General features: G+C 42.2%; 1 protein-coding gene across 1 annotated transcript; it reads right to left on the bottom strand.

Moving 5' to 3' along the window:
- Window positions 1-23564: 23564 nt before the first annotated feature.
- LOC126235463 (dehydrogenase/reductase SDR family member 11-like) lies at window positions 23565-113106 on the bottom strand. Its single transcript, XM_049944185.1, has 7 exons — window positions 112960-113106; window positions 102926-103054; window positions 48814-48838; window positions 47540-47669; window positions 28860-28989; window positions 24388-24534; window positions 23565-23582 (listed from the first exon to the last, which is right to left on the bottom strand). Exons 1-7 carry the CDS (start codon window positions 113104-113106, stop codon window positions 23565-23567), a joined length of 726 nt encoding a protein of 241 aa, XP_049800142.1.
- Window positions 113107-144179: the final 31073 nt, after the last annotated feature.

Genomic DNA, 144179 nt, shown 5'->3' with positions numbered 1-144179 from the left:
GCAGGTGTCTCGAGCATCCTGTTAAGCTTAATGTTAATATGCCTTAAGCAGTGGTTACCCATGGCCGATCATGGTGCTGAAAGACCTCCGAACTCCACATTTGTGTGATTTCTGCTCCTATTTTTCCAGGTCAGGCCTAATACTGTATGTTGGATTCAGAGTCAGGCTGTTTCTTGTTCCAAGCATAATTACCAGACGTTCCTTCTCCAAGTTCCTGCATAGCTGACAAGCTTTCTGTCAACTGGCTGAGGCTAGCACTTTGTTTCAAAAAACTTGTGATCTGGTACCTGGCATCTAATTTCTCCTGAAGCTGGTGGCCTACAACCCTCCTGACTGCTACCTAGAAGCAGAATAATTCTTTTCTATTCTGATTTGATACCAACCTGTGTTTTCTTCAAGCTAATATTCTGCTTCAAACTACATTCAGGTACATCTGAGGCCCTTCATTAGTTCAGATAGCAAGCCAAACTGATTTAATAACAATTTAAAAAAGTTTGAAAGTTCGCTTTTAACCTTTTGCTTGCTGCCTTTTCCCAGCACTTAGTCTACATAATTACAAATTTACGTTTTCTAGTCCAGCCTTAAGGGCACATATTTTGTTCAGCGATTTTCTGTCCTATCTACATAACCTACATTGCTATGTAAGAGCTCATTATCTACCTCCGTTTCCTCACTGCTACATTCGCCCCAATGAAACCATAACCTACAGTCTTCGCAAAACACCCCTCCTTCACATTTCTACAGCAATCACCACATTTTTCACATACGGCTTAATTAAAATATTTATACAATAACGTGGCTCAAGAGCACTGAAGTTGTGTAACGTGTACTACTACGTAACTAAACGTTTTTAAACCTACTTTAGAAAGGTTTAATTAACTACATGAACACTGTATGGAAGACACAAATTTAATTTTGAACCGCTAAGTCTGGCCAAAAAGATCTACTCACGAAATTAACGCCTATACATAAACACTACTAACGACTACCACCCTCTACAAAATATTTTCTTTTCAACATAAATATTCTCAGAAAAGCGAAACGTTCAATAGATAGCCTAGAAAAGTAAATGCACTAGTGTAAAAGTTAACTAAATTAGCTCCTATTTCAGTATCAATCACTTAGCAAGAGCTTCGTGGACGTGCATCTCAAAGACCTTAGTGCGGTTTCCTGCACCTCAATGAAGTAACTGCAGATGGTTGCTGTGTGGCTGAGTGATATGAATTCATTTTCCTCTTCAAGGCACAATTCATGCAGTTTTTATTTAATTTTTTGCAGTCAAGTTCGTGTTTTATTAGCTTAAACTCCTTTGTGCATTCTAATCAGACACGTAAGGACGCAGGATAGGCTTGGATGTTAGTACTGGATTTTCGAAAATCATTTCTCATGCAAATTTCTGGCAGATTTTTGTCCAGTGTAGTAGTCACTGTTTGGGCCACACTGTTCAAATTGTTTTCAGTGTTTCTTCAGCATGTACCACTTACAAATAGAGGTTGATTTGGAGCTGAAGTGAAATTTGTCCAAATTTCTGTCCCTGATTTCTCTCTGGATGGAACACTATGTACATTATTACTTTTCTGTTTAGGGGTATGCTCTCTTCATTTTGTGAGGAAAGTTCGATTGAAAATGCTGCAGGTCATGGAATTCGATTGTTAACTTGAGTTTTTTAGTGGTTGCACATGTAATTGTGTGATGCACACCGGGATATTTCATCCAGGCCGAAGGGCCTGCATTTCCACACCATAGTTCAAATAAAATGTTTTCGTAGGTATGTTATGAGCCTTCAACTTTCTTGTTACTATCAGACATTGATACCAGTCGCCAACTAGGATATAGGCTATATTTTTGTAACAGCATGTAGGGGGCTAGCAATGTTTGGAGTTATGAGGTACTGATATGAAGTGCATTAGTTTGTGTTTGTATCTTATTGAAAAATACAGCTATACCTTTGATTATGACGTCCCCATAGATTGTGCCCATTATTTCACACATGTTTAACACAGTTTAACACCAGGTAACATTTCACAGTAAAGCACTGTCGCTATGGACAAGGAGACACTGGACACAGCAAGATTATTTCTCTTATTTAAGCGTCTTCTGTTGTGCAGGTATTGTTGCAAACAAGAAGATTTAAGTCATAGGTGCCTGTACTCTTACTTGTGATTGTCTTTCAATCAGTTATGACAACCTATAAAATTCTAAGTATGTTATGTCTTTATAAGGGCAATACCAGTAGACTGTCACAATTCATCTCTTGTCACCCATGGTTGAAATGAAGGTCTCAATGCTTGTTGACTAGTAACAATAGTTTATTAAGAGACATTAAGACAATTACAATAGTTAGCACTTCCTGACTTCACTTGCATTTGACATTGGTGCATACTACTTAAATTACATGTTGCGCTCAGGACCAATTTACTATAGTAATTTATATAGCACAGTAGGAACGACTAGGATATCGTTTTAACTATCAGGTACCATGTACAGTCTGAGAATGATTTTTCCATAGTACACCATAACTTGTTTCACTGATGACTCCAGACAGGGATGGAGCAATAAAAAGCTTAAGCTGTTGGTCTAACATAGGCAAAATAAGCACAGGAGACTGCTAATTTCGTTGACTGAAGTTCCTTTACTAATGCTTCTTTTGTAACCAAGGAAATTTCCAGAAAGACATGCTGCCTCATCTATGGCATACCTGTAGCATTAATGATAATATCGTGTACCTGGAACAAAAAGTTTACTTAAGACAAGTGTAGTTGTCAGCAAATGCAGCAAATAAATTCCATATCTGATCACAAAATTTCTGAACAATTTACTTCAACGAAATTTCTCTATAGGGAAGAAAAATTTGTACATTTCACCCATCATAGACTAAACACCTAAGAGTAATACATTGAGTTTAGTAGTAAAGCAACCAGCAAAATTTTAGGACAGTGCCTTTTTGCTACATTTGTTAAAGTGACTACAATTAACTCTTGTAATTAATATGAATTGTGGGGAATTTCAAATGACAGATGCTATTACATGCTACAGATGCTGCAATGCTAGAACATTTTCACTATTTCCCCTTTAGTATAGGAGCAACATTTGCATTATGGTGGTTCTCATACAGCACACTTTAAAAAAATCCTAGTTTTTATTTGACAGCCAAAAAGTTTTATGGACTATGCTAAGAGCAGTCTAACATCTTTCTTAATGTTCACTTGCAGCCTAATCATTCTCCAGGTAAAACACCAGTGGCCAACATGGTTTTGTCATCATTGGGGGTAAACACTCACTAGCTCTCAACACACATGTCTGCAGTAATTAGACTGCAGAGGAGACATCAAAGTTATACTTTAAAGTTTAAGCCAAATGAGGGAGCCAGCTGCTTAAAGATTCAAGCATCAGGCTGCAAGAAAGACCATCTGACATGAAATAGGAAATGAGTATTTCAAAGTGAGAACAGACATCAGAATTTTGGTATCAGATTGAAAGTCTGATAACTGAGTACAAAATTGACCAACATGCCAAAAATCAGAATTTATGCAAAAAGAGTGTGTCACTTGGCATGACATGACAATCTCCTAAAATGATCTCGTGGACAACTTAATTCACGTGAGAATGATCTCTCATAGGTCTCAGAATGCTCATCCAATCATCTCCAAATGTGACTCCCAAAAAGTGAACTCTATAATCTGCTGAAACTTTTAAACAAAATCCTGTGGGGATCAATTCCTTGCCCCACAGTGGCTGATCCCAGAATCCTCATACTTTTTGAGGCTCCCTCTGTTTAGTTTGTTCCATTTTTCCCCTTGCCCACTTTTTCCATCGAGTGGAATTTACCATTGTACCATTTTCGTTATTTGTGAACTATTTTTTGCAAAATCACCCAATCAGTGGTAAATGCTGGGTCACCTTCCATGCTAGTCGTTGTATAAGGTGCCAAGCTACCTGATTTTGCTTTGGAAAGTCCCTCACAGTGGCTATCATGGAACATGGTAACTGGCAGCTGAATTTTTTTTCGTTTTTTAGGGCGCAAAACTACTATGGTCATTAGCGCCCGGTCTGTGACTTAGGAAACGGTAAAAAACAAATGGAAAGCAGCAGAAATGGGAACGAAACTCAAAAAAATTGGAGAAACTAAAAGCAGAAGGAAGCTTAAAAGTCCACTACAGAATGGGGTTGGTTGTCCCCAAAAAGAGCTTCAAATGACTGACGTCATCTCACTGAAACTAATAAACTCGAGAACGCGATCGGCCGAGCGCGTGTCATCTGCTAAAATGGATGATATATCAGGCGACAGCTGTAGACGGGCGCGTAACGGAGTAAAATAGGGGCACTCAAAAGTTGTCTTACCGTCCACAGCTGAGAGCAGTGGGGACAGAGTGGGGGAGGATCGCCGCTTAAAGATGTCGATGGCTAACAAGACAGTGCCCTATCCGGAGTCCAGTTAAAATTACCTCCTCCCAATGACGCGTTCGGGAGGAAGAGGTCCAAGCACAGGGAAGAGCTTTCACGTCCCGCAATTTATTATGGGGAAGTGTCGACCAATGTGCGTGCCATAAAAGAACAACACGACGACATAAAATGCTCCATAGATCGGCGAAGGGAATCTATCGAATAGTTGACCGAAGAAGAGACACTGCACCCTTGGCCGCTATATCGGCCGCCTCATTGCCACAGATACCAACGTGTCCCCGGAGCCAGATGAACGCCACAGAGACGCCCCCCAAATGGAACAAGCGCAGGCAGTCCTGAATCAGGTGGACCAGAGGGTGGACAGGGTAGATAGCTTGGAGACTGAGGGGAGAGCTGAGAGAAGCTGAGCAGGTAACATACTGTATCCCCTGATGGCGGCGGATGTATTGAACAGCCTGGAGAACAGCGTAAAGCTCCGCAGTATAAACCGAACACTGGTCGGGAAGCCAAAATCGATTTGGGGTGTCGCCAACAATATAGGCACTCCCTACACCTAACGATGTTTTTGAGCCGCCGGTGTAAATAAATGTGGCGTCCGTCATTTGTGCACATAGAGCAGCAAATGCCCGACAATAAACCGGTGAAAGGGTACCATCTTTGGGAAATTGACAAAGGTCACGGAGCAGGCAGGTCCGGGGGCGGAGCCAAGGCGGTGCTGTACTCCAAGTTGTCAAGGTGGTTTTAGGAAAGCGGAAGGAAAGAGAATGGAGCAGTTGACGGAAGCGGACTCCCGGTGGTATTAGGGAGGAAGGGCGGCCTGCATACCCTACATCTGAAACGTCCCCTTTGAACAATTTCACAAGACTGTCCTTAACCTGACACACAATATTTTTAGCGCAACGCAATCTGACTTTCAATAATCTCTACAAGAGAATGGCCCTGACTAACATTAACCTGTACTTTTCACAAATCACTTACCTCACAAAAATCTTGGTTACTCCCACTATTGCAATACAGCAAGCGCCACTACTGCCAGCTAAATAAAAGATTCAAACTATGGAAGGCGCTAACTACTGATAGGGATAGTTAGCAAATGAAAGATATTAATAGAGAACAATGTATTTACCTTGATATCATCATATATATATATATATATATATATATATATATATATATATATATATATAGCAGTTCAAGACAAATTTCAAAACTCTGCCATCTCTCTCCCCACATCCACCACTGCTGGCGGCTCACCTCCAACTGCGCAACGCTACACGCTGTTCGCAGCCAGCTGCCTAACACTACAATGGCGAGTATTACAACAATGCAAAGCAGCCACAGACTGCACACAGCACAGCCAGTGATTTTCATACAGAGGTGGCGTTACCAATAAAAAAACCTAAACAGCCTACTTACATAGCCCCCATGCTCCCACAAAAAATTTTACAAATTGTGTTGGACAGTGGCCAATACAGATTTGAAGAAATTTTTCATAATTACAATAACAAAGATATCAAATGCACACACTTATTGATACAATGTTGGTCAAAAGCAAAAATTTTCTCGCAGTCCATAAAGACAGTCCTGATCGTTGAATTGCAGTGTTTTTCTCAAAGACTGAGCAGTAAAAGGAAATGTACACAGAAGTAGTGGATTTCCATACAGTCTTGAAGAAGTAGTGTTGTCCTTCCAACGGAAAGACAGTGTTGACTCTTGACATGCAGACAGGTCATGGGCCACAACAGAGCAAACCCACAGCGGAGTCAGTCGAAGTTTTGAAGAATATCGTTTGGTAGGTCATCACAGAGCAGACCCACTGCAGTCCTGGTAGAGATTACGGTATTGGTGGGCCACCAGAGGTGCAGACCCACTGCAGTCTTGTAGAAATAATGGTATTGATGGATCATCAAAGATGTAGACCCACTGTAGTCCTTGTAGAGATAATGGTACTGGTGGGCCATCAAAGATGCAGCCCCAATGTAGTCCATGTAGAGACGCCCAGCAGCCATCTGTTGCGACTGTGCAGGTGCACAATCACCATCGAAGAGTCTTGCGGAGAATATAGCGAGTCCATAAACCACCACTTGTCCACTCACGAAATTATTGAATTGTCCTGAGAACCAGCAATGCTGTTAACCAGTCCCTTGCTGAATTATTAAACACGTGCAAACACTAACAGTCCCTACTTCTCACATATTGTCCATATACTATGACCAATAGAAACGTGTGCAGTGAAATGTAACTTACAAGTTACTTAATTTGATGAACTGCTGTCAATTACAATTTTATAACATAAGAATACAATAACAAGGTACAAAATACATCATTCAAGAACATAACAATACAGATAACATTTGTAGTACAGGCTTTACAACAGAATAGAAATAAACATATACATCAATGTTACAGGAATTATGAGATAAGTAGATACATAAAAGATCAGAATAAATTTTGAAACATCAACTTCACACATGAGCATTAAAACAAAACAGAATAAATAATGTCTAAGCATATTTACAAGGTAAATAACATATTATTAATGCCAATTATATTTGAGGACAACAGTATCCCTCATCATAGTGAATAGTATTAGAAAAAAAATTCTATGAAACTACACAGAGACAGGAAGAAAACAAATACAAAGGGTACACAAACACATAGGGGGATAACACAATGGAAAGGACAGGGTTCGTTTTCAGTGTAACTTTTGGTACTGCAGTATTTTGTGAACAAAACCTTTTTTGTTCTTGGAGATCTGCCTTCGTTCATCATTATTCCCAAAAAGTCCTATCTGTACCTCTTTTCTGTATTCTAACCATATTTCTTTCAAAATAATTATGGATCATTGTACAATACTCATTTTGGCCCAAAACGTTTTCATATACCTTCAATGCATTTCTTTCCATTCATCACAACTAGTTTCTTATATAGTCTACCCCCTCTTAAGCTAACTTAAATCTACTGAGCTCAGATGCTAAACTAAGGGACGAGGCAATGCAGCAGCACATAAAACAATTAACGCAAACAGCAATGACAAAAAAGTGCAGATTTGCAAAGGAAGCAGCATTTTAGAAATTAGCGAAGCAATTGCAATATTACGACTAATATAAGGCAATGTGCAGCAAACAAGAAAAATAAATCTGGCTTAGCAGAGTAACACAAATTAAAATTCAGTAGCACTATGCCTGGCAAACAGCATAACTTATACCTAAACATGACAAAGTTCAAGCAGAAAAAGTATTACACTAAAAATGGCCATGTCTAATACCTATGTCACATCTTAACACTAGAGTGATGCATCACAATTTATTCTACAAAAGAAATTAACAAGTACTTGAAAAGAAAACTATGATTGCAGTTCCTGTGAAGGTAAATGTCTTTTTGTGCTCCCTCATTTTTTTTGAAAAAATTATTATTTACTCGATCTGTAGACAGAAAATATTTATATTAGTACATCTATAAAATTTTATTTTAACCAATGCAGCAGTGCAGCTAGAAACTAGATACCAAATGAAATAAGCAATTACGCAAACCAAAGCATAAAAATATCATTCAATAGTCATGTGACATTTCATAAGTTAGTAGACATTCTCTCAGCTCTCGTAGAAAGACGCTTGTCATAATCAGGTGTGCAGATGTAAAAATATTTCTCGTCATTTCATTAGGCATTCCTGTAAATATCATAAATTAAGAGCTCCACAGTGTCAACATATGTTTTCAAGTTCGACCGTGTCGTTTTTGCGATGCTCTCTACAAAGGAACGTCAATAGCGAGGATAATGGCCTCCCCTTTTTTTTTCTACCTGCGCCGCTGAAAAGGGCTCGCAATAATGGCTTTTTCTCCAGGCGTCTGACACACCTGGCCGCTCACAACGAATTACTTCACGGTCACTTACCTTTCTTAACGAAATATTTACGACAGCAGTTTTCGCTACAGCGACAGTCTCATATAAAAATTTCAGAGGTCGAGAATTTTCGTTGCAAATGTGTAGATACAAAATCCTATGAATATAACAGTGTTCAAAACGTTTTCGTCGGCATTGTGATACATTCATGCATTTACACACATTTCATAACTCTTAAAGTACGATTGTTGGTTACCAACAACCTTTTTCACAAATCAGCGTCCCTAACCACTACTCATTATTTCTTACCTTATTCGTCACAGATACATAGCATAATCAAATAACTCATACAGCATCAGCTTATTGATCATAAACATACCGCAACAGCATAATACATGTAGTCATCGTAATAATAACATCATAACACCTCAGTCAACTCTCAAAATCGTCGTAGTTTCCTCCAATAATTTCAAAACCTAAAAAAAAATTCTCTGCTCATTTCAATAGTGTCATCTACCTCAAATGTACTTTAAAAATCGTGATCCCATACCAAATATATCATTCAAAGCTCTCATAGTATCACAATGGTTCCAAAAAAATATGAACAGTTCACAAAGTACAAACATACAATTTCGTAAGTGTGAAGTTATCCAACTGTGTAATTACGTCAACATCTGTCACAGACGTAGTAAAAAAAATGTTTCTCTGTTAAATGATCAGGTAGCTGTGTAATTTATGTGTTAGAGAAATATGGTACCGATGTGTAAAGTTGTATAAGCAAAGACCGTATTAGCTAGGGCTCCTTGTGCTTGCGAAACACATGGTACACAAAGTAAGCGTGTACCCCCTGAGGATAAATGAATAATACCCTCATGTGTTACAGATTACAGCAATGGAATGAAATGTATCACGGAATACCTTTGTATCATTGTACTTCAAATATCTTTAAAAATAAATGTTTTAAGTACAAAATTAATCACTCAAATGCGTGTACTGTAGCACTAAACTGTGCGTCTTGTTGTAAGATAATCTCTGTGGAAGTGTCGTAGTTATTGTCCTCCGAAAGCTAAGTTCTGCAGAAGTCAATGTACTTACCTCACGATACACAAAAATGAAATGCTTTGCGAATAGATATCTTAGTTATTACGCTTATTGTTGTGATGAAGAAAGTACTGTACTGTAACGTATTGTTGTGCCACGAAAAAGGCTGTCTCATTGTTGCTATACCACAAAAGTTACTACTAAAACATGTTTTTCTTTCCAGAAGAATTCAGAAAACTGTGCAGATATAAACAGATACAGCGCAAAAGCAACATTGTAAATTGTCACTCATTAGTAGCGTCGTGATAAAATCGTGTAGCTGTCACATAAACTAACCTCTGTGTCATCTGGTATCTCACAGAAAGTACTTTAAACGCAGAATGTATTTTCAAGTAAACCAAAATGTTGCATTAAAATCTCATTTACCAGTATGTGTCCTATGTAAGCCTGATAGTCGTTACGTAATCGTGCAGCTAACAAGCAAGAATGTACAAATACAACACTGTGTCGTCTGTTCACTATAACAATGCGTTCTTAATTTCTGTTTAAATAAGTTCTCTTGATTCTTGACTGGATATTTAACTTCAAAACATTGTTGCATGTTAACAGTTTCTTAAGTCTGACAAAGCTTACTAGAAATATGAAGTGAAAAGTTTTATGGCAAAGACAAAGTTAAAAAGCAGATTATCTTTCAATAAACGGTTTTACATGTGAAATGTGGTGTAAACCTTTACTCTTCCTAGTACGCAGAGTTTCAACTTCAACGCAATTATCATGTGGTATACGTCGGATTCTGTAAGGTCCATTGTAAACTAGAAAGAATTTGTGACTCAAGTGTTTCTTCTTATGTGACAATGAATGAGCTTTAATGAGAACTTTCTGACCAATATACAATTTCTTTGCATTTGCTTTACCGTGTAGTTTTCTCCTTTTGTCTGCTGCAGATTTTATATTTTTAAGAGCCAAATCAATTATGTCTTTGTGTCGAAGTGTACGTGTATTCGGGAAAGGTACAAGCTCTCTGATTCTGTTCGGTGGTTTATCATTCTTCAGTACAAGAGTAGGTGGTAAAGCAGTGGAATCATGAGGCATTTCATTCAGCACATTTTGAAATAAGTGTAAATATCTGTCCCAATGCTGATGCTCTCTGTGACAATAAAGTCTGCAAAGCTTATTGATTTCTTTCATAATCCGTTCGGAGGGGTTACAATGTGGTGAGTACAATGAAATAAAAACAGGTTTGATTTTATGGTTGCGAAGCATGCGTGACCAAACAGCAGATCTGAATTGCGGTCCGTTATCTGAAATGACTTTACTAACGTGTCCAACTGCACGTAAGAAATTTTTAACGAAGGCGTTGGATACAGACCGTCCAGTGGCTTTACGTAACGGTGTGAAAGAAACAAATTTTGAAGTAAGTTCAACAGCGACTAGAACGTACGAAAATCCATTAGATGTTCTGACAAGCGGTCCCAAGAGATCAACAGCAGCAAATTCTTTTAATTTAGAAGGAATGATAGGAAACAACGGAGCACGATGGGAGATAGTAGATGGTTTCGCCTTTTGACAAAGTTTACAAATAGACAAGACTCTTCGAATTCTCTTTTCCATATTGTTAAAATAACAAGTCGTTCGAAGAATATGATAACATTTTCGTGGGCCAAAATGTGCGTAGCTGAAATGAATGTACCAAATGAGCTTATTAACAAAATCGTCAGGAATGCAAAGTACCCATAGCTTGTCATCAACAGTGCAGCGTTTGAACAGTATGTTGTTTCTAACCAGATAATAATGCCGAATCTGTGTGTGTGTGTCTTTTCATGCCATTTGCTTTTGATGCCTTTCCAAATCGGATCTTTATCTTGTTCATGAGCAATGTCCTTTAAAGATGTGGTGATGAAGTTTTCAAAGGCGACTTTCTGAATGTAAAGAATACTGAAATTTTTCTCAATGTTGCCTTCTGTGTTACTTTTCTCAAGCCCAGCCGGTGCGCGTGACAGCGCGTCCGCAACAATGTTCTCCTTGCCGGGAATGTAGACTATTGTGAAGCGGAATTCTTGCAGAAACAATGCCCAACGTTTTAACCTGTCATGATTTAATTTTGAAGACATAAGAAATTGTAATGCACGATGATCACTGTATACTTTTACGTGCTTACCAGAAAGAAAGAAACGGAATTTGTTAAATGCCCAAACGATAGCTAAAGCTTCTAATTCAGTAACGGAATAATTTTTTTCAGATTTCGTTAGCACTCGGCTAGCAAAAGCAATGGTTTTCTGAACAGTAGTGTCATTTTCTATGGCTTCTTGAAATAAATGGGCACCAAGTCCGACTTTAGAAGAATCCGTGCTAAGGCAGAAATCTTGTGACAGATCTGGATGAGCTAGTATTGGCGCGTTAAGTAGCGATTCTTTCAAAGAATTGAATTCCAATTGTGCTTGTTCGTCCCAGTTCCAAATAGTGTTTTTTCCAGTGAGAGAACAAAGTTTTGGTGTAACAAGAATTTGCATATTCAGAAAACGACGGTAAAAATGTACGAGACCCAGAAAACTGCGGACTTGTCTTTTTGTGGATGGAACTGGAATGGCTCTGATTGCTTCTAACTTTTCAGGATCCGGCTGAATGCCTTCAGAAGAAATAATATGTCCCAAAAACCTCACCTTTGACCTACCGAATTCAGACTTTTCCAAGTTAACTGTAATTCCAGATTCTGCAAAAATACGTAACAAACTGTTGAGGATGCGATTATGTTGTTCCCATGAAGCTTCTGCTATTAGAATATCGTCCACATATAAGGTGATGTGACGTTTTAAGAACTCAGGTAATATGGAATTTAGCCCGCGAATGAATGCTGCTGAGGAAATGTTCAAACCAAAGGGAAGTTTCCGGAGCTGGTAACAAACGCCGAAACAAAGGAAAGCTGTGTATTTTCTACATTCTGGATGAAGTTCGATCTGATAAAAGCTGGATCTGAGATCAATGGAAGACAACACTTTTACACCATTAAAATTTTGAAGAAGCTCTTCTAACGTTTGCGGCCTGTCTGTTTCAGGAATGATGATAGTATTGATTTGTCTCGAATCTAAGACAAGCCTGATCGATCCATTTTTCTTCTCAACAACATGTAATGGATTGTTGTATGAGCTTACTGCAGGCTCAATAATGCCCTCGTCAAGCATAGATTGTACTTCTGTTCTAACACGGTCCCTATAATGCGCCGGAATTACGTATCGTCTAACACAAAATTTAGTATGCTCACGAACACGAAATTGGTATTGAAATCCCTTGTTTGTTCCTTTTTTTGTGAGTAAATACTGTGGAATGTGCTTGTAAAATCTCAAAAAGGTCTTGCCTATCAGTGTCATTACAATTCTCAATTGTTTGAATTTTATTCTGAATTAACTCATTAGTATCAAATGCGCCGTCGATATCACCCCTGTCAGTACTTGCAGAGTGATTGTTAGTGTCAAGTTCCGTCGAAAATTCCGAACTGTTGTCTAACAGGAGGTAAAGCCGATTAATTTCATCGTCATGGTTTGAGAGCCAATCTTCAAATTTCAAAGCTACTGACTTACCTTCTTTTTCTAAACTTATTTCAGCATCGTGAAAGCTTAAGATTGCTTTGTATTCATTCAAAAAGTCTACTCCCAGTATAATTTCCGTCGACAATAACACTGTTCTACAAAAAAAACTTTTTTTCCATTTCTGATAAAAAATATTGTGATCCTAGTTGTATTTTGAGTGCTGAATTGAAAACTGTTTTTGGTTTTTTTCTGTCAGGGATAGTTTATGAGTAATCGCAATTTTATTTCTCTTTTCAGTTCCTGATATAGTGCAGCAAACGTGAGGTGAAATTCGACAAACAAATGCACATCTTTATGATGTTATAAGTTCATCACATTAATGGAGGGTGAGATCTAACATATAACACAGTAACCTTTGTGTATACACATTAAAGCATTTATTTGACATGAGAAATTACAGAAAATTGACAAACAATGAGCCACTGCATTGTAATGCACATCACTTTTTTCTCTTGTATTGTGAATCTTTCTTCTCTCGAATGATATTCCAGCAATAATCTGCTAACATAGAAGGTACCCACTTCCCTTCATAGCGCCTTTCTACGGTAGAAATGTCTTTATGGAATCTTTCCCCATGTTCATCCGATACGTCACTACAACTCTCTGTGAAGTAGTCCAGATGAGAGTCCATCATATGTACCTTCAAAGACATATTGCACCCAAAATCCTGATATGCTTTTATCATATTCATCACCATTTCTTTGTAGTTAGTAGCTCTTCTTCTTCCAAGGAAGTTTTCCGACACCATCTTGAAACAGTCCCATACGGTTTTTTCTTTATCAGTTAAACATTCTTCAAAATTTGCATCTTTCTGCAGCTCCCTGATTTGTGGGCCCACACAAACATCTTCCTTCATTTTTGCAGCTGAAAGATGGGGGAATTTGGTAGCTAGATATGCAAACCCACAGCCTGTTGGATCCATGGCCTTCACGAATTGTTTCATCAGGCGAAGTTTGATGTGAAGTGGTGGAAGTAGTATATATTCAGGAGCTACCAGACTTTCACGTTGTACATTCTTTTCGCCAACTTTCCATCTTCGCCTAGGCCATTTCGTTTTCACGTAGTCAGAATTTCGGTCTCGACTATCCCACTCGCAAAGAAAACAGGCATACTTTGTGTAGCCTTGTTGCATTCCCAGTACCATAGCAATTACCTTGAAATCTGCACATATTTTCCATTTGTGTTCATTGTATTTTAATGAATTTAGCTCCTTTGTACGAATTCGTAATTCTCTTTTGTCAAACTAGCGTAAGCTACTGGAACAGATGGTATTTTATTTCCGTTGTGGAGCAAAACACCCTTCAGACTTGTTTTCGGTGCATCTATGAAAAGTCTCCACTCCTGTGAAATATAAGTAAAGTTCAGCACTTTCATCAGGCCAGCAACGTCTTTGCAAAATGTCAGTGCTTCGTCAGTTGAAAAATAAGAAATAAAGGCATGTTCTCTGTGCCTGAACACACTGATTTTAGTACTTTGGTGCAGTAGATTATACTCTTGTAATCTTGAACCAAGCAGCTGCGTCTTTTGTTTACTTAGTTCTAGATCACGTACTAAATCATTTAAATCTGCCTGTGTTAACAAATGTGGCGATGACTCACTTGTGCAGTGATATAAAGAATCATCATCTGTGATTTCTTCAGTACTACTTATTTCACTGTCACTCGGAATTTGACCTCGGGCTCTTGAAGGTACTGGAAGGTTGTCGGAACACTGCACTGGCATTCTCGCTGAAGGCAGATCTGGGTAAACAATGTGCCTCTTCGACTTTTTGTTTGTAAAACCCTGAATTTTTGTTAGACAGATATAACAATCAGTAACATGGTCCTTAGGCTCCCTCCACAACTTGGGAACAGCAAACAACGCCACATTCTCTTTACCTTTCCACCACTGAATTAGTTTGCAGTAACATGTAGCACAACAGAAATGTGGTGCCCATTCTTTATCTTGGTCTCCTACCTCTACTCCAAAGTAATGTTTGTATGCTTTCTTTCTGACTGAAGAAATTTTCTTCCTATTTCTGGCAAAAGTGAACTTCCCACAGATGTAGCAGAAGTTGTCCGGCTTATATAAACATCCACGACGACGTGGCATTTGTGCAAATTTAAAAATACCACTCTGGTAATACACCTGTATTAAATTAATAGTAGGGAACTAGAGGAACGCTGATGTGTAAAAACAAGCAGTCGTTTTACCTTCAGCACCAGACTCTATCAGTTTACACACAGGAACTAAAAGATTCAACAGTGCTCGGAAATATGACACACAGTTACTTGTCAGCCAAAACACCCACTTGTTAAGACTGACACAAATTGCAGCTAACACCACTGTTGTAAACTCGATGCACCTGCCCCTAGGAGGCGTGAAGCTTTACTGGCGAGGCAGCGACCGGCTGTCGCCGTTCGAGTTAATGAGATGTTTCAGGTGGTCTTAATTACATAGGTGTGGCGGGGGATAACCTAATGATGTCTGATTCTTCCCACCTGCTGTTGCACGAGAAATTATCACGTTCTATCACTATTAGATACGGCAACATACCCGTATTTCTCTACAACGTCTCTGTGTATGCCTTAAATTGTGAATATACATATATATACATATTACATAAAAAGTATCCCTGACAACGATATTTTGTTTACATATTTGAATTTTCCATGGTAAAATGGTCTAGAAGCACAAACTTTAATATCAGAAATAGAACCCATGTCGAACAGTGTAATGGAACAATAAGAAAGTTCATAGAGAAACTGTGGCTTTGACAAAAGAATTCTAAGTTGGTTTGTTGGCGTACATCTACACTTTTTCCAAAGATTGCACCTTGTAATTTAATCTTACGTAACGGAAGTGTGGGGGCAATCGTTCGATTTGTTGCATTTGCTAAAGGCTGTTTCACTAATTACTGAAATGGGACTGCCAGAGTCAAGTACTGCCGTAAATTTTACGTCATTTACTGTAAGGTGAATCACAGGATATGCAATGTTGTTATGTTTTACGTCGTGTTCTTTGAGTAAGATGTCCCTAATGTCTTCCATTTTTACGTAATTACTAGCTACGGCAGCTGCGTCGTTAGTTTCATACGTGTTTTTTGTGGCTGCCTGCAGTATGAGTCATTGCCTATTGTCTCTTTGTTGGCGCGCGTCGTTATTGGGATTTGGAGACCTAACTTCTACAAATTCACCGTGACGAGAGGGCCCTGCCCTGTTAGAATCCCGCCAGTTCTGATGCAATTCAGGTCTGTCGTTACGAATATATCGTCTGTCGTCATGTCGGTAGATTCCGTAGTTTCTTCCTTGTCCGTCACGTGGTGGAGAATTTCTCCCTGAATCGTAACTGTGCGCCGAACTGTTGCGTCTGAAGTTATTCTGCCTCCCTTGATAATAATTGTTTTGGTTTCCATATCGTCTGTGTCTCTGGCTGTCTCTGTGATAGTCATTACTATGGAAATGCAATCTTTCTCTGTAATTATTTTTACTCTGCCAACGGTTGTCGTACGGGTGGTGTCTGTTTCGGTCACGATTTACGTTTAAAGAATAGCCTTGTCGTATATTATTTCTGTCATCGCGGAATTGTGAAGGATGTGATCTGTAATTGTTGTGCTCCTGTTTCCGCGTTCTCCGATTGTCAGTGTAAATTTCCAGTTCTTGTAACAGTCCCTGAAAAGCCCCAATGTCTTCTTTGCAACGTCCTGCTAAAATAACATGTAAATGTTCAGGTAATTTGATTAAGCAAATGCGGATGAGTTCTGAGGGGCTGCATGGGTTTGACAGGTACTGATTTTTGTGCAACATGTCTTCAAAATATTTCACAAGACTGGAGAATTCAGATTGTTCGAAATGTTTCGTCATTATGATGCCATGTTTTACTCGGTCTTGTGTGGCTTGAGACCAATATGCTGAGAGGAAGGCATGGTAAAATTCTCCTTCACTGTGGCAATCGTGAATGACCGATCGCATTCTTACAGCTGGTTCATTCTCTAAGTAGCCACACATAAATTCTAATCTGTGTTCTAACGACCAGTTGGGAGGAAAACAGTGAGAGAATTGATGGAGCCACGCTTGTGGATGAATGTCGTTGCCAGAATTCTTAAACGTTTTGAATTTACGTGTAGTAATGAACAGCTTATAGTCAAAATCATCGTGTCGGCGAGTCGCATATCGGTCATTGTTAGGTCGTGTCGGCCGTTCCATCTCAAAATTCGGTGTAGATTGCCAGTTTCTTTCATAACTTCCGAAATGCCCTGTGTTATTATTTTGCGGCTTTTCCGTATTTCTAAGTCCCTCATCCCGTATTGGGGCGCGAGTGTCCTCTGAAATTTGTAATTTTTGTATTACTTGTGCCAACTGATCTTGTACTTCCCGGATTTCTCTTTTTTACTGTATATTGATTTGATTTTGATTGAATTTCCTAATTTGTTCGCACTCTTCTGTGTCATTAAAGACTACCGGTTTTGTGTCATTCAGATTATCATCTACCTTTGTAGATAAGTTAGTGACCTGATCCGAAAGTTCGGCTACTTTCTCCGATAGTGAACACATTTCCTCAGTGTGTTTTTCTGAACCAAGTTTCAGAGTGTCCATTTGTGTTGAAATCGAATCTACTGTGTCCTTCAAGTTTTCCTGAGTTTTTGCAAGTTGCGTAACCGAATCGGTAGATGCAACTGAGTCAAATTTAGCTTGCAAGGTCTCATGATTTTCATGAACAGTAGTTTGCAGTTCTTTTATGGCTGCTTCGTGATTCTGTAGTGCATTTTCATGACGCGAAAAAATAGGTTGGAAATGCTCACAAATTTGTGTTTTTACGTCACTACAGACTTTTTGACATTTCGATTCAATGTGATGTAACTCAGTAGTTAAATCCTCACGTGTTTGTTCAAGAGTTTGCTCCAATGAGTAACTTTTGTAGCTGTTGCTGTGTTTGTCTCTGATTTTGTTCCATTTGCTGCATTAATTGCAATAATAATGTGTTAGTGTCTGGAATCGGTTCCTCTATGCTTTTCGGCACTGAATTTGCACCGGCAACATTTACATTTTGACAAGCAGAAAATGTGTCTTGACTTATTTGAGAAAACGGTGAGGATCCAAAACATGAATCTACAGTATTTGAGAGATCGTGTCGTGTCATTTCGGATTCCTGAGCCGAGCTATTGCCGACCGATCGATCATGCTTCCCTGCTCACTAATTGTTTCACTGCCTACGCCATTTTTTGCAGCCCGCTCCATTTCCCTATGCACAGTTACCAAATTACTACTTTGAACGTCTGTTAATTCATTACACAGTGGTGCTGGCAAGCTACGCTCGTCGTCACTATTATTTCTCAGTTTGCTTTGGAGCCTAGTGTTACGTTTTTCACACGCCATTATTGTCACAGTATTTCACACGACAACACAGAAAATACAATTTGAAGAGCAAAAATAAGAGAACACATTAACATAACACTGAAAATAATATCTAGTTAATTGCAGCTGCGAAATACTTGGTGCAAATCTACATGCATGCCACAACTGTTTTACTGTACAACAATGAGAGACTGCAACTACAAAGGAGATTTTCTCTACAATTACGCGCTAGCAATAAACAAAAGCTACACTAATTACACAAACTACAAGAAAAAATCAGAAGATTCCAGTGAGGTATCCTAGGCTAAAGGTCGACATATGAAACGTCCCCTTTGAACAATTTCACAAGACTGTCCTTAACCTGACACACAATATTTTTAGCGCAACGCAATCTGACTTTCAATAATCTCTACAAGAGAATGGCCCTGACTAACATTAACCTGTACTTTTCACAAATCACTTACCTCACAAAAATCTTGGTTACTCCCACTACTGCAATACAGCAAGCGCCACTACTGCCAGCTACATAAAAGATTCAAACTATGGAAGGCGCTAACTACTGATAGGGATAGTTAGCAAATGAAAGATATTAATAGAGAACAAAAAATGTATTTACCTTCATATATATATATATCAGTTCAAGACAAATTTCAAAACTCCGCCATCTCTCTCCCCACATCCACCACTGCTGGCGGCTCACCTCCAACTGCGCAACGCTACGCGCTGTTCGCAGCCAGCTGCCTAACACTACAATGGCGAGTATTACAACAATGCAAACCAGCCACAGACTGCACACAGCACAGCCAGTGATTATCATACAGAGGTGGCGTTACCAATAAAAAAAACCTAAACAGCCTACTTACACATCCAAGGAGGCGTCGAAAAAAATGTCATGGGGCGGATTAGCAGGCATGGAAGACAGATGGCTAGCATAACGACTCAGGACAGCTCGCCGATTGGACAGCAGAGGTTCAGCAGTCTCAGCATAAAGGCTTTCCACAGGGCTGGTGTAACACAGTGGTGGATAGAATCGAGACACCGAAGAATAGACGGCCGAGCAGAGGAGTAAACTATGTTTCCATAGTCCAATTTCGAGCGCACAAAGGCGCGATAGAGGCGGAGAAGGACCACTCGGTCCGCTCCCCAGGAGGTACCATTCAGGACATGGGGGTGTTGAGGGATCGCAGACAGCGAGCTGAAAGATAGGAAACGTGGGAGGACCAGCACAGTTTTCTGTCAAACATAAGATCCAAGAATTTAGCGACGTTCGAAAACGGAAGGTTGACAGGTCCTAGATCTAAGGAGGGTGGAAGAAACTCCTTACGTCGTCAAAAATTAACACAAACGGTCTTACTGGGAGAAAAACGGAAGCAGGTTTCGATGCGCCAAGAGTGGAGGCGATCGAGACATCCTTGAAGACGTCGTTCAAGAGGGCTGGTCCGTTGAGAGCTGTAGTAGATCGCAAAATCTTCCACAAAGAGGGAGACCGAGACATCAGGAAGGAGACAATCCATAATCGGATTTATGGAAATGGCAAACAGTACAACACTCAGCACAGAGTCCTGGGTTACTCTGTTTTCTTGGGAGAAAGTACGGGAGAGAGTGGTGTTCACCCGCACTCTCAATGTGCGCTCTGCCATAAATTCGTGACGAAAAAGGAGCAGCCGACTTCGAAAGCCCCAAGAGAACAGTGTGCGGAGGATGCCTGTCCTCGAACAGGTACCGTACGCTGTCTCCAGATAAAAAATATTGCTACCGTTTTGCGTTTCCGGAGAAAATTGTTCATGGAGAGAGCAACAAGATGGTCAACTGCAGAACGATGCTTTCGGAAACCGCATTGGGCAGGTGTGCCAGGACGGACGGAAGCAAGCCAGGACGGACGGACGAATTACGGAAGGAAGGAAGGAAGGAAGGAAGGAAGGAAGGAAGGACGAAGACTTGCAAGCGGAGAAAGCAAAGAATTTGTTACAGTTTCGAGCGTCCGCAGTAACAAAACATACTCCCAAAGGGGGGAGAAAGGGAAGGAAAGATTCGGAAGTAAGGGGGGGGGGTGAAGATGGGGGATGGGGAAGAATGCGTAGAGGGAAGGTATGCAGCCCAGAAAGGAAGTAAGGCCACATAGCTCGGGGTCCCGTGGTCGCTACACACGTATCCACAAAAGAGTTGTGGACCCCCTGGGAAGGGCAGCTGATCTGTCTCCCATAGCAGCACCTGCCACTATTTCTGGGCTATCAAACTGGCAGCCTAAGGTCAAGCTTGCTTGCTCCTAAAACATAGGCCTTTGTCAGGTGCTCTGAGCTTAGAAGCATATTAGCTGTCAATATGTCTTCAATGGGACATTAAGAGGAAAGCACAATACTTCACTCAAATTGTATTTGGCCATCTTGTGTGTCAAGCTGTTCAGGTGTGGCTTAAGTTGAATCCTTATGTCCGTAATGTCCATAGTGTCAGGCTGTGCAGTATTTGAGTGTGTGTTATTGGGAATGTTTTACAAAATGATCCCTTGTCTTTACATTGCAGGTGTAAAAAATTAAAATCATACTTAGTAGTAGTTGAGAAATTTAGACTGCAGAAACATTCATCTGAATACAATCTTAAAAACCCTACACTAAGCTTGCATAGAATTGAAATAAATTCCAGGTAAATGCAGCCCAGAAGGGTTAATATGCCTAATTCTACACATTGTTGGAGATACTTAAGCAGACAGTGCCCTAGGGAGGATATTAAAACTTGAGCTTTAACTGGGTGTCTCATTTCAGCACAATCTGAATGAGAATCATTCAGTGCTCTAGGGGGCTATCCATGTTAAGTGGGTGGTGAAAGGTGTTTGTTGGTTGAAAATGTTTGTGTTAAGTATGAACTATGACCACAAGAAGGAATGTAGAGTACCATGTGCCTCCACTGTAGTATTTGGATTTCATATTTATAAATTTTATAAATATTGTGTTTCCACTCAATGTCTGAGGTTTTGCAAAATTTAGAACTAAAAATAATTTGTAGTACATAAATCATGTTCTGTCATCTTGCCTGTCTTCAGTCCTAAGTAGTCTCCATATCAGAAATTACATTGGTCTAAGTGTTCAGCCTTGAGGTAGAAACAGATTAAAACATTAAAGGAATGAAACAGGAATTTGTCAACTTCCAGAAAATAACATTTTGTAATAGGCCTAAAATAATAGTTTTGACCCAATTGGAATGACAAGTTCTGTAAGAGCATCTGGAGTGTGATGCAAATTATTGTCAGTTGTTAAAAACCATTTAACAGCTAAGATAGCAAAATATTTTATGCTATCTTGGCTGTTCAACGGTTTTTAACCTATCGCCCTTCACATCTCAGAAAATGAGAAAATTCAATTTCATCATCAATGTTTTACATTGAATTATTAAACTGAAAATGTATGTTCTTAATACTGTATCTGTTTACTGTTTGTAGGAAATAAAAGAACCACAAAGAATAATTTTTAAAAGGAAGTAGGATTTTCTTGTATCTGACTTTTCTTAAATAGCAGCTTTATACATCCTACTAACAAAGTTAGTACAACAGTACTAATTACGTTAATTTACATTTACGTTATTGTTCAATTAGCTATTCAGGAAAATATTTGATTTTTCGATTTTTTCAATACCTCAAATGGATCAAGGGCTTCCCCTTGTCCTTACTGTGCTGAGCTGAAATTACAAACAACTCTTTCCCATGTGAAGTGGAACCAAACTGCAGGAGGGGGGGGGGGGGTAAGCAAGAAAATAATACAAACTTAAAAAATTAGACCACACTGTCCATGGACTCAAGAATGCTAGTTTTGTGATTAAACTTCAGTCCTTTATTGTGTGTTACACTTCATATAAAACTAGTAACATCTATAGCTCAAATTTCATTGCAGCAAGGCCATCATTAGGGTGGGTGATTAAGTAGGTCTGAAGTATAGTGGTCCCAATTCATTGTACAAGGATGGCTGGATGAAGTTGAGAGGGTAATTTTGGTCTGAAGGCCTCCATGAGATCCTTGACATTTGGTGAGGCACTGCCTTCACTGCAATGGCAACAGCCCTGGGTGGCTAGGCTGTATGTAACTGTTGTGGTATGGGTGGCAGCTGTGGTGTAAATGGAGGTATTTTTAATTGATGGTAGACTATGTGGGTAAAAGTACTAATGTTGCCATCCTTTAGGTGCTCAGCACTGAGGGGAGTTGGCTTGTTGGGTTGAGAAGAACTAGGTGAAGCAAATGGGGAGAAGCTTTGTTGACAGTCATTCTTACACACCATTTGTGAGTAACAGTAAAGTGAGAAACATGCAGTGTACCAGATGTTTCCTCCGACACTGTCGCTTGCTGAGCATAGCTACAGAAGTAAATCGACATTTCTTTTTCAAATGTTTCACTGATGGTAACTACTACCACTAGTTACAGACTTCAGTAATGAATGCAACTAGCTGTATGAAATAATGTTAACCTACTCTACACCACTTCTTTTGATGTGTTCCACAAGAGAACCAAATCTGTACTTAGTTTGATGCCTTCCACATTTCGACAGCCTTTCACAGGTGTGTGCATGTTTGCTGCCTGTCTCCAGTGAATATTTTACACGACGACTGTACAGTTTGACAAACATTGCTACTGTGCATTAAGTATAGCTTATCTTATCAGGTAATAATGCAAGAGTACACTCAACAGCTGCCAGCTGCCCTCCATATCTCCCACTGCAGGAGATGCTAAATTTTATTATCTTCACATACAGAATTCTCCTGCCCCAATTCACAGACTAAATCCAGTGTCACTGGAAGAAGGCCAGAACATGTCACAAATATTGACTTGTAGAAAGTGTACCAGAGCTGTTGGTTGTGAAAAGTCAGAGGATGTTTTGCTATTTGCCACTTTTCTTGCAACTGAAAATGCTAGATGGTTGCGGATTCTACATGCTTTCAATATGGTTGTATCTTCAATTTATGATGTTTCTTATAATGTTATCAGCCAATGTCAAAGTACTGGATGTGTATATCAGTTACATGCCTGGCAGCAAAATAATATGTATAAACCTGAAAAACATGTACTGGAGTACACTGTATGAGGTAGGAACCTAATCTGAACTGGTAACAGTATGCCTGGTGCTTAACAAAACAGTGTATCCACAGTTCTGATTTTTATTTTATAAGAAATCATGTTTTCTTCCTTCCACCCCTCTTCCGTAACAGTAATACGAGTCCCCCTCCCCTCGGGTTAGATCGTGCATAAGCTCTTGCATTACATCTGCAAAAATTAACTGCTGTAATTGAAGTTCATTGACTTTACTACAGTAATTGAACATGCAGTTTACCAGTATTGGACAGTTATTAAAATGTATGATTTTGGATTCGGGGCAGTGTTCATGGATTATCAATAGTCTGCAATAAAATAAATGGAAACACTATACTGCTTTCAGTAATGGTTAGCAGAATATTTCTGTGTAATTTGTCTTACATATTTACTTTTGTTTCTCTTTTCTGGAACTTGCCATCAGTATTTATGCTCTTGGACCATCACAAGCTTCCAACAGAGGCAGCTTGCCATTGCTTTTGGCGTGTACATGTGCTAACAGCGTCTGAACGTTGGTATATGTAGAGGCTCACCCTCTCCATGCTATATGTTCTCAGTCCACGAAACACCATTTCTTTCCAACTGTAGTTGGAATTTGCAGCATTCTCATCAAAATCAGCATGGCAGTGTGCATATTTCCAGTACAGATTTTGTGACATGTCACATGTCACTTAAAGATGCAATGCTTTTTCCATGACAGGGTGGCCATTATGCTCATTCAGACCCGTGTTTCACATCACATCAGATACACGTGATTTATGTTTTATTTAAGAAATGAAGACAGTATCAATGTCAGTCAAGTGTCTGATGTGATCATATTGCAGTACACTGTGACAGGAAAGAATGACAAATGTCTCAAAACTTAATAGCACTGCACTGCTATTGGAGATTAACATTTCAAATGTGCATGGGATGCAAATATTTTGTCACTATATACCATTTACAATTCACAGTTATGTTACTCATAATTAAAGTTTCTTGTGCTCATATTTAACGCCTGATATGCTAAGGCACCAAGGACGATGAGCTTCTTAAAATTTAAAGACAGTTTGTGGAAGATATGGACATTAGCACAGTAATAGAATCTATAAATACTCTATTTCTAGCATTTACCTGTACACGCGGATGTTGAAACAACATGTAAACTACGGCATTTGCGACATCCTCTGCTTCAAGACAAGGCGCTACGTTGAAGATGTCTGAAGTTATTTTCTTTGAATGAGAGAAAATCTCAGTCTTCACCAGCCCAGGAGAAATCGCCTGCAAATAAAATAAGTGAGAATTTTACCTCTCACAAAGATAAAAAATCAAAATGAAACCGATAGCATTGTTGGCAAAACTGATGGTTTCTAAATTTGCGAGATTTCAGCCCAGTTTAGGTGCTTTTCCAAATTATTTCGACAACTGCCCTCTTAGTCCTCAGCTGAAGAACGTTCATTTTTTGTACTTATCGAAAACAGAACTATTAAACAGCTATAAAAACTTTCTCTGGAAATTACCTAGGAGCAGCACATGGTTTGGCAGTACGTATTTTTTACATCATGGATAGAAATGTGGGCAATGGACAGATCTGAACTTCCACAATATTCAGGTAGAGAGCAGCCAGATCAGATACTGAACCAGTTTAAGCAAAAATGGGCGCCAAGCTATGCAGAGCTTGAAAAAAAAAAAAAAAAGAAAAAGTAAAAAGGAAAGTTAACTACTAATCAGTTTTACCAACAGAGGTTCTCATTTCTCCGACAGTGTTAGAACCATTTGATTCCTGTCGTTAACATGTAGAGTAACTACATATTTAAACGATAGCTGACCAAGCTCTAGAAAACCACTTAAGCCAAGGGCCTCGGTCCAGATTTTATAGCAGTCAGGATCATCTCAGAGTATGCTGATACAATAGCTCCATATTTAGCTATTATATACAATCACTCGCTCACAGAAAGATCCGTACCTAAAGACTGGAAAACTGCTCAAGTCACACCAATACCCACAAAGGCAAATAGGTGTAATCCGCTGAATTATACGCCCATATCACGTCGACTTGCAGTAGGGTTTTGGAACATATACTTAATTCGAACATTATGAATTACCTCTAAGAAAACAATTTATTCACTCAATTAGCGCGGATTCATAAAATATCTTTTTTCTGAAACAACAAGCTCCTTATACTCATGAAGTAATGAGTGCTATCGACAGGGGATGTCAAATTGAGTCCCTATTTTTAGATTTCCAGAAGGCTTTCGACACCGTTCCTCGCAACAGTCTTCTAACCGACCTGTTCGCCTATGGAATATCGCCTCGATTGGGCGACTGGATTCGTGATTTCCTATCAGAAAGCTCACATTTCGTAGTAATAGAAAGTAATCAAGTAAAACGGAAGTAATATCCGGCGTTCACAAAGGAAGTGTTATAGGCCCTCTGTTGTTCCTGATCTATATGACGTATGAGACAATTTGATTAGCCATCTTAGATTATTTGGAGATGATGCTGTTATTTACCGTCATGTAAAGTCGGCTGACCAAAACGAATTGCAAAATTATTTAGATAAGATATCTGTATGGAGCGAAAAGTGGCTGTAAATTGAACTCAATACTTAGGGATCACTTAGATCATATTGTGGGTAGAGCAAACCAGACTGCTATTTACTGGCAGAAAACTTAGAAAGTGCAACAGATCTACTAAAGAGACTGCTTACACCATGCTTGTCCGCCCTATTCTGGAGTATTGCTGTGCGGCGTGGGATCCGCATCTGGTGGGACTGATTGATGACATCGAGAAAGTACAGAGAAAGACAGCTCGTTTCGTATTATCGAGAAGTAGGGGAGATAGTGCCACAGACGTGATATGTCAATTGGAGTGGCCATCTTTAAAACAAAGGAGTTTTTAGTTGCGATGGGATGATCTCATGAAATTTCAACCACCAGTTTTCTCCTACGTTGCGAAAACTTTGTTGGCACCCACCTACACAGGGAGAAATAATCACGATACAGTAAGAGAAATCAGGGCTCGCACAGAAAAATTTAAGTACTCGTTTTTCGCGCGCGCCGTTCGAAAGTGGATGGTAGAGAGACGGCTTGAAGGTGGTTTACTGAACCCTCTGCCAGGCATTTTATTGGGAATGGAGTTATCACGTAGATGTAGATAATATTGAGAAAGTTACTGCTAGTGCTACATGATTAAGCCTTCCTGAACAATGATGGCTAAGAAGTATATAACATTGTAATTTATTCTGTACTGTCAATTTGTATTAAGTATTTCTGTGTATTCTGACGGAACTATAGTCAACAGTTAATAAATTGCATCAAATGTATCATGCAGAAAGGCGTCAGTCTAACATCTATTTAGTCACACTAGACGTCTGGACATCAAATAAAGGTTACAAAATAATATTTAGCATACGTATGACTAACAACGGACAGTTTTTTTAATAAATTGGCAAGGCATTCTAAAGGATTTAAACTTTTTATTTTGCTGTGAGTGCACTCAAATGGACTGAGGCCCGTGAACTATGGACCGATTCACTTAGGGTATAGAGGCACTACCCACTCACAGGGCTAATTCAGCTGAAATAATTGTCGTAAGAGTGCGCTAGTTCCTCACAGATGCGAGGTCGTTTTGCCTTCAGCGTGTGCCAGTATCTGTCATGTGGTTGTAGTGAAAGTGTTTTCCGTTAAATTGACGGGACAGAACAACGAACTCCAGAGGTAAGCGACCTGTGATGGATTAGTGCCATAATTAAAGCATTATGCCTAACAAAATAAGGCGCACCATGCACAAAACGTTAAATTTTAAACTCTTGTTACTTGTGTAATAATGTAGGTCATGCAGGGTGTGTGTGTGTGTGTCTCAACTATCGCTGGCGTTTTCCACAGAACTCTGATTTGCCACATCTTTCGAAATGTGTGCCAATGGGGCTATTTCCACTCTGTCAAATTATTAGTTTAACTGATGTTTCACTGCGAAATTCTAGAGAAAGTTTTCTTGGCTTCTTTTCAGATGCACTGAGCATACAAAAAGCCAAGTGGTTCATGGTCCGAGGAAGATATAAAACAAGCAATAGATAGTTTTTACAGGCAGCTCCTCTAGATGAAGTGCCAGCAATGTGCTACATGGTTTCAAGAAGTGTGTTGGGGTGCGAAAGGACGAAAAAGGTTTATTTGGGATAAATGCTTGTGACTGACAAATACAATGGGCGGAACAGTCTTTCTATTAGCACCACCATTTTTATATAGTGTCATAATTGCCTTCAAGTGTTTAATACTTTGTCCGTGTGAAGGAATTTCGACCTGTTATATACTGGAATGTGTTCAGATGTGTACCTAACTTATCGTACTGACAGATCCTTAAAATGTTATATTATACAGGGTGTATCAAATGTACGACAGAAATTGCAAGACACCTTCCGAACAGAGGAATAAATTTACATGAACAGGTGTGTGGGGTTATAACTAGTTTTCTCCAACTCAATGATATGAAACACTGAACAGGACGTTAGAATCATGGGGAACATGCACTATTGCTGACGTCTGGTTACGTTGGGCACTGCCACTTGTGTTTCATGTCCCTGTTACCATGCGACTTAAGTCATTTCTTATTTACATGTAACGTTCGTACTGATCGCTAGAGCAATTAATTTTTACAAGCACACTGGTTACTACGTAGAGTTAATCACATACTTGACTCGTAATTACAGTGTACAGAAATTCAGAGAAGGCAGATGCCCATTTGATGTATGTTTCAGCTGACAGCAATGGCACTCGCGCTCAACGTTGGTGCCAGGAAGAAGGTGCCAACAAGATATCTTTTGAATCCATTGATCGTTGACTAAGGGAACATGGAGCATTTAAACCTGATACTCGCGACCGGAAGAGGTCTAGAAGGGCGAGGGCACCGCAACGGGAGGAGACAGCTAACGGCGACCCTAGTGTCATTTGCAACAATCTTGACCACATGACTATCTGGAGTGTTACATGAGGACTAGCTGTATCCATACAATTTACCGTGTGTACAGGCACTATTAGCAGCTGATTTCCCTGCTCAGGTACTCTTCTATGACTGGTACATGCAACTAAGTTTAAACGAGTTGTATAGCCTCGCTTTACCCTACTACTGTTTTGGAATTGCAGTTGAAGGGTTTTGCTCACGTCTTTCAAATGGCTCTGAGCACTATAGGAGTTAACTTCTGAGGTCATCAGTTCCCTAGAACTTAGAACTACTTAAACCTAAACAACCTAAGGAGATCACACACATCCATGCCCGAGGCAGGATTCGAACCTGCGACCGTAGCGGTCACGCGGTTCCAGACTGTAGCGCCTAGAACCACTCAGTCATCCGGAAAGACGTTGCCGGCCGGAGTGGCCAAGAACAAAGTAAACTTTCTAGTGCTCTCTAGCTGATCTCGTCTAAGCCCATAACTCATTTTCAGATATAGTTTCAGACACCCGTTTGAAATGACACTGGCACCTGTATCCAGGTCCGTGGGAGTGCTACACTATCACCCGAACGTGTAAACAGCAAAAATAAGCACTTTGTACAAAACTTCAAAAATTGTAAACTGCAAGGAGCAGTGGTAGCCGATGCACCGAACTTACCCCAACGCGTATCTTGCTGCCCCTGGCGACCAAATCTTTACGTAAGCCTTCCAACAGCGTATTGACTGCGTGTTTGCTTGCGTAATACATCGCCAGGTCACTGTTGTACGGCGGAGTGTGAGCAGCCAAGCTGAAAAAGCCGGAAGATATGTAAGTAGATCGACAAAAATTAAGCTACACGTATTCTCGCATTGTTATATGTAGAGAATTCTATTTTCTGTCAACAGACGTAGCATTTTTCTCAGGCATCCCCTAAAAGACAGAGCTTCGGTATCCACTAAAATTGAAGATGCGATGGAAGTGTAGAAACACAGCAGAAACAGACGGCCTTGTCTTACGACTTTCGTTACTTCAATTGGCTTGATAATGTGCTATTTCATTTTCTTTTGACGTCTATCTACCTACCATAGTGCTTGCACACTTGCCCTTCCTGGAATCTAAGTACAGACTTGGGTTACAGAATTCTCTAATCTTTAGGAGTTCTCAGCTACATTAAACTGCACACTTAACATCGCCAAAACGAAAAATATTGCAGTTTCATCAATAACCTGATACTGTTCACGCAAAAGTATGCCAAAAATTATACCAATGCCAGCTGTGGTTACAGAACCACGCCGAAATAATGTCTTCACTTCTTTTCTGTAGCTTCCTCTCAGCCCTTGCGCGCTGCAGAAAGGAACCAGTTTCACAGCATGGACCACGAATTCCATTGTCGATTCCCAATAAACATGGCGGAAGTATGTATGCCACTGAACCGTCCAATTCCCATTAGGACATCCTGTCCCCTTGATGCACAATGGAATCACAGCAGTTTACCACTGGTCTGTCGAGAAAAGTCTCATGACACTGATTCTGCATTAGTTTTATGTAACAGACCTCTTAATTATCTCTGAAGAACAGTTATGCTATATTGTTTTTCCCTCTGTACTTAGTATGACAGTCTAAGAAAAAAATCAAAAGGAAATACCATTTTCCGCGCTAGAAGAGACGAATTTCCAGGTCGAAAAGAATGTATTTTCATGGAATGGCACCTTGTCTGTGAGTGCAACACTGGGCCACATGGAGTCTCAGTGTTACGATTTCTGCGTTCCTGTCTGCATGTTGCACAATGTGGAACTGGAGATATGAAGATTACCTTTGTCGTACATCTGACCTTTGTATCTGCACACTGAGTGTAGTAATGTGTGCAAACTGTTTACCACTTAGCACGCAAATGGACAAAACTTCTGAGCTGTCTTAAAGTCGAGGGTGTCAAACGAGCATTCTAAATAAACATAACCTTGGCCCTGTAAGTCAGCTAATACCAGGTGCAGATCATAAAATTGTTAGATATGCTGCTGTCACATACCTAGAATTAGAATGCATGAGTTGATAAAAGTGAAAGTTTGGGATCTATTCTAGAAAGACAGAACAGCTATTCCTTTTTTATTCTACATATAATTTATCAACTGTTTTCAAGGGTCAGGTGATAATCATGTTCAATTACTTTTGACACTCCATAATATTTGATTCTTGGACATATTGAAATAATTATTAAAATCGTCATCTCTACACATGGAAATTTTTTATCACAAGAAAGTGATTATTAAAAATCCTCATCAGCTCATTTAAATCTACATTGTCGTAGCTGGTCAGTGCATTGAGTTGGTGGAGAATAAATTTACTTTTTTGAACTAATGAAAAAACTCATGTACTCTGTGAGGGTATGTTGGTATCCTCGCTTTTGATATTCAGTGATCAAGGCATGCACAAGTTGGAGTCAGCAAAATCCAGACTCAACATTTACTGTGGTCTATTGAGCAATGGTACTTTACCAAGTGGCATCTGCAACTGTGTTGTTGACATGATGGATCTGAAACGCTAATTCCCTACTCTGCCCTTGACTGAATTCAGTCGCAACTTTCCTGCATTCCGTAGAAAGTTAATCTTTCCCTAGTCGAAATAATGGCTATTGCACACTCACTGTGGGTTGGAGCGATGTGCACAAATTCTTTGCCCACAGAAATTCCCGCCGGAATAATTCACTACCGCTTTGCTATCTTTCACCATGATATGTGAAGAATATCGTCGTCACTTTGCAGAAAGCAAAGCTCTTTAACACCCTCACTTTCACACACTTGTGTAGTCTGCCACGAGGGAGAGAGAGAGAGAGAGAGAGAGAGAGCCAGCCTTAATTTTAGGTCTCTAAATGTTTTTATGTAATGGGGATCTCCCCTCCGTGTCGAGCCTGCCTCACCAAGTACGGCTTCACCCAATCACCATCTCGCTGAAGGTGAATACATTTAATTTTTCTTGCTGGGTCGCAGCCTAGCGAGGCTAATGACGTGCAGCCATTTACCCTCAGTCCCAGCCTTTGCGTTGAAAAAGAATATTATTGTGGCTCACCGTTCTCTTGCTAACTGGGAGTTTTATGGTGATAGCCACCTGCTTGGTTTACCTCCAAAATGAGTTTCACTTTAACTTGTTTGTTCATGCCAGTTCATATATTGATATTGTTTTGTTAGTTTTCAGTACACGAGATTAACTGAAATTGTCTTTTGTTGATATAATTTATTTTCGTGTAAGGTCTGTAAAATCCGGACACCTTACATGTTGATGCTGCCATACACTGCTGAAAATTTATTCTGACAAATTTGAGGATGGCTTTAGGAGGTCTGTCACATTCATCTGGGCCTGTACTGGCCCAGGGCTACAGTTTACCTAACCTACACCAAAAAGAACATTTTGTTCATATATTTCACCAGACACAAACGTCTTAATGTGAACAGGTGATTTTTATACGCAAACCAAGTATTACAAATGAAAGTTGAATAAGTCTCTTAAAAGTTATTCCTCGTTTCTCCTCTTCAAGGGGTATTAATGTCACACTATAGGCAGCAGGGTTTTCTCAGTTATTCTGACTTTCTTACTTCAGGTTTTTAATTTCCAGTTTCAAACTAACATTCACAAGTTCGAAAAATGTGTTATGAACATTTCCTAGCTTCATTTCATAACTCATTGGATATCAGATTTAATCATAAGAGGATGTAGTTTCAGATCTTTGAATCAAGAAGTGGCAGCCATATTCGTATTAATACAACATGAACATACTTTGCATGTTATCTTGAATTGTAATTACTATTTAGGTACTGAAGTAACGCACCATACAAGTAATAAACAGGTAACTATCAATCTTTGGGGATTGATTCTGTGTGCACCTTGTCAAATTACTTCTTGGGCCAGGATATGTTTTTCAGTCTCTCAAATTCAATTACGTTAAAGACAAGTTTTGTCTCTTTTCCCCTTTTGGAAAAATTTCTGCGGATGTCTATGCTACCTTCCTAAACCCACTGCCAACAAGATCTATAAAGATCTAAATAGCCCCTACAATACCTCTTTACATTTCCAGTATTCTTAATTCCACCTACTACTGGACTAACTATGCCAGAATATCTCAGCCGTTTTACAACCAACATTTCCTTCTGTGAAATATGCTACTCCTATTCAGGTTGAAAAACTTTTCCATTTTTTATGAAGGCAAAGAATTTCACAGATGAAAACCGACCTGTATTATTGTATCTTCTACACACCCAACCGCAAGAGGACATGTGGAAAATCCAGGAGCATAGAATACAGTGAAAAATAACTTCCCAAATGATACTTTAATGAAGTATGTGGAAAACACACACACACACACACACACACACACACACACACACACACACACACACACACACACACACACACACACAGTTTGCAACTGTGTGGCTTGGAAACAGCCAACTACCAGCTCCCTTTCCGTCAAGACCGGGCCTGAAGCATCTACGAGGGTGAGTCAAATTAAAACCTTAAATTTGAAATAACAAATCGAAATTTCGCGTCGTTATCCTGTAAGTTGGTAAGCGTGCCACAAACAATGTGCAGAATGGCCTGTAGGTGGCAGCATAGTGCAGATGCACACATACTGTCTCAGTATCAGTGTAAAGATGGCCACCCCACTTGCGACTTGCACCAGGGAAGAACAGCGTTCTGTTATTCGGTTTTTGCGTAGTGAAGGTGTGACACCTATTGAAATTCATCAATTCATTGACGAATGAAGGTTCAGTACAGTGATGCATGTTTGTCACAGCAGCCAGTCTACAAATGGACTAGGAAGTTCGCAAATGGTGTGACTTCAGTGGAAGATGCTCCTCGTCCAGGTCAGGCACAAAGAGTTGTGACTCCACAGAACATTGCAGCATTTGAAGCCACAGTGAAGGAAAACCGCCGAGTGACACTGAATGACATTGCAGCATGTTTACAGATTAGTCATGGGTCAGCACACCACATTGTGCATGATGTGTTCCAGTTTCACAAAGTGTCTGCAAGATGGGTACCACAGCAGCTGACTCCTGAAATTAGAGAACGACGTGTTGATACTTGTGAAGAACTTCTCCGGCTCTTTGAACGAGGCGGTGATGGCTTCCTTGCAAGAATCGTTACTGGGGACGAAACCTGGGCTCACTTCCACCAACCGGAAACGAAGAGAGCGAGCAAGGAATGGCGCCATTCCTCATCACCAAAACCAAAGAAGTTTCGAACAGAACCATCAGCAGGGAAGGCCATCCTGACTCTTTTGGGACGAAAAAGGCGTCATTATGGAGCATTACATGCCTAGAGGGACCACTGTCACCAGCGCATCATACACAGATTTCCTAAAAAATCATCTGTGGCCTGCAATCAAATCAAAGCGATGTGGATTGCTGTCAGCAGGTGTCCTTTTGCAACATGACAATGCAAGGCCCCACACTGCCCGTACAACAGTTGCAACAATCACAGACCTGCATTTTGACTGTCTTCCTCATCCACCTACTCACCAGACCCTGTCCCAAGTGATTTCCGCATGTTTGGACCACTCAAAGACACAATGGGAGGAAAGAAGTTCCGTTCTGATGAAGAGGTACGCCACGCGGTGCATGAGTGGTTGCGCGGACTACCAAAAGAATTTTTTGTAAAGGAATTTATGCACTTTGTAAGCGCTGGAGGACTTGCATTGAGCGTGGGGGGAGATTATGTTGAAAAGTGATACAGCTTTGTACAACTTCTGCACAATAAACAATATTTAAAAAATATTTAAGGTTTCCATTTGATTCATCCTCGCAATTCATTTCCTACAACATGAGAGTAACTTTTCCACGCAATAATGGGAGACGAACTGATTTGATAAATCAAGGATGGAAACAGGTAACAACATTATAATCTACTGCAGAGAAACATGTATCATTTGAAAAGAAAACCACAATTGATATAATGGAATTCATACACTGAAAAAGGCACTGAGGACTGTAGCAAAAGAGCCTGGGGGCAAGATAGTGCTTGTAGGTCTGGGAGATAATGCTCCGTCAGTCAAGAAAAACCGCACACAAGTTTTTGAAGGACAAAAAGTGAAACACCTAGGTGAGGGCAACCAATAGAGATGTGATCAAATTATAGCATATAGCGGTAGAACGAGGCAGAATACCATAGCGGCTGCATGGACGTGTCTGGACTGATTGCAATTGCAGTTGCCAGTGGCCTTTGGCGATAGTAATGTCGGGTGGTCACATTGTGGCAGCTAGCGGGCAACAAGATCATTGGTTCCCAGAATGAAATTTTCACCCTGCAGCGGAGTATTTTTAATGTGTTTCACGTTGTGAAAGACCGAATGGCTCCGCTAATAGTATCTCTGATAGCCACAGCAGCAGAAGAGACTGGTGACTTCAAACGTATAGGTAAACATTAACTTGAGTTACGTATTTGCTTACAGTTAGTAGAGCAGGGACACTTTTCCTGAAACTGACAGTTTACATATACAATTAAAGACATGTCAGAGTTGAATTTTTATGTTTTACACTTACACTAGGGTGAAAGATTTGTTTTTAGGATACTAATTTGGGAACATGGCTACATATTTGTTGGGATACCGGTACCTCACATGATGCGAGCTATTATGGTAACTTTACAGCTACCATGCATTCTGCATACAACAAAACGTTTTATAGTTTTCTGTTACTTTAAGGTAACACGGTAAGTATTTACAGCGCTCTTCAGTTTGAAATAGACGACAAAAATAGTAAACATTTCGTTACATGCAGACTGGATGACGATTTTCAGCATCACAACTAATAGTCATGTGATGTACCCGTATGTGAACAAATTTAACGGTATTCCCAAATTATTCTAGACCTAAACCTTTCACCATCGCTTAGTTTTACAGCTCGTAATGTCTAAACTCTGACAGTCTAACGTAAAACATTTAACATCTAGTACTACTCCTTTTGGCTAAAAGTTAACATATACCAGAGTAACGTACAATAATTTTTCGGAATGGAGAAAGCCCACTGAAGCAGGTACGTAAAGTGCAGAAAATATCTTGCATAAGACGTAACGGAAGATTTTTCTATGAAAAATTTTCCATGTTTAAAAAATCTGTATCAAATCAGCAGCTATAAAAGTTCAGAGTTAGTTTTTACACCAGAAAATTCTTCAGTGTCTACTATAACTTAGCGAAAGCAAACTTTATTTGCCCGTTCTGACTGTATTTGGAGTGGGCTACCTTAGGTGGCCCACAATAAGGAGGGCGAACATTAATCAAACCGACAAACTGCAGGGAGGGATTCATGACTGCAGATGGAGGAGGAAAGGTCCCATGAACATGTGTGCGGAAATTTGTCTTTGCCACGGTGGATGTTGCTGACTAATGACGTTCCTTCTGAACCACGTACCGTGTGTTCCTTGGGTGTTTGATTGACGCAGTGTACTGTAAGCAGCAGAATGCCGGGAACGAACCGAAACTGTTTATGTGAGGCCAAGCAGATGGAAACGGCCGAGACGCAGCACGGCTATACCAAAACAAGTACCCTCACAGACACCAATCTCATCACACAACATTTCAAGCCGTGTTTTACGTTTGTGTGCTCGTTTCCATTTGCTTGGCCGTACGCAAGCACTATCTCTGCTTGTTCCCGACATGAATACCGGACCATTCTGCTGCTTATAGTACGCTGCGTCAATCACTTGCCGGCAACACGCAAGGAACACACGGTACGTGATCAGAGAAACTTTGATTTATCAACACCATTACCATGGTAACTATGGATTTCCCGACATGGTCATAGGACATTTTTCTCTTCATTTCTAATCAGGAATGTGTGTCTGCAGTGTTGGTTTTAATAATCATCACCCTGTAGACAACTTGTATGTATTCTATTCAGGGACAGAGATTGATTTTGTTTAAATCGCATTCAAGGATGAAAGGATATTCAAGGCTGAAATGGAGACTGACTACACAGCTCATACCCCTGACAAGGGAAACTTCACATCCCTCCTTCCCCCACAGGGAAAACTGTGCGGCCGGCCGGTGTGGCCGTGCGGTTCTAGGCGCTTCAGTCGAACCGCGCGACCGCTACGGTCGCAGGTTCGAATCCTGCTTCGGGCGTGGATGTGTGTGATGTCCTTCGGTTAGTTAGGTTTAAGTAGTTCTAAGTTCTAGGGGACTGATGACCTTAGCAGTTAAGTCCCATAGTGCTCAGAGCCATTTGAACCATTTCTGCCTCAGTAACCTGCGAGTTGGCGAATTTTGTGTGTGTTGTCTGCTACAGTCCAGGCTCTGCCATGGCCTGGAAGAGTTATGCCCAATTGTTCAGGGATGCCCAGGGCCACATTAAAACAAAGCGTGGGGAGCCAGGTTGAAGAGGCGCCACAGACAACACTTGTATTACGGGGTTTTATAATAACTGACATGTGCCAACACACGCTAATAGAAGTGAAAATGATCCAGATGGGTGCGTAAATGAGAGTGTAGTTACAAGCCGTCACTGACTTCAGTATCAAATAATGACTTCAGTATTATAAATTTATTTGAATCTCATGTTTTTCGATTTACACCCCATAGAATTTAGCTCACTTTCACACTAGATCTACTTGAACAAGAAATACAACACTGCTACAACACATTACAAATCACAATTGACATTCGTACCTGTTAAAGGAGGCGTTTCATGTGGCGTCTCGACATTTGTAAACATTAATGCACTTTTCTCTCCAGTGAGTCACGAATTCTTCCAGCACACCGTGATAATCTCATTAAACTAGATAAAACTGTACAGTTTACTGCTCCACTTCTACCATTTCAACTGGAATGCTAAGCACTTCACTTTAGACATGACCTAAGGCAGAAAAATTAAGAGGGTCGAGGTCAAGTGAGCGTGAAGGTCACGATACAGGCCCCGCTGGACTATCTCTGACGATGTTGGCTAAACGTTCCGGTGAAATGAGTGCAGTTAGATGGAGACTTAATCGAAAACTTTCGATTTGTACCTCAATCATGCCTGAGTGGATGTCAGATAAATCGCACCGTTTTCGAATTTACGACAGTGACTGCACTGTTTTCGCGTCCAGTTAGCCCTCCTCCCCTCACTTGATACGCTATATTTACCCTCCACTGCTAGTGCTACCACATGCCGTCTGTGAGTGGTTATTTCGCTTTGACTTCTAACGGACTGTATTCACAATGTGTGCTGTATAAATGTACTTAGTCTGCTGACCTCTATTTACCTGTGATTCTTGAGTTTCTCCCGGCGTATTTGATAATCAAAATATCTATGGGTGTACTGCCGGTCTACAGTATCCAACGGGCACAATATTTCGGCGATCATACATGTCGCCATCATCAGGTGAACTGACTGACAGCTCTTGTGAACGTACCGGCGCGGAGATCCGTACGCTACGGCTGCTCAGGGGAACTGGGTTCGGTCGCGGCGGCGTCCGATTTAAATACCCTCCGCCCGCGGCGCGCTCCCTCCGCTGTCCGCGTCCCGCGCCACGGTCGCGCGGTGGAACAGATTGCGACGGCGTCTGAGATGACGTCGGTGTGATGGCTGTCCGCCGTGGTCGTCACAACTATATGTTTGCTCGATTTACTCTTTATTAACCCACTCGCTGGTCCCCAAGCCTTGCTAAGATTATAGCCAGTCACGGTTTATGAGGTGGTCATTGGTGCGAATTTCGATGGCCTCGAACAACGCTGTCCCAGTATCTCGACGTCTGTACCAGAATCCTCGTGCGTTCATACTCCATAGCGTGATTTTTCGACAAACAATGTTCAGCGACCGCCGACTTGCTCGGATACATCAGTCGAGTGTGCCTCTGGTGTTCACGGCATCGATCCTCGACGGTACGAATCGTCTGACCAATATACGACTTGCCACTGACACGGAATCTGGTACACGCCGGCCTTCCTCAAACCGAGGTCATCTTTGATTTTGTATTTACCTGTTAATATTTCTGAGGTGTTTTTAGTAGTATAGGGCAATAACGTTATTTAAGTATCTGTTTACTGTACCCCATGGTACGAAAATTTAACTTAAAATTCTCCAATTACTATATGTTAAGAAAATGTGTCTACTGTCCCTGGACTTTTAAAGTAACAGGACTATTTTCGAAGGATAAGAGTAGATATGATCCTATTATACAATAACAAGATTATGTTTGTCATATTCTACAGTTACACCAGTTGACTTGCAACATGGTGTTAGTTAAACTGGAATGTAACAAGTTGTGGTTAGGTATGGAAACGTAAAGGTGTCAAGTTAAATAGGGCGCTAATACTGTGAGAACCAATAAAAATTAACCCCTCAAAATTCACTTAACCCACATTCATAGGGACTTCTGGAAGAAAGTTACACATGTCACCCCACGCTAAGACGCAATAATTGTGTCGCACTGTCAGAAGAGACTACATGTTCCGTGTTTCCTGCAGAAAGGTCTGCTGCGTCAGAGGTAACAGTTGCCTCACAGTGCGCGACTGAAATGGAGCGCCAACTGGAAGCATATTCCGAAGCTGAACGGAAACTTACGATTCTTGTGGGTAAAGCGTGTATAATTTGCATACAGATTCATCGTAGAAGACTGGCGGTATATTGAACCTATCCAATATCGCGTCCAACTGTAGTCAAATGGTGCAGAAAATCAAGCTCGTGCAGACATAGGAGATGCTAATCTTAAAATTTAGCTCTTTGACGACGCCACTCAATTTTTTAGGCAATCTGAAAAACATCTTGAATGATGCAAGTTTTTCAACAATTATGACGTTCATACAGTGGGTCTTTAATGGCTGCCTGACCAAGGAGCTGATTTCTATCTTCGAGGAACTGAACGATTGGTTGGTTGGTTTGGGGGATTAAAGGGACCAGACTGCGACGATCATCGGTCCCTTTTTCCAAAAAATTAAAACCACCCAAAGAGAAGAAAAACGAACAGCAGGAAAAACGTCAGACGACACAGGACAAGAAATACTCCTACAGAGATCAGACAAGACAAATTAAAATCACACAGAGTGTGACGGTGGTTGGCCGACCATAGAGATAAAAAGAAAAAGCCAACCACCGAGAACACATTAAAAACTCAGCTTAAAATCGTAGGCCAATGGCCAGAATCAACACAAAAGAACAGAACAAACACTCAGAGTAAACGATAAAAACCCCCTGCCCGAATAAAACGTAAAACTAAGCCAGCCATAACAGGGTCATCGGATAAAAGGGCAGGGAGCGTATCAGGCAGCGCAAATGTCTGCCTGACCACAGCTAAAAGGGGGCAGGCCAACAAAATGTGGGCCACTGTCAAAGCCGCCCCGCAGCGACATACAGGAGGGTCCTCCCGGCGCAGTAAATAACTGTGTGTCAGCCGGGAGTGGCCAATGTGGAGCCGACAAAGGATGACTGAGTCCCTGCAGTTGGCTTGCATGGATGACTGTCACACAGTCGTCGTCTCCTTAATGGCACGGAGTTTATTGTGCGTGATCCGATCGTGCCATTCAGCGTGCCAAATCGCAAAAACTTTTCGGCGGAGGACTGCCCACAAATCAGTCTCTGGGAGGCCAACATCCAGAGACGGTTGTCTCGTGGCCTCCTTCGCCAGGCGGTCAGCATGTTCATTGCCCGGGATACCGACATGACCGGGGGTCCACACAAAGACCACAGAGCGGCCGCAACGCGCAAGAGTATGCAGGGACTCATGGATAGCCATCACCAGACGAGAACGAGGAAAACACTGGTCGAGAGCTCGTAAACCGCTCAGGGAATCGCTACAGATAACGAAGGACTCACCTGAGCAGGAGCGGATATACTCTAGGGCTCGAAAGACGGCGACTAGCTCAGCAGTGTAAACGCTGCAGCCAGCCGCCAAGGACCGTTGTTCGGAATGGTCCCCTAGAGTTAGCGCATACCCGACACAACCAGCAACCAGCAACCATCGAACCGTCGGTGTAAACAATTTCAGAGCCCTGATACGTGGCCAAGATGGAATAAAAGCGGCGGCGGAAGGCCTCTTGAGGGACCGAGTCCTTCGAGCCCTGTGCCAAGTCGAGCCGAAGGCAAGGACGAGGAACACACCAACGGGGGTGTACGCAGAGGCGCCCGGAAAGGAGGTGGAACAGGGAAAAACCCAAGCCCGCAGAGAAGCTCCTTGACGCGTACGGCGATCGGACAACCCGACCGGGGCCGACGGCCTGGCAGATGGACGACTGACTGCGGGAACAGGACACCGTAATTTGGATGCCCGGGCAAGCTAAAAACATGGGCAGCATAAGCAGCCAGTAATTGTTGGCGTCGTAACCGCAGTGGAGGGACACCTGCCTCAACAAGGATGCTGTCCACAGGGCTGGTGCGGAAGGCACCAGTGGCAAGTCGGATCCCGCTGTGTAGTATTGGGTCCAGCACCCGTAACGCAGAGGGGAATGCTGAGCCATAAGCCAGGCTCCCATAATCCAGACGGGACTGGATTAATGCCTGGTAGAGCCGCAACAGGGTAGATCGGTCGGCGCCCCAGCGGGTGTGGCTCAAGCATCTCAGAGCGTTTAGATGCCGCCAACACGCCTGTTTAAGCTGCCGGATATGAGGCAGCCAAGTCAACCGGGCATCGAAAACCACCCCCAAAAACCTGTGTGATTCCACCACTGAAAGAAGTACGCCGGCAAGATAAAGCCGCGGCTCTGGGTGGACAGTGCGTCGCCGGCAGAAATGCATTACGCAGGTCTTGGTTGCCGAAAACTGGAATCCATGAGCTACAGCCCAAGACTGCGCCTTGCGGATAGCACCCTGTAGCTGACGTTCAACAGCTGCAATGCCAGTAGAGCTGTAATAAAGGCAGAAGTCGTCAGCATACAGGGAAGCAGAGACAGAATTTCCCACGGCCGCAGCAAGCCCGTTAATGGCTATTAAAAACAGGCAGACACTTAAAACAGAACCCTGTGGCACACCGTTCTCCTGGACGTGGGTGGAACTATATGAGGCTGCGACTTGCACGCGGAAGGTACGATACAACAGAAAATTTCTGATAAAGATCGGCAGAGGGCCCCGAAGACCCCATCCATGAAGCGTAGAAAGGATGTGATGACGCCATGTCGTATCGTACGCCTTCCGCATGTCGAAAAAGACAGCGACCAGGTGCTGACGGCGGGCAAAGGCAGTACGGATGGCCGACTCCAGGCTCACCAGATTGTCGGCGGCGGAGCGGCCTTTACGGAACCCACCCTGAGATGGAGCCAGAAGGCCCCGAGACTCCAGTACCCAAGTCAAGCGCCGGCTCACCATCCGTTCGAGAAGCTTGCAAAGAACGTTGGTGAGGCTAATGGAGCGGTAGCTGTCCACCTCCAAAGGGTTCTTGCCTGGTTTCAGAATGGGGATAACGGTACTTGCCCGCCACTGCGACGGAAACTCACCCTCGACCCAAATACGGTTGTAAAGGTCGAGGAGCCGTCGCTGGCAGTCCACTGAGAGGTGTTTCAGCATCTGGCAGTGGATGCTATCTGGTCCAGGAGCGGTATCAGGACAAGCGGCAAGGGCACTGCGGAATTCCCACTTACTGAATGGAACATTGTACGATTCTGGATGGTGGGTGCGAAACGAAAGGCTCCGACGTTCCATCCGCTCTTTAATGGAGCGGAAGGCCTGAGGATAATTCGCAGAAGCGGAACTCATAGCAAAATGCTCTGCTAAGTGGTTTGCAATGACGTCGGAGTCAGTACAAACTGCTCCATGCAGTGAGAGCGCAGGGACGCTGACAGGTGTCCGATAGCCGTAGACGCGTCGAATCTTGGCCCAGACCTGCGATGGAGTGACATGGAGGCCAATGGTGGACACATACCGCTCCCAGCACTCCTGCTTGCTTTGGCGGATAAGGCGGCGGGCCCGCGCACGCAGCCGTTTGAAGGTGATCAGGTGTTCAATGCAGGGATGTCGCTTGTGACGCTGTAGCGCCCGCCGGCGATCTGTAATCGCTGCAGCGATCTCAGGCGACCACCAAGGCACAGTCCGCCGCCGAGGGGACCCAGAGGAGCGGGGAATGGCAGATTCGGCGGCAGTAACGATGCCGGTGGTGACCGATTGAACCACCGCATCTATGTCATCATTAGAGAGAGGCTCAAGAGCGGCAGTGGAGGAGAACAAGTCCCAGTCAGCCTTATTCATAGCCCACCTGCTAGGGCGCCCAGAAGAGTGACGCTGTGGTAGTGACAGAAAGATCGGAAAGTGGTCACTACCACACAGGTCGTCATGCACACTCCATTGGACAGACGGTAAGAGGCTAGGGCTACAGATTGAAAGGTCAATGGCGGAGTAGGTGCCATGCGCCACACTGAAGTGTGTGTAGGCACCATCATTTAACAGCGAGAGATCGAGCTGTGACAATAAATGCTCAACGATGGCGCCTCGACCTGTTGCCACTGACCCACCCCACAGAGGGTTATGGGCGTTGAAGTCGCCCAATAGCAAGAAAGGAAGCGGCAATTGGGCTACCAGTGCAGCCAGGACATGCTGCGAGACATCACCATCCGGTGGAAGGTAAAGACTGCAGACGGTAACAGCCTGTGGCGTCCACACCCGTACAGCGACAGCCTCTAAAGGTGTTTGGAGAGGTACAGACTCGCTGTGCAGAGTGTGAAGGACATATATGCAGACGCCACCAGACACCCTTTCATAAGCTGCTCGGTTCTTATAACAACCCCGATAGCCACGGAGGGCGGGGGTTCGCATTGCTGGAAACCAAGTTTCCTGGAGAGCAATGCAGAAGAAAGGGTGAAGGCTGATAAGTTGGCGGAGCTCAGCTAGATGGTGGAAGAAACCGCTGCAGTTCCACTGGAGGATGGTATTGTCCATTGCGGAGAAAGGCGTGACGGGACTGGGAAGGCAGATTACGCCGCTGGGTCACCTGCCACATCCGATGGAGCACCCGTGCAAGTGCTATCCATTGCATCTGAGGGATCGGCGAGATCGAGGTCCTCAGCGGACGCAAGGATCTCCACCTCATCCTCTGATGCAGAGCTTTTAGGGAGCGGTGGAGTAGGTGCCACCGCAGGTGTCTTGGACTTACGGGTCTTCAAAGTCGTTTTCTCTCGCTGTTCCTTTGGTTGCCGCTGGTGAGAGGGCTTATTGGAGTCAGTCTCCGGTACCGAAGAGGATCGCGAAGCCCATCGACCAGCGACCTGTGGCTTCTTCAGCCACTGGCTGGTGTCTGCTGTGCTGCTGGTAGGAACCTGGGAAGGGAGTGACCCAAGGGATCCCTTCCGAGCGAGAGAAGCCGAAGAAGACTTACACTTCTCCGGCTTAGAAGTGGGGACTGGTGTCCCCGATGGTTTAGTGGGTGCTGCTCCCGAGGTAGATGGTGTGGGAGCAACAGCGAGAGAAGGGGCCCCCATTGTCAAGGGGGCAGGTGAGGTCCTCTGACTCTGAGAGCTGACTGTATTCTTGCAGCTGAAGGAGCTGGAGCAGGAGTGACAGTGGAGGCATAAGATGACATCATGCGCACGGGATGTAGCCGTTCAAATTTCCGCTTAGCCTCAGTGTAAGTCAGTCGGTCCAGGGTCTTATATTCCATGATTTTGCGTTCTTTCTGTAAGACACTTCAGTCCGGCGAGCAAGGGGAATGAGGCTCTCCACAGTTGACACAGACGGGAGGCGGAGCACATGGAGTATCGGGATGAGATGGGCGTCCACAATCTCGACATGTGAGGCTAGACGTACAGCGAGAGAACATGTGACCGAACTTCCAGCACTTAAAGCACCGCATCGGGGGAGGGATATAGGGTTTGACGTCACACCGGTAGACCATCACCTTGACCTTCTCTGGTAAGATATCACCTTCGAAGGCCAAGATGAAGGCACCGGTAGCTACCTGATTGTCCCTCGGACCCCGATGAACACGCCGGACGAAATGTACACCTCGTCGCTCTAAGTTGGCGCGCAGCTCGTCATCGGACTGGAAAAGGAGATCGCGGTGAAAAATAATTCCCTGGACCATATTTAAGCTTTTGTGGGGGGTGATAGTAACAGAAACATCCCCCAACTTCGTACAAGCGAGCAAGGCTCGTGACTGGGCAGAGGATGCCGTTTTTATTAAGACTGACCCTGGCAGCATCTTGGACAAGCCCTCCACCTCCCCGAACTTGTCCTCTAAATGTTCGACAAAGAACTGAGGCTTCACAGACACAAACGATTCCCCGCCAGCTCTGGTACAGACGAGATACCGGGGCGAATACCTGTCGCTCTCATTCATAGCCTTTCGTTCCTCCCATGGTGTGGCGAGGGAGGGGAACGATTTGGGGTCATAAACGTTACCTTTAAAATGAGCCCTCGAACGCTTAGAGACTGCTGGTGGCTGGCCACCAGCAAGAGAAGATGTGCCACGCTTCATTGCGTGTCATCCACCCTGATGCCACCTACTCCGACCAAGGGCCCTCCCCACGGGCGCCACCCAGCCACAGCAAAGGCCACCTGGCAGGATGGCCATTGCCGGGAGTCCTGATGCCCCAGGGAGATGGGCATCTACTCCTTGGCATACGCGGGGAGTTAACGGCGCAGGCATCAGTAGAGCGATCCCTGTGTTGTCAGGGGGCTACAACCAAGAGGGTACATGGCGGCCCCACCACAACGGATTGGCTACCGTGCTGGATGTTACGTGACATGTGGTCCATGGTTGCCGTCAGTGCAGAAAGTGGCCCTGCACATCGCTTGGCAGAAAGTGCACGCAGGAGCGTATCCATGCCCATGAGATGTAGAGCGGGCAGGACTGCAACGCAACGACGAAAAAGCTGGCGAAAGTTCTCAACGCAAGATGGACACAATGCACCAAGTAAGGCGCCCTTCCCCAATCGGCTCGCTCTTCGGAAAAATTTTGAGATATGGAGGTCAAACCCGACAGGGGACCATCACATAAGGCCGAAACGTTGGAGACTCCTTTTAGTCGCGTCTTACGACAGGCAGGAATACCGCGGGCCGATTCTTACCCCCGAACCCGCAGGGGGAAACTGAACGATTGGTAGAATGTTCCGAGCGTTTTAAGTTTGTGGCAATGTTGAAAAAACAGTCATGTTTCTGTGTCACTAAAGTGTAGCGCAGCATTCAGTGTAATTAAGCTGTCCCCCATAATAATATGAAATTTATTAAGTCCCTCGTACATCAAGCATTACAGTTTATTCGTAGTGTACATTTACTTTAATCAGTGGATGAAGTGCACCGTTTAAATTCAGTATCGGTGCTGCCTTTTGAAGCTATACAAGGATTCAGAGCCTCAGAGAGAAGCCCTACATATTAGATTGCTGCTTAAGTTCTTAGCGTTTTTCGGATGTCTATTCGGGTTGCTATGGGTTTATTTATCGATCGTGATTTTTTATTTTTAGTTTACTATTGCTGTTTGAGTGTACATATTGTCATTTGGAGATACTGACTGGAGCTATGGACTCTAGAAAATTTAGTGCCAAGTGGAGAAATCTTAACATTTCCAACATATTCTTCTGTTTGAGCTCAGTAGGAGGGTGACAGCAGAGGCGGCCGCCAGAAACATTTGCGCCGTGTAAGGGGATAATGCCATTGGGCAGAGCATTGCAAGAAAATCGTTTTCTCGTTTTAGTGAGTATCGTTTTGACATTGGTGACTCCACGTTCAGTAATATTTCGGGGTTTGATGATCGTTGGAATGCATTAATCCTCAATGCCCACGTCAGTGAGCTCGGTAACTGACGAATGTGATCACTGTTCGTTCTACCGTAGTACGACATTTGTATGCAGTGGGCAAGGTTCAAAAATTGGATGTATGGGTACCTTACACTCCAAGCCAAAATCACATAAATCAGCAGGTGGCAGTATGTGCATCTCGTCTTGCTCGTCATCAATAGGCTCGTGAACAATACCTACCATTTCTATCCTGCATTGTTACTGATGACAAACTGCGTCTTTTGTGCTATCAGAAGAAAGAGAAAGGAATGGGAGCGCAAAAGAGCAGCAACTCACCGTAAAAAGCTCTGTGCGCATCCACAAAAGAACGTTATGCATCTGGTGGAACAGCGACGGTACTTTGTACTACGAATTGCTTCCTCGAGATGTAACCATCACTGCTGACATTTACTTTCAACCATTAAGACGTCTTTCAGACTCAGTCCAAGAACAACGACCAGGAAGCTTGCGTGAAGTGATGGTAAGCCATGAGAATGCCGCCCCCATGCTGCTTGCCAAAAAACACTACATAGGAGTTTGGAAGTCATTTCACACCCGCTCCACATTCACAAGATCTTGCCGCCGCCGCCGCCGCCCCCCCCCCCCCTCTCTTAAATTCTTTTCGTTGTCTAACAACCAATGCACTGTCTTTCCGGATGATGCATGGGGGCTTAATTAAAATAGAATGCAAATAATTTTAATTTTTTGATTTAGTAGCTGTCTGTCCGATTACGAAGTCTCGTAAACGGTTGGCCCTGACTAGTATTATTACGCAATCTGACTGCATGAAACAACAACAAGGAATGAAATGAAAATCTCCGTTAACACAATTAATTAATTAATTAAGTCCCCAGCAACTATAAAACCTACGAAACCAAAGCACAAGTATAACTGTTCTGTGTGTGGAAGTATGATTCAACGTATGCATCTGGCACGGTTCTTCTTCAATAACACAAGAAATTTTAAATATCATTTATACTGAATTAATTAAAGAAAATAAAAATACCATAATTACTCAAGAGAACCAGAATTACACTCTAATCCAAGAACACAAGCCAGATGCTTTGTTGACTGAACCTGTAATGACGCATTATTTAAGACACTGAAATAATGAAAAAAAAACACAGAATATTTTACCTTCATATATATTGACGAAAAGCACTCTGATCATTACAGTATTTCCATTTGAACCATCTGCTGTCTATCCCATCAACAACTGCATAAAACATGGAACAACATCTGGACAAACATTGCCCACTAGCACATCTCAACACACACTGACTACTACCATTCCTCAACAGGCACTCCCACTACGACATCTCAATAATCACTGCCAGTGGAGGCGGCGGAACAATACTCTCTAGCGCGATCTCTGGCGCTGTGGCTCAGTGTAGCCACCTTTCAATGAAAATGCTCTCCGAACATGGATCGACTAGTTGTTCCCCTCAGAACGTGTTTTCTATAGTTGCTGAATCTGAAAGTTACCACAGCACTGACAGACTTAGTCGAATATATTATTGATTATTGTACCTTATGTTTATTAAAGTTATATAAACTGTTACGAACTTTCGCACCAACACTGTTCTTAATAGTTTTTCATTAGTGACTAACAAAGCGAGTGTTCCAACTGACTTATTTATTGACTTAAGAGGTGTCATCGGCTGCATGATCTAACAACAGTGCATGATGAAGCGCCTACCTGCTGATGTGGATGATGAAGCCGTCGTCGACACCTCTGGCCAACATGTCCTGCACTGCTTCTCTGGTGCAGATACTCAGACCCAGCACATTCACGTCCAGGATGCGTCTCCAGAAATCCGTAGGTGCAGCTGCAAAAAAAAAAAAAAAAAAAAAAAAAAAAAAAAAAAAAAAAAAAAAAAATAGAAGGGTTCTACTCTTAAAGAAACCGTGACAATATAACACCATGCATCAATGAATGGCAGTTTCCAGTATAATGGAAACCGTATTAAAGAAACGATGGCATGCACTGACAACGCTTTCATTATCATCCTCATCCCATAGAATAACTTCAGTACAGTTAAGTCTACAGTTACTTCCAGCTTCCAAGGGAGCAGGCCTGATAACTTAAGCGCTTTGAAAATATGGGCGGTTCAACACACTGGTCACTGACGAGATTAACACAGACGTTTGGTCGCAGAGAGACCTAAGAAGAGAGACATCAAGTGAAGTTACGACAAATCGGAGTGCTTGCAAGAAAATGGAAAATCTGCAGTTAGTGCCAAGCTAGTTGTGTTCCACAGTAGTTGGCCTAAGAGAAGCGAAAACTCCTAAACAAAAATATCCTTCAGCCAAAAATCTTTCATAAGTGACAGTGGAGCCTCCAAGATATGACCAGTTGAGAGGTAACGGAAATTTTGGCCCGAAAAACGAGTAACTTAAGTTCCTTAACGTACAAAGCGAAAGGTGTCTGGAGCAAGCAAACTATGTTGCAGCTAGAGAAGGCCTGCAATTTTTGTATAACGAATTATCCAACTGTAGTAGCTACACACATTGCAGGCGCATTCCTTGGAAGGAAAGCTACCGTACTTAAGGCATGCTCCATAAATCTAATGCCTTACGAAACGTCCTCCCTGAAGATGGTTTTTAAATATAAGGTAATACAAGGGAAACAAAAATACAGCTGCAAGGAAACAGACTCGATGGAATAAAACAGTAACAGCTTGAAGTCCTGTGGTTATTGGTGCGCAACCGAGTCACCGAAAAAATTAACTTCATCTATAGAAGTTTGTATACACGACTTATTAATGAAATGATAATGATCCGTTCGGACGGAAGAACAACGCACTATAACGAAATCCCTGTTTTCAAAAATTTCTCGCGAATCGAAATTCATACGAAAATGATAGTCTATAAGGGCTCTTTTCAGCAGTTGCGAGATAGGGCAACTCATTTCAGAAGAGGGCGCGCATCTCGTCAACAAACCCACGCCAAGGCGGATCCGAAATTTTAGACAGATCAAAAGACTGAAGAGCTGAATGTGACCTTGGACGACCGGAGCTTATAAATCAATGTAATTAATAACCTGTGAGCGCAACGAGGCACAATATGGTTCATTTCGCACTGTGACAATAGGCGTTGTGTAAAATATGTCTCACTTATGAATTCTGATTAAAACATGCGAAAATTCGTTTCTGTGCCATGTGTGTAACTTTTTAAATAGTCTCAACTGACAGTGTACACCGCTTTGTTAACTTGTCTCAGACAGGTTCACAATGTCATGCCATAATATACCCGAAGCACTGGCTTCTAAAAACTTCTTGCTGCGATATTTATGACGAGGAAAGGAATTTTTATAGCCACCTATCTTAGTTCCTGATCGACGGAACGTGTGCCAACACAGATGTAGACGCGTGGAAGGCAGATGTCATACTCATTTGTTGGAACAATGCTAAGGAAATGCAATTCACACGTGAAAGAGGTCGCTTACGAGACACTCTTTAGATAATTTTTTTTATTCTGTCGGCCCTTCGGATTCTTAGTTGCATTAAAGAAAGAGGAAGGGAGACTAAGGGTTTTAGCAGGTTGCCTTGAGGCGCAGAAGTGTATTGAGTATACATGTACATGCTGACGGAAAAAATTGCATCAGCAAGGAGAAGATTTGAGACAGAAAACGAAAGGTGGTAGAAATGTTTCTACCTCTAAAGAAGTCTATTCAGATTTTGCGTCACTCCCAAATCAGGTTTGCTTTAAATACACTTTGTAACGGTCGTGAGCGTTAGTTACATTTGAGACGACGTGGTGAGTTCATGTTTATGAAGATCGCCTTTAAGGCGACACAGATGCCATTATAAACTCGTTAGAGTTTGACCGAGGTCGTTTAACAGGGCTACGAGGAGCTGGATGTTCCTTCTGCAACACTGCAGAAAGACTGGCAGGAGTGTAGCCACTGTACATGATTGTTGGAAGCAATGGTTAGGTGTACAGCTCTGTATTATGTTGCATAGGCAAAAGTAATTTGAGTAGCACTTTGTCCACAGCAACAAACTGTTACGAGTCTACTTCAAGGACAGCTCCGAGCCAGACGCCCTGTAGGGAGCATTCCACTGACCCCAAACCACTATTTGCGACTTCAATGGTGTCGAGCGAGAGTTCATTGGAGGGCAGTGTAGTGGTTGGATGACTAAACAGGCCAAAATATTAGGTCATCAGTCCCTTTTATCTCGACCACACAGGTCTGACTATATGCACAAAACCCAGGGAAAAACCCCAACGTCTGTCAGTTCAATGAAGACTAAAGGACAAAAAGGAAGAAATGGGGATATAGGAAGAAAGGCAAGCGAGAGGTCCTGTTATGAAACGTCCCCTTTGAACATTTATACACGACTGTGCTTAACCTGACACACAATATTTTTTAGCGCAACGCAATCTGACTTTCAAAATTCCCTACAAAGGAATGGCCCTGACTAACATTAAACTATACCTTTCACAAATCACTTACCTCACAAAAATCTTCGCTGCTCAAGCTACTGCAATACAGCGAGCGCCACTACTGCCAGCTAAATAAAAGATTCAAACTATGGAAGGCACTAACTACTGATAGGGATAGTTAGCAAATGAAAGATATTAATAGAGAACAAACAATGTATTTACCTTGATATCATCATATATATAGCAGTTCATGACAAATTACAAAACTCTGCCATCTCTCTCCCCACATCCACCACTGCTGGCGGCTCACCTCCAACTGCGCAACGCTACGCGCTGTTCGCAGCCAGCTGCCTAACACTACAATGGCGAGTATTACAACAATGCAAAGCAGCCACAGACTGCACACAGCACAGCCAGTGATTTTCATACAGAGGTGGCGTTACCAATAAAAAAACCTAAACAACCTACTTACATAGCCCCCATGCTCCCAACAAAAAATTTTACAAATTGGTTTGGGCAGTGCCCAATACAGATTTGAAAAAAATTTTCATAATTACAATAACAAAGAAATCAAATGCACACACTTATTGATACAATGTTGGTCAAAAGCTCAAATTTTCTCACAGTCCATAAAGACAGTCCTGATCGTTCATGACGTTAAAATAGCAGTGCTTTTCTCAAAGTCTGAGCAGTAAAAGAAAATGCACACGGAAGTAGTGGATTTCCATGCAGTCTTGAGGAAGTAGTGTTGTCCTTCCAACGGAAAGACAGTGCTGACTCTTGACATGCTGACAGGTAATTGGGCACAACAGAGCAAACCCACAGCTGAGTCAGTCAAAGTTTTGAAGAATATTGGTAGGTAGGTCATCACAGAGCAGACCCACTGCAGTCCTGGTAGAGATTACGGTATTGGTGGGCCACCAGAGGTGCAGACCCACTGCAGTCCTTGTAGAAATAATGGTATTGATGGATCATCAAAGATGCAGACCCACTGTAGTCCTTGTAGAGATAATGGTACTGGTGGGACACCAGAGGTGCAGACCCACTGCAGTCCTTGTAGAGATGGCCAGCAGCCATCTGTTGCGACTGTGCAGGTGCACAATCACCATCGAAGAGTCTTGTGGATAATGTAGCAAGTCCATAACCACCACTTGTGCACTCACAAAGTTTTTGGAATTGTCCTTAGAACCAGCAATGCTGTCATCCAGTCCCTTGCTGAATTATTAACACACGTGCAAACACTAACAGTCCCTACTTCTCACCTATTGTCCATATACTATGACCAACAGAAACGTGTGCAGTGAAATGATACTTAATTTGAAGAACTGGTGTCAATTACAATATTATAACATGAGAATACAATTACAAAGGTACAAAATACATCATTAAAAACATAATAATACACATAACATTTGTAGGAATAGGGGCTTTACAAAAGAATAGAAATAAACATATACATCAGTGTTACAGGAATTATGATATGAGTACATACATAAAAGATCAGGATAGCTTTTGAAACATCAACTTTACACATGAGCATTAAAATAAAACAAAATAAATAATGTCTAACCATATTTACAAGGTAAATAACATATTATTAATGCCAATTATATTTGAGGATAACAGTATTCCTCATCATAGTGAATGTAGCTTAGTATTAGAAGAAGAAAAATTCTATGAAACTACACAGACAGAGGAAGAAAACAAATACACAAGTGTACACAAACACATAGTGGGATAACACAATGGAAAGGACAGGGTTCGTTTTCAGTGTAACTTTTGGTACTGCAGTCCAACCCAAGACTTCATTCCATAGATCTTTCGTCTTATTTCCACATTTGTTTCCACCAAAAAAATCCTATTCAAGCATGCTTTCTGTATATATATGTTCACATATTTCTTACATCATTATTTATTTTCCATTATCTTACTTCATCATTTATTTCCAAGAAAATCCTACCTAAACCTGTTGTCCCTAAACCCTACTTTTTTTGGTTCATATCCTCTTTCAAAATACTGTTTTGGCCAAACCATTTTCTTATAGATTTTCAATGTATTTCTTCCAATTCATCACAACTTGTTCTCTTATATAGTCTACCCCCTCTTAAGCTAACTTAAATCTACTGTGCTCAGATGCTAAACTAAGGGACGAGGCAATGCAGCAGAACAAATCAAGTAACACAAACATCAATGACAAAAATTTCAAGCTGGCAAAGCAAGCTACAGTAAATCTAAATTACCAAGCAATTCAACATTACAACTAATATGAGGCAATGCGCAGCAAACAAGAAAAATAAATCAGTAGTAAAACTAGCTTAACAGAATAATACAAAGTGAAATTTAGTAGCACTATGCATGGCAAACAGCAGCAGCAAATGCTATAATTAATACCTAAGCATGGCAAAGATCAAGCAGAAAAAAATAGTACACTAAAGACAACAATGCATATAAGGGAAATGTCTATTCACATCTTAATGACTACGTAATTAAAGTGGTGCACCACAACAACTTATTGTAAAAAAATATTACCATATACTTGAAAAGAAAATTATGTGTGCAGTTACTGTTACTAGTCCCTTCTTATTGTTCTTTCCTTTCCAAGTGCTCCTTTTTTTTTAAGAATGTGGATTACAAAATTATTATTTAATAGATCTGTTGACAGAAAGTGTTCACATTAGCAAATGCATTTTATTTTATAAAAGCAATGCTGCAACACAGCTCGAAACTAGATATCAAATGAAATAGCAACTATGAAAAGCGAAACATAAAAATATCATTCAATAGTCATGTGACATTTCATAAGTTAGTAGAAATTCTCTCAATTCTCGTAGAAAGATGCTTGTCATAATCAGGTGTGCAGATGTAAGAATGTTTCCAAGTTATTATTAGCGTGTCGTATTTATGATGCTTTCTACAAAGGAATGTCAATAGCGAGGATAATGGCCTCCCTTTTTTTTTCTACCACCTAATGGCTTTTTTTCAAGGCGGCTGGCACACCTGGCCGCTCACAACGAATTACGTCACGGTCACTTACCTTTCATACCGAAATATTTACGACAGCAGTTTTCGCTACAGTGACAGTCTCATATAAAAAATTCACAGGTCGAAAATTTGCGTTACAAACGTGTAGAAACAAAATCCTATAAATATAACAGTGTCCAAAAATTTTTCGCCGGCATTTTGATACATTCACGCATTTACACACATTTCCTACCTCTTAAAGTACGATTCTTGGTTTCCAACATCCTTTTTCACAAGTCAGTGTCCCTAACCGCTACTCATTACTCCTTACCTTATTACACATATATATATATATATATATATATATATATATTCGTCGACGCTTCTTTAATATTTCATTATATGAAATATGTAGCATAATCAAATTCCTCATATAGCATCAGCTTCTTGACCATAAACATACCTCAGCAGCATAATACACATCGTCGTCGTAAAAATAACATCATAACACCTCAGTCAACTCTCAAAATCGTCGTAGCTTCCTCCAATAATTTCAAAACCTAAAAAAAATTCTCTGCTCATGTCAAAAGTGTCATCTGCCTCAAACGTACTTTAAAATCATGATCCCATACCAAATACATCATTCAAAGCTCTCATAGTACCACAATGGCTCCGAAAAAATATGAACAGTTCACGAAGTACTGACAAAATGCAATTTCATAACTGTGAAGTTATTCAACTGTGTAATTACATAAACATCTGTCACTGCCGTAGTAAAAAAAAATGTTTATCTCTCAGTTACATGATCAGATAGCTGTGTAATTTGTGTGTTAGAGAAATATGGTAGCGATGTGTAAAGTTGTATAAGCAAATACCATATTAGCTAGGGTTCCTTGTGGTTGCCACACACATGGTACACAAAGTAAGCGTGTACCCCCCTGAGGATTAATGTAATTATACCCTCAGGTGTTACAGATTACAGCAATGGAATGAAATATATCACGGAAAACTTTGTATCATTGTACTTCAAAAATCTTGAAAAATAAATGGTTTAAGTACAAAATTAATCACTCAAATGCGTGTCCTGTAGCGCTAAATGTGCGTCTTGCTGTAAGATAATTCTATGGAAGTCTCGTAGTTATCGTCCTCCGAAAGCTAAGTTCAGCAGAAGTCAATGTACTTATCTCATGATAAACAAAAGTGAAATGCTTTGCTTATAGATATCTTAGTTATTACGCTTATTGCCGTGATGAGGAAAGTACTGTGCTGTAACGTATTGTTGTGCTATGGAAAAGGCTGTCTCATTGTAGCTATACCACAAAAGTTACTACTAAAACATGTTTTACTTTCCAGAATAAAACAGAAAACTGTGCAGATATAAAACAGAAACACTGCAAAAGCAACATTGTAAACTGTCACTCATTAGTAGCGTCGTGATATAGTCGTGTAGCTGTCACACAAACTCCAGAATGTATTTTCAAGCAAACCAAAATGTTGCATTAAAATCTCATTAGCAGTACTGATAAATGTCCTAAGTGTGGTGTCACCGCTAGACACCACACTTGCTAGGTGGTAACTTAAATCGGCCGCGGTCCTGTAGTACATGTCGGACCCGCGTGTCGCCACTGTGTAATCGCAATCCTAGCGCCACCACATGGCAGGTCACAAGACACGGACTAGACCTCGCCCCCAGTTGTACGGACGACATAGCTTGCGACCAGACGTACGAAGCTTTCCTCTCATTTGCCGAGAGACAGATAGAATAGCCTTCAGCTTAGTCCATAGCTACTACCTAGCAAGGCGCCATTTGTATCAGTGCTTATAGCTTACTAATATTCAAGAGATATGTATTCCAACAAGAGAATTAAATATAAGTATTAAAACGCTACGTACTTTTCTTCTTATTCATTAATAAGTCTCATGTTCCAGAACTTCAAGCCCGTCTGCGTTAGTTTAGCGTGCACCTAGCTACCTCATTGTGTCTATGCTGTATGAACTAGACACAACATTATTTGGCGACGAGGATGGGATGCCGCGCCCACGTTGCCTTAATTGATTGTACTTTGCTCTGATTTGCTTGTGTCATGGCTTCGCCACAATCTCCAGATGTACTGTCCGAATTTTTTCGCTTGCAGAATCGGCAGACGCAGGCGTTATTGGAAGCCCTTGGACAGCTCGTCCAGGGTCAACGTGCGCTGCAAACCGATGCGGCAGCCGCCGCTTCTTCGCTACCGCTGCCTCCAAACGCTGTTGCACCTCCGTTTCGTAGTTTTGACGCAGCTCAAGAGTCGTGGACTGAATGGTCCCGACAATTTGCCTTCCATCTAGCAGCCTACAGAATTCAAGGTAATGAGCGGCAGCCGTTTTTGCTTTCTTGTGTCGGTGTGTCTACCTACCGTGTGATTGTGAAATTGTTTCCCCGACGCGACGTAGCAACTCTGTCCTACGAAGAAATTTTGTCTGCTTTGGATGCCTATTTCAAAGAAACAGTAAATGTAGTTGCAAAACGGTATACGTTCTTTCGTACAAAACGTACGGCCGGTCAGACTAATAGGGAGTGGGTTGCAACTTTGCAAGGACTTACTAGGGAGTGTGCATTTGAATGTGACTGTGGACTTCCTTATTCAGATACAATGGTGCGTGATGCAATAGCACAGAACGTTTCTGATGTTCGCATACGGGAACAGATTTTGAAACTAGTAAATCCCTCCCTTCAACAAGTGATAGACATATTGGATAGGCAAGACACACTTGACTTTGCTCAGGACTCATTTGAAACTTCGCCAGCAGTGTGTCACATTAACCGGCCCGCCGGGCCCGCTGCACGGGACGCTAGGCGGCCCTCGCGCCCGTCGCAGCAGCGGCAGCCTACCTTGCAAACACGTGCGCCGCGTAAGCAAGCAACTGCAGTGAAATCATGCCCGCGGTGTGCAACTAGACATTCGCGTGAAAATTGCCCGTCACGCCAAGCTCTTTGCTTTTACTGTCAAAAGAAAGGACATGTTCAAAGTGTTTGCCAGAAAAAGCTTCGATCAGACAATCACAATAATTCCAGGCCTTTTGCTTCGCGCCGGAATCGAACCCAGGACAATCAGGCTCGTGGACCTTCACCCATGGACATTCATGTAGTTCATTCCCACCCGTCCAGTGACACTTCAGCTATCAGTGACTGTGTTCGTCCCACCAAAAGTGTGCGTCGACGTCGCCGGAAATCCCGTGAAGTCGCAAGTGCTTCTGTACCTGTATCAGTTCAAATTGCACGTGACAGTCGCTCTTGTCGTCAGCAGGACAATAAACTTTTTGTAGATTTAGACTTTGAAGGCAAAGTGATCCCATTCCAGCTCGATACCGGAGCTGCAGTTTCATTGCTCAATCACGACACGTACAAACAACTGGGCAAACCGCCATTGCGTGCCGCAAATGTTAAGTTAACTAGTTACTCAGGACAACAGATCCCTGTGTTAGGCCAGTGCAGCCTTCTTGCCACATACAAGGGACAAACAAAACTTGTATCATTTTACGTTCTTCGTTCTTCTCGTGCAGTGAACTTGTTTGGTTTAGATTTGTTTCAATTATTTAATATGTCTATAGTAAATCAGGTCCTATCAGTGAATCAGACTGTGCCTTCCGCCAGTGTTTCTAGTCTTTGTGAAGAATTTGCAGACATTTTTGCACCGGGCCTTGGTTGCGCTCAGAACTATGAAGCACATTTGGAACTGAAAGACAACGCGCAACCGAAATTTTTCAGAGCGCGCAATGTTCCCCACGCATTGCGTGCTGAGGTCGCAAGAACATTGCACGATTTAGAATCTCAAGGTGTAATTGAACGTGTGCAGGCTTCTCTCTGGGCCTCACCCTTAGTAATTTTGCCAAAACCTTCCGGTAAACTGAGACTTTGTGTGGACTTCAAGGTAACAGTGAATCCACAACTTGTGACTGCCACTTTTCCTTTGCCCCGCCCGGAAGATCTTTTTGACAAACTGTGCCCGGGAAAATATTTTTCAACATTGGACCTAGCAGATGCGTACTTGCAAATACCTGTGGACGCAGAATCCCAGCGCGTCTTGGTGGTAAACACGCATCTTGGCTTGTATCGCTTCAAAAGACTGCCATTCGGGTGTGCATCCGCCCCTGCTTTGTTTCAGCAATATTTACAAACTGTTTGTGCGTCGGTCCCTACTGCTGCGAACTATCTGGACGATATTGTGATCTCAGGAAAGACAGAAGCCGAACATTTGCAAAATCTCCGAACATTATTTCAGGTCTTGCGTCAGAATGGTCTTCGCTTGAGGAAGGACCAATGTGTGTTTTTTTGCTCGGGACTTTCCCTACCTGGGGCATGTCATAAATGCCCAAGGTATACATCCGAGTCCAGAGCACCTCCGTGCCATACAGGAGTTGCCTTCGCCACAGGATGTTAAACAACTACAGAGTGTGCTGGGTAAAATTAATTATTATGCAAAGTTTGTGCGCAATGCTTCTTCCATTTCAGCTCCGCTTCATCGCTTACGCCGTAAAGGTGTTCCGTTCGTCTGGACGACGGAATGCGACCGCGCCTTTCGCCAGTTGAAATCGGCGTTACTTTCACATCCTTGCCTTACGCCATTCGATCCCCAGAAACCCCTTTTGTTGATGGTAGATGCATCGGATTTCGGGATCGGTGCAGTGCTTGCGCACAAAGATGGCTCGCATGATCGCCCTATTGCCTTTGCGTCCAAATTGCTCTCATCTGCGCAAAGAAATTATTCACAAATAGAGAAAGAAGCTTTAGCTCTCGTGTTTGGTGTTACCAAGTTCCATGACTTCTTGTATGGTCGTCACTTTACAATCATCACGGACCACAAACCGTTGACGTCGCTTTTTCATCCGAACAAGCCTGTACCTCCACGTACAGCGCAGAAATTCATTCGCTGGTCACTTTTTCTCTCGCAGTACCGCTACGATATCTTGTATCGGTCCACTGCTAAGCACGGGAACGCTGATGCGTTGTCCCGTTTGCCTGTTGCCGAGGATAAAGCATTCGATTCTTCCGAACTTGCTTGCATGTTCATTGATTCGGAAACCGATGACGTGGTCGAATCGTTTCCGATTGATTTTCGTCGTGTAGCTACAGCCACAGCTGCTGACCCTGTCCTTGCTACTGTTTTGCGTTTTGTTGCTACGCAATGGCCCTTGTCAAAGTCGCGGATCGACGATCCTTTGGTTCACCGTTTTTTTGCTCACAGGGAGAGACTTTTTGTACGACGTGGTGTTTTGTTGTTGCGTTCCGATAATGATCAATCCAGAGTCGTGGTCCCACGTTCGTTACAGTCCTCTGTCTTAAAGCTTCTTCACCAAGGACATTGGGGTATAGTGCGTACGAAACAACTTGCTCGTCAGCACTGTACTTGGTTCGGAATCGATGCTGCGATTACGAATATGTGCTCCCCTTGCGTGGCGTGTGCCGAACAGCAATCCGCACCGCCGCGGCAATTCTTTGCATGGCCGAAAGCCACTTCCCCTTGGCAACGCTTGCACATCGATTTTGCTGGTCCATTCTGGAATGCTCGATGGTTGGTTGTGGTCGATGCTTTCAGTAATTTTCCTTTTGTTGTCCGGATGTCTTCCACGACGTCTTCTGCCACAATCCAAGCCTTGTCTGCTATCTTTTGCATTGAAGGTCTTCCGCAGACTATTGTTTCCGACAATGGCCCACAATTCATGTCCGCAGAATTTCAGTCCTTCTGCGAGGCCAATGGTATTCAACATCTGACATCCGCGCCGTTTTCGCCTCAGTCAAACGGTGCCGCTGAACGATTGGTCCGGACTTTCAAGTCACAGATGTTGAAATTGAAAGAGTCGCATTCTCAGGGGACGCTTTGTTGCTCTTTTTGTCTTCGTATCGCTCTCAGCCCCGCGATGGTCGCTCGCCGGCTGAATTGCTCCATGGTCGTCCTCATCGCACCCTGATGTCTTTGCTGCATCCGCCGCTTCAGGTTCCTGTGCAGCGGCAGACTCCTGCTTTTGCTCCTGGCGACGTTGTCTATTATCGCAACTATCGCGGTTCACAGCGTTGGCTCGCAGGGCGCATTCTTCGCTGCCTCGGCCGCGCGATGTATTTGGTATTGGGGGCCTCTGGTGAGGTGCGTCGGCATCTCAATCAGCTGCGCCTCTGTCGTCGCCTGGGTTCTGCCGCTCCCCATCTGCTTTCAGCGACGGTGCCGTCAGGTCAGCGCCTTGGGGACCCATCTACTGGCTCGCCTCATCCCCAGGTGTTACCGACGCTGCCTTCCATTTTGCCCCATGGCGTCGCGCCGCCGCCGCAGCAGCCGCCGCCGGCGCCGCCCGCAGTGGACGTGTCGCTGCAACCGCCTGGCGCCTCCCTGGGTCACGCGCCGCCGCTCGCTTCCCGTGACCAGCCGTCCTCCGCCATGGACCTCTTGCCCGCTCCGGACCAGATGTCGTCTTCGCCCGTCGGGTGCTCCGACCACATGGAGGTCGACCCTTCGGCCCCTCTTGTCTCATTACGTGCGCATACACCTCATGTTGACGTGCACCCTGGACTAGGTTTGCAGGCGTTTCCTAGCTCCCCTCGGACCGAATGGCCGGGTGCAGGTGGCACAGCCTCGCCTGTTGTTAGGCTCCCCACCTCATCGCATACGTCAACATGGGGTCCTCCCCACGGCGGGCGGAAGCCTTCTCACGACCGTTCGCCGATTTGCGGGGGAGGAATGTGGTGTCACCGCTAGACACCACACTTGCTAGGTGGTAACTTAAATCGGCCGCGGTCCTGTAGTACATGTCGGACCCGCGTGTCGCCACTGTGTAATCGCAATCCTAGCGCCACCACATGGCAGGTCACAAGACACGGACTAGACCTCGCCCCCAGTTGTACGGACGACATAGCTTGCGACCAGACGTACGAAGCTTTCCTCTCATTTGCCGAGAGACAGATAGAATAGCCTTCAGCTTAGTCCATAGCTACTACCTAGCAAGGCGCCATTTGTATCAGTGCTTATAGCTTACTAATATTCAAGAGATATGTATTCCAACAAGAGAATTAAAGATAAGTATTAAAACGCTACGTACTTTTCTTCTTATTCATTAATAAGTCTCATGTTCCAGAACTTCAAGCCCGTCTGCGTTAGTTTAGCGTGCACCTAGCTACCTCATTGTGTCTATGCTGTATGAACTAGACACAACACTAAGTATGTGAGCCTTATAATCGTTACGTAATCGTGCAACTAACAAGCAAGAATGTACAAATACAACACTGTGTCGTCTGTTCACTATAACAATGCATTCGTAATTTCTGTTTAAAAATGTTCCCTAGGTTCTAGACTGGATATTTGACTTCAAACATTGTTGTATGTTAACAGTTTCTTAAGTCTGACAAAGCATACTAGTAATGTAAAGTGAAAAATTTTATGGCAAAGACTAAGTTAAAAAGCAGATTATCTTTCAATAAATGGTTTTACGTGTGAAATGTGGTGTAAACCTTTGCTCTTCCTAGTACGCAGTTTCAACTTCAACGCAATTATCAAGTTATCAACATGACCCACTTCTTTAAGAAAATGTTTGATGAAAGCGTTAGATACTGAACGAGCTGTTGCTTTGCGTAAAGGTGTAAAACACACGTATTTTGATGTCAATTCCACTGCTACGAAAATGTACGCAAAACCATTAGTAGAACGTGTAAGTAGGCTGTTTAGGTTTTTTTATTAGTAACGCCACCTCTGTATGAAAATCACTGGCTGTGCTGTGTGCAGTCTGTGGCTGCTTGCATTGTTGTAATACTCGCCATTGTAGTGTTAGGCAGCTGGCTGTGAACAGCGCGTAGCGTTGCGCAGTTGGAGGTGAGCCGCCAGCAGTGGTGGATGTGGGGAGAGAGATGGCGGAGTTTTGTAATTTGTCATGAACTGCTTTATATATGATGATATCAAGGTAAATACATTGTTTGTTCTCTATTAATATCTTTCATTTGCTAACTATCCCTATCAGTAGTTAGTGCCTTCCGTAGTTTGAATCTTTTATTTAGCTGGCAGTAGTGGCGCTCGCTGTATTGCAGTAGCTTGAGCAGCGAAGATTTTTGTGAGGTAAGTGATTTGTGAAAGGTATAGTTTAATGTTAGTCAGGGCCATTCTTTTGTAGGGAATTTTGAAAGTCAGATTGCGTTACGCTAAAAATACTGTGTGTCAGTTTAAGCACAGTCTCGTAAAATTGTTTGAAAGGGGACGTTTCATATGTCGACCCTTAGCCGAGGATACCTCACTGGAATCTTCTGATTTTTTTCTTGTAGTTTGTGTAATTAGTGTAGCTTTTGTTTATTGCTAGCGCGTAATTGTAGAGAATTTCCTTTGTAGTTGCAGTCTTTCATTGTTGTACAGTAAAACAGGTGTGGCACGCATGTAGATTTGCACCAAGTATTTCGCAGCTGCAATTAACTAGATATTACTTTCAGCGCTATGTTAATGTGTTCCCCTATTTTTGCTCTTCAAATTGTGTTTTTCTGTGTTGTCGTGTGAAATATTGTGACAATAATGGCGTGTGAAAAACGTAACACTAGGCTCCAAAGTAAATTGAGAAATGACAGCGAAGACGAAAGCAGTGTGTTAGCGCCACCGTGTAATGAATTAACTAATATTCAAAGTAGTAATTTGGTAACTGTGCATAGGGAAATGGAGCGGGTGGCAAACAATGGCGTGGACAGTGAAACAATTAGTGTAGAGGGAAGCATTATCGATCGATCGGTCGGCAACAGCTCGCCTCAGGAATCCGAAATGACACGACACGATCTCGCAAATACTGTAGATTCAGGTTTTGGATCCTCACCGTTTTCTCAAATAAGTCAAGACACATTTTCCGCTTGTCAAAATGTGAATGTTGCCGGTGCAAATTCACTGCCGAAAAGCACTGAGGAACATGTTTCAGACACCAGTGCATTGTTATTACAATTAATGCACCAAATGGGACAAAAGCTTGAAAAGTTAGACACAATGGAACGAAATCTTCAAAAGTTAGACACCACACTTGAACAAACACGTGAAGATTTAACTACTGAGTTACATAAAATCGAATCGAAATGTCAAAAAGTCTGCAATGATGTAAAAACACAAATTTGTGAGCATTTTCAACCTATTTTTTCGCGGCATGAAAATGCATTACAGAATCACGAAGCAGCCATAAAAGAACTGCAAACTATTGTTCATGAAAATCATGAGACCTTGCAGGCTAAAATTGACTCAATTGCATCTACCAATTCGGTTATGCAACTTGCAAAAACCCAGGAAAACTTAAAGGACATAGCAGAAAGACACATGAAGGAAATTAGTACATTATCAGAGAAAGTAGTTGAACTTTCGGATCAGCTAAATAATTTATCTACGAAGGTAAATGATAATCTGAATGACACAAAACCGGTAGTCTTTAATGACACAGAAGAGAGCGAACAAATTAGGAAACTGAAACAAAATCTGAATCAAATTAATACGCAACACCAAGTAGAAATCCGGGAAGTACAAGATCAGCTGACACAGGTAATACAAGAATTACGTATTTCAGAGGACACTCGCGCTCCAATACGGGAAGAGGGACTTAGAAATATGGAACAACCACAAAATAATAACACAGCGCATTTCGGAAATTATGAAAGAAATTGGCAAGGCACACCGAATTTTGAGATGGAATCACAGAAACAACGTAACAATGACCGATATGTGACTCGCCGACACGATGATTTTGACTATAAGCTGTTCATTACTACACGTAAATTCAAAACATTTAAGAATTCTGGCAATGACATTCATCCACAAGCATGGCTCCATCAATTCTCTCATTGTTTTCCTCCCAACTGGTCGTTAGAGCACAGATTAGAATTTATGTGTGGCTACTTAGAAAATGAACCAGCTGTAAGAATGCGATCGGTCATTCATGATTGTCACAGTGAAGGAGATTTTTATCATGCCTTCCTCTCAGCATATTGGTCTCAAGCCACACAAGACCGAGTAAAACATAGCATCATAATGATGAAACGTTTCGAACAATCTGAATTTTCCAGTATTATGAAATATTTTGAAGACATGTTGCGTAAGAATCAGTATCTTTCAGACCCATACAGCCCCTCAGAACTCATCCGAATTTGCTTAATCAAATTACCTGAACATTTACGGCATATTATTTTGGCAGGTCGTTGCAAAGACGACATTGAAGCTTTTCAGGGACTCCTACAAGAATTAGAAATTGACACAGACAGTCGCCAGATGCGAAAACAGGAAAACAAACACTACAGGTCACATACGTCACAATTCCGTGACGACAGAAACAATAACTGGACACGACAAGGCTATTCTTACAACGCAAATCGTGACCAAAACAGACATCACCCATATGACAACCGTTGGCAGAATAATAGTTACAGAGAAAGATCGCATTTCCGTAGTAATGAATATGACAGAGATAACCACATAAACAGACAATATGGGAACCAAAACAATTATTATCAAGGGAGACAGAATAACTTCAGACGCAACAGTTCGGCGCACAGTTACGATTCAGGGAGAAATCCTCCACAACGTGACGGACAAGAAAGAAATTATGAAATCTACTGACATGAAGACAGACGAGATAATCATAACGACAGACCTGAATTTCATCAGAACTGGCGGGATTCAAACAGAGCAGGGCACTTTCGACAACGTGAATTTGTAGAAGCTAGGTCTCTTAATCCCAATAACGGCGCGCGCCAACAAAGAGACAGACAATGACTCGCACAGCAGGCAACCGCGTGCGCCCGCTGGCTCCGAGAAAAATAACATAAGACGCTAGCCTTGAGAAAAATTCCAGCATTCTTTACAGACGTATACCACATGATAATTGCGCTCAAGTTGAAACTCTGATTACTATGAAGAGTAAAGGTTTCCACCACATTTCACATGTAAAACCGTTTATAGAAAGATAATCTGCTTTTTAACTTAGTCTTTGCCATAAAATTTTTCACTTTACATTACTAGTATGCTTGTCAGATTTAGAATCTGTTAACATGCAACAAAGTTTGAAGTTAAATATCCAGTCAAGAACCAAGAGAACTTATTGAAACAGAAATTACGAATACATTGTTATAGTGAACAGAGCGGCGTCACAGTGTTATTGTGTGTGTACATTCTTGCTTGTTAGTTCCACTATCACGTAACGACTATAAGGATCACATACTTAGAACATATACCGGCAACGCTAATGAGATTTTAATGCAACATTTTGGTTTATTTGAAAATACATTCTGAAATTAAAGTGCTTTCTGAGAGATACAAGATGACACAGAGGTTAGTTTATGTGACAGCTACACGATTTCATCACGACGCTACTAATGAGTGACAATTTACAATGTTGCTTTTGCAGTGTTTCTGTTTTATTTCTGCACAGTTTTTCTGCATTATTCAAGAAATTAAAACATGTTTTAGTAGTAACTTTTGTGGTATAGCTACAATGAGACAGCCTTTTCTGTAGCACAACAATACGTTACAGCACAGTACTTTCCTCATCACGGCAATAAGCGTAATAACTAAGATATCTATACGCAAAGCAGTTCACTTTTGTGTATCATGAGGTAAGTACATTGACTTTAGCAGAACTTTGCTTACAGAGGACGATAACTACGACAGTTCCACAGAATTATCTTACAGCAAGACGCGCATTTAGCGCTACAGGATACGCATTTGAGTGATTAATTTGTACTTAAAACATTTTTTTAAGATATTTGAAGTACAATGATACAAAGGTATTCCGTGATACATTTCATTCCATTGCAATAATCTGTAACACCTGAGGGTATAATTACATTAATCCTCAGGGGGGTACACGCCTACTTTGTGTACCATGTGTTTGGCATGCACAAGGAGCCCTAGCTAATATGGTATTTGCTTATACAACTTTACACATCGGTACCATATTTCTCTAACACAGAATTACACAGCTATCTGATTATTTGACAGAGAAACAAACATTCTTTTTACTACGTCAGTGACAGATGTTTACACAATTACACAGTTGGATAACTTCACACTTATGAAACTGTATTTTGTCTGTACTTTGTAAACTGTTCATATTTTTTCAGAACCATTGTGGTACTATGTGAGTTTTGAATGATGTATTTGGTATGGGATCATGATTTTTAAAGTACGTTTGAGATCGATGACACCATTGAAATGAGCAGAGAATTTTTTTTAGGTTTTGATATTATTGCAGAAAGCTACGACGATTGAGAGATTTGACTGAGGTGTTATGATGTTATTTTTACGACGACGATGTGTATTATGCTGTTGAGATATGTTTATGATCAATAAGATGATGCTACCGTATATGAGGAATTTGATTATGCTACGGATTTCTAAGATGAAATATTGAAGACGTGTCGACGAATATGTATATGTGTAATAAAGTAAGGAATAATGAGTAGTGGTTAGGGAAAAAGGATGTTGGAAACCAAGAATTGTACTTTAAGAGTTATGAAATGTGTGTAAATGCGTGAATGTATCACAATGCTGACGAATATTTTTTTTTTGGACACTTATATTTATAGGATTTTGTTTCTACAGATTGACTGCTGTCGTAAATATTTCCGTACGAAAGTTAAGTGACCACCTGCACGTAATGCGTCGCGGGCACCCACCTGGGCGACAGCGGCCCGAAAAAAAAAAGCCATTAGCCTTCCAGCGGCACAGGTAGAAAAAAAAGGGGAGGCCATTATCCTCGCTATTGACGTTCCTTTGTAGAAAGCATCGTAAATACGAGACGCTAATAATAACTTGGAAACATTCTTACATCTGCACACCTGATTAGGACAAGTGTCTATCTACGAGAATTGAGAGAAATGCCATATGACTTGCTTTATGTATTTATTTACTCATTTTGTTTAATATCTAGTTTCTAGCTGCACTGCAGCACTGGTTAAAATAAAATTTTATAGATGTACTAATATAAATATTTTCTGTCTCCAGATCCAGTAAATAATTTTATGATCTATTCAAAAAAACGAAGGAGCATAAAAAGATATTTCCCTTCACAGGAATTGCATACGGAATTTTCTTTTCAACTACTGGGTAATTTTTTTGGTAGAATAACTTCTTGTGGTGCACCACTTTAATTACTTAGACATTAAGATGTGATTATACATTTCCCTTATCTGCATTGTTGTCTTTACTGTAATATTTTTCTGCTTGAGCGTTGTCATGTTTAGATATAATTTATTGCTTTTGCTTCTGCTGTTTGCCAGGCATCATGTTACTGAATTTGACTTTGTATTACGCTGTTAAGCCAGTTTTACTAATGATTTATTTTTATTGTTTGCTGCACATTGCCTTAGATTAGTTGTAATATTACAATTGCTTTGCTAATTTCTTAATGCTGCTTGCTTCGCAAATCTGCGTTTTTTTCATTGCTGTTTATATTAATTGTTTTATGTGATGCTGCATTGCCTCGTCCCTTGGTATATATATCTGAGCTCAGTAGATTTAAGTTAGCTTAAGAGGGGGTAGACTATATAAGAGAACAAGTTGTGATGAATTGGAAGAAATACATTGAAAGTCTATAAGAAAATGGTTTGGCCAAAACAGTATTTTGAAAGAGGATATGAACAAAAAAGTAGGTTTTAGGGACAACAGGTTTAGGTAGGATTTTCTTGGAAATAAATGATGAAGTAAGATAATGGAAAATAAATAATGAGGTAAGAAATATGTGAACGTGTATATACAGAAAGCATGCTTGAATAGCATTTTTTTTGGTGGAAGCAAAGGTTGAAATAAGACGAAAGGTCTACAGAATGAAGTTTTGCGTTGGACTGCAGTACCAAATGATACACTGAAAACAAACCCTGTCCTTTCCTTTTGTGTTATCCCACTATGTGTTTGTGTACCCTTCTGTATTTGTTTTCTTCCTGTCTCTGTAGTTTCATAGAATTTTTTTCTTCTTCTAATACTAAGCTACATTCACTATGATGAGGAATGCTGTTATCCTCAAATATAATTGGCATTAATAATATGTTATTTTCTTTGTAGAGATGTTAGACATTTATCTGTTCTGTTTTGTTGCTCATGTGTGAAGTTGATGTTTCGAGGGTTATTCTGATCTTTTATGTATGTGCTTATGTCATTATTTATGTAACACTGATGTATACATTTTTATTCTTTTATAAAGCCTGTATTACTGCAAGTGTTATCTGTATTGTTATGTTCCTTAATGATGTATTTTGTATCTTGGAATTGTATTCTTATGTTATAAAATTGTAATTGACACCGGTTCGTCAAATTGGGTAACTTTTAAGTTACATTTCACTGCACACGTTTCTATTGGTCATAGTATATGGACAATATGTGAAAAGTAGGGACTGTTAGTGTTTGCACGTGTGTTAATAATTCAGCAAGGGGCTGGTTAACAGCATTGCTGGTTCTCAGGACAATTCAAAAACTTTGTGAGTGCACAAGTGGTGGTTATGGACTTGCTACATTATCCGCAAGACTCTTCGATGGTGATTGTGCACTTGCACAGTCGCAGCAGATGGCTGCTGGCCATCTCTACAAGGACTACAGTGGGTCTGCATCTTTGATGACCCACCAGTACCTTCATCTCTACAAGGACTACAGTGGACTACAGTGGGTCTGCGTCTTTGCTAACTCACCAGCACCATTATTTATGCAAGGACTGCAGTGGGTCTGCGCCTCTGGTGGCCCACCAATACCATAATCTCTACCAGCACTACTGTGGGTCTGCTCTGTGATGACCTACCTACCAATATTCTTCAAAACTTCGACTGACTCTGCTGTGGGTTTGCTCTGTTGTGGCCCATTACTTGTCTGCATGTCGAGTCAGCACTGTCTTTCCGTTGGAAGGACAACACTACTTCTTCAAGACTGCATGGAAATCCACTACGTCTGTGTGCATTGTCTTTTACTGCTCAGACTTTGAGAAAAACACGGCAATTTTAGTGTGATCAACGATCAGGACTGTCTTTATGGACTGTGAGAAAATTTTAGCTTTTGACCAACATTGTATCAATAAGTGTGTGCATTTGATTTCTTTGCTATTGTAATTGTGAAAAAAATTTTTAACAAATATGTATTGGCCAGTGCCCAACAAAATTTGTAAAATTTTTTGTGGGGAGCATGGGGGCTATGTAAGTAGGCTGTTTAGGTTTTTTTATTAGTAACGCCACCTCTGTATGAAAATCACTGGCTGTGCTGTGTGCAGTCTGTGGCTGCTTTGCATTGTTGTAATACTCGCCATTGTAGTGTTAGGCAGCTGGCTGTGAACAGCGCGTAGCGTTGGGCAGTTGGAGGTGAGCCGCCAGCAGTGGTGGATGTGGGGAGAGAGATGGCAGAGTTTTGTAATTTGTCATGAACTGCTTTATATATGATGATATCAAGGTAAATACATTGTTTGTTCTCTATTAATATCTTTCATTTGCTAACTATCCCTATCAGTAGTTAGTGCCTTCCGTAGTTTGAATCTTTTATTTAGCTGGCAGTAGTGGCGCTCGCTGTATTGCAGTAGCTTGAGCAGCGAAGATTTTTGTGAGGTAAGTGATTTGTGAAAGGTATAGTTTAATGTTAGTCAGGGCCATTCTTTTGTAGGGAATTTTGAAAGTCAGATTGCGTTGCGCTAAAAATACTGTGTGTCAGTTTAAGCACAGTCTCGTAAAAATGTTTGAAAGGGGACGTTTCAAACGAACCACTGGACCGAACAAATCGACTGCAGCCATGTCCTTTAATTTCGCTGGAATGATAGGAAACAACGGTGCTCTGTGAGAAATTGTTGGCGGCTTAGCCTTTTGACAATTTGCATTTGGCAAGAACAGATCGAATACGTTTTTCCATGTTACTGAAGTAGCAATTTTCTCGTAATTTATGAAAGCATTTTCTGGGACCAAAGTGCGCATAACTGAAATGTGTAAACGAGGTGTGGCCAAATCATCCAATCTAACAAAGCGTCTAAGAAAATTACAGACACCAAGGAAGCTACGAACATCACGTTTTGTGGTAGGAACAGCATAATTACGAGTAGCGTCTAACTTCTCTGGATCGGGAAGAATACCTTCTGTAGAAGTAATGTGACCGAGAAATTTCACCTGAGAACGACCAAATTCAGATTTTTCTAAGTTCACTGTAATGCCAACTTGTGCAAAAATACATAATAATGAATCCAAAATTTTGTTGTGTTCACTCCAAGAATGTTTAGCAATAAGAATTTCGTCAACATATGAAGTAATATTGTCACGAAGATAAACAGGTAAAATTTCATTTAAGCTACGAATGAATGCTGCAGAAAATATAGTAAGTCCAAACGGTAATTTCCGAAGTCACTTTTGGGTAAAACAGTCAAATCCGGTTTTTCTTTACCTACTGTCAAGATAGATTGATAGTAGAAGAATTGTTTTTTATAGATGCAATGAATAGTGAAAGAGTAGGCAGCGGTGCAGAAAACTAAAAGGGAAAAAGCACCACTACAGCTCGGGGCCCTGTGAACGCTACGGCACATATTCACTTAGTATAGTGAATCCCCTGAGGACTTTAATAGCTGCACATAAAGTTCAGTTTGTGACTTAGTGGCAAATTTGGCGGAAGAGCGTACGTAAATTGATCTAACCATGAACACGGATGTATGTCATTCTTAGAATTTCGGAAGATCTTAAATTTCTGAACAGTCAAAAAGTGTTTATAGTCAAAGTTTTCGCCTCGTGGCGACAAAGACCTGCCGCGTCTGTCCAAGTTTGAATGTCGATTATTGTCAAGTTCGCGCGCCTGGCGCTCTCTTGTTGCATCCCGTAAATGAAACAAATTATTTTCTTCAAACCCCTCTGCTATCTGTGATTCCAAATTTCTTTTGCTGTCCTTTCCTACAATTTCCCCTTCAATTTGTTTGACTTGCTTTCGTAATGCCTCAACTTCCCTTTTAACACGTTCATTAAATTTTCCCTGATTTTCAACATGCTTACCTATGTTCTGGTACTCTTCGGTTTCTGCAAATGGTAATGGAGCTGTATCATCTGAATCTCTATCCCCATTTAAACTAAGACTTGTCAATTTATCTGAAATCTCAACTCTTTCCGATAAGTCACCTATTTTTTCTTTCTGTTTGCCTACGTCTTCCGTAAGTGTCGCGACTCGGGTTTCAGTGTTGACACATTTGGTAGTTAACTGTTCATATTGTTGTGTTAGGTTATTTATTCTGTCATTTGGTACTGATTCCTCGATTCTCTCAAATATTTCTTTCTTATCGTGTGCACGTTGTAAATTTAACTCTGAAAATTTCTGTACTGTCACGCGATCTCTTTCTTCCTGTTCTCTATCCTGTTCCCTTTGTCTAATCTCTACTGCAATTAATCTATTATTGTGAGAATTCAAAATCGGTTGTACTTCTTCTCTGATTTCTTTCTTTAACTCATCTTTCATATTTTTGAAACATGTCCCTATTCGTGAGTCTAACCGTGTTTCCATTGCTCCCATCTCGGTTCTAATTGCTCCCATCTCGGTTCTAATTGCTCCCATCTCGGTTCTAATTGCTCCCATCTCGGTTCTAATTGCTCCCATCTCGGTTCTAATTGCTCCCATCTCGGTTCTAATTGCTCCCATCTCGGTTCTAATTGCTCCCATCTCGGTTCTAATTGCTCCCATCTCGGTTCTAATTGCTCCCATCTCGGTTCTAATTGCTCCCATCTCGGTTCTAATTGCTCCCATCTCGGTTCTAATTGCTCCCATCTCGGTTCTAATTGCTCCCATCTCGGTTCTAATTGCTCCCATCTCGGTTCTAATTGCTCCCATCTCGGTTCTAATTGCTCCCATCTCGGTTCTAATTGCTCCCATCTCGGTTCTAATTGCTCCCATCTCGGTTCTAATTGCTCCCATCTCGGTTCTAATTGTTCCCATCTCGGTTCTAATTGTTCCCATCTCGGTTCTAATTGCTCCCATCTCGGTTCTAATTGCTCCCATCTCGGTTCTAATTGTTCCCATCTCGGTTCTAATTGTTCCCATCTCGGTTCTAATTGTTCCCATCTCGGTTCTAATTGTTCCCATCTCGGTTCTAATTGTTCCCATCTCGGTTCTAATTGTTCCCATCTCGGTTCTAATTGTTCCCATCTCGGTTCTAATTGTTCCCATCTCGGTTCTAATTGTTCCCATCTCGGTTCTAATTGTTCCCATCTCGGTTCTAATTGTTCCCATCTCGGTTCTAATTGTTCCCATCTCGGTTCTAATTGTTCCCATCTCGGTTCTAATTGTTCCCATCTCGGTTCTAATTGTTCCCATCTCGGTTCTAATTGTTCCCATCTCGGTTCTAATTGTTCCCATCTCGGTTCTAATTGTTCCCATCTCGGTTCTAATTGTTCCCATCTCGGTTCTAATTGTTCCCATCTCGGTTCTAATTGTTCCCATCTCGGTTCTAATTGTTCCCATCTCGGTTCTAATTGTTCCCATCTCGGTTCTAATTGTTCCCATCTCGGTTCTAATTGTTCCCATCTCGGTTCTAATTGTTCCCATCTCGGTTCTAATTGTTCCCATCTCGGTTCTAATTGTTCCCATCTCGGTTCTAATTGTTCCCATCTCGGTTCTAATTGTTCCCATCTCGGTTCTAATTGTTCCCATCTCGGTTCTAATTGTTCCCATCTCGGTTCTAATTGTTCCCATCTCGGTTCTAATTGTTCCCATCTCGGTTCTAATTGTTCCCATCTCGGTTCTAATTGTTCCCATCTCGGTTCTAATTGTTCCCATCTCGGTTCTAATTGTTCCCATCTCGGTTCTAATTGTTCCCATCTCGGTTCTAATTGTTCCCATCTCGGTTCTAATTGTTCCCATCTCGGTTCTAATTGTTCCCATCTCGGTTCTAATTGTTCCCATCTCGGTTCTAATTGTTCCCATCTCGGTTCTAATTGTTCCCATCTCGGTTCTAATTGTTCCCATCTCGGTTCTAATTGTTCCCATCTCGGTTCTAATTGTTCCCATCTCGGTTCTAATTGTTCCCATCTCAGTTCTAATTGTTCCCATCTCAGTTCTAATTGTTCCCATCTCAGTTCTAATTGTTCCCATCTCAGTTCTAATTGTTCCCATCTCAGTTCTAATTGTTCCCATCTCAGTTCTAATTGTTCCCATCTCAGTTCTAATTGTTCCCATCTCAGTTCTAATTGTTCCCATCTCAGTTCTAATTGTTCCCATCTCAGTTCTAATTGTTCCCATCTCAGTTCTAATTGTTCCCATCTCAGTTCTAATTGTTCCCATCTCAGTTCTAATTGTTCCCATCTCAGTTCTAATTGTTCCCATCTCAGTTCTAATTGTTCCCATCTCAGTTCTAATTGTTCCCATCTCAGTTCTAATTGTTCCCATCTCAGTTCTAATTGTTCCCATCTCAGTTCTAATTGTTCCCATCTCAGTTCTAATTGTTCCCATCTCAGTTCTAATTGTTCCCATCTCAGTTCTAATTGTTCCCATCTCAGTTCTAATTGTTCCCATCTCAGTTCTAATTGTTCCCATCTCAGTTCTAATTGTTCCCATCTCAGTTCTAATTGTTCCCATCTCAGTTCTAATTGTTCCCATCTCAGTTCTAATTGTTCCCATCTCAGTTCTAATTGTTCCCATCTCAGTTCTAATTGTTCCCATCTCAGTTCTAATTGTTCCCATCTCAGTTCTAATTGTTCCCATCTCAGTTCTAATTGTTCCCATCTCAGTTCTAAATTCAGATCGAAAATTTAATATTGCACTCATCAACTGCTCCATATTAACTTGTTCGAAATTCTTTTCGCCCCTAACATTTCCCGTAAAACCAGGTTCCTTCGTCATCGCTGTAAAGCTATTTGTGTTCGATACTGTTCCAGAATCTTCTGTCGTTAATCTCGAATTCTGAAAATTTTCTCATTGTGAAAAGTTTTGAATTGGTTCCGGACTATTTTCCCGACTTATTAAATTGTTTTCAACTTCATTATTCATGATACTGTTTTCCTCTGTTGGCGAGTTCGCCATGTTAACAATTTCGTCATTCTCACTATCCATCATTTTTGCCTTTTTCATCGATCGCGTAATCATTTACAAAACGTACAAAACTCGTCACTATATGAAAATTACACACAATGACACTATATCTCCAACAATACCATTCACACGAAATGTTTCCCTCAAACACGATTAATCGAACAATTGAAAAAATTGCACTAAATTGTCAAACCCGTAGACAAGACAACAAAAAAAATAAATTTTGAAAAAATACCATTACAAGAATGCCAATTACCACATCTACACATGCAAAATAGACTACAATTACTAAAATACAAATTACTACAACAATACTACTGTCTACTATTTTTACAATCAGAAGAATTCCAAGGGACGATCAGAAGCAGCGGTCGCCACGTGCATGGGGGCTTAATATATAATGAAAATAATTTTAATTTTTTGCTTCAGTAGCTGACTGTTCGATTACGAAGTCTCGTAAACGGTTGGCCCTGACTAGTATTCTTACGCAATCTGACTGCATAGAACAACAACAAAGAATGAAATAGGAATTTTCATTAACACAATTAATTAATTAAGTCCCCAGCAACTATAAAACCTACGAAACCAAAGCACAAGTATAACTGTTCTGTGTGTGGAAGTGTGATTCAACGTACGCATCTGGCACGGTTCTTCTTCAACAACACAAGAAATTTTAAATATCATTTATACTGAATTAATTAAAGGAAATAGAAATACCATAATTACTCAAGAAAACCAGAATTACACTCTAATCCCAGAACACAAGCCTGATGCTTTGTTGACTGAACCTGTAATGAAGCATTATTTACGACATTAAATAATGAAAAATAAATCAAGTTTCGTTACCTTCATATATTGACCAAAATCACTCTAATCATTACAATATACCTCCACACCGACTCGCTATTACCACGTCTCAACAAGAACTTTTCAGTATCACATCTCAGCAAGCACTCCCTACTAGCACATCTCAACAAACACTCTCTGCTACGAGTTCTTAACAAGCACTGACTACTACGAGCTCTCCCCAAGGACTGCCCACTACGAGTTCTCAATAATCACTGCCAGTGGAGGCGGCGGAACAATACTCTCTAGCGCGATCTCTGGCGCTGTGGCTCAGTGTAGCCACCTTTCAACAAGCCCTGGGCTGCACAACGACATATCTATGGCCGAGAACGTGCCATGCGCCACACTAAAATGCGTGGCAGCGCCAGTGTTTAAGAGGCAGAGGTCGAGTTGGGAGATGAGATTCTCGACATCTCTGCCTCGGCCAGTAATCTTCAATCCACCCGACAGGGGATTGTGGGCGTTAAAATCACCAAGGAGAAGAAAAGGCGTGGGAAGTTGGGCGACAAGTGCAGCCAATTCGGTCATGGAGACTGTACCACCTGGAGGGAGATAGACACTGCAGACGGTTATGTCCTGGGTAGTCCTTACGCGGACAGCCACAGCTTCCAATGATGTTTGAAGGGGCACAGGAGCACTATATACAGAGGTAAGGACATATATGCGGGCTCCACCTGACACACTATTGTATGTGCTACAGTTGCAGTAATAACCCCTGTATCCACGGAGGACGGGGGTCTGCATTGCCGGGAACCAGGTTTTCTGGAGGGCAATGCATAATGCAGGTGTCATGCTTAGAAGCTGACGTAGCTCAGGTAGATGGCTAAAGTAACCGCCACAATTCCACTGGAGGATTGTACAAAGCATGTCCTGTAGGGGCATTCAGGCACTGAAAAGGCAAATTACTTTGCAGGGTCACATGCTGCCACCGACAGTGACGGACGTCGCTACGGCCATCGTTCCTGAGGAGACGGCGAGAACCAGGTCATCAGGGGACGCAAAGAGCTCGACCTCATCCTCAGAGGCTGAGCTGACAGGAAGCGTTGGTGCGGGAACCACTGGGTCCTTATCCTTCTTGGAGAGCTTCTGTAAGTAGGCTGTTTAGGTTTTTTATTGGTAACGCCAACTCTGTATAAAAATATCAGTGGCTGTGCTGTGTGCAGTCTGTGGCTGCTTTGCATTGTTGTAATACTCAACCATTGTAGTGTTAGACAGCTGGCTGTGAACAGCGCGCAGCGTTGGCCAGTTGGAGGTGAGCCGCCAGCAGTGGTGGATGTGGGGAGAGAGATGGCGGAGTTTTGTAATTTGTCATGAACTGATATACACTCCTGGAAATGGAAAAAAGAACACATTGACACCGGTGTGTCAGACCCACCATACTTGCTCCGGACACTGCGAGAGGGCTGTACAAGCAATGATCACACGCACGGCACAGCGGACACACCAGGAACCGCGGTGTTGGCCGTCGAATGGCGCTAGCTGCGCAGCATTTGTGCACCGCCGCCGTCAGTGTCAGCCAGTTTGCCGTGGCATACGGAGCTCCATCGCAGTCTTTAACACTGGTAGCATGCCGCGGCAGCGTGGACGTGAACCGTATGTGCAGTTGACGGACTTTGAACGAGGGCGTATAGTGGGCATGCGGGAGGCCGGGTGGACGTACCGCCGAATTGCTCAACACGTGGGGCGTGAGGTCTCCACAGTACATCGATGTTGTCGCCAGTGGTCGGCGGAAGGTGCACGTGCCCGTCGACCTGGGACCGGACCGCAGCGACGCACGGATGCACGCCAAGACCGTAGGATCCTACGCAGTGCCGTAGGGGACCGCACCGCCACTTCCCAGCGTATTAGGGACACTGTTGCTCCTGGGGTATCGGCGAGGACCATTCGCAACCGTCTCCATGAAGCTGGGCTACGGTCCCGCACACCGTTAGGCCGTCTTCCGCTCACGCCCCAACATCGTGCAGCCCGCCTCCAGTGGTGTCGCGACAGGCGTGAATGGAGGGACGAATGGAGACGTGTCGTCTTCAGCGATGAGGGTCGCTTCTGCCTTGGTGCCAATGATGGTCGTATGCGTGTTTGGCGCCGTGCAGGTGAGCGCCACAATCAGGACTGCATACGACCGAGGCACACAGGGCCAACACCCGGCATCGTGGTGTGGGGAGCGATCTCCTACACTGGCCGTACACCACTGGTGATCGTCGAGGGGACACTGAATAGTGCACGGTACATCCAAACCGTCATCGAACCCGTCGTTGTACCATTCCTAGACCGGCAAGGGAACTTGCTGCTCCAACAGGACAATGCACGTCCGCATGTATCCCGTGCCACCCAACGTGCTCTAGAAGGTGGCCAGCAAGATCTCCGGATCTGTTCCCCATTGAGCATGTTTGGGACTGGATGAAGCGTCGTCTCACGCGGTCTGCACGTCCAGCACGAACGCTGGTCCAACTGAGGCGCCAGGTGGAAATGGCATGGCAAGCCGTTCCACAGGACTACATCCAGCATCTCTACGATCGTCTTCATGGGAGAATAGCAGCCTGCATTGCTGCGAAAGGTGGATATACACTGTACTAGTGCCGACATTGTGCATGCTCTGTTGCCTGTGTCTATGTGCCTGTGGTTCTGTCAGTGTGATCATGTGCTGTATCTGACCCCAGGAATGTGTCAATAAAGTTTCCCCTTCCTGGGACAATGAATTCATGGTGTTATTTCAATTTCCAGGAGTGATATATATATATATATATATATATATATATATATATATATATATATATATATATTATCAAGGTAAATACATTGTTTGTTCTCTATTAATATCTTTCATTTGCTAACTATCCCTATCAGTAGTTAGTGCCTTCCATAGTTTGAATCTTTTATTTAGCTGGCAGTAGTGGCGCCTGCTGTATTGCAGTAGTGGGAGTAACCAAGATTTTTGTGAGGTAAGTGATTTGTGAAAAGTACAGGTTAATGTTAGTCAGGGCCATTCTCTTGTAGAGATTATTTGAAGTCAGATTGCGTTGCGCTAAAAAATAGTGTGTGTCAGTTAAAGCACAGTCGTGTATAATTGTTCAAAGGGGACGTTTCATATGTCGACCCTTAGCCTAGGATACCTCACTGGAATCTTCCGATTTTTTCTTGTAGTTTGTGTAATTAGCATAGATTTTGTTTATTGCTAGCGCGTAATTGTAGAGAGAATCTCCTTTGTAGTTGCAGTCTTTCATTGTTGTACAGTGAAACAGGTGTGGCACGCATGTAGATTTGCACCAAGTATTTCGCAGCTGCAATTAACTAGATATTATTTTCAGTGCTATGTTAATGTGTTCCCCTATTTTTGCTCTTCAAATTGTGTTTTTCTGTGTTGTCGTGTGAAATATTGTGACAATAATGGCGTGTGAAAAACTTAACACTAGGCTCCAAAGTAAACTGAGAAATGACAGCGAAGACGAAAGCAGGGTGTTAGCGCCACCGCGTAATGAATTAACTAATATTCAAAGTAGTAATTTGGTAATTGTGCCTAGGGAAATGGAGCGGGCGGCAAACAATGGCGTAGGCAGTGAAACAATTAGCGAACAGGGAAGCATTATCGATCGATCGGTCGGCAATAGCTCGGCTCAGGAATCCGATATGACACGACACGATCTCGCAAATACTGTAGATTCAGGTTTTGGATCCTCACCGTTTTCTCAAATAAGTCAAGACACATTTTCCGCTTGTCAAAATGTGAGTGTTGCCGGTGCAAATTCACTGCCGAAAAGCACTGAGGAACATGTTTCAGACACCAGTGCATTGTTATTACAATTAATGCAACAAATGGGACAAAAGCTTGAAAAGTTAGACACAATGGAACGAAATCAGAGACAAACACAGCAAACGCTTCAAAAGTTAGACACAATGGAACAAAAACTTCAAAAGTTAGACACCACACTTGAACAAACACGTGAAGATTTAACTACTGAGTTACATAAAATCGAATCGAAATGTCGAAAAGTCTGTAATGATGTAAAAACACAAATTTGTGAGCATTTTCAACCTATTTTTTCGCGGCATGAAAATGCATTACAGAATCACGAAGCAGCCATAAAAGAACTGCAAACTATTGTTCATGAAAATCATGAGACCTTGCAAGCTAAAATTGACTCAGTTGCATCTACCGATTCGGTTACGCAACTTGCAAAAACTCATGAAAACTTAAAGGACACAGTAGATACTCTGAAACTTGGTTCAGAAAAACACACTGAGGAAATGTTTTCACTATCAGAGAAAGTAGCCGAACTTTCGGATCAGTTCACTAACTTATCTACGAAGGTAGATGATAATCTGAATGACACAAAACCGGTAGTCTTTAATGACACAGAAGAGAGCGAACAAATTAGGAAACTGAAACAAAATCTGAATCAAATTAATACCCAACACCAAAGAGAAATCCGGGAAGTACAAGATCAGCTGACACAGGTAATACGAGAATTACGTATTTCAGAGGACACTCGCGCCCCAATACGGGAAGAGGGACATAGAAATACGGAACAACCGCAAAATAATAACACAGGGCATTTCGGAAGTTATGAAAGAAATTGGCAAGGTACACCGAATTTTGAAATGGAACCGCCGAAACGACGTAACAATGACCGATATGCGACTCGCCGACATGATGATTTTGACTATAAGCTGTTCATTACTACACGTAAATTCAAAACATTTAAGAATTCTGGCAATGACATTCATCCACAAGCATGGCTCCATCAATTCTCTCATTGTTTTCCTCCCAACTGGTCGTTAGAGCACAGATTAGAATTTATGTGTGGCTACTTAGAAAATGAACCAGCTGTAAGAATGCGATCGGTCATTCACGATTGCCACAGTGAAGGAGAATTTTACCATGCCTTCCTCTCAGCATATTGGTCTCAAGCCACACAAGACCGAGTAAAACATGACATCATAATGATGAAACATTTCGAACAATCTGAATTCTCCAGTCTTGTGAAATATTTTGAAGACATGTTGCATAAGAATCAGTATCTTTCAAACCCATACAGCCCCTCAGAACTCATCCGCATTTGCTTAATCAAATTACCTGAACATTTACGACATATTATTTTGGCAGGACGTTGCAAAGACGACATTGAAGCTTTTCAGGGACTGTTACAAGAACTGGAAATTGACACTGACAATCGCGGAATGCGAGAACAGGAACACAACAATTACAGGTCACATCTGTCACAATTCCGCGATGACAGAAATAATTCACGACAAGGCTATTCTTATAACGTAAATCGTGACCAAAACAGACACCACCTGTATGACAACTGTTGGCAGAGTAGTAATAATTATAGGGAAAGATCACCTCTCCGCGGTAATGACTATCACAGAGTCAATCAGAGAAACAGACAATATGGGAACCAAAACAATTATTATTACGAGAGACAGAATAACTTTAGACGCAACGGTCCAGCGCGCAGTTACGATTCAGGGAGAAATTCTCCACCATGTGACCGACAAGAAGGAAACTACAGGAACTACCGACATGACGACAGACGATGTGATCGTAACGACAGACCTGAATTGCATCACAACTGGCGGGATTTAAACAGGGCAGGGCCCTCTCGTCACGGTGAATTTGTAGAAGTTAGGTCTCCAAACCCCAATAACGACGCGCGCCAACAAAGAGACAGACAATGACTCGCACAGCAGGCAGCTGCGTGCGCCGGCTGGCTCCGAGAAAAATAACATAGACGCTAACCTTGAGAAAAACTTCAGTATTCTTTACTGACGTATACCACATGATAATTGCGTTGAAGTTGAAACTGCGTACTAGGAAGAGTAAAGGTTTACACCACATTTCACATGTTAAACCGTTTATTGAAAGATAATCTGCTTTTTAACTTTGTCTTTGCCATAAAACTTTTCACTTTACATTACTAGTAAGCTTTGTCAGACTTAAGAAACTGTTAACATACAACAATGTTTGAAGTCAAATATCCAGTCTAGAACCTAGGGAACATTTTTAAACAGAAAATACGAATGCATTGTTATTGTGAACAGACGACACAGTGTTATTGTCTGTGTGCATTCTTGCTTGTTTGTTGCACGATTACGTAACGACTATAAGGCTCACATACTTAGAACATTTACCAGTACTGTTAATGAGATTTTAATGCTACATTTTGGTTTATTTGAATATACATTCTGAAATTAAAGTGCTTTCTGAGAGATACCAGATGACACAGAGGTTAATTTATGTGACAGCTACACGATTTTATCACGACGCTACTAATGAGTGACAATTTACAATGTTGCTTTTGCGGTGTATCTGTTTTATATCTGCACAGTTTTCTGAATTCTTCTGGAAAGAAAAACATGTTTTAGTACTAACTTTTGTGGTATAGCTACAATGAGACAGCCTTTTCTGTAGCACAACAATACGTTACAGCACAGTACTTTCCTCATCACGGCAATAAGCGTAATAACTACGATATCTATACGCAAAGCATTTCACTTTTGTGTATCATGAGGTAAGTACATCGACTTCTGCAGAACTTAGCTTTCGGAGGACGATAACTACGAGACTTCCACAGAGATTATCTTACAACATGACGCACAGTTTAGCGCTACAGTACACGTATTTGAGTGATTAATCTTATACTTAAAACATTTATTTTTAAAGATTTTTGAATTACAAAGAAAGTTTTCCGTGATACATTTCATTCCATTGCTGTAATTTGTAACACCTGAGGGTATAATTACATTAATCCTCAGGGGGGTACAAGCTTACTTTGTGTACCATGTGTGTGGCAACCACAAGGAACCCTAGCTAATATGGTATTTGCTTATACAACTTTACACATCGGTACCATATTTCTCTAACACACAAATTACACAGCTATCTGATCATGTAACTGAGAGATAAACTTTTTTTTTACTACATTAGTGACAGATGTTTACGTAATTACACAGTTGAATAACTTCACACATATGAAATTGCATTTTGTCAGTACTTTGTGAACTGTTCATATTTTTTTGGAACCATTGTGATACTATGAGAACTTTGAATGATGTATTTGGTATGGGATCATGATTTTTGAAGTGCGTTTGAGGCGGATGACACTTTTGACATGAGCAGAGAATTTTTTTAGGTTTTGAAATTATTGGAGGAAGCTACGACGATTTTGAGAGTTGACTGAGGTATTATGATGTTATTTTTACAACGACGATGTGTATTATGCTGTTGAGGTATGTTTATGATGAACAATTTGATGCTATATGGGGAATTTGATTATGCTATGTATTTATTACGATGAAATAGTGAAGTGTCGTCGCAAGATTGACGTGTCGACGAATATGTATATGTGTAATAAGGTAAGGAGTAATGAAAAGTGATTAGGGACTCTAACTTGTGGAAAAGGTTGTTGGAAACCAAGAATCGTACTTCAAGGTTATGAAATGTGTGTAAATGTGTGACTGTATCACAATGCTGACGAATATTTGTTTTGGACACTTATATTTATAGGATTTTGTTTCTACAGATTTGCAACACTAATTCTTGACCTGTGAAATATTTTTATATAAGACTGCCACTGTAGCGGAAACTGCTGTCATAAATATTTCCGTAAGAAAGTTAAGTGACCACCTGCACGTAATACGTCGTGGGCACCCAGATGGGCGACAGCCGCCCGAGAAAAAAAGCCATTAGCGTGTGCCTTCCAGCGGCACAGGTAGAAAAAAAAAAGAGGCCATTATCCTCGCTATTGACGTTCCTTTGTAGAGAGCATCGCAAAAACGACACGGTCGAACTTGAAAACATATGTTGACACTGTGGAGCTCTTAATTTATGATATTTACAGGAATGCCTAATGAAATGACGAGAAATATTTTTACATCTGCACACCTGATTATGACAGGCGTCTTTCTACGAGAGTTGAGAGAATGCGTACTAACGTATGAAATGTCACATGACTATTGAATGATATTTTTATGCTTTGGTTTGCGTAATTGCTTATTTCATTTGGTATCTAGTTTCTAGCTGCACTGCAGCATTGGTTAAAATAAAATTTTATAGATGTACTAATATAAATATTTTCTGTCTACAGATCGAGTAAATAATAATTTTTTCAAAAAAAATGAGGGAGCACAAAAAGACATTTACCTTCACAGGAACTGCAATCATAGTTTTCTTTTCAAGTACTTGTTAATTTCTTTTGTAGAATAAATTGTGATGCATCACTCTAGTGTTAAGATGTGACATAGGTATTAGACATGGCCATTTTTAGTGTAATACTTTTTCTGCTTGAACTTTGTCATGTTTAGGTGTAAGTTATGCTGTTTGCCAGGCATAGTGCTACTGAATTTTAATTTGTGTTACTCTGCTAAGCCAGATTTATTTTTCTTGTTTGTTGCACATTGCCTTATATTAGTCGTAATATTGCAATTGCTTCGCTAATTTCTAAAATGCTGCTTCCTTTGCAAATCTGCACTTTTTTGTCATTGCTGTTTGCGTTAATTGTTTTATGTGCTGCTGCATTGCCTCGTTCCTTAGTTTAGCATCTGAGCTCAGTAGATTTAAGTTAGCTTAAGAGGGGGTAGACTATATAAGAAACTAACTATGATGAATTGGAAGCAATGCATTGACAAGGTATATAAAAAAAGATTTGGGCCAAAATGAGTATTGTACAATGATCCGTAATTATTTTGAAAGAAATATGAACAGAGTAGAGAAAGCAGGTATTGATAGGACTATTTGGAAATAATGAGGAACGAAGGGAGATCTCCGAGAAGTAAAGAAAGTTTTGTTTGCAAAATACTGCAGTAAAACAAACCCTGTCCTTTCCTTGTATTATTCCTCTATATGTTTGTGTACCCTTGGGTATTTATGTTTTTCCTGTATTTATATGTTTATCTGATAAGACTTATGTTGTAGAATTTTTCTAATACTGAACTACATTCACTATGATGAGGAATACTGTTACCCTCAAATATAATTGGCATTAATAATATGTTATTTTCTTTGTAACGATGTTTAAACATTATTTGTTCTGTTTTGTTTTAATGCTCATGTGTGAAATTAATGTTTCGAAACTATTCTCATTATTTTATGTATTTACTTATCTCATAATTCCTGTAACACTGATGTATGTGTTTATTTCTATTCTGTTGTAAAACCTGCACTACAAATGTTCTCTGTATTGTTATGTTCTTTAATGATGTATTTTGTACCTTTGTAATTGTATTCTCATGTTATAAAATTGTAATTGACACCAGTTTATCAAACTAAGTAACTTTTAAGCATTCATTTCACTGCACACATTTCTGTTGGTCATAGTATATGGACAATATGTGAGACGTAGGGACTGTTAGTGTTTGCTTGTGTGTTAATAATTCAGCAAGGGACTGGATAACAGCATTGCTGGTTCTAAGGACAATTCCAAAAACTTTGTGAGTGCACAAGTGGTGGTTATGGACTTGCTACATTATCCACAAGACTCTTCGATGGTGATTGTGCACCTGCACAGTCGCAACAGATGGCTGCTGGCCATCTCTACAAGGACTACAGTGGGTCTACATCTTTGATGATCCATCAATACCATTATTTCTACAAGGACTGCAGTGGGTCTGCACCTCTGGTGGCCCACCAATACCGTAATCTCTACCAGGACTACAGTGGGTCTGCTCTGTGATGACCTACCCACGAATACTCTTCAAAACTTCGACTGACTCCGCTGTGGGTTTGCTCTGTTGTGGCCCATTACCTGTCAGCATGTCACGAGTCAGCACTGTCTTTCCATTGGAAGGACAACGCTACTTCTTCAAGACTGCATGAAAATCCACTACTTCCGTGTGCATTTTCTTTTACTGCTCAGACTTTGAGAGAAACACTGCAATGTGATGAATGATCAGGACTGTCTTTATGGACTGTGAGAAAATTTTAGCTTTTGACCAACATTGTATCAATAAGTGTGTGCATTTGATTTCTTTGTTATTGTAATTACGATTATGAAAAATTTTAACAAATATGTATTGGCCAGTGCCCAAAAAAATTTGTAAAATTTTTTGTGGGGAGTAGGCTGTTTAGGTTTTTTTGTTGGTAACGCCAACTCTGTATAAAAAAAATCACTGGCTGTGCTGTGTGCAGTCTGTGGCTGCTTTGCATTGTTGTAATTCTCAACCATTGTAGTGTTAGGCAGCTGGCTGTGAACAGTGCGTAGCGTTGGCCAGTTGGAGGTGAGCCGCCAGCAGTGGTGGATGTGGGGAGAGAGATGGCGGAGTTTTGTAATTTGTCATCAACTGATATATATATATATGATGATATCAAGATAAATACATTGTTTGTTCTCTATTAATATCTTTCATTTGCTAACTATCCCTATCAGTAGTTAGTGCCTTCCATAGTTTGAATCTTTTATTTAGCTGGCAGTAGTGGCGCCTGCTGTATTGCAGTAGTGGGAGTAACCAAAATTTTTGTGAGGTAAGTGATTTGTGAAAAGTACAGGTTAATGTTAGTCAGGGCCATTCTCTTGTAGAGATTATTTAAAGTCAGATTGCGTTGCGCTAAAAAAATAGTGTGTGTCAGTTAAAGCACAGTCGTGTATAATTGTTCAAAGGGGACGTTTCACTTCCTCTTCTCTCTCTTGTCTTTGGGAGGAGGGTTGGCATGCTGGGAGGGCTTCCCTGACGCATTATCAGGAACAGAGGAAGAGCGTGAAGCCCTTCGAGCAGCAGCTGGTGGCTTCTTCAGCCACTGGCTAGTGTCTTGTGAGACACTGGGGAAGTCCTTGGAAGGGACTCCAAGGGCTGTCGCCACTCCGGCTGAGAGGTGGGGACTGACGTCCCCGGTTGCTTGGGGAGCACTGCTCCCAAACTGGGTGTTTTGGGAGCAGTTGAAGAGAGAGTGGCCTGTCCCAGCGGTGGGGCAGACGTTACTTTATTTCTCTGTGGGCCAACGGAGAAGGGAGTCTGTGCAGGAGCTGGTGGCGGCAGTGTGACAGTAGCATAACTCCTCAACATAGGTGTGAGGTTGAGTCGTTCTAGCTTCTTTGCCTCTTGGTAACAAATGGTCCAAGGTCTTAATTTCTTGTATCTTCCGCTCTCGTTGATAGACTGCACAGTCTGGTGAGCAGGGAGAATGATGCTCCCCACAGTTAACGCAGGTGGGAGGCGGAGCACATGGAGCATTAGGATGCGGAGGTCATCCACAATCACGACACGTGGGGCTGGCAGTGCACCTGGAGAACATGTGTCCGAATTTCGAGCACTGGAAGCATCGCATAGGGGGCGGGACATAGGGCTTGACATCGCACCGGTAGATCATGACCTTGACTTTCTCAGGCAAGCAGTCGCCCTCAAAGGCCATGATGAAAGCACCTGTAGTGACCCTATTATCCTTCGGCCCCCTAAAGACACGACGGACATAGTGTACACCTCGTCGTGCCAGGTTCTCACGTAGCTCGTCATCAGACTGTAGCAGAAGATCTTTATGAAAAATAATCCCCTGGACCAAATTTAAGTACTTATGGGGAGTGACAGTAACGCGGATGTCACCGAGCTTCTCACAGGTGAGTAATGCCTGGGACTGTGCAGATGAAGCTGCTTGTATCAGAATTGCCCCACTCCTCAGTTTGGAAAGAGACTCCACTTCCCCAAACTTATCTTCGAGATTGTGCACAAAGAAAAGAGGCTTAGTCCCCAAAAACGAATCCCCATCAGTTCTGCTGCATACAAGGTATCGTGGCGAATACGGCTCCTGTGTCTGCAGCCCTACGTTCCTCCCATGGTGTGGCTAGGGAAGGGAACGATTTCGGGTTATATGTCACAGCGTTAAATTCCACCTTACCATGCTTAGAGACATTGGCGGTCGGGCGACCACCAGATTGAGATTTCACCCACTTCACTGCGGGGCACCCGCCCCGATGCCACCCACTCCGACCAGGGGCTCTCCCCATGGGCGCCACCCAGCCACAGCAAAGGCCACCTGGCAGGATGGCCGTTGCCGGGAGTCCTGATGCCCCAGAGAGACGGGCATCTACTCCTTGGCTTACGTGGGGAGGTGTCAGCTCAGGCATCGGCAGTACGATCCCTGTGTTGTCAGGGGGCTACAACATAGAGGGTACATGACGACCCCACCACAATGGGCTGGCTACCGTGCTGGATTTTGGGTGCCATGGGTAGTCCATAGTGATCGTGGGTGCAGATGGTGACGCACTAAGGGCGTTACTTACACAATCCATCAGGTGAGTATGCCCAAAATGAGGGATGGAGGATGCAGTTACGACGCCAAGACGATCAAGAGTGCCAAGGCCTTAGGGCACAGAGGACTGATGGTGCACCACGTAAGGTGTCCTTCCGCAAAAGGCTCGTACTTCTGTGGAATTTGGAAAAATTGAGGTCAAACCCTAACGGGGACCATCACATTAAGGCCAAAACTTTGAGACTCCTTTTAGTCGCCTCTTTACGACAGGCAGGAATACCACGGGCCTATTCTAACCCCCGAACCCGCAGGGGGGCACCTGATGCAGGACAGCTAGGTTGGGACAGTCCAGTAAAATGTGACCACTGTCAAACGGGAACAACGAGAACAGAGGCGTGGATCCTAACGAAGGAGGGGATGAACGTGAATCAGGTAAGTATGGCTCATGCAGAGCTGGAAAACGACAATAGAATCGTTTCAAGCTGTCTCCATGGAGGACCACCACACATTTGTAGTCTATCTCCTGTAGGTAGTTAAGTGAAAGAGTAAGCCATTCCGTATTACTGATTCCTGAAACTTTATGGTATAATAGCAATCCGAGTTCTGTTTCCAGAATACCGATATCAAGAATTCGCTTAATGGTAGTCACTTTAGCCAATCAGATTTCATTTCCTGGAATCCCAACGTGGCCTGGGGTCTATACGGTCACAGTTTCCACATTGTTCAAGGGCATACATGAAAACCTGGATAACCATGACCAAGGGATGGCAAGAGTAACAGTGGTCGAGAGCTTCCAGACTGCTCAAGGAGTCGCTGCATATGAGAAAGGACTCGCCATTGTAGGAATGGATACGATTAAGAGCGTGAGAGATGGCTACCAACTCCACAGTGAAAACACTATAGCCATCCAGCAAGGAGCGCGGTTCAGTATGTCCCACTTAAACATAAGCAACCATCGAGCCATTAGTATAGACTACTACTGTTTAGACTACTTCTAAGCTCTGGGATGCGCCAAGGATGAAGAAAAATTAGTGGAAGAAAGCCTCAGGATGACCTGAGTCCTTCAGATGGACAAAGCTGTGGTGAAGGGTTGCATCACAAGGGTGTATGCGAGTGGGCCCAGAGGGGAGATGGAGGAAACAGTGGGTGTTCAGAGAGGGATCAGATGTGGATTGCAATCTTATTACCTGATCTCTGCCGCTGTTGCAGGAGACAGATTTCCATGGCTGCAAAAAGGAGACTGTATTTTGGATGTTTGGGGAAGCTGTAACTGTATGTAGCATAACTGACAAGCTGCTGTTGAGGCCGACTCCCACAACCAAGGCCGACTCCCACAACCAAGGCCGACTCCCACAACCAAGGCCGACTGCATCAGGGCTTTGTAAACCTGCAGAACAGTAGTGTCACTCAGGAAGCAAAGTGTGAGGGTAAAGCCAGCACTTTCGCTTAAGCTGGCGAAGATAGGGAATCCAGGTAAAACAAGCATCTAAAGCTAATCCTAAAATGGAGGAAGTAGCCACCACATTGAGTTGTTGGTCGTCAAGGTAAAGTTCTGGATGTGGGTGAATGGAACAAAGTCTATGGAAGTGCATGGCTTGAGTCTTAGTGGAAAATCGAAAACCATGGGTGAGTGCTCTCCACCTGCACCTTTGGATGACACCGTGCAGTATGTACAGCGACGCCCACGCTTTAGGAGAAACAGTAAAGGCAAAAGTCGTTAGCATACAAGGAGGGTGACACTGAGGACCCCACAGCTGCTGCTACACCTTTGATGGCTACTAGAAAGACAAGGATTGAGTGTAGAGTCCTGCAGGGCCACATTCTCTTAGATATGAGGGATACTGTGGGAAACCCACTTTAACCTGGAATGTACAGTGCGACAGGAGGTTCTGGATAAAAAAATTGGGAGTGGACCCCAGAGTCTCCACTCATGTTAGGAAGCAAGGATGTGGTGTCGCCATATGGTGTCAGAAGCCTTTTGCAGGTCAAAGAAGACTGCTATAAGCTATTTATGTCATCCAAACCCTATTTGGACGGCAGACCCTGGAAAACCTGGTCCTTACAAGGGAACCTCCCCATCGCACCCCCCCTCAGAATTAGTTATATGTTGGCACAGTGGATAGGCCTTGCAAAACTGAACACAGATCAATCGAGAAAACAGGAAGAAGTTGTGTGGAACTATGAAAAAATAAGCAAAATATACAAATGAGTAGTCCATGTGTAACGTAGGTAACATCCAGGTGGAAGTGTACCCCTGGGCGCCGTGGTCCCGTGGTTAGCGTGTGCAGCTGCGGAACGAGAGGTCCTTGGTTCAAGTCTTCCCTCGGGAGAAAATTTTAATTTTTTGTTTTCAGACAATTATCAACTTCGCTCTCCAAAATTCCAGTACATGTTCAGATTTGCTTTGACATATGCAGGATTTGACGGTCTACACACGGAAAAATTTGAAAACGTTAAAAACATGTTTTGACAGCACAGGGAAAACTGTGCGACTGTGAAACTGTTGCATTCATTTGTTGCAGTTAATGTGACAAACTCTTATGTTTTCACACTTTTTTGGGAGTGATTATCACATCCACAAGAAAACCTAAATTGGGCAAGGTAGAAGAATCTTTTTACCCATTCACCAAGTGTACAAGTTAGGTGTGTCGACAACATATTCCTGTCATGTGACGCACATGCCGTCACCAGTGTCGTATAGAATATATCAGACGTTTTCCTGTGGAGGAATCGATTGACCTATTACCCTGCGATCAAATGTTTTCGGTTCCCATTGGAGAGGCACGTCCTTTCGTCTACTAATCGCACGATTTTGCGGTGCGGTCGCAAAACACACACTAAACTTATTACAGTGAACAGAGAAGTCAATGGACGAACGGACAGATCATAACTTTGCGAAAATAAAGAATGTAAAATTTTCGGTCGAGGGACGACTTTAACCAAGGACCTTTCGTTCCGCAGTTACTCACGCTAACCACGGGACCACGGCGCTCCTGAGTTCACATTGTCCTTGTTGTGGCATATCTTGCACATAGACTACTCAGTTTGTATATTTTGCTTAGTTTTTTCATAGTTCCACACAACTTCCTGTTTTCTCGAGTGATCTGTGTTCAGTTTTTCAAGGCCTATCCACTGTGCCAACTTATAACTAAATCTGAGGGGGGTGCGATGGGGAGGTTCCCTTGTTAGTGTGATGGTCTTTGCCAGAAGACGCCGAGACTCTAGGAGCTAACACAGCTGCTACCTCACTGTGTTCAAGCAACTTACAGAGAACATTTGTCAGACTTATTGGGCAATAACTGATCAGTAGAGTTTGTTTACCTGTTTCAAAACTAGGACGATGCTGTCTCGCCTTTGCAATGGGAACTCTCCCTCCCTCCAGATGCATGGATATGGCACCACGAATCCGTCTACAGGTGCTTAATAATTTGCTTGTGGATGTCGTCCGACCCTGAGCCAGTATCACAGCAGTGGGCCAGGGCCCTAATTCCCACACACTGAATTGTTCGTTTTGTTTTAGGGCGCAAAAACTGAGGTCATACGCGCCCAAGTCAAAACTTGGGAACATGAAGGCAGGAGTTAAAGACTATACGTAAGTCACAGTTGACAATAGAAGACAGCTAAAAACAGGTACATGGAAAAGGGCTAAAAAGACCATACAGAAACGGAGGTCCAAAACTAAAAATTTAATGGCTTTCACCATACTGCTTTGGCAGATAAGTAAAACACGGTAAACAGCCCACGCGTTATTTGCTGAAACAGCTGATAACTCAGACGACAAACCGAAGTGGGAATGTAAACAGTTAAAAAAATGGGCATTCCATCTGGAAGTTTCGGACAGTTAAAACTTGGGCGCAATGTGTACAAAGTTGTGGGGTAGTGCCACTTATCAAATGACGATAGCTAAGAAGGCAGTGCCCAATACTCAGCCTACTTAAAATGACCTCCTGGAGGGAACGCCGAGAGGTCGTTCAAGCTACTGGGGGAGGCTTAATAAGCTGGAGCTTATTCCCATGAAGGGAGGCCCATTGGCGATGCCAAAGGGACACCACCGCCTGACAGCTATACAGATTGGAGGGAATATAGGAACTCACAGGCTAAGATACGACTGCAGCCTTGGCAGCAGTGTCAGCAGCTTCGTTTCCTGGCAGACAGACATGACCAAGAACTCACATAAACCACAAAGAGTGAGCAATTGAGTTTTCTTGGATCCGCTGCAATAAGGGATGAGCGGGGTAAAGCGCACAGGGACTTTGGAGGGCGCTGAGAGAGTGTAGGACAATTGAAAAGTATCACTGGATGTATTCCATGACCTGATACAATGCGGAAAGCTCGGCTGTAAATACCAAGGAGAGTGCCGGAAGCCGATATCTAAAGACACGGGTGCCAATGACGAAGGCACACCCCAACCCCCTAGTCAGTCAGAGCCATCAGTGTATACAAAGGTACTATTGCGAAGTTCCATGCGAAGGTCGTGAAACTGAAGGTGACAGACCGAGGCTGGAGTAGTGTCCTCTAGAAGCGAATGAAGGCCAAGGTTAACATGTGCCGATTCATGAGGCCAAGGTGGTGACAGGTTCACATCCACAGGGGAAGTTGCAGGTAGCGTGAAGTTAAGCCGCCATAAGTGGCGAAAGTGGACTCCTGGTGGTAACAGAAGAGGGACGAGGACCATAATGACGATCTAAGGAATCCTCAAAGAAGGAGCCCTAAGAGGGGTGGCCACACATGGCAGATAAACGGTATGCATACCTGCTGAGGAGAAAGTCACGGCGTTAGGACAGTGTTAGTTCAGCAGCTTCAGCATACAGACTCAACTGGGCTAGTGTAAAAGGCCTGTGGCCAAAGGATGCCATGATGGTGGATAGTGTTGATACGGTATAAGAGGGATAGGCGTGGAGAGGCATAAACGAAGCACCCATAGTCGAGTTTGGAACAGACAAGGACCGGTATAAACGGGAGGAGGGTGGTTCGATTGGCACCCCAAGAAGTACCATTGGTGACACGAAGGATATTGGGCTGCCTACAGCGGGCTGCCAGGTAAGACATGGGAGGACCAAGATAGTTTCCTATCTAGCATGAGCCCCAGTAATTTCGTAGTGTCAACGAACGAAAAGGCAACAGGCCCAAGATGAACAGATGGTGGGAGAAACCATTTACTCCACCAGAAATTAATAAAGACTGTTTCGTCAGTGGAAAAGAGAAAGCCATTGGTGATGCTACAAGAGTGAAGACGAAGACAGCGCTAAAGACGCTGCTCAATGAGACAGGTCCATGGAGAAACAATAGATGGCAAAATCATCTACAAAAAGGGAGCCAGAGATGCCTGGCAGGGGAGAGGCCTTAATAGGGTTAATGGCGATAGCAAAGAGGATGACGCTCAGGACGAAAGCCTGAGGCGCACCATTTTCCTGAATTAAGGTGTCTGACAAGGCAGAACCCATACGCACCTTGCAAACTCTGTAAAAATGTCTGAAGGAAACATGGCAGGCGCCCATGGAAGCCCCACGTGTAAGGAGTAGAGGATACCAGTTCTCCAGCAGGTGTCTTAGGCCTTCTCCAAATCGAAAAAACACGGCCAGTCTGGGATTTTCGCAGAAACCCATTCATGACATGGGTAGACAAAGTAACAAGATGGTCAACTGCAGAACGCTGCACTCTAAATCCACCCCGTGCATTTGTTAGTATGGAAGGGTACAGTACCGCCCAACATTGAAAATAGGTACGAAATTCTTGTCAGAACAACACATTTTTTGTGTAAAAGTAACTCAATTTCAATTAATACAGCGAAGCCGGATACCAGTGTGGGAAAGAATGACAATTTATTTATTTAATTGATCACATGTGCACTACCTCAAAATAAATCCCTACATCCAGTTTGGTGAGATCTGTGAACTGAATGAATGTATGGTCGTCTGCTAACCACAGATAGTGAATGGGAATATATGATCTTTGAGTCGATCCTTTGGCTACTTTTGGTGGGACCAAAGAGATGGAAGTTACCAGAGCTTTGGGCGTCTGAAATGTGGCTGACCAATAAGGTAGCAAGGTGCTTCTCCCACTTCGACAGAGGTGCGAGAGAACCGGAATACGGCCATGTTTCGGCACTCTGGCGCTGAACCTTCTGCTGTAAAGACCTGTTTTTTTTGTTGTGCTCCGTAATGAAAGTGTGGAGGCATGGTATGGACGTGGAATATTTAAGAGTAGTTAGAACTAATCATTTCTCTTTCCCAGGAACTTTTGAGGGGAAAATTACAAAGTGAGGCAGGTAATTTTAAGGGGATTGTAGTAAACCAACGGTCACAATGAGCCCACGTGTAGTTATAAGTTGAGATACTAGCGTGTGTACAATAAGCTGAAATATTTAAGAATTAATAGCGTGTGTACAATAAGCTGAAATATTTAAGAAATAGCGTGTGTATCATAAGTTGAAGTATTTAAGAAATATCATTCCGTGTGACGCTAAATTTAAACTGAGAGAGAATCAAGGTGAGTCGGCCGTTTTTCCAGCAACGCCACTTGGCTTGCATTGCACAGGAAGACGTGCGTTTATCTCCAGAGTTCACAGTAGGAAAGTAGAATTACAAAGTGGGGCAGTGTCGTGTGAAACTGGGATAGATATTGATTGAAGTGGGAAAGCGGAAAGTGATGATGATGTAACAGTTCTTTGTGTTGTATATCATATTGTTGTGTTGTATATGTCATGTAATTTGGGTATGTGTGTTTTGCATGGGGGTAGCAAGGTAGTTTCGAAAGATTTGTGGGTATGCCTGTTCCTTCTGTATCGCTCGATCTGGAGGAAAGTTTCGTGAGGATGATTGTGAGAGGCGAAGTGTGAGGTATAATAAAAGATCCACCATCCGATCCAGGGAGTGCACTGTTGCGGTAAATAGATTACGAGACCATAGTATAGAGATTCACTAACGTAAAGCCATGCCCACTGGGCGGAATTTCTCATGTGATTTTGTTGTAGGTTGTAGAATTTGTGTGTTTAGGACTAAATCAGATAGTGAATAGAAAGAGATTGGTGGCCTTTTTCATTAAATTGTATGTTGTCATAATGTCCCGAATGTATATAAAAGCCGTTAAATCAAAGACAAAAAAGTAAATGTGGTATTGCCAGTGCGTAGTGTGCAGTCAGAGTTCTATAAATCACTGATAGTCAGATGCGTGTTTCCGTTGCGTATTATTCATGCAGGAGGATAATTTGTAACTAAATAGTAAGATACGAGAATTCATGTTGCTCGATAAATTAAGGAAGAATCCACTCGCTTGGCAATCCACTCATCTTGCAGGCCTGACTGCTTGATGCCACAGTATGAGAAAGGCAAGTGGGTGCCTCTCAAGTAAATCACGAGACTAGCCACCACACCAGCCAGGCATGCCAACTGGTTATGAATAATATGTTCTATCACCTTGAAAACAAATGCTTAGAGAGATGGGGTGGTAGCTAGAAGGAAGGTTCCTGTCCTTACCAGGCTTGAGTATGACTGGCTTCACGTCAGAATCTGGGAAATTTGCCCACTGCCTAGATGTGGTTGTTCATGTTAAAGTGCTTGCCCACAAGAGAAAGGCGCTACACTATCTGAATGTAGATAGCGTCTGGCGCTGGGGCAGAGGTGAGAGCATGATCTAGGTTCCCTCATAGTAAAGGTTGCATTATAGGACTCACAGTTCTAAGAAGAGAAGGGAGTCGCCTGAGCCGCCTCCGCTCATTTCTGATGGAGGAAGGCAGGGTGATAGTGAGAAGAGCTCGAAACTTCTGCAGAATGGCGGCCTAAGGTGTTTGAGATAGCAATAGGGTCCACAATGACATCGTCTGCTGTTTTCAGGCCGGAAATAGGGGACTGGATCTTTGTCCCCGAAAGCTGAGGTTGGCCCTCACGACAGAGGAAGGAGTGGAAGTATTAAAAGAACTAGTGAATTAAATCCAGCTAGCGTTTTTGTTGTACTGAAGAATGCGACGACACTTTGCTCGCATCTGTTTATAATGACTGCAGTTCGCCAGCGTAGGTTGAGGGTTAAAAACGCGGAGAACATGTCTCCCTGCGCGAATTGCGTCACGACGCACATCAGTTCACCAAGGGACTGTGACGCGACTTTGTGAAGAGGAAGTGTGAGGAATGGAATGTTCTGCAGCAGGACGGATACAGTTTGTGATATTCCACTTTGTCATCTCAGCTGGGTAAATTCTGTTCTTCGAAGGTCGCCAGGGTGGAGTAAAGCTGCCAGCCAGACTTAGCTGCCATTTCGGTGAGCACACAGGTGGGGTAGGAGTCGTCAGCAGACAGACAGCACATGGGTAATGGCCGCTCGAGTAGGCGTCAAAGAACGGACCACTCGAGATGATGGGCAAGCTGGGCAGTGCAGAAGGAGTGTGCAAGGACTCAGAAAGGAAAGTGGGTGCTCCTGTGTTAAGGCAGAAGAGGTTGAGTTGATGAAGGGTATCAGCTAAGAGGGCACCTCTCCGACAGGTTCTGTGAGAACCACAAAGCGGATGATGCGCATTAAAGTCACTGAGTAGCAGAAATTGGGGCGGTAGCTGCCTAAGAAGCTGAAGGAATCCGCCTTTGTGACAGCGAATGATGGGACATATATGGTACAGAGGGGAAAAAGTTCAGCACGGAAGGAAAAGGCAGATTGCAACAGTTTGAAGACGGGTAGTCAGGGAGATGGGCTGACTATGAATGTCATCCCACAAGAGCAGCATGACGCCCCCGTGGGATGGAATTCCGACCTCAAGGGGAGGTCAACACGAATTGGTACAAAATGTTAAAGCTCAAAGCGATAGTGAGGGCGCAATTTCCTTTTCTGAAGTCAGAGTAAAAGGGAATGCTCGGATGCTAAATGGAGCTATAAATTCTATTTGTGGGACCGAAGGCCACGAACGTCCCATTGCAGGAGAGTCACGATGATATGTAGGGCTGTCACCTAGGCAGCTGCTGAGTGACAGCTTATTTAGAGTCGCTACTACAGGACAGAAGCAGGAGTATCCTGCTCCATGGGGTCCACAGAATCATCAGCTTGCTTGTGCTGTCGGCCTGTGGAGTCCAACGCTGAAAAACAGTTGGTGGTGTTCAACAGCGACAAGGGCCAACCGGGCTAATGTATCATATGGTGACATCGTCTATGATGATCTTCGAGTTAGCAAAGGAGAAGACCGTTTGCCTTCGGTTGACTTCGAGGCCTTCCGGTTAGAGGATGATTAATGTTTGGCTGGTGGGACAGGAAATCTTCATGGGTGTACTGCTACTACTGTCCTTTCCGACCTAGGTTGTGTAGCTGGTGGCTTTGCCCCTTGAGGCAAGACTGGCAGCTGTTTTCACAGCTGGACGGGGGTGGGGGGATGGCGATGCTACCTTGACACTGGGCGATTTCACAACCTCAGAGCTGAATTGGAGGTCTCATGTCTACATGGCCATGTCCTTCATAGAGCGAGGGGGTGACAAGAACAGAACTATAGAGGTCAGACAAAATGCAGAGTTTGCACCTAGCCAGTAACTTTCGAGTGACTGGGTAAGGCACTTTTTCCTTCACCCGAATCTCTAACAGCCCACCCATCAAGATACATGGGACAATACTGAGAGGCAGCGGCATGGCCGCCATTGCAGTTTATATAGCAGGGAGAAGGAGTCTGATTATCGACCTTGTGCACATCCCTACCGAAGGTTACACATTTGGCTGGGAGTCGACAAGACGTTCTAGTGTGGTTGACACAGTGGCACTGGTAGAGGCTCATCGGGTTTGGAATGTATGGTTGGACTTCGATAATTTCATAGCTTGCTTTGATCTTTGACAGAAGCACCACTTTATCAAAGATGAGAAAAGTGTAGGTGGGCACTAAGGAAGAATCTACCTTTTTCATTACACGATGGACGGCAATGGCACATTGATCAGAGAGGGAAGGTTAGATTTCAGCCTCAGACCGTCGAGCAGCCTAGAGTAAATGACACCACGTGAAGAATTCAGAGTTATATGGGCTGCAACACGAACAGGGTAGCTCTAGAGAAGTGAGACAGCAAGCAGTTGTGCTAGAGATGCAGAAGAACCTAGTATCCAAAAGCAAAATGCCATTCCATAACCGAGAGCAGGATTTCACAGGGCCGGCAATTGCATTAACACCCTACTGAATAACAAACGGATTTATTGTGGTGAAGGACCGACCAATTTCAGTACATGAGACCACGAAGAACCATGGTGCAGCAGAAAGTGTCTTTTGATCATCAACTTCATTACGTTTACGTTTTGTAGACGTTGACTGAAGATCATTGGCTCATTGCAGGAAAATCCCCATGATTGCCAGTGTCTCCGATGTTGCGCTCCTCCCAACCAGGAGCCCCTTAACAAGGGGCTCTCCTCCCTTATGTGGGAGGAAACAAACACCCTATGGAGGAAACAAACACCCTGTGGAGGAAACAAACACCCTGTGGAGGAAACAAACACCCTGTGGAGGAAACAAACACCCTGTGGAGGAAACAAACACCCTGTGGAGGAAACAAACACCCTGTGGAGGAAACAAACACCCTGTGGAGGAAACAAACACCCTATGGAGGAAACAAACACCCTATGGAGGAAACAAACACCCTATGGAGGAAACAAACACCCTATGGAGGAAACAAACACCCTATGGAGGAAACAAACACCCTATGGAGGAAACAAACACCCTATGGAGGAAACAAACACCCTATGGAGGAAACAAACACCCTATGGAGGAAACAAACACCCTATGGAGGAAACAAACACCCTATGGAGGAAACAAACACCCTATGGAGGAAACAAACACCCTATGGAGGAAACAAACACCCTATGGAGGAAACAAACACCCTATGGAGGAAACAAACACCCTATGGAGGAAACAAACACCCTATGGAGGAAACAAACACCCTATGGAGGAAACAAACACCCTATGGAGGAAACAAACACCCTATGGAGGAAACAAACACCCTATGGAGGAAACAAACACCCTATGGAGGAAACAAACACCCTATGGAGGAAACAAACACCCTATGGAGGAAACAAACACCCTATGGAGGAAACAAACACCCTATGGAGGAAACAAACACCCTATGGAGGAAACAAACACCCTATGGAGGAAACAAACACCCTATGGAGGAAACAAACACCCTATGGAGGAAACAAACACCCTATGGAGGAAACAAACACCCTATGGAGGAAACAAACACCCTATGGAGGAAACAAACACCCTATGGAGGAAACAAACACCCTATGGAGGAAACAAACACCCTATGGAGGAAACAAACACCCTATGGAGGAAACAAACACCCTATGGAGGAAACAAACACCCTATGGAGGAAACAAACACCCTATGGAGGAAACAAACACCCTATGGAGGAAACAAACACCCTATGGAGGAAACAAACACCCTATGGAGGAAACAAACACCCTATGGAGGAAACAAACACCCTATGGAGGAAACAATTGGCATCTTGGGAAGGTTGCAGCTCAGGCAGTCAACCCTCCCTGGGCCTGGCCTTTACCAGGGTGTACATGTGAACCCTACCTGTCGACGAGGGGGGGGGTGAGGGGTGGGCGGGCGCTGGAGCTGGTAGTTACGTGTTACCCAGTCACCTGTTACACATCAGCCTTCAGGAGCACACAGGGAGAAATAAAGATTAACCCCAAACGCCGAAATGGAGGAACAAGAGGACATGGGAAACAAAAGGGAGTAAAAAACGAAGGTGAAACTTCGCGAATATCTAGAGGACTCACAGGACAGAAGGGGGAAAATGCTGCTAAGGCTGGGGCCCCATGGCAGCGAAGCATGAACCTGCCGAAGAGTGGCAAGCATCCTGGGGACTCTTAATTTAGCATCATTTGGCTCCAGGTTGTGTGTAGCAAAAGAATGGTTTTGGCTCCATCTGCAGTTATAGAACACAAAATGCAGGTTGGTTATTTTTAGATACTGAGGATCAAGCATAATCAAGAACAAAATGGCGTCTGGAGTAGTGTAGATGGTGGCATTAAAGGTGATACTAGAACACCTGCAGGTATCTGATACCCATAGACATGGAATCTTAGCCCAGACCTGCTAAGGCGAGGTGTGGGGTCTGATGATTATATGTACTGTTCCCAGCATTCTCACTTCAATTTTTTTTATTAGTTGGTGGAACCAGGGACAGAGCTGCTTAAAGGCAATGAGGTGCTCCATCAATTGGTGCCACTCTTGGCATTGGAGAGCCTGCCTATGTAATGGCCTCAGCGATTTCTGATGATCACCAAGGTAATGTCTAATATTTAGACAGGCCTCAGGAATAGTGTGATCGCTGAAAGCATGGCTGTAATTGTATTCTGGACTGCCTCATCGTTATCTCCATTCAGCAGGGAACCAAGGGCGACAGCAGAAGTGAAAGCACCCTTGTCAAGACTCGAGAGCCTATCTGGGCAGCTGTTCAGGGGAATGATGCTGACTGAGGGAGGGACAGGAAAATCGGGAAGTGTTCACTACCACATGGTTCATCATGGACTGTACAGTTGGATGGGAGACAAGGGCTGCAAATATGAATGTCTGACCGAGAAAGTTGTGTGTGTCACACTTGAGAGGGTGGGGTGCCACCCAGTCTCAGCAGTGGCTACTTGCTCAATCCATTGCTCTGTGTGCCTGTGCCCAATCGCAATGGTTATCTATTCCCCAGCATAGATGGGAGGTTTTCAACTCTGGCACAAACAGTGAAATCCCTGTGTGGTCAGGGACTAACGCCCTGCAGTTACTTTAAGACTCACCAAGCAATGGGATGAGTAACAGGATGCTACTTCGAGTGACCTTCCCTGCATGATTTGCAGTTCTAGAGAATTTTGAAAACTGGTGGCAAGTCCAACCCAATAATGGGGGACCATGTGTGTATTTAATCAAAAGTTTTAGAGAATGCTGGAAGTGGAAAGTCGAGTCCCAGTAATAAACGAGGTCCAAGTAGGGTCTGGACTAAGGAAACCATGTGATGGAGAGGCAGATTAGGATAGGCACAATATAAGCTTGTAGCACACACCTGAAGTAATGTTGCGAAGGCTGGGGATCTGTGGTAGCCAAGCACATATGAAAGAGTGAGCCCAGGATAGAGTCTTGTTTTCTGATGAAAGCTGGTGATGCCAATGTGTTAGAAGAACAGTTGAGGGCCTACAAACAACCTGTCGCAGTGCTAGATACACTGGACCTACACCTGAATTTATGGTGTGGGGCGCAATCTCATGACTGTAGAAGCACTCTCTTCGTTACCTCAGATACACTGACAAAATTTGTGCGTCAGTCTGGTATTGGACCTGTTGTGCAACCATTCATGAGAATCATTTTAGACGGCATTTTCAACAGAATCTCGCTCGCATATATACTGTGTTGCAGGGTGTCTACATGTTGCGATGGCGTGCTCGACCATCAAATCTTTCCAATCAAGCACTTATGGGACATCGGACAGCAACTCCAGCGGCATCCACAACCAACATCAACCGTCCCTGTACTGACCAAGTCCAACAGGCATGGAACTCCATCCCATAGACATCCGACACCTGTACAGCAATGCACTTACGTTTGCATGCTTGCATTCAACATTCTGGGGTTTACATTGGCTGTTAATGTACCAACATTTCACATTTGCAATGTATGATCTCGCGCTTACATTAATCTGGGATCGTGCAATGTTTATCTCTAGTGTAGTACCTAGACAAATTTATTCCAGAAATTTCATCACTCTACATTAATTAATCTGTTTTGAGATTTTTCCGTCAGTGTAAATTTTATCCTTAAAACGACATGTTCCAAGGTGAGAAACTTTCACAGCTCTGTACCTCATGGAAATTCACTACCTTGTGTTATCTGTGCGAAGATTAGCAATTCCCACCCATTTAAACATGAAACCAGATAAGAATTTTTGTGTAACTTGCGATATTTGTCATGATTTATTGTGATTCAGAAATTTTTGCAACAAGCAAACCGTTGAAAGTAATTATCAGGTTGAATGTTTCACGTGAGACATTGTACCGCGAGCGATGAAATTCTTGAAACTGCCAGAACAGAATCTGAACGGTACGAAACTATGCGAATCAGTCTGTAGGATGGATTACGTCAGATCCCACACATACGTTCCAGTTAGTCATGGTTTCATCTCTGCCGCCGTTCCATGTCGTCTTCATCTGTCCGTTGGTTAGGCCCTGACACTGTAGCTGTACAGACTGTCTAAGACCAAATTATTCGTGCTTGCCTTGGCAAGTGTTTCAAACTCACCTGGTTTAGTGTCTTTCGCAGCTAGCACTTTCACATTCGTCCCTAGCAATATGATATTTCTTAACTTCCTCTTATCTGGCTTGGTGTGATTGAGTGTCCTGGCGTGCAGGCTATGTAGGTAACAAGTCACAAACTTCACTGGTAGGATCCTGTTTTGCCAGGTCCAGAAAAGATCTGACAGTAGCGGGTTAACACCCAAGTCGACCAATGTGGAACGAAGACTTATCACTTCCGCAAAACCTGTATCTTTGCAGTTATTAAAAATAAATAAAAATGACCATGTGCCACTACCATGCAGGCAGCACTACATGCGTCAGACCAATGCGGCCTGTTAGAGATTCGCACAGCACTACTTCGCAAACACTAACAGCTTTCATTAAGCTGATACAGGAACACTTTAGATACACATATCTCAGTGTTACCAACTTTACTATACCATGCTCTCATTCAGCCGACAGAAGTATTCAGGTTTTCAGGGTATTTAATGAAACTATCAAAGGACGGCGGGCCTTCAGTAAGCAGCACAACTCTTTCTCGGCCAGTTTGTTGAAAATATGCCTAATTTGTTGCGAGACAGCGTGTAATATTGCTGCTTCAGCCCGTGTTTCATGAAGTTCATACAGGTGGCGTCGCTATGCGTTGCCTTCAAAACTGCATCTGTAACGGAGGTGCGTTCCAGGCAGAGAGCTGTCACGACGTATCGTGCGGCGGAAAACCAGAGCATCGCAAATATTCATACCCGCCTGCAAAATGTCTACGGAGACCAGGCAGTGAAGAAATGCACTGTCTTTGGACGAGGCGTCTATCTCAAGGTCGCGCAAACCTGTCCTATTGTAAGTAGGCTGTTTAGGTTTTTTTATTGGTAACGCCACCTCTGTATGAAAATCACTGGCTGTGCTGTGTGCAGTCTGTGGCTGCTTTGCATTGTTGTAATACTCGCCATTGTAGTGTTAGGCAGCTGGCTGTGAACAGCGCATAGCGTTGCTCAGTTGGAGGTGAGCCGCCAGCAGTGGTGGATGTGGGGAGAGAGATGGCGGAGTTTTGAAATTTGTCATGAACTGCTACATATATTATGACTATCAAGGTAAATACATTGTTTGTTCTCTATTAATATCTTTCATTTGCTAACTATCCCTATCAGTAGTTAGTGCCCGCCATAGTTTGAATCTTTTATTTAGTTGGCATTAGTGGCGCTCGCTGTATTGCAGTAGTGGGAGTAACCAAGATTTTTGTGAGGTAAGTGATTTGTGAAAAGTACAGGTTAATGTTACTCAGGGCCATTCTCTTGTAGAGATTATTGAAATTCAGATTGCGTTGCGCTAAAAAATACTGTGTGTCAGTTTAAGCACAGTCCAGTAAAATTGTTTAAAGGGGACGTTTCACTATCTCCTGCGTGCCGGCCGACCTCACCCAGCTCTGACTCCTGTGTTGGAAGGTGCGGACACGTTCGAATTGATCGACGAACCTCTAACACCTCTCTGCACAGACGTCTGTTAGTGATGACACTCTTCCACCAGTTGGGACAATAGTGTTCCTAGCCGCCGAACAGGACATCATGAAGAGCAATGAAGGATCATTGAACCGAGCTGCTTGCGCGTTACGCGGCTGACAGCTTCAACGAATACCGTCGCAGGCGATGAAACGTGGGTTTATCGCTTCGGACTGGAAACAGAACGGCAAGTAAGTGGCGCCGCATCAACCCTTCCCTGAAGCAAAAGATCAAAACCACACAACCTCTGCTGGTAAAGTTATGGCGAAGATCTAGGACCGACTATTGTATTTCATGTCCCTCACGGTGAAACCATTAACTTTAATGTATTGTGCTACCCTTAAGAAATTTAAGACACGATTTCAGCGTGTTCGTAGCCCCAAAAATGCAAACTTCTCCATGACAACGCTAGGGACCCGACAGCAGCTCTCAAAAATTCAGTGGACTCTTCTTGCTCATCCACCCTGAATACCGGTCCTCTCACCTTCTGAATTCCGACTTTGTCCTAATGAAAGATGCACTCCGCGGGAAGCAGCACATGGAAGATGAGATTACTGATGCAGCAAGATGTTGGCTCCGAAATCTACCAGTAGAGTGCTACCAAGCGTGTATACAGTTCTTCCCACTGAAGTAGCCTAAGGCCGTCGCACTGAACGGAGATTATATTGAAAAATAGGGTTTTGTAGTCAAAGAGTGGGGACTAGTGTGCTGTATTGGAATCCTGAAAACCAAACTGCTTTCACAAAAAGAAAGGTGAATCATTACTTACTGAACGGATCTTTTTCAGGCAATGTCCGTAGATCGTTAAAAAAGATCACATGCAGACGAAATAACGACGCCACTATTAGATATTGTCCTCTCAATTTTAGGTCATGGCTCTTGAACACTACCTCTTATCTTTGGCCAGTAAAAAATTCAGTCACAAAACTCTCAGGAATGGCACCACTACTCTATCAACGCTGCCTAACGAGAATTGTGTACTCATATGTCAGCTCGCTCTCTTCAATGATACCAGCGTTATTGACCAAGACATCAACACCCGACAAGTTATCCTTTATCCACTTGAAGGCTGCGAGAATGCTTTCTTCATTGCTGACGTCCCCTTGGATTGCGTGCAGCTTTCCTGGGGCATCTGGCAACTCCAACGCCTACGTACATGAAAGAATAAATCGAATAATCATTAATGGACAGTGAGATTTTTATAAATTTAGTGTCAGTTGACAAATTACGATATACTATGGATTAAATATGATATTCAACATAGGGGTAGATCTCGAGCTTTGTTATAACCTCGTCCTGATATTTGTTTTGTTGTAATTTGTGTGTAATTTATTGTGCCCTTATGTAACTGCAAATTATATCATGGTAAGACACACATTTCGAGGAGATAACGTCAAAGACATGGCCTAACGCTACGCGGCACGTACATGGACGCACAACTACAAATAAATACCTGGGCAACGCCAGGTTTCCATGTTAGTACCGGAAATTACACTAACATATTCCAATTTCTGTATTAGGTAATTCAGAGTTCCTGTATTCACCTTGCAGTTTGTTATAAGAAAATGTTTTACGTAAGGAATGAATAATATATGGTTTTTTCCAAAATCAGAAATGGTTGAACGAAACAAGTGTTCACGTGTCAATGAGACACTAAATATGGGGAGCAGTGAAGTTAGACCTCGGTATACGTTGCGTACTAGTATTTAGTCAAAAATCAAATTTAGGTGTGGGTATGGAGAGGGCTGGGCAATAACATCAACGCAAATTTCCACTGCAGCTGTATTTAGTGCCATACAGTAGTGAACACTAGAACAGCGGAAGTTGTCAAAATGACAGTCACTTCTTTCCTTCATCGTCATATACAATTTACTTCGTTAATGAAATCTTATGGCCGTTCCTAATTTTTCCTCCTCTCTGCAGTGACGCATTAAGATTTGCAAAATATTTTTATCGTCTTACATTTCATTCGATATACCTAGAATGGCGGAAGGTGGCAGTTCCATCTCAGTTTCTCTTTTGAATAGATTATCCAGTAACGAAACGGCAACAATGAGCGGTCAGCAGTTCTGCTTATTGTTGCAACTTAGCGCGTGTAAGGCCCAATCTAACATTTCATGTTATATCACTCAGGTAAACATATACCGTCTGCGAGGACGTTCTGCTGTGTTTCATCTCAGGTAATTGCGGAGCTGAATTGGAAATTAACTTCACTGGTGATGATTGTGGACCTGAGAAATGAAGACATTGTGAACGATTGTGAGCGATTACCTGAAGGGAATTCATATGCTGATCTACGTTAATCATCACTTTCCTCACAGCAGGCAGCCTCTACGAAGATGCTTGCTAGGGATGGAACCGTTTGGGAGATTGCCAGCTTCCCATCTTCTGGAAGGAGGTCGGCTGGGAACGTCAACGAGAGAGGTGGTCCCACTGTTTACGCTTGCCAAGGAGTAGAATACTGCCACCAGTGCCTTCAGTTTTGACTAAGCCATACTACGTCATTAAGAAATACAGGGAATCAAATGCTAGAAAAACTGACTGGACTCATTAAGGAACTGGGAAAAACATGTATGCTCAGGGGTGTCATTTGTAGAGAAGTTATGTCTGGATCTCTGGTCGCACTCTCGGTGGGGCGGGGGGGGGGGGGGGGCTAATTTTATCCAAGGACATCACGCCAAGGGACTGATTACAGGAGCTTCAAGATTTCTTCGTTTCGATGAAAAATCAGAGCTGAACGTCTGGTAGCCAACAAATTCGCTCTTATCTGAAATTTGGGGAAGTTAATTGAAAACAGTATTCGTTCTTACCGCCCAGGAGAAGATTTAACGGTTGACGGGCAACTATTACCAAGCAAAACAGTTATTCACTCAGTTCATTCCTAACAAACATTTCCAATTCTGGTTGACTGTCGATTTAACGACAAAATATGTCTAACGCTTTCCCATACCTCGGCAAAGAGAACACGCAAAAAAGCAACCACTTTGAGAGTACATCGTTCTGCGGCTCATGGAGCCATTTGTACGCCAAGGAAGAATGTGATGGCAGACAACTTCTTTACCTCTCTTCAGACTGTTAAAAGAAAACATTACTTGATACGATATCCGTCGTGAGATCTCCGCTTAAGTAAGGAAGTCCAATGTTTAAATACAGTACGGCACCATCCTGCATCATAGTGGCAACAAAGACTGCACGATGACTGTATACCACGGAAAGAAGAATAAGAACGTCTTTCGCCTGCCGGCACTGCATGCTGAAGCAGCAGTAAGCAAGGAAGAAAATAAACCTCAAATCATAACATTTTACAACGCAACTGAGTATAGGGTTGACTGGTTTCATCAAATGACCCGCATATATACTACGAAGTTTGTTTATCTTCAACATCTTTGACATGGCGGAAGTAACTGATTGTAACAACATAGTAACAAGAAAATCGAAAGGAAGTAGTTTATACTTCTGTCTAACGAACTCTAGGAACGAAAGATCAAGAACATAAGGCAAAGGACGAGGATACTGGACAGAAATCACCTAAGAAACGGAGGAAGTGTCAGATTATCCTCTGCGAAGGCAACAAGACCAGTGAAAACTGAAGTGCCACAAAGGTGTGAGGGGGGAAAAATGTGCGCATAAAACAAATCACCTGTGCTAAGTGCATCTAACAGATTCCAATGATTTGAGTGGAAAGTAATTAAAGACGTGCGTAGAACACATACGAGAGTAATATGGACTAAAATACGAAATGTTCTAGGAGGTTGTACGGATAGTTAAAAATGAAAATTCACATTTTAGGATACTTGTTAGCATTAGCAACAATGAATTTGTAAGATACTTTGTTGCTGAAACAATTATCAGTTATTGTATTTATTATGATTACTTGAAAAGGTAAGGATTGTCCAAAACTAGAAATACTTGTTTCAGTCAAATACGAAAATATTTTATGTAGGGTCAAAATGACCCTTTTCCGCCGTTTTAGGCATGTGAAACGCCGTCGTTCTAGTGTTAAGAAGAAAATTTAAGATTGTGCGATAAATTGTGTTAAATATTTGACGTGTTACGACGCTATACTTTGAGAAAAAACAATATTTTCCCGTTGTCACCCATGGTCGTTTAGCGCAAATTTTTCATTCGGCAAGAGTTTAAAAATTCCTGAACAGTTGTCGAATACAAGGAAATACTAGTTTTCCAGCAATCTGAAGAACCAAACACGTTGCTAAACTTTTCGTTTAAACAGTTCTTGACTGTTACATATTTTCACTCAAAATTCTGTTTCGTACTGATAAAACTATGTATAGGTAGATAAAGATTAATTTTGCAACGCATAATTCTCAAATTTATTTGTTGTTAAAGGTAATATGAAAAACAGTGAACTTACTGAAGAACATAACATTACTTAACGCTTGTCAATTTGTTAACTGAATTTTTCCCATTTACATAGCTATGAGAGCTATGTAAAGTTTCTGTACAAAGCCTTTAGCGTTGAAAGGGATATCCTTAAAAATCTAATTATGGAGAAAGTCAGGACGGAGTGACAAGGCGAGGGCAGACCCTGTGACCCACAAATACGACCAATTTCGACATACTAGTAGGGGGAATGGGGCAGTAAATTCAGTCTTGTTTGTTTACGTCATCACAATTCCGTTTACGAAAAGAAATGAATTGTAAGGTCATGACTTTGGATCTGTTTTGGATTAGTTTGAATCCTTAGGAAATTTGTACATCTCACTTCTGTAATCATGCTTACGCAGGAATCTAATCATATGCATATATACCTCAGACAGCCGGTAATTAGGTCGACGAGCAACTGGCGTAACGGGCTGCTTTCAAATCAGCCATCTTCTGTGCTCTTACACTGGAGTTGCACTTTTTGCAAAATTTTTTACTCTTTGGCAAGACAGATGTATAGTTTATATATTGTTATCGTAAAGAAACTTCACGAATGTGTGTTTTGTGGAAGGAAATACTTTCATACGAGTCTCTTTAAGCCCACTGGTCCAACAACTTTACCCTTTTTTAAGGAAAGTCGAAATCTTTCTCAGCAAGTGGCATTCTGGTAACGTAGCACTGGTGCAATTCGAAACTCTCATAGCGATCGCATACAGTCTGTATGTATCAAGTTTCTGCAGTAAGGACACGTGTTGATAGCTAAGCCCTGTAATATCTCTGAACAAAAATAATCTGAGCCACACTACCTGTGCTCCTAAGGGCTCATACGTACATTGGTAAAGTCTTACGACATATCGCATGCACATATCTTCAATTTTATATCGTTTCTAGCAGTCACTGCTTAACATCCCTCTGCTTAGCGTTTTTGGTCACTCAGGTTCACATGCATAAGAATGAGTATGCACAATGCAAAATTGCGGTGCGAAACCATGCGCGTGGAAGTTTATTGATTAGAACGCAGGCCTTGTAACATTCGTCCAGACGTTCCGTATTTTATGGCATCGTTCCTTATTTGGCTTGCATCCCGTTGTCCGACAAAATACATAGGGGAAGCATATTGTCCCGTTTTTCGTTAACGGTCCGATAAATTTCGAAGATACTGTTTTTAAGTAACTTTTAGCATAAGCAAATTGGGAACGAATGTGATCATGTACAAATAATGAAAAAATACAAACAAACGACGTCATACGATTTTAAATCCTTTGTTTGGTAGTTTTAATGCTTTAACATGGCTAGCAGTTTGTCTCTTCCACTTTCTTTTTACATTTCCTATTGCTTCAGTTCGCTAGGTTTAGAAGTGTGGTTTTAGACGGTTAGAGAGATGATAAATCACTTGATACGATATAGTGCAAACTTTTCAGAGAAATGGCAAAAGGAATGTATTTACTAATGAAATTAAAGTTGAATTCCCATATCTGAAACAATAACAGAAAGCAAGAAGTTATTTTATACCATCAAGCAGGCTAGGTGTTTCACCCAAAACGTCACGAAGTATGTCTTGTTTCGAAACGTGCGTATAGTGATATGATCAAGTAAAGCGTCTTGATGTTGAGGAAAGTTCGTTAGCTTTCCACGCAACGAGACAATCATTCTCTCAGATCAATGGACTGCACTGCTGCAACCATAAGGAAGCTGTTTGAGAAGAAATTTACCTATTTCAGAACTTTTTGGTGAAGTTAACCATGTTAAAAATGAATGTAAAGTGAAGAACCATTACTAAGGAATTGTTAAGTTTGTTGGTTAGAAATGGTCTAGCATTTCCAACTGTGTTGCGTCTCAGGATATCTGCTGCAAAAATTTGAAACTCATGACCGTTTGTGATAACTAGTTGCCACCAATGCTGCTGCACAAAGTATGTTGTCTATCACAAATGCGTTCTGGAGTGATGAAAAGAATAGGTGCAGTGTGGAAACGGTTAAGGAAATACTTATAAACTCATTTTCAGGATACTTTATGATTTTTATAAAATTCTATTTGAAAATATGAAACTGCTGAATGCATACTTTTTCTATAAAATACGAAAAATATCAGAAACTACCAACCGTGAAACTTCCGCGGCATTTGAGTGAAAAGTAACCGATGCAAATAATTTATGTCTACCCTAGTTAAAGACCTCGTTATTTTTATACTTCAGACACGTCCGAAAGAACAGACAATTTATGACCTGCAGCCGTCTAGAACGAAATTAGAATTAATACCTTCAGCTGCTAACAGACGTCGATATATATCAACGGGGACAGGTGAAATGTGTGCCCCGACCAGGACTAACCCAGGATCTCCTGCTTACATGGCAGACGCTCTATCCATCTGAGCCATGAGGGCACAGAGGCTAGGGCAACTGCAGGGACTGTCTCGCGCACGCCTCCAGCAAGACCCACATTCTCACCTTGGATGTCCACACACTACATTCGTAGTGTCCCACCCCAACACACTCGTGGGAGACATTCTTACTAAGTCCCGTAAGAGTTCGGGGAATGTGTGTGCATCCGCACAGAAGGTCATGGCCGGTATTGTCAGAACTATATATTCGGACTTGTCCGAAAGGCAACACCGGCCATGACCTGTGCGGATGCGCACATTCCCCGAACTCTTACGGGACTTGGTAAGAATGTCTTCCACGAGTAATGAGTGTGTTGGGGTGGGACACTACGAATGTGTGTGGACATACAAGGTGAGCATGTGGGTCTCGCAGAAGGCGTGCGCGAGATAGTCCCTGCAGTCGCGCTATTCTCTGTGCCCTCGGTGGCTCAGATGGATGCCAGCACGGTAGCGCAGCGTGTTCGGCCAGAGAGCCGGTTGGCCTCTAATAAAACAGTGGAAGGATCAACAAAATGAACTTAACGTATGTCACGATGTCCGCAACGACCAAACAACGATCAACAACGAACAAAATGAAGAAAAAAAATGGATAGAGCGTCTGCCATGTAAGGAGACCCTGGGTTCGAGTCCCGGTCGGGGGGGCACATTTTCACCTGTACCCGTTGATATATATCTATCTACATTTATACTCCGCAAGCCACCCAACAGTGTGTGGCGGAGGGCACTTTACGTGCATCGTAGCATAAACAATTTTAACACCAATCTGCTACGAATTATACTGTACAGAACTAACGAAAGTTTCTAGAAAATGTTTCTTCACTTCAGCATCTAATCCGTGTCCCATATTTTGCTTTTGTAACTGGTCACCTACGTTAGCAGTAACAGGTTTCCTCCTGAAGTTTATGTTCAACACACCGACAACTCCACATCTCGTGCTTAGGGCTCAGCGTCGCTAGCCCTTCATCGCAGGATCTCTGAATCTATTCCCGCCCGGTTCGGAGTTTCCTTCTGCCGGAGATTGGGCATTTGCATTGTCCTCAGCATTTTTCATCTCAGCTTCACCGACGCACACGTCCCAGAAATGGGCGTCGAACAGGAAGACTTACGAGGCATGCGCCCGGCCCCAGACGTTGTCTGCCGGCCGGTAATGCCGTACCATCACTCCATTTCAACGAACCGAAACCATAGTTAGATTTCTCACAAGCTTAGGCTTCAGAGCTGTCGTATTAATAAAATGTCCTGGTTTGACCATTCTAACTATTCCAGTCTGTGCCGCATTCGTAGGGATGGAAATCTGAACATCAAGGAGATTGGATGCTGTAGCTGGTTTTCTAATTTGTCTATTTTAACTACTCTAACTGAAGATAGGCGAAAGCCTGAAACGCGTAATAACCTATATAAAAAAATTGTAACTGGTTGCCGTACTGATTAAAATATACACAGCCACTAAGCTCAACAGCTAGTAAAATAGATAAATTGTGATTTCACCTTTCTTTAAACAGAAATTACTTCATAACAATAACCCTTTTTCGAAGAAAAAAAAAAAGAAAAGGGGAGTTAACGGAGCTATTTCATAAGAATTCCTTTCAAGTGGTTCCCGACTTTACTCTGTTAATTGGAAATTTAACACGGAAATAAACACTATGCCATGTTCATCTTTTTCCTCTAGTTAACACCAGAGTACAGCAGCGTGCTATCATCACAGTAGTTGCGCGGCCTCGCTACTCGCACATCGCCTTACGGAATTCTGCATTTAACTTTAAACTGCACAATACACCCCTCCTCGCCACTAGGTGAGGTATAGGGCGTAGATCCAGTAGCCTATTTCTAGAAGCTACTTCTGAAACTTCTTTGACGAGGAAACCCCCAGGAAGTGTAATTCCGCAAGCTAATGGAAGCAGTTTCAAGCATCTTGCGGCAAATATTTGCCACTTATTGGAAGTGTCAGACCTGCAGAACCTTATTCAATACCTGCACGGAAAGGTCGTCTAGAAGGAGAAAGCAAAGACAGTTGGTCCGAAACAGATGTACCATTGGAATCAGACATAATTGGTTACCGACAGCCAAGAATGTGCGATTACTTTGTATGACTAGGAAAGGAAGTAAACTGACAGTAAAGAAGTCATAAAATTTTAACTTAATGTTAGCATTAATATTTTTAACAAAAGCAATAAATACTGTTTGCAAAAAAACTAATTCAAAAGCGATCTCCATGTGAAAGCTTACCGCAATTTTTGTGACCTATATCCGAATATTTTGTAGTACAATGTATCGTTTGACTTTCGAAATTTGCACACATTCTCATTGTTTTTAATCTGAAAAAAGTGCTTTGATTTTGTGTAATTGCTTGATAAATATTTATGCCTATCCATTTCTTACACAGGTATTTGTATTTTCTTAACTTTTGTCACAACTTCTCTTCAATAATAATGCAACAATGGTGGCTGCTTTCGTTTTTAAACACGACGCTGAAGTTCCATTTGCCTATCTCGTGTTAGGACTTACGTAAAAACACGTCAGTACTTTTAGCAAGTTCCTAAAACTAAAGTAACCAAGCGACTCGCATAAACAAACTTGAGCAAGTTTTTAGTCTAAGCACATCATTACTTACGGATGACACTTGCTAATGGACAAGCCTTTAGGCTACAGCTGCAGCTTCCGTGTATGTTATGCTTAAAAAGCATGTACAGAATGCAAACGCTACAATTTCAAATTCCACTGAATTTTTAACATGTATACGAAAAAACAGTGCATGCTAAGCGCATTCTATTTCTTGCTGCTTTTCATGGTTTTCCGAGTCTATATTTCCCTACATGAAACGAAGTAGCCTCACGCAGTATCACAGCACCTACGTATGACAAAACACCTCAATAGCACCAATAACGGGACACGAACTGTAGCATTTGAACATTCAACATGGTGACCGGCAAAACTAATGTCTTTCAATAGTTTCGCGTGTCTCACTGTATCATGCATGCTGTAGTAACAAAGTAAGTAGTGCCTATTTCCAGTAACAACTCTGCGCCCGACCACGCAGTTGCAGATAATACACCTAACTGCAGAGGATACGAGACAACCAACACAGTCTATGAACGCTGCTCTGTTTTTTGGCGCTAATAATTTTATCTATATACATAAAAATGTAGTCACGACGCGAATCTTTAATGGTCAGTATCATTTTGAACGGCAGGAGCACTGTTTTGGACGAAGCAAGCAAAATGGCTTTGGGAAGGAAGAATTTATGGGCGTGTCAGTATGCACGTTAACGTGAAATACCTGGAGGTAATGCACCTCAATTGCAGTCCCAGTTTTGGCGTTAGTCCAAAAATTTCTGCATACGTCTCTTACCGCCTTTTCACTGGCTTCTCATGTGATCGGGGAGGAAATTTAAAACCATTCCCCAAGACCAATATAACCTGAAGCTCTAGCATTTACACACATTGGTTATTAGCAGCTGGAGAAAGTTACGCGAGTGACCGTTTCGCACTTCAGTAGCTGCTACACAGTATACCATATTTTCTGATGCCTCCAGTTTCATGGGAAGCACTTCAAGGATTTTATTAAAATATGTATAAAATCAAGCAATGAAACAGGATTACTGAAATGTGAGATGTGTACGACCTGTCACATAGGCTATGTTTTAGAATTAGCTATATAGTTTGATACCTGATAAGTGTCTTAAGCACGCCACGCTATCAAATTTCTAACACTAACACATGAAACCTGTAATGACAGACACCATGAACATATGCAACGAGAGTGAACAGGCCTTTAATTTTAAGCAGCACTCTAGATAGATATTCGGAATTTACTTTCAAGGAGTTTTGTTTTGCTTTTTCTTTTTTCTTTTTAATTCCATTACCGAACGATTGCAAGCAGCTAATTTAACGTCCGTCTCCCGTCTCCATTAGGACCTTTGAGTGCTGTGGATCTTTTTGAGCTCAGATGCACGTATATATAGCTCAATGCAACGTTCTCTTCAGACAATTACATCACTCATGCGACTCATATTAACGGAGATAGACAAGATAGACGAAAGAGTTCTGTAGAGCTAAAGCTGGAATAGATTGTTCCCGAAATTCCTTTGATGGTTTGCTGAAAAGCCAACAAGCACCGGACACGAGCTAATGCGAACCGAGCACGACGAAATGCAGTTTTCTCACTACCGCGTAGCGTCTATATCAGTGTTCTCGTCCCTTCTGCACGTTCGTTGTGTGTTCACGTAAGTGTAAAGACTGCTTAATCGAGCTGCCTCGGCGCGGCCGGCGACACACAGTGAAACGGGGTGAGCTCTGACCTTGACCCTGTCGACCCTCCGCGCCAGGCCGACGACGGTGAGTCCCTGCCTGAGCAGCTCCTGCGTGATGGCGGCTCCTATGCCGCAGCTGGCCCCCGTCACCAGGGCAACGCGATCCGCGTATCTCTGCATGCTCGGACACCACAGCAAGCACGAAAACTGAACACTCACTGCTGCTGCCCACAGACTATACTGCCGAAGTGTGCGGCGGCGGCTACTGTTAAGGCCACAGGCTGTCGCTCTGAGCGCCACCTATATGCATACCTATCTTGTCAACAGGCGGCTGGCTTAAGGGCCCAACACGCACACCAACCGACCGACCGACCGAAAAACTGGACGTGTGTAGGCTTTTTGGCCGACCGACCGGCGAACGTTCGTCGTCGCAATGTCAGGCTGGAAGGACCACCCGACAGCCGACCCCCCTTCCACTCCTCGCAACAAATTGTGCCGTTTGTAGGGCAGTCGTGCAAGCCGCTCGACAGAAGTTTGTAGTGTGGATTGTCATCGAGTGTGAACGGCTTCATCTTTTTTATGTTCATGTGTCTACTGTTTTTTCCCCGCCGTTTTGTTCCAACTCATGTGTCTTCTCTGTTTTACCGTTGTAATATCTTGGGCTGAAGAGCGGCGTATTGTGCTGCTGCCAGCCTACCTGTTTTTATACGGGTATTAAAATCACAATAAAGAAAAAAAATGAACTTCTCTCAAATGTTGCCTTTGATCAAATTTTATGAAATGTAGCTCCTTAAGGGGCCTACACACGTACAAATTTATCAGCCGACCAACCGACTAATTTCGTGCCAGACTGGACACGTCCCGACTGACTGCACTCAGCGATTACAGCGCCGCCCTGTTCCTATCACTGGTTGTGATTTGTTCATCTTACATCTATTGAGGGCGTGTTCTACGAGATCCTGCTTGGTGTTACACGGACACAGAAGTTTTGATTTGCTTTGGCTTTTTTACAACTAACAAGGCCAAAGAAAGTTGAGAGAAATGATCAAAACAAAGAAAGGCATTCATCCACGCTCTGTTAATTAAGAAACTGGCAGCTGATTATTTTCTGAATTACTTAAGAATGACTATGAAATATTCTTTTCGGATATGTCCAACTTCTTCAAACCATATTTGACGAAAAAAATATAGTCATGAGGGAAGCTGTTAGTTTAGAGGAGGGACGTTAGCTACATTACGATTTCCAATCACTGGATAAAGTTACGAGGACCCCAACTTTAGTGTAGTTGTATCCCCACAATTATTTTCTAAAACGGTTCCTGAGACCTGCAAGATGATTTATAGTTGCATGAGGAAATACACAACAGTAAAGCAAACCAAATCAAACATATTATGTTCCTGCAAACTTCATGAATTTATTTACGTACGCAGCATAATTGTGTATGTGAATTCCTAAGGAACCAAACTGCTGGGGTCATCGGTCCCTAGACTTACACACTACCTAAACTAACTTAAAGCAACTTATGCTAAGGAAAACACACATACACCCGTCTACTGTAGTTTTTTTTCTTTCGATTGATAGAATCAGAATAATCAAAATATCCACGGGTGTGCTGCCGGTCTATAGTGTCCAACGGGCACAATATTTCGGCGATCATACATGTCGCCATCATCAGGTGAACTGACGGACTGAGCTCCTGTGAACGTGCCGGCACGGTGATCCGTACGCTATGGCTGCTCAGAGGGAACTGGGTTCGGTCGCGGCGGCGGCAGATTTAAATACCCTCCGCCCGCGGCGCGCTCCCTCCGCCGTCCGCGCCCCGCGCCACGGTCGCGCGGTGGAACAGATTGCGACAGCGTCTGAGATGACGTCGGTGTGATGGCTCTGTCCGCCGTGGTCGTCACAACTATACGTTTGCTCGATTTACTCTTGATTAACCCAATCGCTGGTTCCCAAGCCTTGCTAAGATTATAGCCACACTCACGGTTTATGAGGTCGTCATTGGTGCGAATTTCGATGGCCTCTCTAACAACGCTGTCCCAGTACCTCGACGTCTGTACCAGAATCCTCGTGCGGTCATACTCCATGGCGTGATTTTCTGACAAGCAATGTTCAGCGACCGCCGACTTGCTCGGATACATCAGTCGTGTGTGCCTCTGGTGTTCACGGCATCGATCCTCGACGGTACGCATCGTCTGACCAATATACGACTTGCCACATTGACACGGAATCTGGTACACGCCGGCCTTCCTCAAACCGAGGTCATCTTTGGCGCTCCCCACCAGTGCACGAGTTTTATTTGGAGGACAAAACACAGTTCCGACCCGGTGTTTCTTCAGAATGCGGGCGATTTTCCCCGAGAGTGCGCCTGTGTATGGAATAAATGCAGTGCCTACCTCCTCCCTCGTGACTTCATCCATCTCAACAGGTTGTGCTGCAGTGGTTGGGCGGAGAGCACGTTGAATCTGCCACTCTGAGTACCCATTTTTTCGAAATACAGTTCTCAGATGTTCCAATTCCTGGGGTAGACTCTCGGCGTCAGAGATAGTGCGCGCCCTATGTACTAGAGTTTTAAGTACCCCATTCCTCTGTGAAGGGTGGTGGGAGCTGTCTGCGTGCAAATACAGATCAGTGTGCGTTGTCTTCCGATACACCCCATGACCTAGGGTGCCGTCAGCCCTTCTCTTGACCAAGACGTCAAGGAAAGGTAATTTACCCTCCGTTTCAGTCTCCATAGTGAATTGAGATTATTTGAGTCGCTGAAACTGGGTCACGCCGGAGCAGGGTGTCTGGCTATCATTTCAGTGGTGTTCGGATTGTGTCCAGACTGTAGATGAGTGTCTGACGTGATCTCAGCCGTTAAGCTTGGTAACGTAGGGACACCCCTTCGTTAAGTGTCTTGCGAAAGCCCATCGTCACAGAACGCATCGGTTTAATAGATGTTTGATACTGTTTGAAGCGCAGAATCGTTCGAAAGCCGTTCGCATGAATTGGGGTCCGTTACCTGGCAATCCTTTTAGGAATCCAAGACTGAAGAAAAATCAAGACACATTTATGGAATTTGTCGGCATGTAAAAAGAGTTTGACAATGTGAAATGGTTTAAGATTTACGAAATTCTGAGAAAAATAGGGTAACTTACAGGGAAAGACGGGTAATGTACAATATGCACAAGAACCAAGTGGGAACGATAAGAGTGGAAGACCTAGAAAGAAGTGCTCGGATTTAAAAGGGTGTGAGGCGTGAGTGTAGTCTTTCGCTCGTACTGTTCAATATATACATCAAAGAAGCAATGACGGAAATAAAGGAAAGGTTTAAGAGTGGGAATAAAATCATAGGTAAACGGATAACAATGAAAAGATTCGCCAATGACTTTGCTATCCTCGGCGAAAGTGAAGAAGAATTACAGGATCCCTTGAGCGAAATGAACAGCCTTATGAGTACAGAATATGGATTGAGAAAAAAAACAAAGAAATACGAAAGTAGCGAGAAGTAGGAGAAATGAGTGCAGCGAGAATCTTAACATTAGCATTGGTGACCACAGAGTACTAGGGCTGTTGAATAAAGAATGATCATAGTTTTTTTAATGGTCACAATTTCTCGCCCTAAAATTTAATCTTATGATATTCTGTAAGCTTAATGTGCAACAAACGCGCCGCGTGGAGTGGCCGCGAGGTTAGAGGCGCCATGTCACTGACCGCACGGCTCCTCCCGCCGGAGGTTCGAGTCCTCCCTCGGGCATGGGTGTGTGTGTTGTTCTTAGCATAGGTTAGTTAAAGTAGTGTTTAAGACTAGGGACCGATGACCTCAGCAGTCTGGTCCCTTACGAAGTCACACACATTTGAACATTTTGCAACAAACACGCCGTAATAGTTTCATTGTTGGGACTCCTGGTTCCCGCCTGTGAGAGGCAAGCAAGGTCAGATATTTTCAGTATCGCCTATCGATGCAATGGAGGTAACAAGCGAGGAACAATATGCGGCTTTGAAATTCTGTTTTCGTCTCAACAAATCTTCAGCTGAGACTTGCAGAAGGCCTATGAAGAGTCTGTTCTTCCCTACAGTACATCTCGAAGGTGGTTAAAATGTTTAAAGAGGGGAGACAATCAATTTCAAAGGAAGGTGGACCCAGTGCTCCAGTTACTGCTCTTACAGAAGAAAACATCAACACTGCTGCTGTCACTGTGAGAGAGGATCGACGAACTACCTTAAGATCACTTTCTGAAATACTGAACATTTCATTGGGTGCCACCCACGTGTTGGTGACAGAAAAATTACACATGACACGTGTTTGTGCGCGATGGGTTCCAAGGCTGTCGATTCCAGAACAAAACCACATTCGCGTGCAGGTCTGCATGCAGTTAAAGTTGAAGATAGAAGAAGATCCGGAGTTTCTTCCAAATGTAATCACTCCTGAAGAAACTTGGCTACATCATTTTGATCCTGAGAGAAAACAGCAAAGCTCAGTGTGGAAATATCCTTCATCACCAACCCCCAAAAAAACAAAAGTGGTTGCTTCTGCTGGGAAAGTTATGGTCATCTCATTCTTTGATACTCATGGAATGGTTTATCAGCATCTTGTACCTACCTGTACACACATCAGTAACTGGACAATACTACAGGAAGCCCCATATGACTCATCAGAAGTAGTGGTGAAGGCTCCGGAGGCGATTTGAAGGACCTCTCAAAAATGGTTTCCGGCATGTATTTGAAGACTGGCAGAAACGCTGGGACAAATGCATCGCATTCATGGGAGACTACATTGAGAAAGACCATCAAAATTATGAGGATGAGTAAAGGTATGTTGTAAAATAATTATGATCGTTCATTATTGAACAGCCCTCGTAGATGAAGTTAAGGAATTCTGCTACGTAAACAGCAAAATAACAGCTGAGGGACGGAGAAAGGAGGACATAAAAAAAACTAGCACCGGAAAAAGGGCATTCCTAGCTAAGGGAAGTCCTCTAGTATCAAACATGAGTGTTAACTTGAGGAGGAAATTACTGAGAATGTATGTTTGGAGCACAGCATTGTATGGTAGTGAGACATGGACTATGGGAAAACCGGAACGGAAGACAATCGAAACATTTGAGATGTGGTTCTACAGACGAATGTTGAAAATTAGGTGGACTCATAAGGTACGAAATAAGGAGGTTCTCTGCCGAATCAGCGAGGAAAGGAGTATATGGAAAAGAATGATAAGAATAAGGGACAGGATATAAGACGTCTTCCAAGACATCGGACAGTAACTTCCATGGTACTAGAGCGAGCTGTAGAGGGCAAAAACTGTAGAGGAAGACAGAGATTGGAATGCATCCAGCGAATAATCGAGGAAGTATGTTACAAGTGCTACTTTGAGATGAAAAGATTGATACAGGAGAGAAATTCGTGGAGGGATGCATCAAAGGAGTCAGAGGTCTGATTACTGAAAAAAAGAAGTAGAATAACAGCAGACAATTTTCGCATTAACCAATCTTTTAAAAACTGATTAGCTGACAGCCAACCCAGTCGCGACTCGTATGTCAACTCTGACATGGACTGAAAATCGATATTGGAAGCTATAACCCAGCAACCACTCCCACGTTTCCAGAATCGATATTGACTGTTTACGTGAGCAACGACAAGTGGTATCGGGAAGTCGGACTATGGAAAGCCGGATTCTGGAATCAATGCAGGTGTAAAGTGTGTGGATTGAAGTAAAAGAGGCACGTATTGGACTGATCATTAACTATTCGTTTCCCTTGTTTGACTGGAGGTAACCACATTCCATTTTTATTAGATGCAAATAAATGCTAATATATTTCAGTAATTAACCAAATAGAATTGTTTGGTAGCGACCCTATAGCTGATTAATTTGCACAGTTTCATACCAACTCTTTCCTTTAGTGCAAAGCCCCTCGTACAATATCAATGGATGGTGACAGGACATTCTCTGACTCTGTGCTCACTAATGGGACTATCTCTTTACTTATATGATACTTTGCTAACAATTCCAAATCTCCTCAATGTTGCAGTAAAATAATACTGCACCAGCGATCATTTTTATCTTCCATCCATAGCTTTTGTAATCGAGTTGGGTGTAATAAAACAGTATTGCTGACATTAATTTTTAATCATATCTTCTTCAAAGATATTCATCTCCTCGTTTTGAGTTCACCGTCATCCATGAGAAAGGTACTCTTTCTTTCTTCATAAAAATCTGCGTGGCTACTGATATCCTTACTAGCGGTGTTCTAATATAGAAACCGTTGTCCCGAACGAGAATTCGATAGAGTGTGAATAATGGAATGTCAAGCGGGGAAACTAAACGCTACTTTAAATGAAAAGTCTGGAAATATTGGGATGTTTCAATGTGGTAGGGAGATGGTATTGAGTGGAAGCATACTGGGTCACAAATTAACTATCGTACTTACTAAAAACAGAAACCAATTTATTGAAACACAGAAAATTATACAAGATAATCTGAGCAGCTACCGCCAGAATTAATCAAATTAATTTCGAACAACACAACTGTTGGTATATATTGCATTACTTTCAGAATAACTAAGTAAAATAAAATAAAAATATTTGTTGAGAACAACAGTTAAGTTTGAAAAGACTGATAGATTCTTACCACAGGGTCTCCTCAGGTCACAGGACTATAAAATTAACTTGCGTATACGACATCACAAATTTCAAAAACACATTGAAAATAGCTAACATGTCATTAATATCAGACGTCTACTACCACGTGACTGTATGCAGATAGAAGGAAGACCGCTGGTTCCAAGCAAGCGGAGAAACCTGACAACTTTAAGTTCAAAGTATGACATAAGCGGGAGTTGCAGAGCTTAACAATATTTCATTCTTCATTTAAGTGTGGATGGCGAACGCCACTAGAGAGACAGACAGTCTCAGTAAAAGCGTCTATCGTACCCAGGCCCCTTTAGCTGCACCCACAATATAAACAACAGATACATCAAGCTATCATCTAACATACGAACCATGAACCACTAATTAACAATTTGGATTCACAACACAAGCAGACACTATAAATACATTTGAAAGAGGCGAACGTTGCGCATGAAGCACCTGATTACAAAATAAACATTTTTTTAAACAAATTTTTATTATAGGTGCGACCAAACTTATTCAAACAGTCGTAGCACCACTAGTTTAGTCACACACATTCAAAGAAACGTGACTTGAGTGAGATCATTTGAAGTATCCGTAAAGAAGGTGTTTACGTGTCACGATGGATAACCAGGATGGCGAGTTAGAGCTGCCACCATACTTTCTCGCAGATCGAAGAGTAAGTTGACAAATTCCTGATCAAGGGCTGCCATCAAGTGCCATCAAGTAGGTGTTATGGTGAGTTCGCTAAGAATCATGAACCAACAGATGCTATCCGCCAGATGCCCCTGCACCCGGTTCGTAAAACTGGCAGACAGGAACCAAACCCGGCACTGCAGTGGACACAGGCTTCTTGCAAATTAAAATGCTGAGAACAAGTCGGGTTACGTGTATCGCGCAGCGATAGCTTTTTCAAGGAGCAATCTTCACGTCCTCAGGCGACACTCAATCCCAGCGAACCCACAGTGACCGAAAACGCCACTTATAGCAGCAGTCCAAGCAATTGTCGGCCAAGACGTCACGGCGTTTAGTCGCTGTCAAACACACCGCTCAACCGCCCGTGACTTCCAGAGCGCCTCCCGGCCGCGACAGAGCTTAAGGGGAGTTGGGAAGCACTATCCCGACGATGTTAAATTTAATGACTCGGCTTCCCTGTATTTCAAGAACCACTGTAACCATTGACATGAAACTTTTACAGGACATTAAACTGTATGTTCTGAGTCCTCTGAACTACAATAATTGCATTTCAGGCACTGCTTATAGAAATAAAATTTTTTAATCACACGGTTAAAATTTTATGTACTTTTTTGTACGTTATCCGAAATAATTTTAATGACACATAACATTATATTCTTCTTTTAGTTCAGTAGACTCAGGATATGTACGAGGGTCACTCCAAAAGAAATGCACACTTTTTTTTTTAAATCAATCTTTTATTCTACATGTTTGAAAGTTTTACAGTGTGTAGATACATCCTTTAGGAACAATATTTTCATTTCTCGACATAATTTCCATCCCTCTCAACTGCCTTACGCCATCTTGGAACCAGCGCCTGTATACCCGCACGGTAAAATTCTGGACCAACCTGTTGGAGCCACTGTTTGGCAGTGTGCACAAGGGAGTCATCATCTTTAAACCTTGTTCCACAACCGGCCGGAGTGGCCGCGCGGTTAATGGCGCTTCAGTCTGGAACCGCACGACCGCTACGGTCGCAGGTTCGAATCCTGCCTCGGGCATGGATGTGTGTGATGTCCTTAGGTTAGTTAGGTTTCCGCTACGGTCGCAGGTTCGAATCCTGCCTCGGGCATGGATGTGTGTGATGTCCTTAGGTTAGTTAGGTTTAAGTAGTTCTAAGTTCTAGGGGACTTATGACCACAGCAGTTGAGTCCCATAGTGCTCAGAGCCAGCCAGCCTTGTTCCACGAAGAGAGTCTTTCAGCTTCCCAAAGAGATGATAGTCACATGGAGCCAGGTCATGACTGTAAGGCGGGTGTTTCAGTGTTGTCCATCCGAGTTTTGTGATCGCTTCCATGGTTTTTGGCTGACATGTGGCCGTTCATTGTCGTGCAACAGCAAAACATCCTGCTTTTGCCGATGTGGTCGAACACGACTCAGTCGAGCTTGTAGTTTCTTCAGTGTCGTCACATATGCATCAGAATTTATGGCGGTTCCACTTGGCATGATGTCCACAAGCAAGAGTCCTTCGGAATCGAAAAACACTGTAGCCATAACTTTTCCAGCAGAAGATATGGTTTTGAATTTTTTCCTTTGGTGAATTTGCATGATGCCACTCCACTGATTGCCTCTTGGTCTCTGGTGAAAAATGATGGATCCATGTTTCATCACCTGTCACAATTCTTCCAAGAAATTCATCTACACCATTCTCGTACTGTTCCAAAAGTTCGCTGCATACCGTTTTCCTCTTTTCTTTGTGAGCCACTGTCAACATCCTGGGAACCCACCTGGCACAAACCTTTTTTTTAACGCCAACACTTTCAGTATTCTGCAAACACTTCCTTCCCCTATCCTAATGTTGCGTGACAATTCGTTCACTGTGATGCGTCTGTCAGCAGTCACCAATTCGTTAACTCTCTGCACATTGTATGGAGTGTGTGCAGAACGAGGCCTGCCACTGCGAGGACAATCCTCAATATTGCCGTGCCCCCTTTCATCACGTAACCTGCTTGCCCACCGACTAACTGTACTGCGACCGACAGCAGCATCTCCGTACACCTTTTTCAACCTCTTGCGGATGTTTCCCACTGTCTCGTTTTCACAGCACAGGAATTCTATGACAGCACGTTGCTTCTGACGAACGTCAAGTGTAGCAGCCATCTTGAAGACATGCTGTGACGGCGCTACTCACGGGAACAGGTTGAACTAAATTTGACAACAAGTGGGAAGGATGTATCTACACAATGTAAAACTTTCACACATGGAGAATGAAAACTGTATTTTTACAAAAATAGTGTGCATTTCTTTTGGGCTGCCTCGGGCATGGATATGTGTGATGTCCTTAGGTTAGATAGGTTTAAGTTCAAGGGGACTGATGACCTCAGCAGTTACGTCCCATAGTGCTCCGAGCCATTTGTACCATTTCTTTTGGAGTGACCCTCGTATGTTATTACTCCCTGAAAATGTGAATACTGTACTCAAAGTGGTTTCTGAGATTTATGGAAAAATGAAACCGAAAGTGAAAATTTTCAGGAACGGCTTCTGAAGTTTTAAAAGACTATTACTCACTTAATATATGCTTAATTTTTTTTTATTTTTAGTCACTCAGAAGCACCCTGCTCCATACTGTATATCATCCTCTTGATCTTTTTCCAAGTTTTTTCTTCTTTTCTTCTTTCTGGACTCCTTAGTGACCAACTGTGCTGCATACTCTGCTTTATCAGTGCGAACCTTGTCCATCCGTTCAAGTTCTCTGATGCAATTTGCTCCAGGATTAATTCCCATATGCTTTAGCACTTTCACCCTATCAATGTTGCCATCATTAAAAGTAATAACAGTATCACCCCCCCCCCCACGCCACTTTAGTGTCTTCATTCCATGAAAAACATTTTTGGTAAGCGAATCCTTATAAGATTACTGAACCACTCATTGGGATTCTGAGTCTGACCATGAAAACACTTTTTCAGTAATTCAGAATTTGCCAGGTCTCTGTAAATAGGTTTTATTATACCCTTGACCGCTGCTGGGATGGAATTTTTATGGCTGTATGAACTGTTTGAGTACTGCGCATTGTGGTAATTGCACCATGAATAAGGTACAGGAGGGCAAAGGTGGTGTACTGGTTTTTCATCAGTTGACAGTCTGTGGAAGAAGGTAGCCCATACTGCCTGCTTCATTTTCAACAAATCCTCAGTATTATTTGTAATGGCCGTCCCATAATGCTGCTGACTGTCAGCCTGCCTCTTATGGTTTTAACTTCAGAAAGTTTCTTGTCTCTCAAACTTTGTTTCAACTTCCTCAACCTGGTGCCCATGCTCTTCTGGACATGACCAGCACATTCCAGTTTTGTGATAATCTTCTCACCATAAGGCTGAGCGGCTACCACACTGCTATATGCTTTTGAGTCTCTATCGCCTAAGACTTAGTGTAACACACTCCCCTTTCGTTCACAGATCGACTAAAAATTTCAATAGCTGCAGAGGCATACCACCACTTGTTCCTTCATAATTTCTGTCACAGATATGCCCTTCTTCATTCCCTGATTTACACTTATAACAATGTTTGGTTAAAATCTGAAAATTTATTACCTTTCCAGTATACACACTGGTCACCGTAGCAAAAAAATTCTTGGAACTGTAGCCGTGCTTCTGCCAAATGCCATCAAAAGCTACTGGCACGTCAGACACACCATCATTTATTTCAATGGCTTCGTTTGCAGCACCCTACATAGACTCACATGCAACAGATTCCACAGCAGCGCCAATAAATCCTGCATACTTGTCGACTTTACAAGGTGGGCGTGCCATATTCATCATGGGACACATTATTTCTGCTGCAGTGTGTCCTTAGCCAATAGCTCTCAAACCATAAAAACACCTAACATTTACTTCAAAATAATTATCTTTACACTTACCAGAATTCCAAAATGAATGAGTATATACAACTGGCACAATTAATGATAAGTTTCCTGGCTAGTCCATTGGATACCTCACAGTCTTCATGTAAACTAATTGGCCCTCCACATATTTTCCAACACACACATTCACCTAACACCGTTGTTGGGATGTGTAAACCTATCAGAATATAACCTAACCTGCCCTTTAGATCACTTTCGTTTGGAGAAAACTGTGTATCACAAAGTTTTATTTTAATCTTCGAAGCACTAATGGGTCTTTCTCTAGATACTGATGAGTTTGCCTGTATTTCATTGTCTGTAACTTCAGACGCCGCGTGTTGAACACAGTGTTTCCCTTTATTCGAAAATCTATTACCATGAAACCCACGTTTCTTAGAAACACTTCGTTTTGGCGTCATACTTCACTTTTTGAGAGATTTACCAATCTGTTCATCACTTTTCCTCGGAAAAACGTTACCACTTTGGCCTACAACGCGTGTTTATACTATGAAACGATACGATACTGTTTTTGACAGTGCTACGAATACAAAGACGTCATTTAACCTTTATAAAAACAGCAATCCACAGCCTTTTATATAAAAGATTGCCGATTTTATTAGATCTTGAAGTAATGCAAGCAAAAATTTTAACATTTTCAATCGGTGTAGACTATATTAAAAAAAATACTTCCCCTGTGAGTATATAAGTGATATATATTTATCATTTTATTCGGAAAATTGCAGATTTTATAATGAGATAAAAATCTGAAAATTTGAAAAAAAAAATCCGTTCTAACTCCCCCTAAATGCTGCCCCACGGACCTGACTTCTGCAGGCGACAAACAGCTCGCGGACAGAGAGGCTAGTAACGAATGGAAACTATCGATATCAAAACGTTCCCGCATGGAGCAGATGTCACCTTGTTTTAATGAAAAAGCAAGGAAGGAAACAGTCTTTAGAGCCAAGTTCTAAACTTCACTTATCGAGCTCCATTTCAAGTGAATAAAATTCTCACCCAACTAATTAATAATAGTTAGAAGTCACACTATCCCGAATAAAAATTCTCCGAGACAGTTTTAAGTCAAATAAACACTTTTACGCGAAAATATGTTCGGTTCAATGTATGTGCATGGTGCCTCTCCGAAAACTAGTCTGAGACTGTGTGAACGTTTCTCGAGGCTTATCAACACTTTAACTTAATTTTACCAATCTAAAATATTCACTCACAGTGAATACATGTTTTCATCCTGAGTACTAGTCTAAAACTGCTTGTGTATTGCTGCGTAGGGCTTTAATCTGTAACATACACCAGTGCCTGCAATGGATGAGTTATAAAACTTCAGGTCGCAGGACTGTGTGGACGGTGACAAGGTGAATATCTACCTCAGCGTCAAGCAGGGGAACATTGGTGATGACTGACAGATGGTGGGGCAGGCGGACTGGAATTCTTTGAAATATATGTGGGCCATGACGTGTCGCACGAAAGGTTTGCAGCATATCTCGGAGGTAATTCATGTAGACATAATCGGAAACCTGTCTGAGGCGTATTGCTATTACACATCAGTGTGGAAACATGAGATTTCCTGCTGACCAAATGCTATGTCTGGTCCTGCTGGTAGGGGAGACAGAGTGACGGCATTTTCATTTTGTGCTGTGGGCTTGTTTTTAGTGCTATAATTGCAGGAGTTGAGAAAAGTGTCTAACCCTGGAGCTGTTGGGCTGTCTGCTTTGGAACATGGAAGTATGGTCTCAATAATGCGACCAGTGGTTTGTTGTCTGTAATGACTATAAACTTAAGCCGTCGGCATGTCAGATATTCTGAGCGTGCGTCTGAGCGTTGACCAGTGAGATGGCGCAACGCCAACTACGCCACACGCACGCTGTCTCGCTTCAGTACAGAGTTGTGAGGAGCCATATTGGCATTCATTTCAAGCCTATACGTATATATGCCGTTTCTGAGCACCAGCAAATTGAGAATCACTGGAAAACCCGTTGTTAACTGAGTGATTCGTTCCAATAAAATAATGAGAAACATCATATTAGTGGCAAAAGAATTATTGTAACTTGCGTATTATGAGAGTAGGCTATTTGAAGGCAGCGACACACTGAAGATCCACCGAAAACGTATTATCCTTGGTATAATTTGTTATAATTAAATTTCAATTAGTAACATAATAATGTATGATTAACGTTTATAGCACGGGTAATACTATATGATTAGACACAAGGATTGTATGGTAGGATTAGCGTAATGAGTAGCGTCTGTGAACATTAATGAGTTTTAGTTGGGGCGGTGGTTCGCGTCATAACACTCCCAAATTTTTTTTCGTAACATTCGCGTTTTTATTAGGTTCTGATACTCTATTATTAGTTTAATATAAGTAAATGCTATAATCTGATGTTATGTAAATATAAATTCACCTTTTTTGAGGGGTGATTTTGTTCGATTGGCTTAATCTACAGGTCAGCTTTGTTCCTTTTTCTTTTACGCTTCGTAATTCACATGTCGCAAAGATTCTGCTGCTGGGTAGTGATCAAGTAGGGCTGACCTTGCGGTTTTACTAAAATGTGGGAATGATGAAATAATGTTTATCTTATGCGGAGAAGTGTTCCAAATTTGTACCGCACTGTATGTAATGGAACTTTTATAAGTCTGTGTCCTTATTGATTGGACATGGTAATTTACTTTTCGTGGGCGATGGAGGAAATGTGCGTTTTAATAGAGCTAACGTGGGAATTTTACGCGCGTCCGTTGAGTAACCAGTGTGATTTACGAACTAGAAACATCCCACAACTGCCGCTGGAGCGCGTTGCGATCGCGTATACCACGTTGGGGCCCACTTACCGTATGCACAAGTCGCATCGTTCCTGAGCGTTCAGCAGCACGTTGAACTTGGCACGCTCAACGTTAACGTTCGACAGCACGGTCCGTGTGCCGACGGCTTTAGTCCTGAGTATATAAACATGGAAATTCTTAATTGCAAAGATAATTGCTAAAGCCTCCTTTTCTATCTGTGCACGGTTCTTTAGGGTGGTTGTAAACGTCTTTGACACATAGGCAATCACTTGCTCTGCACTGTCTGCATTTCTGTGTGCCAGAACTGCACCAATGCCATATGGAGAGGCATCCAGCACCAAAACCAGTGGACTTGGTGCTGAAAAGGGTGTAATACAGGACGCAAAGTGCAGCATGCACTTCGACTGCCTGAAAGTGTACTCAAGGCTAGCTGTCCACTTATAATGAATGATCTTCTTCTGCAACTGATTTAGAGGATACATAATATCGGGCACTTGTGGTAGGAACTTACAATAATAATGCAATTCCTGTAAGTTTTGGGGGTGGGTAAACAGTGAGGTCAGTGTGCTGGATTCCTTCTTTTTTCAACAAGTGTCCAAGGTATTCCTCTTACTCATGAAAAAACTGTCAGTTGTGTAAACCTCACTTTACCTCTGTATCATGAAATGTAGTAAATAGGGAGCAGAGGTTGCACAGGTGGTTCTGACGCAAGTGATCTTGACAAGTCATCGAGATAGTTAGTACAAGCAGGGATGGACAGAGTTAAGTGTTCCAGGTATCCCTGGAATATAGCCAGAATAGAAGATCCCGAAAGCCAAGCTCTTTTAACTGTATAAGCTGAAGGAAATTTTAATAATTTTGATGCATTGTGACTCCTCATACAGCATGATCTACAAAAACGCGTTGGTGAGGTCTAGCTTAGCAAAATATTCTCCTTCGACAAGCTCTGTGAGGAGTTCCCCTGGGTATGCCATGAGCTAGGTTTTCACCTGGGCCTGGGCAATGACTGTCGATTTAAAACCTCCACATAGCCAGGGGAAGCTGTTGGGTTTCTTGACCACTGCCAGGGGTGTGGAACAAGTGCTGGCTTTAATAGGTTCAATCACCTCAGCCTCATGGAGGCAGTCAGGTTCTCGCTTAACGGCTGTACGAAAGGAGATGGGAATGGATCGTGCCCAACAGAAACGGGGCACTATGACTGGATGCAAGGAGATATGAGCCTAGAAACCTGTGGTGTATCCTACTCCATTTTCCAATATAGCTGCAAAAGTGTGAAACCTCCCCACAAAAATTTTAAATGACAATACTTGAATGTTAATCAGAATAGAACCAAGTGTAACCTCCCCACAAAAATGAAAGATAATACTCAAATATAAATGGAGATAGAGCTAAGTGTAAGCTCCCCAGAGAAATTTAATGACAATGACAATTAAATAAAAATTAGCAATCTGACCCAAGTATAAGTTCCTCACAAAAATGTAAGTCAAATTAATGATAATGAAATCTCAGTCACAATGAAAATGCAAATAGACCGAAATGTCGATCTTTAGGCCCTGTTCAATGATTAAACTCAAATTCTTACCTTAGTAAAACTGCATCTGCTCTTATTTTTCGCCATAGCTTGGAGGAAATTCATTGCAAAAATTTTGAATTTAAGGGAAACTTTTCTTTAAGGAATAGCAAAGGAATATTTCTTTCATTAAAGGATTCTTTGTTAAAAAATTGCTTTGAAAACAAAATTATTATTGGGGCGATTCTTGCACAAATTAGTTACAGTTAATTTACATTATTAGCTGAGCGCAATGCTGCTTCATTACCTTATTTAAAAATAATATACCTCGTCCTGAATCATGACCAGAGTGCGATGTCGACGCCCGCCGACTCCTCACACACAACTAAACTCTCTCGCAACTAGACCGCAACTACGTCATCTCCGACGCGCTACTACTCTCCAACCGCTTGCTCGCAACTGAACTGTCTCGTAACTCGACCGCAACAGAACTGTACTCTCGCGCGGTCAAGCGCAGACTAGGAACTCTGGTCAAAGATTTTATCATGCCTCACCATCGCTGCTACCGGGTACATACACGTTTCATAACCCTCCACTGGGGGGGCAAAAATTTGGCAGCGATGGTGAGTCATTTGGACTTGCCAAGCGCGGCAAAATTTTTCTTTAGTTAATCAACTTTTACAATTTACAGAATATTCAGATGTAGTACATGAATTAAATGTGGTGCACATGCACCGCGTACAAAACATTTCAGACAAAGACAAAATGTGAGTACAAAACATATCAGGAAAATGTATATACAAATTATCTGATAGATAACAAAGTGCACACGTACTGTAAGATTCTGTAGCATTTTCAGAACAAATAAATAGAATGGCAAAAAATCATGCTGACAAGTGACATGAGTGCACATGTACTGCAGGTGAGAACATATCAGCAAATGACGAAATGTATATACAATGAGTAATAAATGACATAAGTGCATACGCACTGAAGTATTAAACATATCACGAAATCATAAAAGGTATACAGAATAAGTACAAATCGTATTGAAAAATGAGGAAAATGCACAGGCACTGAAGTTCAGTAGAAAACATATTAACATATAACATAAGTGCACAAGCACTGAAAAACTTTTGAACATTTTCATAACAAATAAACGCAAAGGTAAAAAAAATCATTTTGACAACTGACATAAGTGTACATGCAGTGAAGTTGAGAATATATCAGCAAATCACAAAATGTATTAATAAACGGCAAAAATACACACGCACTGTATATGACTTTTTCATTTTACAAGAATTAGGGAAGGAATAGGAAGGATTGCGTCATGGTTGTAGCACTTAGGTTGCACGCAGCTGCACTGAAAGTCCATATCTTTCCACAGAAGTACAACACCAAGTGAGACAATTTGCAGTTCTTTTCCCAGAAGTATTTATCAGCATATCCAAGACATTGAAATGTAGTAATATTTCTTGTTATCATTTAGGCAGTACATCAGGTACACCAAACAGTGGGACCATAATAACGTCTTCATCGCTCACGGTGGTGGACAGCATGTCGTGTCAACACCACGCTCTTACAAGGCACACCAACGTAGAATTAGTGCAAAAACCAAATATAGTGTTCCATGATCATGGGGATGGACAAGACAAATGGATATTACAGTAATTCCAGGTAGTTAGGTCAGAAGGTGAAGGACATTAAGTAACAGACAAGTCTTGATTAGTAATTACATTAGTAGTTTGCGGCATTCATAGCCTAGTTATTGAACATTTCTGTACCATGTATTTAGTATTACAGAATAATGTTCATAAAATTAAATTATTGCCATCATGGGTAATTGTATTACAATAAACAGCGGCAGTCTTTGGCCAGTTACAAAGCATATTTAGTATAACAGAATAATGTTCATCAGAAGTCTTCATTGAAAAGGAGAGTCAATTATTGGCCTAGCATGAACATAATACATTGAGTTACACAAATTATTGGCACTCATTGGCCAGTTACCAAAACATGAAAAGTCATCATTGAAAACAAGAGCTAATTTAGTTACATTAATTATCGGCACTCAGTGGCCAGTTACTAAAACATGAAAACTCATCATTGAAAACAGGAGCTAATTAATGTCATAATTAATAACATAACTCATTTAGTGACACTAATTATTGGCACTCAGTGGCCAGTTACTAAAACATGAAAAGTCATCATTGAAAACAGGAGCTAATTAATGTCATAATTAATAACATAATTCATTTAGTGACACTAATTATTGGCACTCATTGGCCAGCAAGTATTGAATAGTATAAAACATTCAGTATTATTCAGATCATTAAGAAGTCATTATCAAAAAATCAGTTAATTACAATCATAGCATTAATAATCATGGGCATTATAAGTAGTCTCATTACAATAAACAGTGGCAGTTATTAGCCGGTTACAAAGCATTTTTTTTGTATCATTAAGAAGTCATTAATGAAGTGACATACTATTCAGAGCTGATCAGTATTATTCAGAATTTTCTGAAACTGGTAACGTTATTTGGGACTGGTAATACATTTTTTTTGTGCTAGCAATGCATTGCTTTGGGTAATTATAAGGGAAAGCAAGAACAAAAAAGAAAAAAAAATTGCTTCTGGGTTGTTCCTGTAAATGAAAAATGTGTAACGTCATTCGTCATGAGTCAGCTGTAGCAAGGTTATGTAACAAGGCAGTATATGTGATCACATTTATAAATGATAGACACAAATGGGTAAAAAATAAAAATGCAAGTACTATTACAGGCTTAATAAGTAACAAGTTTAGTATCATGGAAGGCTTCTCCTGGAAAAAATACAAAATGGGTTATTGAGCTGAAAGAAGAAACGCAGACTATGCTGAAAAGTAGTGAACTTCGAATTAACAGGTAGTGAAATGTGTATAAAAATGTATTCCATAGCTGTCCTTTCCAAAACCTTCAGTCATCCTACTATACAATATAACACCTGCTGTCAAAGCAAACTGCAACAAATACTTAAATAACTACATAGCATAAATACATAACTTCAACATTATCCTCATCTGTAAAGAAAAACTTCATTATCCATATTATTATAACTTCATTATTATCATCACCTGTAAAGAAAAACTTCATTATTCATAGTAGCATATTCTTCATCATTACTGTTCATCAGCATTCATTATCATCTGCAAAAAAAATCACTTCATTATTCATTATACAACTATTCCTTATCTCTAGCATATTTCATCACTTAAAACTAAGATGTGTAGTTCTGTCTGACAGCCTGCATCAATCGCCTTGTATTCTGAAAGAAAAAATTAGTTAAGACTGCTATTCTACGATGTGTATAGTATATTCTTGTTAATGCTTGTTAATTCTGATCCATTTACTCTTCCTCATAAGGTTTTTGTATCTTCTTTCGTCTCTTCCGTAGTTGAAATTCCCATTTCTGTTTAATTTATTTCCTTTACACATCATTTCTTTCTGAAATTGATGAACAAAGATTAATCTCTTGCATTTAAATCATATACCCACTAAATAATGACTGGTTAATGGTGACACAATTAAGCATACAGCATAACATGACAGAAAACGTAATATGTCAAAGACATTCACAGTGTTCAGATGCAAAAATGTACAGAGAATATCACAATGCAGCAGAAAAAAAAGAAAAAATGTAAAATAGTCACAATGTTGAGATATCACAGGGCAAAAAATGTCAAAGTCGACTGGTGTGTGTTATATCTTAACTATTTCCTAATGCATACAAACAAAACAGGAAAACAATCATACACACAAAAAAATGAAAAATGTGCACGGTCTGATGTGTAACGACAAGTAAAGCGACCTGCTAACCTTACCTTGGCGGGCACTTGCCAAGAAAAAATACGATAATCATCAATAATTAGTCATGTGAATATAATTGCATAAATGTTCATACAAATTAGCAAATAGCATTACAGCGTGATAAATCGTAAAGTATGTTCACTCAATAAAGGGTTTTATGTTGGATATGTGGTGGTTTCCTTTCGATTTTCTGGTTCTCAGAGTTTCGACGTGTACAACATTGGGGTGAGGAATGCTGCGAATTCGATATGGACCTGCGTATAGAAGTTCAAATTTACTGCACCTACCTTTTAATTTGCTGGATTAATAGTGTGTACGTACTAATATCTTCTGTCCCACGTGAAAGTCTCGGCGTGTACAAACCTGTTTTTGCTGTCTTCTCCGGCGCTCTGCGGCACGTTTGATGTTGTTCAGCGCAATGTCAATTATTTCGTGGTGTCTTAGTCGACCTGATCTAGGAAAGTTTACTAATTCTTTAATTTTTTTTTGGTGGTTCAACGTTTTTCAGTATAACAGACGGAGATAGCATAGTGGATTCATTTGGTATGGAATTAATTACATCTTGGAATGAGAATATGTGTGTATCCCAATCAATATGTCTTTTGTGGCAGTATATTCTACACAGTTTACCAATTTCTTTCATTAATCGTTCACAGGGGTTCGAAGAAGCATGGTACTTGGATATACACTCCTGGAAATGGAAAAAAGAACACATTGACACCGGTGTGTCAGACCCACCATACTTGCTCCGGACACTGCGAGAGGGCTGTACAAGCAATGATCACACGCACGGCACAGCGGACACACCAGGAACCGCGGTGTTGGCCGTCGAATGGCGCTAGCTGCGCAGCATTTGTGCACCGCCGCCGTCAGTGTCAGCCAGTTTGCCGTGGCATACGGAGCTCCATCGCAGTCTTTAACACTGGTAGCATGCCGCGACAGCGTGGACGTGAACCGTATGTGCAGTTGACGGACTTTGAGCGAGGGCGTATAGTGGGCATGCGGGAGGCCGGGTGGACGTACCACCGAATTGCTCAACACGTGGGGCGTGAGGTCTCCACAGTACATCGATGTTGTCGCCAGTGGTCGGCGGAAGGTGCACGTGCCCGTCGACCTGGGACCGGACCGCAGCGACGCACGGATGCACGCCAAGACCGTAGGATCCTACGCAGTGCCGTAGGGGACCGCACCGCCACTTCCCAGCAAATTAGGGACACTTTTGCTCCTGGGGTATCGGCGAGGACCATTCGCAACCGTCTCCATGAAGCTGGGCTACGGTCCCGCACACCGTTAGGCCGTCTTCCGCTCACGCCCCAACATCGTGCAGCCCGCCTCCAGTGGTGTCGCGACAGGCGTGAATGGAGGGACGAATGGAGACGTGTCGTCTTCAGCGATGAGAGTCGCTTCTGCCTTGGTGCCAATGATGGTCGTATGCGTGTTTGGCGCCGTGCAGGTGAGCGCCACAATCAGGACTGCATACGACCGAGGCACACAGGGCCAACACCCGGCATCATGGTGTGGGGAGCGATCTCCTACACTGGCCGTACACCACTGGTGATCGTCGAGGGGACACTGAATAGTGCACGGTACATCCAAACCGTCATCGAACCCATCGTTCTACCATTCCTAGACTGGCAAGGGAACTTGCTGTTCCAACAGGACAATGCACGTCCGCATGTATCCCGTGCCACCCAACGTGCTCTAGAAGGTGTAAGTCAACTACCCTGGCCAGCAAGATCTCCGGATCTGTCCCCCATTGAGCATGTTTGGGACTGGATGAAGCGTCGTCTCACGCGATCTGCACGTCCAGCACGAACGCTGGTCCAACTGAGGCGCCAGGTGGAAATGGCATGGCAAGCCGTTCCACAGGACTACATCCAGCATCTCTACGATCGTCTCCATGGGAGAATAGCAGCCTGCATTGCTGCGAAAGGTGGATATACACTGTACCAGTGCCGACATTGTGCATGCTCTGTTGCCTGTGTCTATGTGCCTGTGGTTCTGTCAGTGTGATCATGTGATGTATCTGACCCCAGGAATGTGTCAATAAAGTTTCCCCTTCCTGGGACAATGAATTCACGGTGTTCTTATTTCAATTTCCAGGAGTGTATAGATCGGAGAAATGTTTCTAGCTCGTAACGTGCGTGTCCATATAGCAGAACGAAATTGTGATCCATTATCGGAAATTATTTTCATCACATGTCCTACATGAAATAGAAAATGTTTTACAAATGCTTTCGAAACAGTTTTAGCAGTAGCTTTGCGTAACGGAGTGAAAGTAACAAATTTTGAAGTGAGTTCAACAGCGACAAAGATGTAGCAAAAACCTCTGTTAGTTCTCGGAATTGGACCAAAAATGTCTACTGCGGCCATATGTCTTAATTTAACAGGTATAATGGGATATAATGGCAGAATATGTGAAGTTGTGTCAGACTTAGCTTTCTGGCAAATTTTGCATGACGCTAAAACTCGTCGTATACGTTTTCCCATATTGGCAAAATAACAGTTCTGTCTCGGTATAAGAAAACATTTTCTGGCTCCGTAATGCGCATAACTTAAATGAGTATACCATATTAATTTGTTAACCAGTTCGTCCGGAATGCATAATAACCAATTGTTGCTGTCTGGATGAGAGCGGCGAAACAGAATGTCATTGCGTACAGTGTAGTGGTTTCTAATCGTAACATTATTCTTATTTTGCCAAAGGTGTTTAATTTCTTTCCACACATTGTCTTTACGTTGCTCTTGTGCTATGTCCTGTAATGACGATGAAATAAAATTTTCAAATGCAACTTACTGAATGTACATGACACTGAAATTTGCTTTGCAGAAGTTGGTTGCTACGTCTTGCTGATTGTTGCTGAGAGAACGAGATAGTGCGTCTGCTATAACATTTTGTGTGCCGGGAATGTGAACAACTGTAAAATTAAATTCCTGTAAATACAGTTTCCATCTGCTTAATCTGTCGTGAGTAAATTTAGCTGAAAGTAAAAATTGTATCGCTCTGTGGTCTGTGTAAACGGTGGTATGTCTTCCATAAAGAAAATGCCTAAATCTCGTGAAAGTCCATACAACACATAATGTTTCTAGTTCTGTAACGGAATAATTTCGTTCAGCAGGTGACAAAATGCGGCTTGCAAATGCGATGTTTTTAATTACTGTAGATCCATCTTCTTCAATTTCCTGAAAAATATGTACCCCTAAAGCGGTGTTGGAACTGTCGGTGGCAATGGAAAAATTTCTGGTAAGATCTGGGTGCGATAAAAGTGGAGCATTCAACAAAGCATGTTTCAGGTTCACAAATTCAGAATGTGCTTGCTTATTCCATGACCAAATAGTGTTTTTACCTGTTAATTGGCATAATCTAGGTGTGTCTAAAGCAGAGTGATGAATAAATTTACGGAAAAAGTTAATTAAGCCCAAAAAACTACGTAATTGTTTCTTCGTCGTAGGAACAGTAATGTCACGTAGAGCTTGAAGTTTTTCTGGATCAGGCGCAATGCCTTCTGCTGAAATTACGTGTCCAAGAAATTTTATAGAAGTTTTACCAAAATGCGATTTACTGAGATTAACTGTGAGTCCTTGTGCATGAAAAGTTTGTAACAGTTGTTCAAGAATCAGATTGTGTTCAGTCCAGTTAGCTTCTGCGATAAGAATGTCGTCTACGTACGTCGTAATTCTGTCTTTAAGTTCTGTCGGAAGTATTGTGTTCAAACCGCGAATGAAAGCAGCAGAAGAAATAGTTAAGCCCAATGGTAATTTGCAAAATTGATAACAGTCACCAAAACGGAGAAAAGCTGTGTACTTTCTGCAATTCGGATGAAGTTGAATTTGCCAAAATCCCGATTTCAAATCTAATGTAGAATAAATAGCTGTGCCATGAAATTTCTGTAGAAGTTCCTCTAAAGTCTGTGGTCGATCTGTTTCATTAATAATAATGTCATTAATGTGACGTGAGTCAAGTACGAGGCGAAGTGAGCCATCTTTTTTCTTAACAATATGTAGCGGGTTTATGTACGGACTAACTGCTGGTTCAATAATTCCTTGGTCAAGCATATCCTGCAATTCTTTTTTAACCTGTTCTCGGTGGATATATGGAATGGGATAATGCTTTGCTTTAAATGTGTCGTGCTGTTTGACTTGAAATTCATACATAAAGCCGGACATAGTACCAGGAATGTTGTCAAAAACTGGAGCTTGCTGTAAAAGAATTTTGTGTAGTTGCGTGCATTCGCCGTCTGTATTTGCACTGCTTTGTTTAACTTTATCGGAAATCATTTGCATTACGTCGTAGTCAGCTTCGTCTGGAGTATTATAGTTATGTACGTACGTATCCGTGAACAATGTGGAATTACAGTCTATGTTACGTGTTACGGAAATGACCTCTGTGCGATTAATTGTTTGTTCTTCCGCAGATAAGGAATGCTGAAATTCTAAAGCTAATTGTACATTTTCGTCCTTCAATATTAAATAAGAATTTTGAAAATCGACCACTGCGTCGTGTTGTATGAGAAAATTAGTACCTAAAATTACGTCTGTTGTCAATAAAGGAACAATCCAAAAATTTGAGTGAAAAGTATGACCTCCAATACAAAATGATAAATGTGTCTGTAATTTAACGTCTACTCCTTTACTCGATACTGCTCCTTTCACTTTCGTTTTGCCTAATGGTAATGTGGGATAAGTATTCTCTTTATTGCACTCGTTGAAAGTCTCCTCATTTATAACTGACATAGGTGATCCGGAATCGATTACTGCTGAAAATTTCGATGAACCAATTTTAATTTCGATCACAGGATGTGAAATAGTTTTCTGAATAACTGGTCTTTCCTGCAAAAGAGTGTCTCTGATGTCGTCAAAAGTAATAACATTTTCGTGAACAACATTCTGCGTGTCTAAAGTAGTGCTCGTGTTACTGGAAGAAGCGACCTGTACACTATCTAGTCAGATTCTATCTGACGTGTTATTGTTATCAGGAGGATGCTGTGCCATTTCTACTATTTGAACTATTCTATTACTTCTTCCAGACGTGTTACGCTCTGGATGATACCTACTGTCGGGTTCATTCATGAGAATACGCTGTTGCTGATCATTTTGTTGCTGGTAGGACCGACTGTTATTAAACGTACGCTGATAATTGTGCTCATCATTTTTACGTCTATCGTGATAGTCATTCCTATACGGTGCATTGCGATAGGAATTGAAATACTGTGTTTTCTGTACGTAGTTGTTCCTTTGCTCCCGTGCGTTACTATTTGTTGTATCAGGGACTATACGTGCACGCGGCGAAACATTAAAGCCTGGTTGACCTTGCATTCCATTGTTGGTTATGTATTCCAACCGGCTGACTTTCATGCTGTTGTGGTGGAAAACGTCTATTGTTACCTAAATGTGATTCCTGTTGCTCAAAATTTTGACGATATTGATAATTAGAATTTTGTCTGTTATTAAAGTTTTGGTGGTTGTCATTCCTAAAGCGTCTGTTACTTTTACTATTAAAATTACGTGGCTGATCATAATTGCTGTACGTCTGTTGGCCTTGGTTGTTATATGAAAAATTTTTGTTTACGAAAGAATAATCTGATTGCTGCACTTCTAAAAGCTGCAACAGATCCCTAAATGCCGAAATGTTTTCTTTTTGCTGACCCGTTAAAAGTGACACTCTTAATGACCGCGGTAATTTAGAGATACATAATTGAATGAGTGCAGATTCACTATATGGTCCACTTAAGTACTGGTTTTGTTGGACCATATGCTCAAAAAATTGCGTGACACTGGGAAAATTTGTGTTCTCATAATTTGGCAAACTAATTAGCTGATCTTTAATTCCGCGCTGTGTCGTCTTCGACCAGTACGCTGACAGAAAGGCATTCTGAAACTCTTCTACTGAATAACATTGTCTCGCTATCGGCCTCATACTAGTTGCCGGTTCGCCTTCCAAAAAACTGCAAATAAATTCAAGTTTATGCGTAACGGGCCAAGTCGGTGGAAAAGCAAAGCTAAATTGTTGTATCCAATCTAGCGGATGAATCTGTGTTCTGTCATTTTTAAACACTTTAAACTTTCTCACTGACAGAAAATGTTTGTAATCGAAATTATCGTCTCTGTGTGATGGAACAGGTTCAGGATTGTAAGAGAATCTGTTGAACTGTGGTTGTTCGGAATCTAAGTCCCGTACTCTCTGTAGATTACCCAAATTATACGCGTTGCGCGAGTCTGACAAAAGTTCGCAAAGTGGCGTCTGCTGTGATGTGTTATTTACTGAAATATTTTTCATCTGTGTTACTTCTTGCTGTAAACTTGACAGTTTTCTACGCAACGTGTTATTAGACGAATCGATCTCATTAATTGTCTGCTGTAGATTTTGAAATTCAGGTGTTTGATTAAATGAAACCGGTGAAATATCGTCTGATTTGCTATCATTATTAGTTTCAATAATGTTAATACGACTGGCCAGTTCATCACATTTTTCAGTCATTATTTTTACCTGATCATCGGTTTTGGTGTCAGTGGCATTAATCTGTTTTTGCAATTTACGTGTAGTTTCGTTCAGTTTTTTAACGTCAGCTTTGACGACATCGGAATCCTGTGTTAGTTCTAATTGTTCGAGTCTGTCGGTCACTGTTTGAAAATCGGTTGTGTATGTGTCTGTTTTCGATTTAAGATCGCAAATTTCGTCACGTAATTCTGTGTTCGACTGTTTGATGGTATTAATTTCGTCGGACACTGTGGCAATATTATTGTCTACATACGTTTTTGCCTTCGCAAACATTTTACGTTTGTCTTCTTGTCTCTGAGCAGTGATTGTTTACATGACTTGACGTTTGACTTTATTTTGATCCTGAATAAATTTACGGAAACGCGTATCACCGTTTTGTATGTGAAGACTAAGACGTTCGTTAATTTGAGTGTTCTGTTGGTCGAATTTCGCATCAATCTTTTCATCCATTGTGCGCGAAAGTTCTGCTGTCATTGTTTTAAACTCGTCGCGTAATTGTGTAGCCTTTTCTGAGCATTGTTTAGCGACTCCGCTAATTTCGTCTCAAGTGTTTCTGTTGTAGCTGTTTGCATTTCCCTTAATTCTTGCGCAACAGATCTAATTTCTTCGCTACTTTTTCTTGAACACGCCTCAATTTCCTCGCGTAACTGTTCCTTAGTGTCATGACACTGCGCGGCAACGGCTCTAATTTGTTCACTAAGTTCCCTGGAATTGCTGTCTAATTTTTCATTTAACTGTCTGGAATTGTTGTCTAATTTTTCATTAAACTGTTTGTTCTGCTCACTAAGTTGTTTGAGATCTTCACTCTGTTGTCTGACCTGTTCACTAAGTTGTTTGAAATCTTCACTCTGTTGTCTAAAATTCTCTTTAAATTGTTTGTTATCTTCACTCTGTTGTCTGACCTGTTCACTAAGTTTGTCTTGTTTTTCATTAAACTGTTTATTACTTTCATTAAGGTTGTCTAATTTTTTACTCTGTTGTTTGGACTCTTCCTTATTTTGTAGCAATATTGGCATAATTTGACCCAATGTAACATTATCTACTCCATTCACTGTGCTGTTTAATGGTGGATCTGGAATTGTCTCGCTTTCTGTAACCATTTGGTTATTCTGAGATTTACACAAAGGTTTGCCAATCGAATTTACATTGTCAGTCACTATTTCGGAATTAAATGGATCCGTCGTACTTTCAGTACACTGTCCATTTTCATTAGAAAAATTTCTCTGCACATTACCTGAATTTTCCAAACTGGGTGTGTTAAGCAGGGCAGCGCTCATTACAATAGAACGCCCCGCGTCATCAATTGTCGTCAAATTAACAGAGGAGACAATTGAGTTCGTTTGTTCAACATTAAGATAGTAATCATCATTAGAGGTTGGAACGCACTGATTGTCGGTGAACGCAGGATTGTCATCATTACACTGCGTGTCACAATTACTATCGGTCACGTTGTTTAAGTTATTTTCATTCAAAATACCTCGCGATACACTATTCACAGTCTTTCGCGGCATTTTTACTATAGTCACAATTATTCAAAGGAGAAATAAGCACAATACAAAAACAATAAACACAAATACAACAGAGCAACGAATTGCCGATGATCTGAGGAAAGAAAGTCACAAAATTAGTGAAAGCGTTGCGCCAAATTCTAATTATATTTAAGCAAATAAGAGCAGATATCTGGCTACGTTTCAGAAGATTCTCAACGAAATACGATCCTGGACTGGATGTCGCCAAGTGTAACCTCCCCACAAAAATTTTAAATGACAATACTTGAATGTTAATCGGAATAGAACCAAGTGTAACCTCCCCACAAAAATGAAAGATAATACTCAAATATAAATGGAGATAGAGCTAAGTGTAAGCTCCCCAGAGAAATTTAATGACAATGACAATTAAATAAAAATTAGCAATCTGACCCAAGTATAAGTTCCTCACAAAAATGTAAGTCAAATTAATGATAATGAAATCTCAGTCACAATGAAAATGCAAATAGACCGAAATGTCGATCTTTAGGCCCTGTTCAATGATTAAACTCAAATTCTTACCTTAGTAAAACTGCATCTGCTCTTATTTTTCGCCATAGCTTGGAGGAAATTCATTGCAAAAATTTTGAATTTAAGGGAAACTTTTCTTTAAGGAATAGCAAAGGAATATTTCTTTCATTAAAGGATTCTTTGTTAAAAAATTGCTTTGAAAACAAAATTATTATTGGGGCGATTCTTGCACAAATTAGTTACAGTTAATTTACATTATTAGCTGAGCGCAATGCTGCTTCATTACCTTATTTAAAAATAATATACCTCGTCCTGAATCATGACCAGAGTGCGATGTCGACGCCCGCCGACTCCTCACACACAACTAAACTCTCTCGCAACTAGACCGCAACTACGTCATCTCCGACGCGCTACTACTCTCCAACCGCTAGCTCGCAACTGAACTGTCTCGTAACTCGACCGCAACAGAACTGTACTCTCGCGCGGTCAAGCGCAGACTAGGAACTCTGGTCAAAGATTTTATCATGCCTCACCATCGCTGCTACCGAGTACATACACGTTTCAAGTGGCACAGAGGTCGTCAAGTTACTGGAAGGGAACATTGGCAGAGACAACTTGAACGTTGTCAGTGATGGAGAATCCAAACAACAAGAAGGCATCCAGACTGAAAATGTTTCTGGCTAAAGGAATATTGACAACAAACAGCATTAGCAATAGTATGAACCGTTTTGTAGCTGGCGGTGATTGTAAATTGACTCTGGATGATAATATAACTATCATCATTTGGAACCAATGTATGGTAGGGAGGGGGCTAATTTTGGCGAACCAGATGAGCGTATGTTTTGATTTGCACCAAGAAAATGATAGCTATTGTATCCATGTAGAAATGGACATCCTGGTTCCCATTTGTGAGGTTCATAAACAACTAGGTAGTGGAAGGGACGCCCTGTTGAACAGCTGCCAGAAGTTCATGCACCATTCCTTGACACAATCGGTGAATAAAGCCCGATTGTCTCGACGGTTAATGGCAGACGGTTCAGAGATGCCTATATTTCCTACAGTGGGTTCAGTGCACCCAGCGACCTACACAGTCTGTATGAGTTGGTACTGTGAAACAGTCTGGACATGTTGGAAGAATTTGCTGGCCATGCTGATGGGGCGTGTTTAGACGAATAATCCAAGAGTTAAATGCAAAGACGTAACAAATCTAAGATCAAAACAAGGGTGTGTATTGAGATAGGCCAGAGAGCACAGCGAATAGTCAACTAAGGATAAAAACGTTGCCCGGCTAGCTGTAGAGTGCAGCCGCGAGCACTAATTGGCCGGCAAAGTGGGTGGTGGTAGCCCTGTGGCATGACGCGGCCGGCACTTCAGAGGCGAGGCTGGCTCCCGCACATGTAGCAGGGGGCTTTGAGAATTGCCAGGCCGGGATACTAGAAAAATGACGAAAGGAAGAGAGATTATTACTTACTAAATTTTCGCTGTTCACGCAGTAAAACTTCAGCGTCAGGCACGAGGTTTTAATTTATTACTTATTTACTTTGCGGAAGGTATGCACGTACACTGAGATGACAAAACTCACGCGATAGCGATACGCACACGTACAAATGGCGGCAGTATCGTGTACACAAGTTATAAAAGGGCAATGCATTGCTTACGCCGTCATTTGTTCCCAGGGGATTCATGTGGAAAGGTTTCCGATGAAATTATGAACGGACGATCGGAATTAACAGACGTTGAACACGGAATGGTAGCTGGAATTAGGAGAATTCAATATTCCAAGACCCACAGTGTCAAGAGTGTGCTGCGAATACTAAATTTCCGGCATTACTTCTCACAACGGACATCGCAGTGACCGAGGGCCTTCAGTTAACGACCGAGAGCAGCGCCATTTGCGTAGAGTTGTAAGTGCTAACAAAAGAGCAACACTGCGTGAAATAACCGCAGAAATCAATGTGGGACGTAAGACGAACGTATCCGTTAGGATAATGCGGTGAAATTTGGTGTTAATGGGTTATGGCAGCAGCCGGCCGATGCTAATGCCTTTGCTGACAGCTTGTGGCTCCTCTCCTGGGCTCGTGACCATATCGGTTGGACCCTAGATGACTGGAAAACCGTATTGGTAAGAGTCAACGGTAGGTTTCGATTGTGGTGGACACCCCACAGAGCTATAGGCCCAAGTTGTCAACAAAAGCTGCTGGTAGCTCCATAATAGAGTGCGCTGTGTTTACACGGAATGGACTGTGTCCTCTGGTCCAAATGAACCAATCATTGACTAGAAATGGTTAGGTGTGGCCACCTGGAGGCATTTGAATCCATTCATGAACTTTGTGTTCCCTCGTCACTGTACCACAGTTGTTCGTGGGTTGGTCTCAAGAACATTCTGAACAATTCGAGGGACTGATTTGGCCACCCAGATCGCGCGGCATGAATCCAATCGAATACTTATAGGACATAATCGAGAAGTCAGTTCGTGCACAACATTCTGCACCGGCAACGTTTTCGCAATTATAGACGGCTTTAGAGGCAACATGACTCACAAGGGGAAGGCCTCAGACACGGCCAACCGATTGGGCTCAAATTTAGCAGGTCGCTTGTGTACAACCTAAAACGAAGGAATCTAAGATATTTTGGGTCAACAACCCCGCGCTTTTGAGAAAATCACCCCTAAAGGTTCTGACGAGTAATCCACTCAAAATTGGCGGGATCGATAGATAATTGTAAATAGAGCATTTTTCATCATCAGGTACGGGGTCCTAAAACGCATACTTTTCCAGAAATCGAGGAATGAAACTTTTACAACTGCCGCTTCTGTACCCACATGGTAAACGCTCGTCGCCGACAGCACCGACAGCGCAACGGTCCTGGTAAACCGGCACGGTAGCTCAGCGTGTTCGGTCAGAAAGCTTGGTTGGCCTCTGTAATAAAAAAAAAACTGAGTGAAAGGATCACCAACGAACTTGCACGGATGTCATGTGACGTCCACAGCGACTAAACACAACGATCAACGACGGAAAAAAAAAAAGCTGTAACTGGCTGGTAATAGGAGAATCCGGATTCGAATCTCAAAGAAACCTAGCGGCTGTTCTTCTTTTCGTTTGCATTTCTTCATATTGATAGGGATAGGAGGGTTAATAAGGTAAGTAAATCAATAAGGAACGGTAATAATAGGGTATGCAAATAAATTTCACAAACCTCTTGATTTAGTAAACAACTAAAGTGTTACTCCAGGTCACTTTACAATGGCTCTTCCAGTCACTGTTACGTGTCCTCACTTTTATTCGAACAACTAGATGGATGGTACTTGTCATATAAACATTCGAAACAAATATACTCACGGCACCAAGAACATCTAATGAATGCAGTCTTTCGACCGCCACACTGTTCCTTCCGAAGAGTCAGCGGAAAACAAACTTGGTTTACAT

This window comes from Schistocerca nitens, chromosome 2, assembly GCF_023898315.1.
Source record: "Schistocerca nitens isolate TAMUIC-IGC-003100 chromosome 2, iqSchNite1.1, whole genome shotgun sequence".
NCBI lineage: Eukaryota > Metazoa > Arthropoda > Insecta > Orthoptera > Acrididae > Schistocerca > Schistocerca nitens.
The sequence above is the reverse complement of the archived record's forward strand: the minus strand, read 5'-3'. Positions and strand labels throughout refer to the sequence as shown.

Excerpts from the sequence above, each read along its gene's own strand:
- LOC126235463 (XM_049944185.1), bottom strand. The coding sequence starts at position 113,106 with ATGCAGAGATACGCGGATCGCGTTGCCCTGGTGACGGGGGCCAGCTGC. Across the intron at positions 48,839-102,925 it reads TCTTGGTCAATAACGCTGGT|ATTCAGCTCTTCAGTCTTTT; the intron begins ATCATTGAAGAG and ends GTCCAAGGTCAC. Across the intron at positions 47,670-48,813 it reads GCTCTTCAGTCTTTTGATCT|CTGCACCTACGGATTTCTGG; the intron begins GTCTAAAATTTC and ends TTTTTTTTGCAG.